Source organism: Labrus mixtus, chromosome 2 (genome assembly GCF_963584025.1).
Source record: "Labrus mixtus chromosome 2, fLabMix1.1, whole genome shotgun sequence".
Lineage (NCBI taxonomy): Eukaryota > Metazoa > Chordata > Actinopteri > Labriformes > Labridae > Labrus > Labrus mixtus.
The window spans coordinates 12,975,162-13,080,212 of NC_083613.1; the positions used below are offsets into that span (position 1 = coordinate 12,975,162).

A 105,051-nucleotide genomic window follows, 5' to 3' on the forward strand; every position below is an offset into this window, starting at 1 on the left:
AATCAATTAAAGTGATACTTCACCTATTAGCATTAATCTTTGTATCTTTAGAAACCTGGGAGTATTTTTGAATGGTCGTGCATCCTGCCCTCATTTTCCCCTGAGATGGGAAATCTTTGTATTTCTAAGTCTGAAAAGGAGCTTCCAGTGATGCAAAATGAGGATTTTTGCGTCACTGGAAGCTGTTGCGGTTAGCGGGGTGAAACTACAACGCTAGTTCCTCATATTTTCGACCACTGAAGCTACAGACCAATCACAGATCAGTGGGTGGGAACTCACTCCCAGAATCGCCACAGCTCATGTGGCTGAAAGACAACAACTCCCAGAATGCACAGCACCGCCCCAGCTCCTCGTCCTCACCGCCACAGACAGGCAGGTCTTGTACCTCAATTGCTCGTCTCTAGTCTCAGGTGTAAAATGAGGGTGGGATGCACGACCATTCAAAAATAATGATACAAAGCTTACTGCAAATAGATGAAGTATCCCTTTAATTCTTCTGGTTTGTAGGCAAATTAGCATATCTACCTGTTCAGGAATGAGTTGTGAGCCCATAAAATACTCTACTCATCATAATATATGTACAACCTAGTGTTCTTTTTAGAAAGATGAGCACATCTACGTGCACTTAACGGTGATAAAAGATTAATCATTAACATCCCTAGTTTAAAAGCATTGTATCGGCTAAAATTACTTTAAGTTACATACTGAATGCAAATAATAATGTCTTCATTTATATTCTCTAGTTTTTTGAAGAGGTTGACCGAATCCATCCCTCAGCAAGCAGCTTCTGTCAACGCTTCAGGGAGCGCTTTATCAGTGTGTTGCCGAATTTGCTGAAACTTGCGGAGGGAAAATCAGAAAAAGAAAAAGATTGCTTGCATTTAGGAATTAACTGTCTGCTATACTTCAGCTTGATTCAACCTGAACATCTTTTAGACATCTTTGGATGTATGGTATTACTATTTTGTTAGCTTGTATGAAAAATATAGGGTAAATGTACCTCTTATGCACCAACTGTTTTTGGTTTACAGGGAACCAAAAAATAAACTAAAATTAATTTTTCATTTCAAATTTAGTTTTATTTATAGCCTTTTAATATGTAAATTAAATTAGAATAAAACAGTTGATACAATGATCCACAAGTTTACTAAATCCACAAGTTTACTAAAAGTAACAGCCAGCCTGAGGGCAACCAGGATCCCCGAAGAGATGAATACTTTCGTCGCCAAGACAGTTTCCACCTTTGTGACAACAGATATCATCCCCAGTATGGACCTTTCTACAGTCAACGATGGCTGACGATGGCTACTAAGCTCCATATGTTGCTTCCTATCAGAGACACGATAACAGGGAGTACCCTCTTAATCGCAGCTATGGTGAAAGTTACTGTCAGTCCTCTGCTTGTCATCGACAGCCTTCTGTGAGAGCGGATAATGACGATTTCTTCTATTTGCAAGATAGCAGACAGTATCCTCTTGATCGCAGAAGCTTTGCTGAAGAACGCTATCTTCCTTATGTTGATCGGAACCAACGTAATGATGGACGTTATCCAGATGATCTTCGCTACAATGCCTTCAATCAACTGCCCCCTGCAGAACGTCTTCCTGCTCTAGCCCATTTTGGTAGACACCCTCAGGTAGACATCTACAGCGGTCCTAAGCCAACCATTCCTGACTTTGTGCATGATGACCCAAGAGAGTTTGCAAGGTTGAAACTTGCGTTGGACAACATCCTTCCACCAGGTGCTTCGGAGCATTTTAAGTTCCAGATATTGACAGATCACTTGAAGCTGGAAGATGCAGTGCTCATCGCTGATTCGTACAGCAACGGTTGCTACCTGTTCAGTGATACAATGAGGGCACTGACAGAGATGTATGGTCAACCTCAACAACTTGCATTAAAGCGGATCTCCAATTTGATGGATGGACCCAACATCAAGAGTGGTGCTATCCGATCCTTCAAGTCATTCGCACTCCAAGTCCGTGCTCTAGTTGGTATGTTACATCAGTTGGGAGGACAGGGACGGACAGAGTTACAGTGCGGCTCGCACGTGTCCCGTCTCTTGTCTAAGTTGCCACATGACCTTAGAGCTAACTTCCAGAGGTTTGTGAACCCCATTCGCACTCCTATTCCAACACTGCTTGACCTAGATGAGTGGCTTGACTATGAGGTTCGTGTACAGGTGGATGGAAGCCAATATTGCAGCAACAAGAGAAACAAGCTCCACGCAAAGATCGTCGTGCTGAGTTCCAGAAGTCCCAGAAACCCACTACTATTCTTCATGGTAGTGAGCAGAAGGAGAAATCGGAGAAAGCTACCACTCCATCAGGTGGTGAGTTTAAACAGGAAAAACCAAAGAAGTACTGTCCTTTCTGCGATTCTGTGCAGCACTATCTGAACCAGTGCAGAAACTTTAAACTAATGTCAAAGGAACAGAAGACAGAGTGGATTGAGACAAACAAGAGGTGCTGGAGATGTGGTCGTGAACATCTAGCCTCAAAGTGTACCCTGAAGGCCAAGTGCAAACAGTGTGACAGGAAGCACCTTGAGGTTGTCCATGACGTCAATACCAGCCAAACCCCTGCAGCAACAGATAGGTCTAAACCGACTACAGAAAGCTCCTGCCTGGTGAGTTCCACCTCAGAGACACTGTACCTACATCGTCCAACAAACAGTAGCCAGGTGTTACTCAAGTTGAGTCGTGTCATCTTGCAGAGCGGCAACAAGGTCCTTGAGACCTACGCTATATTGGACGATGGTTCGGAGCACACCATACTTCTACAGGAAGCTGCTGATCGCTTAGGTCTTCAAGGAGAAACTGAAGACTTAGCTCTCCGCACTGTTCGTCAAGAAGTTTGCACTATTCATGGAGCCACAGTATCCTTCTCTGTAGCCTCTGCATCACAGCCTGGTCGCACATTCCAAATCTACAGAGCTTTCACTGCTAAGGAACTCTAGCCAGCCATTCATACCCAGTTAAAGCCCTGCAGAAAAGGTACCGTCACCTCAAAGATCTACCGCTTCCAACCATCAAGGATGCAAAGCCATTGTTGCTCATTGGGTCTGACTATCCCCATCTTATAACTCCAGTGGAACCAGTTAGGCTAGGCCCTCCTGATGGACCGGCAGCAGTACATACAAGACTCGGATGGACTCTTCAAGGTCCATCAAGATTCCTTCGCCATCGTCTAACTCCACAACAGTGCTTGTTTACCTCCTATACCCCTCCAGAAACTGAGCTTATGTTGAGAAACTCTGGCAACTAGATACGCTGCCTTATCGGAGTGAGCGGCTCATCACCAGGTCAAAACAGGACGCGGGGGCAGTCCGACAGCTTGAGGAGAAGACAACTAGAGTAGAAGTGGATGGGGTTAGACGCTATGCTACTCCACTTCTGTGGAAAGAAAATCTTCCTCCACTCCATGCTACAAATGAGGCTGTGTTGAATCTGCTACGTGGAACGGAAAGAAGGCTAGCAAGAGCACCTGATAAAGCAGCAATCTACTCAAAGGAGGTTCACAAACTGCTTGATGCTGGCTATATTACACCCATTTCTCCAGGAGAGGCTAAAGAGAGCAGCAATTCGTGGTTCATACCCCACTACAGGGCCAGTATTTGAATGACCACCTCCTTCCTGGTCCCACACTGGGATCAAGCCTGTTTCCTGGTTCTCCTACGGTTCAGGGAGCATCCAGTCGCCATCAGCAGTGATATTAAAGGCATGTTCCACCAGGTCCGCCTGCTGGAAGAAGACAAACCATTCCTCCGTTTCTTATGGCGTGACATGCAGTTAGACAAAGAACCAACTGTCTACGAGTGGCAGGTGCTCCCCTTTGGGACAACATGCAGTCCGTGTTGTGCCACCTTTGCGCTACAAACTCATGTCCAGCACCACACAGAGCCAGGGGAAGAGGCTCGCCTGTCTATAGATCGCTGTTTCTATGTTGACAACTGTTTACAGAGCCTGCCCTCTGCAAAGCAAGCTAAGGAACTGGTGGACAAGGTGGATTCGAACTACGACAATGGGCTAGCAACATTCCGTCTGTCATAAGTCACCTAACCAAAGAGCTGCGATCTGAGAGCAGTGAACTATGGTTCATGCAGGAGAAGGTAGATCCCCAAGAGCACACTCTCGGACTAGTGTGGCAGTGCAAGTCTGATACTCTGCGATACAAGCACCAACAGAGTGAAAGTTCGGAACCTACCATGCGTAACATCTATCGGCTGCTTGCTCAACAGTATGACCCTCTTGGATTCATTGTTCCATACACCACAAGAGCCAAGATCATTGTGCAACGGCTCTGGGACAAGAAAAGGGGCTGGGATGATCCCCATCTCCCAGAAGACTTGCTCCAGGCCTGGCAAGCGTGGGTATCAGAGCTTCCTCAACTGTCGCTAATAACATTGCCAAGATGCTACACAGACCCGTACCAGGACTGTAGCGACAGCCGTCGCAGCATTCATGTTTTCTGCGACTCCTCTGAACGTGCGTATGGATCTGTGGCCTACCTGCGCACTGAAGAGAATGGAAATGTCCAGGTAGCCTTCATTGCAGCAAGATCAAGAGTTGCACCCAAGAAACAACACTCTATCCCAAGGCTTGAACTGTGTGGTGCACTAACAGGAGCTCAGTTAGCTTCAGTCCTGAAGAAGGAGCTGACGATTGATGTCCTTGAGATAGTGTACTGGACAGACTCAACCACGGTACTTAACTGGCTTCAGTCAGACTCCTGCCGATATAAAGTGTTTGTTGGAACCAGAGTGGCAGAAATACAGGAGCTCTCCGACCCAGCTGTCTGGCGTTATGTCGACACAGTGACCAATCCTGCTGATGATATAACAAGAGGGAAACAACTGTCTCAGCTGGTTGGAGAGAATCGCTGGAGCAAGGGTCCACCCTTTCTACTACTCCCTCCCAACCACTGGCCACAGGCACCTGTTGGAGAATCTACTGAAGAGGCTGAGGAGCTGAGAAAGACAGCATTCTGCGGTCTGCTGACAGGAACTGCCAGTCCCACCTTACCTGATATCTAGCAATTCAGCACATATCAGGAACTCCTGGAAGCCACAACGAGTTCACTACACGGGGTGGCTGACAGCAGTTTTCACCCTACATCTGATGACTTCCGCGAAGCAGAGGTTGTCCTCTTGAGACATGCTCAGATGGAGAGCTTTCCCGATGAATTTGGATTAATCAGATCAGGGAAAGCCATCACAACAAGCAGCAAACTGCTTACTCTTTCTCCTGAGTATGACAAGTCCGCTGACCTGATCCGCGTAGGTGGCAGACTCCGCAGATGTGAAAGCCTGAGCCCGGAGTTTCTGCACCCAGTACTTCTAGCTCCCTCTCACCCTGTCACAAAGCTGCTAATTCAGCACTTTGACAATCAGTTGAAGCACCCTGGAGCTGAACGAGTCCTCGCTGAGCTCCGCAGAAAATATTGGATATTAAGAGGAAGAGAGACCATACGAAGACACCAACACAACTGTCCTGAATGCAGGAAATGGAGAGGCCAACCAGAGGTCCCGAAAATGGCTGATTTGCCTCCCTCAAGTTTGAGACTCTTCAAACCTGCCCTTTACTCCACCGGAATGGACTGTTTTGGACCAATGCTCGTCAAAGTAGGAAGGCGCACGAGAAGAGGTGGGGCATCCTGTACAAGTGTCTTACTACTCGGGCAGTGCACCTCGATCTTTTGGTTAATATGGATGCAGATTCTTTCCTGATGTCGCTCCGATGCTTCATTGGTTGCAGAGGAAGACCCTTTGAGCTTCTGTCAGATCAAGGCACTAACTTTAAAGGAGGCAGTACGGAACTGCATGAAGCATTTAAGGCCATGGAACCTGCACTTCGAGACCAGCTGGCAGCTGAACAAATCCGGTTCCGTTTCAATCCCCCAAATGCTCCACACTTTGGCGGGTCTTGGGAACGCGAAGTGCGATCAGTGAAGACTGCTCTCCGCACCACCTTAGGAGCACAGCATGTCTCAGAGGAGGTGTTAAGGACTGTTCTTATTGAGGTAGAGAGCATCCTTAACTCCAGACCGTTGGGTTATGTTTCAACAGACATAGCCGACCCAGATCCTGTCACACCAAACTCCTTGTTGATGGGGCGGCCAGACTCCTCCCTCCCACAAGTCGTCTATCCAGAAACCGAATTGCTCAGTCGCAAAAGGTGGAGGCACACTCAAGTCCTTGCTGATAATTTCTGGAGACACTACATACAGCACTTCCTACCCACCTTACAGACAAGACAGAAGTGGAACACAGAGAAAGATGACATCACTGTTGGAACTATCGTCCTTGTCATTGATCAGCAGTTTCCAAGAGCTCAATGGCAAGTTGGAACTGTAAAGGCTGTTATTCCTGGAGCAGATGGCAAAGTAAGAACAGCAGTTGTCCAAGTGAAGGACCAAACCTACACCCGCCCTGTGGTACGCCTCATCCGATTACCTGCACTACCCCAATAAGGGACGGATACATGACAGAAACCTCACTGATGGCAAATTTAATTAACAAATTTGGGGGCGGCTGTAAAAAAGGCCTGTTCAGGTTAGTATTTTGTTCTGTATCTCCCGTTTCTGAGTGCACCTGAATGTGTTGCTCTTTGTCTGAGCGCCCCTGAACGCAGCATGCACAGCGCATCTCCTAAGTAACGGCAGTGAGGGAGACATGCCCAGATAAGTTTTGGATTCAACTAAAAGGACTCGTGTATTTTCTGACGGACTTTTATTATTACTGTGTGCGTCCGTGAGACAAGTGAGTTGAGTGTTGCTGGAAATGAATGTCTTTGTATTGTTCATAGCAACTTTGCCTGTTCAATTTCTAAGTGCTGATGTTATTTTTTCACTTTAAATACATGCTAATTGCTTGCTAATTGATAACAGTAGCATAGCTTGTTACTTTGCAAAAGTGCATTGATTGCTAAGTGCTAAGTGTTTTCAGCAGTCTGTATTCTGGAATGTTCTATGTAAGTCACATTCCTAATTGTCTTTCTTTTATTTCTTTCATTATAGAACCACACACAAATACACACATTGGTTCAATTATTTCAAGGAAAGGAAAGGCCTCAAACTCATGCCTTGTACTGTTCACCGGAAATGTATATAAATGGCTTGAACTGGAACTGGATTCTCCATCTTTCTTCCTCACTCACACCTTGCATCAAAAATAGTGTCCTGACCCGACACCCTGAGGTGATTGCTGCCACCCTTTATTGGATCCTTAATACCTCTCATATAGTAATGAAGCAATTCATTAGATCACCGTCGCTACTTTTCAGTTAGGGGAGTAGGCGAACAAGAATAATAATAATAATGAATAAAGCATAAAAACTGCCTTGTGTGTGAACATGTGTGCCATAGCCATGTCAGATATATTTCCATCACCATAGCTGGTCGTGTGATGGTGTATTAACCACCAGCAAAGCAAGTTTGACTGCAGGATTATTTTTGTGTATATCAATGCAAACAGCCAGATTACTTACGGTAACTACATTAGCTGGGACATTACATTGGCCAACAATTGCACACAAGAAGAGAGTGTTTGTCTCTGTGTTTATATTCAGGTAAACTCTCACTGTTTGGCACTTGTCAGAAGCTTCAAAAAAACGTTGTAAATGCCTTATCTTTTGTTTTAATAGGGAGCCTCCTAGCGGTGGAAACTAGTATTGCATACTTAATACCCACCTTTTAAAGTCCAAAGTAAGACACAAAAATATATTTTAGAAAGCAATGTAATATGTATCAGTGGTAGGAACATAGAATGCATGACATAGTTTGCATTGCATTCCTAACATACTGCTTTTTCAGGATGCCACAGTATGCTGCTTTTCTGGACATTAACTTAAAATATAGATATTTTTCTTTTACGCAAAAATCTAAACAATCTCTTAATTTTACATAGTAGATGTAATCAATAAATAAATTAGACAATACAAAAAACATTTTTCATCTTGGGTGCTGCAAATTAAAAAAATCCAAATTGAGGACATGTCACTAACATGTGCTTACATAAACAGCATTAAGGTAACATTGACATTTTTAGGGCAAGCAATTTAGATTTGTCAAAGTATCTTATTGATTGTTATAAGTTGTGTTTTTTCTTTGCATGTTTTTCTCATGAAGAGCGAACCTGCTACACCTTATCCAACCATACAGCTGATGGACAATGACTGGAAAATGGCAATCACTGGAAGAGGGATCAGTGTGGTGAAAGTAGACGGAGTAAGTGTTTGTCAGTGCACATGCCTTGATGAAGCCTTCATAACAGCCTTCAGCATGTATTTTGCTTTCAACATTGCATACCCACTGCACCTGAAAAATACACTGACATTCCTTCAGAGGCGCATTGTCAGTATTGTGGAAGAGGGAGACAAGCCCCTGCCAGTAACTTTACTCCGAGTAATAAACGTTCTCTGCTAGGTCATCATGCCTCACCTGTACCAGTGCCCAAAGTGCACTCGACGGACATTTACTCTGGTGAAGTTAATTCAACATGTTGGACTTGTTCATGCACAGGAACCACATTTTAGCATCACCTAGGGAGTAGGTGGTTGTCAGTCAACTTTTTCCCGATTCCATTCTTTTCGAAAACATGTCTACAGGAAACACAGAAGCTTTGTATTTAGGTCCTCTGATAATACAAATGACTGTCCAATTGAAGACTCCACAGTAGAGCACCACAGCTTGTCCCTGGTTCAGCAAGATTCTGAGACTGGTCCAAGTGCTTCAGCTCCTCAAAGCTCCTCAAGTTTTACATTCATCTGATTTCTTTGATAAAGCTTGTGAGGTGGTTCGTTCCCCACACATGATTAAAGAACACTGTAAGGCTAAGATGGACTACATAGAACCTGTACACTACACACTGCGAGGCTCCCCAGGGCAGAAAACAGGAACCTATTTGTATGTTCCCATCTCTTAAGTTTTAAAGAAATACTGTTCTCATGAAGATGTCTGGGATCAAATACAGTCTCAAAAGTATGAGGTCAAAGATGATGAGCTTCTGACGGACTATAGAGATGCTCTTTATTTTAAGGAACATTTATTTTTCAGAGAGCATCCAGATGCTTTGAGACTTCATTTATGTGAGGATGAGTTTGAGGTAGTCAACCCTTTAGGCTCAAAGAGAACTAAGTACAAGTTGTGTGCATTTTACTACACTATTGGAAATTTGAGTGGAAAGTATCGATCACAACTCAAGCACATTCATTTAGCTCTGCTGGTTCGTTATGCACATGTGAAACAATTTGGTATGGATGCCATTTTAAAACCAATGATAGATGATCTAAAACATCTTTCGACTGAAGACTTTACTGTAAGTGTTGGTGGAAAGGAGCACAACGTTTATGCTGCCGTAGCAACATTTTCAACCGACAATCTTTCAGCACATATGTTTGGAGGCTTCCGCATGTGTTTTCATTCTGGCCGAATTTGTCGCTACTGTATGGCAACTCATTCAGAAATTAATTCCAAATTTCAAGAAGATTGCTTTGTTGTGAGAACAACAGAAGTCCACAAATATCACCTCCAGTGTGTCCAGCATACAAACGAAAATGCTGCGGTGTATGGTGTACGTGGTCCTAGTTCATTTGCTGCACTAGATTATTTTGATGTGACAAAGTCTATGCCCCCAGACATCATGCACGATTTGTTAGAAGGGGTTCTGCCACTGACAATGAAGCATGTTATTTGTGCAGCACATACTCAAAAGCACATAACTATAACAGAGCTAAATGAAGAGCTTCAGAAATTCTGTATTGGTCAGAATGACAAGGCCAATAAACCTGTGCTCTTATCCGAACGACTTCTGAAAACTTCAGGGATCGTAGGATCAGCTACTCAAAAATGGTGCCTTTTCAGATTGTTGCCATTTATTATGGGACACCGTATTCCTCCTGGAAGCAGTTACTGGCACGTGTTCTTGTTATGTAGAGATATTGCAGATATTGTGATGGCAGCTAAGGTGAAGAAAGATGAGCTTGCATATCTAGAAGTAGTTGTACACGCATTCCTTTCAGAGATGACTGAGGTATTTGGGACTGTTTTAACACCAAAGTGTCATTATCTTACACACTATCCACGACTCATGTTGATGTATGGTCCTCTTCGTTCCCTTTGGTGTATGAGATTCGAAGGAAAACATCAATATTTTAAGAATTTGACCAATAACTGTAGAAATTTTAGAAACATTACAAGGACACTGAGCAATCGTCACCAGCTCAAACAATGTTGGGAGTTTTCATCTATCAATATCTTGGGTGAAGGAGCCTGGTAGAAGTGTCAGTACACCATTATTGTCTCTACCAGTTGATCTTCAGACTGCTTTAAAAGTAAATGGGAACTTCAGAGATTTAGAATTAGACGGTAAAATAATTCAACGTGTATCTGAAGTGACAGCAGACAACATCAAGTATGCTGTTAGAGATGTGTTGACATTAGACCTCTTGCATGTTGAAAAAGTTCCTGTGTTTGGGCAGATCAAATACATTCTGAACATTGATACCATGTGGGTGCTCTGCAGTAAAATGTTGCTTCCATTGTCCTTTGACTCACATTTTCATGCGTATTGTGTAAAGGTAGACAGTGACTGGATTCTGTTCAAACCTGGAGAGGAGATGGACCACACATCACTTGACACATATACTGTTGATGATAAATTGTATGTTGGATTGAAACATTTGAAATGTTGCGAGGTGTTTTAATGGAATGCAAAGACTTGTGCAAGTATTACTAGAGATACATTTTGCACCTTTTACACCTGCCATTAAAAAGTTTCCTGTCCAGATTGTTGCCAGATATTGGTTTAAATTTCAAGTGCAAAATATAGCTATTACGTTGATCAAAAGGTGTAACTGTTAATGGTAGGTGTAAAGAGGGACAAAAGTGAACAGAAGTCTGCAAAAAGTGTCAGGTTCACTGGATGTGTTTTATTGCTTGAGTGTTTTGCATTTATAACTGATTAATGAACGGCTCATTGAGCTTGATGCTTTCAGTTTTGTGTTGAAGCTCTGAATGAATGAAACGCATTCCACTTGTTGATTTAAATTGTTTATTTTAAACAGTATTAATATCTGGCATAGAAGTTACAAAGTGGAAATTTGTTAATGTTCTGTTAAGTCTATACCACAGATCTTGTCATGTTTAATGTTCACATTTGTGAAGCTTACACTGGTTTTGTGTTATGAATTTAAAACTTTAATGAACGGCCTAAAGCCTGTTAACTGAAATTACATGATATGTATCTTACCTTTTGTGAATTATGAATTTGCATTTTATTGGTTGGATTGTTTAATGTAAAAATTGATTTTTTTAAAGATGACTAATTGCTTTAATACATTTTTCTAACATTGCAAATTTTTGGTCTTAATTTAAGGGTACGTTTTTGCCTCATAAAGGTACAAAATAGCCTGTCGCTCCAGCTGTACCTCAGTAGGTACCAATTATGTACCTTTTCAAATGGTACATTTTTGTACAATTTAAAAAGGTACATTTTAGTCACTAGGGGTCCAGAAATGTTCTTTTAGAGGTACAGATAGGAAGGTACAAAAATGTACCATGTTAAGAGGTACAGTGTTGTACCCTACAATGGTACTGCTGGAGCAACAAAGCATTTGTACCTTTTTAGGACCATTCCTGTACATTGATTTCTTAGTGTGTCTGTCATGGCTTGTCCCTAGCTCCCATGCTCTTTTGCTAATTTTGTAAAGCTCCTGCATATCTCTTAAAGGAACCGTGAGTTCATGAAGACTGTTCGTTTTCATATTTTGTACTTGTATTCATGTAAAAAGTGTAGCGCTAACTCCGCTATCTTCGCCATTTCTCTATGGGATTTCCCATATTATTTGTTAGCATAATGCTAAGCGAGGATTGATCTCCTTTTATTCAGTCAAACTGGAAACCTATTTGCAACTGTATTGCATTGATAAGAAGCTCTTAAGTAGCAGAACCGAATTATTTTATATTTGTGAAAAGAATAACACACAGAAATGTTTATTTTGTAGTTTTGAGAATTTTTGCATGTAATTAATAACAAGTATAAGTTAATGTATTTTTCTGTGCATATTGTGTTGAAATATGGATGAAATCTTGTTTTTGAAGAAAGAAAAGAAAATGGATATACAGTTTAAAGAGCCCATATTATGCCCTTTTTGGGGTTCGTATATTTAATCTATGTTCCTACTTTTGTACGTTCACAATAGCTTAAGTCCGAAAAAAGTGTCTGTTTTCATGTACTGCTCCTCCTTGCTCCCTCTCCGCTCTGAGTCCGTCAGCTACGTTCTGCTGAGCCCACACTGCAGAGCCCCACGTGGGCCAAGTCTGCTCTGATTGGTCTGCCGATCCGCTCTGTCGTTATTGGTCAGTAGCTCAGCACGCGTCTCGGAAATGTCCCGCCTCTTTTACCATATTGGGAATGCAGCCACTGGCTCCGTCCGAGGGGACCATAAACATTGGCACCTTAGCACTACTGTGCTACCGCAGGCCACGGCATATCGTGGGCGTGCTACAGAAGTTAACGGGCGTGCAACATGAGCTGCAGGGCTTGCCACAACGAGCCAATGGGCTTAGATCAGTGATCTCACACTGACAATGACGTCGGACTGACAAATTTTTATCAAGGGGGGCTAGAACCGAGCGTTACATGCGGCTAATGCTACAGCTAACAGGAGGACGTAGGAGAAGCCGAGTTTCCGCGGACTTTGAATTTTTGCACATAGATGTGCCTAAACATGCACAGGACACTTGGAAAACACACTAAAGAGCATATAAAACCAGAAAAAGCATAATATGGGACCTTTAAGTAAAACTGAAATACATAATACTGCTCTGCATGTTATTTTGTCAAAGGGCGTGGCCAGGGGTGCCGCCAGGAATTTCGGGCCCCATGAAAAGATATCACATTGGGCCCCTACCACGGCCCAAACTAACCCAGAAAATTTCTATAACCGCACCTCCATCACACAAATGACCCATAAAAACTTTGAACAACTATGCTTTGTTTTACACCCTGAAAATGGAAGATAAATAACCACTGTAATATCAGTTTAAAAATAATTTTAACTGTGTAATATTTGCACCTTCAGACATTTGAAGCATTTCCAGCAGCATTATTTTACTTATTAACTTGCTGTAGTTAATGTTCTAAAGGCTTTTATTGTCTTAAGTGATCTTATTGAATTAAAAATTCTACTGGCATTAATGAACTGTAAACATACAATAAATCTGAATTAGATTCTACCACACTTGTCAGCATGACTTTAAAATGAGACTGTAATAGTTCTTCTCAGTTCTGACTTCTTCTTACACTGCGTTATCATTTGTCTCACCTGACATTCAAAATATTGTTTTTTGGGCAAAAGTAGCGGACTCAGTTTTGCTGCTAGCGCGACAACATTGGTATCATATGAATTGACAGTTAAATATCGCTCCAAAGTGGACTCTTTTTTACTGCGATGTAATATTTTTACAAAATAGGGTCATATGAAATCGTATCTATGAAGGGGATTCATATGATGAATTTATGCATAAAACACAAATATGATCCAAACGATATTCTTGGCTGAATTCCTCTAACTGGTTTAATCTGCAGCCTGCCACATCTCTCACTCTTGACTCGACTGACCGCCGACAGTTCAATCCAGGGGAGAGGTGCGGGGCGGACTAAACCATTCTGTGCATTCAGAAGGGGGGAGAGGGGCCTTTGAGACAGACTCCACATTTTTTCCAGAAAGCAATTCTGAATGTTTGTTTATTTATTCAGACAATTTTAGATCTTATTGCAGTTATAACTTAGAGAAAAAAGCGAAATAAGAAATACCCCTCCCCACTGGGCCCTGGGTAGTCAGTCCCACTTTTCCCCCCACTACGACGACCCTGGGCGTGGCTGTGGTGTGTTCAAATTTTGATGTGCATTTTGGCAACTTGCCAAAAAAGTAAATGGTTATATCTCTGCCATGCAGTGTTCAATCATATTAAAATTTCTCGCATGATACAGGGCCCGCCCTGAACACATCCATGATTGACATTTTTTGCTTAGTCACAGCGCCACCTATTGACAACAGGAAGTTACTGCTTCTCAATTAGCAACAGCCATTGCTACAAGGTTGCTCATTTCCCGCTCAAAATTGGTGTGGACCATGCAAACAACCTGGCCATACAACACTTTAAAGCTCAAACACCTGTGCATGTCTAATGCTCTCGCCATACGGCTGCATCATTCGCCATCTACTTCAAATTACAAATGTATGATCAGGATTGGCCTCTGAACACATAGACATAACAATAGTCAACTTTAACCATAGCGCCTCCTACTGCAAAGACTAAGTACTACACAATGCTCAATTTGCTCCAAATTTGGCTGCCAGTGCCAGCCTGAACTGCTCTATGTAAACATTTTCTGTGATCTTCATTGCGTTGCCTATTTCAACATGCCAGTGTTATCATTTTTTCACAAATCGAACTGCACAGCCTGCTGCTTAGCCACGTTCCACCGCTGCTGCACTCCCGCGGTCACGACACACCCCGACATGCACCGGGGTGCGAGGGCCCTTCATCACCGCTTGTGGTTTTAATTATTAATAATATTAGTAATTAAGTACCTAATTTGAGAATGATTTTAGTAATATTTTGGTTATATTTCCCTGACTTCAGGGTGGTGCCCCGAGTTGATTAAACACAGTTTAATGATATTGTTATTTATATTAATAATTATTAAATATAATTATTAAAGAATATAACCAAAGTTGACGAGATAAAACCCCAACAAATGCTAACCACACCACCCAGCTGATGGAGTTCACTCTGGACCAGTTACATCAGCACTGACATAATTTTGTAACGTGGTACAGGTGGAGAAGCTAGCAGCAGGTAGCTATTAGTAGAAGACCCGGGATAGCTGGTTAGCATCAGATAGCTGACAGACAACAGAGTGGGGATTTCCACACGGCACTTTAATTCTCCAATACTTCATATGGAGCACACAAAGCAAGGTCTCTACGGCGCTATATTAACTCATCAAACATGAGCAGTAATATAAAGACGTGACGTGCACCAACTCATCACTGAGGTTCAGATTCTCAGGTTCAGGTTCTCACCGTCTTACACAGAAGGATGTCAGAGATCAACAACTCTTTCTATCACACACTCAGAACAGAACAGAGGCACCACCTGGTGGAGCTATTTGGTACTACAACAATATTCAGATTTACTATCTCTGACTGATGGAGCACAATGTTGAGTCTGTGAACACAGAAAACGATCCAATAACATATTTAATTTCTCTCCTTTGAGTCACTCTAAATACTGTTCAGACATTTGGAAGGATCAACATGAACTAAATATATTTCCTCAGATTTTAATACAGGATAAGACTAAAAATGTAACTACCAATACTGAGCGCCATCAATCAAAGGATGTGTGTTGGATTTAAAATGAATAAATGTTAATGATAGAATACAAACTAAAACAACCTGTTTTTGTGTGTCTATCACTTTCATTTTAAATAACTCAAAGGGGGGGGGGGGGGGGGTTAGAGCTGTATGTGTTTGTGTGATTGTAAGCTGCATATAATGTAGTATAATATAATATAGTACAATATAATACAATATAGTGTGATATAATGAAATGTAATATCATATATAATAAAGACTAATATAATAGTATAAGAATAAACAGTATTGATGCTAAATATTAATAATACAGTATATTATAATAATACAATGTAAATAATGAGCCTGCCATGGGGGTAGTGTTTATGGGGGTGAAGCTTGTGTCAGGAAGGACTATTATTGTTGTCCTAAGCCGTTTTCTGCACTCCGGATAATATCTAGATATTTACAGGAGGACTTCTCCGGAGATTCTCCCGAACTAGCCGTTCACATATGCTCCCCACAGCGGGGGACTTTCCCTGTCAGAGGGGAGGGGTCGCAGGGGGATTTCCCGACGTAAGACGTGACGTAAATAAACAACGCGGAAGTAGCGGCCGTAGCAACAGAGTCCGCTACACGACGTTATAATGAGAATATTTGCCTTTATATCAATGCTATGTGTAATCCAATGGAATGACAACATTCACAAAAGAGAGGAGAACAACATACTGACGAACAGAAAACATAATGCAGACGTTTAATTATGTGCACGGAGATTGTAGTGGTCTAACCCTAACCCTAACCCTATATAAATGTCATTCTCTTCCTATTGGCTCAAATTGAAAATCTCCGGAGTATATTCGGCCGCGTTCAGACATCAGCTCCTCCGGATTATCTGGGGAAAAAATACTAGGGGTCTGGAAGGATAAACTCCGGGTAATATCGGAGTAAAACATTTGGCTGTTGCGTTCACACATACAGCTCCTCCTAGAAATCTCCGGAGTTTTTCAGGAGATTTCCGTATGTGTGAAAAGGGTTATAGACTGCTGTTGTACAGTCTTATGGCAGTGGGCACAAAGGAGCGCCTGTAGATCTGTTTTGCACCTGGGGGAAGAGGCGTTGGCTGAAGTAGCTGCCCATCTGCTACAGCTTGTCATGGAGAGGGTGAGAGGAGTTATCCAGGATGGATATGATTTTGTCCTTTATCCTCCTCTCAGCCACTGTCTCCAAAGTGTCCAGATCAAGACCAACTATAGAGCGGGCCTTCCTCATCAGCTTGTTCAGCCTGTTTGCCTCACCAGTTTTAATGCCACCCCACCAGCACACTACAGTAAATAAGAGTACGCTGGCCACCACAGACTGGTAGAAGGTCTTCAGGAGTGTGTTGCAGACACTGAACGTTCTGAGTCTCCTCACCCTGCCCTGTCCTTTCCTGAAAATGGCGTCAGAGTTATGAGACCAGTTCAGTTTATTGTTGATGTGGACCCCAAGGTACTTGTATGAGTCCGCCCTCTCCACTTCCTCCCCCTGTCATCATCCAGGGGCCCCCGTCTTCCTCTGGTAGTCTACTACCATCTCCTTTGTTTTGCTGATGTTGAGCTTCAGGGGGTTGCTTTCGCACCATGTGACGAAGCTCTCTAACAGCCCTCTGTACTCCTTCTCGTCGTCATCAGTGATGCACCCAACAATCGAGGAGTCGTCTGAAAACTTTTGGAGGTGGCAGGAACCAGATTTAAACTGAGGTGTAGAGGGTGAAGAGGAATGGCGCCAGGACTGTTCCTTGGGGTACACCAGAGTTGCCTGTCACCACATCAGAGACACAGACGTCCACTGTGACGTACTGTGGCTGGCCAGAGAGGTAGTTAAAGATCCAGGCTGTGGTGTCAGGGTGCAGCTGCATATCCAGAATCTTGTCCCTCAGGAGGCAGGGCTGGATGGTATTGAAAGCACAAAAGAAATCAAAGAACATGACTCTCACAGTGCTTCCCTGCTTATCCAGGGCTTTGTGTGTGAGGAAGATGACTGCATCCTCCACACCAATGTGCTTCTGATATGCAAACTGCAGTGGGTCCTGGAAAGCAGTGAGCAGGGTCCTCAGGTGCTGGAGAACCAGCCTCTCAAGTCATTGAGAGCGCTGGGACGACCTTTCTTTGGAACTGGGACGATGCAGGATATCTTCCACAGGTCAGGCCCCTTCACCAGCCTTAGCGAGAGGTTGAATAGGTGCTGAAAGACTCCAGCAAGCTGCCCAGCACACACCTTGAGGATCCTGGGACTGATGTGGTCTGGTCCATTGGCTTTTCTGATGTGGAATCTGGAGAGTTCTCTTTGTACCTGGCTGGTAGTAAGAGTGAGAGTGGGAAATTGAACGGGGGAGGAATGTGGGGAACTGTCTATTGCAGGGGTGGGCAAACTTTTTGACTAGCGGGCCACAATGGGTTCTAAAATTTGACAGAGGGGCCGGGTCAGGAACAGATGGATGGAGTGTTTGTGTGAACTAATATAAATGACATGTAAAAGCCATTACATGAAAGGATTTGGCCTTTAACAGCTAGCAAAGCATGAATATGCAAGGCTCATTGTACAAATTGATTTCCAAATGCATTCATTTAATTAAATTAAATTTTAATAAACACAGTAGAAAAACTCACGTTCAGTTTCAGTGGGAACAGTGTTGTTGATCTCCCTTTTTTGCCAGTGCATTAAAGTCTGGAGTTAGTTTTGTAGTGGCAATTCTCAGGATAGATCCGAGGTGTTGGTCAGTTAACTTGGATCTGTGAGGGGCTTTGTTGATGTTCATGATGCTGAATGTCTGCTCACATACGTAGGTCGAGCCAAACAAAGTCAACATCTTCTGTGCCGTCCTCCGGAGGTTTGGAAACGTGTCTTCGTTAAGTGAAGCATAAAAGTCATTCAGTTTAAGAGAGTTGAACTTCTCCTTTAAGACGGAGTCAGACTGAAGATCGATCAGTTCCAATTGCAGCTCCTGTGGTGCTGTTTCAGGGTCTTTTTGAAAAGTGACTTTTCAATGTTTTCAAAATCAGAAAACCGACTGCAGAATTCTCTGTGCAGGTCATCAAGGGATTTGCTGTATTTCTTTGCGTTTCGTGTCGCCTCTTTCTGCATGGCAAGTGTGGGGAAATGAGCGAAAGATTTGTTTGCAATTTGTCTGGAGAATAAAGTTAGCTTGGATTTGAAGGCTCTAACATTTTTTGTACATGTCGTGCACAAACTGATCTTTCCCCTGTAGTTTCACATTCAGCTCATTCATGTGTGAAAATATGTCCACAGCAAATGCAAAGTCACAAAGCCAGTTCTTGTCGCTTAGCTCAGGAAATTCGTCGGATTTCCCCATTAACTCCAAAAATGCGCTGATCTCCTCTTTCAGCTCCCACACTCGTTGAAACACTTTGCCCAAACTTAACCAGCGGACACAAGAGTGGTACAGTAAGTCCTGATGATCCGCATCAGTTTCCTCCAGGAACGTAATAAACTGACGATGCTGAAGTCCCCTTGCTCGTATAAAGTTAACAAGTTTTACAACTGGATTCACGACATGATTAAGCTGCAATACAGACTTACACAGAGATTCCTGATGGATGATGCAGTGAAGGAAAATAACATCCTGGTCAGGGTTTTCCTCTTTCACTTTATCCTGGATTCTTTTCAGCAGCCCAACATGTTTTCCAGTTAAATTTGGCGATCCATCCGTTGTGCCATTGGCAAGTTTACTCCAAGGTAGCTTCATTCTCTCGATGACAGCAGACACCTGGTTATATAAGTCCTCTCCTCGCGTTTTTCCTTTCAGGGACTCCATGGTCAAAAACTCCTCCGTTATCTCAAAACTGTCATTAATCCCTCGGATAAAAATTAGGAGCTGAGCAGTGTCTTTTACGTCATTACTTTCATCCAGCGCTAGTGAATATAACTTTTTGTTTAATTTGCGGGCTATATCTTCGTCAATCAGTTCCACACGGCGAGTCACAGTCCTGCGTGATAAACTGATTTTTTCAGCATTCACTGTCCACATGTTGGCTGGTGATGAAAAAAGTCAATTTAAAGCCCTGCGCACATTACTGAAAACTCAGTTGAAGACAGATGATAAATAAAGCTGAAGCTTTTCTTACCTGAAACTTCATGGTCAATGTGGTAAAGTGTATTTTGTATGTGAACTATTAATGACCAAACAATTTCTACTTGATAGGAAACACTTTCAACAGCAGACTTTATCAGAGCTCTCCTGTGGTCGGGTAAATATACGTCTGAACAAACAGACTAGAAATGTAAAATGATTGAACGTGGATAAAACAAGCGGTGATGTGCAGACATGAGACAGAAAACTGTCATTGAACTTTTCCTTTAATTTGCACTTTGAAAATCTTTGTTTAGGTTTGATAAAGTGAGATCTGGGAGATAAAGGGGACGATGGAGGGAGAGAGAGAAAGATTTATATTCAGATAAAATGTGAACAACATCAGCACTACTTCTCAGTGGCTCGTTTTATTTAAAAAAAAAAAACATTATATTTACAGTTTGGTTGAAAATAAAGTTGTTAAAACAGAAATCAACAGAAACAACTTTCTCTGCAGACGTGTTCATCTTCTGGACTGAGACAGTGGCCGCCGGACTTCTGAAACAAACAGAAAAGAAGACGTTGAAACGTACAAACACAGTTTCCCTTTCCTCGTCTCTCTCTCCTCGTGCAGCAGTTTGTCATCTTCATACCCATCGATGCAAATGAAGAAAGTCTAATACAGCGAGCGGTTTAAGGCTCCTGTGAGGAGTTCTCATCGGGTTGTGAAATGGACTGTAGTTTAAAATCAATGTTTCTTTAATCAGCTACAAAATCAAAGATTCATTATTAGTTATTTTATACGCCTGTCACCTCTGCGGGGGGGAAGGTGTCATACGAGGCCCAAACCAAACAACGCCACGCCCGCCTCTTTCTGTCTGAAAACATTCCATCTAAACAAATGGCTGTAAATGGAAAAGACGGATCTTTGAGTCCATGGCGAGACTTGGTGAGGACCTGACGTCAGGTTCTGGCGACGTATCAGAGCAAAGCATGGAGCAAAGTTGTAGGACACGTCCACCAAGAAGCTCACTCATATTTCCCTGAGACTGCAAACAGAGCTGGCCAATCAGAGGAGAGTTGGCACGTGAGGAGGCGGGCCTTAAAGAGACAGTAGCTGAAATTAAGTGTTTCAGGCAGAGGCTGAGGGACTTTACAGGCACCAGTTTCAGATCAATAAGGACGTTTTTGAGCGCAACAACATCTCACAACGCTACTCAACAGGCGTCCCAGACTGACGTCATTAATGGTGAAAGTAGAAAAAAATATCAATATGTTCTATTTTCATAGCAGTTTTTTGGAAGTGGATTTTTGTCCTTTATGACTTAAGAGGGTAATAAAAATGTTTCCCAGTGTTCTATTGATCTATTAAAAATAAAATGTGCATTCCAAAATGTGTCGAGAGAGACTTGACACAAGAATGTGTACCATATGCACTAACACAGACAAAATGATGGCCAGATAAAGAGGAAACATTTGCCCAAATGAACAAAAATGTCCATAATGATGCATGAGGGTAAAAAAAAGTCCCAGACGTCAGATACCTGGGATCTCATGAGGCCAGAAGTCCTCACACGCCGGACAGCGCGGCTCAGGTCGGCCTTTGAAGTATCTCGCCACACACGGGTTGTGTATTTTGATTCCACATGTAGGATTCTCACAGATTTGGCACTGGAACAAAATATGAATAAGGTGACTTTAACACAGAGTCCACTCTTCTTTAGAATAGACATTGAATGCGTTTACATGGACTTGAGTATCTCGTTTTTGATCGGGATCCTGTCTTTGTGCTCGTTCACGTACACATCATATCCTGACTCTAGAAACAAAGATGAGCCCTAATCCTGGTTTTGAGAAACCTGATCTTGCTACCTGGAGAACTCAGAGAGAAAGGGACACAGCTGCATTTTTTTTCGCCTTACCTCAGTTTCTGACAGCTTACGACTACCTGCACAGCCAAGTAACGTTTCTGCAAAACAAACATGGTGGCAGCGATGATGGCGTCTTACTTCTAGAGCGATGAAGAAACTGAGTTTTGGGTCGTATTTGCTGTCCCTCTTGTCTCCTGCCAGAAAAGAGGTGGATACGGCATATCTGCAACGCCATGTTTGTATTTAATAGTGCTAAGCCAACAATAAGTCATATACCCTTTTCCACACTAACAAGTTCCAGGGCTGGTTTGGAGCCAGTGCCTAGTCTAGCACCAGCTGGTTTTGGGCCACAAAAAAACGGTTCTAGGGTAGCACCAACTCTTTGCTCATCTACAAGAAAGAACCACTTACGTCAGGAGCTTGGGGGCGGGACGTTTATTAACTTCAAAAACTTTGTCATCACACATCTGCTTCCGGAGTTACACCGTTTTGCCGTCCACAGTGATACTGATGAGCAGAACAAATCCTTTGAACCCATCGGGTTTGAACGCTGATGTAGGTTTGCAAAGCCAGGAGCGATACTTGAAACGAGACGCTGTAGTCCTTCATTGATGATGTTGTGCTTGAAGACGTATCCAGTGACGTAATGATGTGGCTCTTTTGCGGCCCTTAAACACGGATAAGCAAACCGGTTCTTAGAAGGTTCTCAAGTAAAACCAGCTCTGAACCAGCACTAGCACCAAGGTGGTGGAAAAGAGGTAACAGTGGTGTCATTTTTCTCAGATGTCTAAATTGTCGCAGTAATCATAAAGCACGATACGAGTATTTATCATGTCTACAGGGATACAAAGAACCAGGTTTCTCTCCATGTCCTGAATATGATCAGAACCAGGATGAGACTCAGAACCAGGATACTCAAGTCCACATGAACACGGTCAGTATGTCATATTTAAGCTGGATGTTGTTTAAAGTAACCAGCAGAGAAAAAACAGCTTGAACAACCAAACAGAGAGAAAAAGTTCAAGAACTTGGTCGGCAACTCGGAATGTCAAAAAGAAAGTTATGAAAATTAAAATGTTTCAACCTGTAAGTAAAAAAAAATGGTTATGACAGGTTTTATTCCCCCCTCTTAGAGAAGTGATTCTAGCAGGTTTCATTCATGTGTTCATCACAGGTTGTAGAACAACGACAGGAAATATTTACCTGGATGGCGATGTTGTGACAGATGTGGCACACCTTGACCTGGTCCTGATACATCGTGCGGATGTACGGCTCCATCTCAATAATACATCTGGTGGATAAAGTGTACTCCCCCCTTTTCTAAACCAATGAACAGAAACAAATTACACAACAAAACTGCAGCCAGAGGTCTAACTACACACCACGGGGACTTTTTTCTGTCTGCATTTGCATCGCCATGGTGATCCAAAAAACAGTAAAAGTGATTTTAAATCCTGATTGAGATCCTGTGTTTGTTTTTGTTTTTTACCTCATTCAGCCATTTGTCGTGCACAAGTCGGTTCAGGAGGTGCTCCGTCTCGCTCTTCTTCAGCTTTTTACTGGTCAGGGTGTCGGCGCTGTTTAAAATGTCTGTGGAGGACGCGCTGCCGTTATCAGAGCCCACGATCAGGTCCATCTGAAACAGAACGAGTAGTCAGTCAGGACAAAAACTTCTGATGGGGGGAATAATACAGCTGAACACTCTGCTGATGAATGTCTGTTTGACATCAGTTCTTCTTGTTATTTACTAATAACGGCAGAGAAGTGAAACATGTGATCTCCATCTGAAGCTAACCCAAAGATGATAGAAGATATTTATTATCTAACAGTTTAAAGAGCATTAGTACAGAGCAGACTCAGACCATGACAGTTTATGTTTCTATTAAAGCTCGGCCTTTAAAAGTCAGACTTCATCAGAGTTATAGAAACGTGTGCTTTAAATGGCTTTGACTGAAAAGGTTCTACAAACTGGAAATATTCAGGGTGTCCTCGCGTGACATTAGCTCACCGTTTTTACAAACAGCTCCAGTTCATTGTCGGCGTAATCTGAAGACATCCTGGTGACATCAGTCACTGCCATGTTTACCTGAAAAGGTTCAAGTGAATCTGTTACAAACAACCTGATGATTATATCCTGCTGTGGTCCCACCTTACATCAGGAGAATTCACCTGGAGCAAGTGGGAGGGGGTGGTGACGTTTATTCCCTGTGATCGCTGCACGACCATAGACTGTCTGCACGCCACCTCTACCATCTCCGTGCTCTAATGAACCTGCTGCATTATGTTTCCTGTTCTCCAGTATGTTCTTCTCCACTCTTTAGTTCACATTGAGATTCTGTTCAACTACACGTCTTACCTCAGGAGACCACCCCCTCCCCCCCTCCTGTCTGACAGGGATAGTTTCCCGCTGTGAGGTGCATGTGTGAACAACCAGATCAGGAGGATATGAGGAGCAGTCCTCCTGAAATTATCTGGATATTTTCAGGAGTGCAGATGTGACGATGCAGGCTGAGAGCAGACTTTACACAGACTCACCAAGGCGTAGTACTGGTGACCGCTGTCTTCAGAAATCCCTTTCCTAATCTGCATGAACAAGGGCTGCAGCTTTGAGTTGATGGTGTCGATGAAATCATCCAACTGGTCGGGGGCTTGCTGTGCTGCCAAAAAAGAAAAGACACGGTGCATATTTTATCTAGGCAGGAAAAGTTAATTAACTTTACATCGTCTTTCATTTTAGAAAAGTGACGATTAAGTACCGGTAGGTCGTGCAGTTTGATGAAATGAAGAGAATCCACTTCCTGTTATTTGTCCCGCCCCCCCTCTGACCCCTGTATGAACCGCCCTTTCTTTGGGTAATTGCAACTATTTATACAATTAACAAAACTGTTTTAAAACTTATGAATCTCCCTAAAACTGTGCAGCTTGTTCTTCTACCTGCTGCTAAAGCTCCCTCTGCTTTGTTCACGTCTCTGCAGCGCTGTTGGCACCAACATCGACTAAAACATAGAAAAAGAAAACTCCTCTCTACTCCACTGAATGAGCTGTCTGATCTGAGTGACGTTTGCTACTTGAACACAGTTTGTTGTCTTTGGGATCAGATTTTAGGAAAGTAAATCAAATTAATCAGCGAGTAACGAGAACATTCACAGAAATGTAGATGAGTCAGAAGTACGATATTTGTCTTTCAAATGTAGTCGAGTAAGAGTTAAAAGTTTCCCCCTAAAAATAAAACTGAACTAAATGTGCTTTGTCGCTGTCCATCGCTGCCTGTATGGTTACTGTACTCACTGTTGTGGGTCTCACAACAATACTGATAGAGCCTCCGTGCCCCGGGCTCATCAACGATGCCACACGCCATCATGGTCTGTAGAAAGCGGCGCTGGCTGTCTCCCATCTGTCGTGACATGACTCTGGACTGACCTAGAGACACAGAACACAGATGCTCATTGTATATATAGTATATGTTGTTTTTATTGACTGTGTTGCTTGCATCTGTTGTTTTCCTTATTGTAAAAAGGTCTGCCAGTCCTCACGCTGCGGAGAGGTCTTCCCCACAGTAAGAGCAGGAAGAGGACGTCGTTGTGGCGCAGGAGGAACCCGATCCTCCTCACCTTCCAACCGACCACGTTAATCTGTTCTCCGTTTGTTTTATGTTAGAAGGGGGTGAATCGTTAATTTAACTTGTTTTCTCATGTTTTTGGTTAGATAGGGAGGTAAGTTGGTTGTCTTTTGTTGTCCTTGATTCATCAGGTTAGTTAGCTTCACCAGTTAGCCTCTGTTGTGTTTATTATGTTTGGACACCAATTAACTCTTAACTAAATCCTTAGTTATAATATTCATATGGGCACTATTATATCCCTGAATATTATTTATGTATCCAAATAAAAAACTTTCTGGTTGATTGCGTTAAACTGTTCTCAGTAGCTGCTTGGGAATTGAGGGATTTGGACCTTTGTTCATGTTGTGTCTTGGCTTCCCCCTAGACGGGGCATAATAACATATAACATATATAATATCTACGATCCACAGATGATAGCCATCGGGTTTCAGGAGTCATGTGTTGTAAAGCTTTAAGTTGGCTGGTTTCGTATCACAATATATCATGAAGGACACACGTGGCATTCTATTTACCGTATTTATTTTAATTATGACCGTTATTGATTATCATTCACGTACCTCTTTGTTTGTACATGACATTGCATTAACGCTGTATTTGTCTATGTGTTAATGTCTAGTCTGAAATAAAGTTTATTAAACAACAACAACCAACACTGTTTTAAAAAACTAATTTTAAATATTTTAAACCAACAAAACATAATAAAACTGACGGAAACTTTCCTTCTGTGTCACCTAGCAACCAAACAGAAGTGTCCCTAGCAACCAAACAGATGTGTCACCTCGCAACCGAACAGATGTATTTCCGTGGACAAGACTTTCACAATAAAACAACGTGAGCGGGTAAACTTCGGTTTGAGGTGACGTCATTACCGTTTCAAACGTGAGCTTTCTTGTTCCTTCGTTTCGACTTAAATCAACTAAAATGTAAGTTTTAATAAAGTTGACCGTGATAACGAACATTTTATCTTCGCGACGTTACATCTCTACCGTCCGTTAACCGCTGACGTGAACATACACGGAGGTTTTTCCCGGTTCAGGCGTTACTCTGAGTAATAGTCGGTTCAGTTTAACGACAAATCATGAATAAAATCAAAGAATAAACGACTTTCTTACGTAAAATTGGTTGTGTTCCAAGTTTTCCAGTTCCCTTCTTGCACAGCGCGCCTCCTTCGCAGTTCCGTGTTTCTTCTTCTTCTTCTTCGTTTTACAATGGACTTCCGGAAGTTGGCGTGTGGAGTGAAATAAATACCGCCACCTGCTGCTTCAGAGGGGAATATACTTTACATAACTACATAAAAAACATCAAGGCATTTATAAAGAAATACACGAACAAATACGGATTAAAAAATAAATGTCACATTGTTCAAACTGAAGAAAAAAATATATAAATAAAACTAAGACAGAGCATCTTTCCATGTTTACCCCTTTATTAGACTCCAAGACGTCAGTCAGGCAGAGAGCTCACAGGACTCATATTACAATCAATCACGTGAACGCCTCAGCCATACATTCATAAACATATTAGGGCTGTCAAAGGATCAAAATGTTTAATCAGGACTGATCTCTATACATCAATAGTTAATCGTGATTAATCACCTTTTTAATAGCATGTGTCAAATTCCAGGATTTTGCATTTAAAAATACAAATTTGTTAGGCCTTTATTTTGAAAGTATTGTTGTTTTAAACTGAGAGTATTTTTTTTTTTTTTTTTTTAATTCAGCCCTGCTTTTATTTTGTAATAAGGCCCTTCTGGTAGATGGGAAGTTAGGGCATGAAGTTAAGCACAGAAACAGGAAGTGGTTAGGGATCAAAACTGACGTCAAACAGCTCAAAGGTCAATGTGTGATGTCATAGTTTGTTAAAGTGAAATGAGACATTCAAAGATGCAGCAGTGTCCTTCTTTTACATCACTGAGACTACAGGGAGACACTGAGGACGACTACCTAAAAGGGGGATAATATGTGACCTTTAAGGGAATACCTGGAATATGACATGATAGCAGGGGCTGCATGGTGGTGCAGTGGTCAGTGTAGTTGCGCTTTCAGCGAGGAGGTTCCTGGTTTGAATCCCCATCTGACAGGAGCCTCTCTGTGTGGAGTTTGCATGTTCTCACCGTGCATGTGTCAGTTCTCTCCTGGTACTCCAGCATCCTCTCACAGTCCAAAGACATGCTCGTTAGGTTAACTGCTGACTAAATTGCCTGTAGTTGTGAATGTGAGTATTGCTGTTTGTCTGTCTCTATATGCCAGCCCTGTGATTGGCTGGCGACGTGTCCAGGGTGTAACCCTGCCTCTCGTCCAATGACAGGCTGGGATCGGCTCCAGCCTCCCACGACTCTGAACGGGAAAAGTGGCATTGATAATGGATGATATGACAGTAACTCACAGTTACAAAGATTTTGTAAGAAAACGTCCTCCTGGGGTCATTTTAGACCAACTTATACATCTCAAGGGTTAAGGTGAACTTTGCACATTCACAGCTGATTAATAATCACGTTGTTTGTTTCCCTCATCGGCATGCACAGTGAGCAGTTAAATTAAGCCCCTTATTGTGTGTTTGGTTTCTGCTTCTTTTGTGCTAGTTTCACACCTGCAGCGTTCGGAGTATTCACCCATGAACCCTGTTGTGCTCCGGCTCATTATGAGATTAACAAGGTTGTGGTAGAACTGGGAAAGCTCTCCAAGAGTCTTAATCCTGAATATAATCACTTCTATAATAATGAAGACATTACATTCAGTATTTCAGTGTTTGTTTTATGATCTGAACCAAAGCTGAGGAGATCAGAGTGAAAGAAACGGAAAACAAAAGCCAACCAGAGTTCTTCTAAATGCTTTTTTATTCTAACAAATTAAATAATAACATATAATACAAGGTGGCCGAGTCTTTGATTACAATACAGCCTGTTATTATTAACATTATTTAAATACAGTATCCAATGTCCTCCACTTTTACTGCAGCATTCAGCCAAATCTCCCTTCGACAAAATCTTGTGACGCTCTTCATAATCAAGAACTCAGAGTTCAGACGGCTCCGGGTAAAGAGTCCCGACGACGGCGCTCGACATCCTCAGAATGTTTACATGTGAGAAAACATATCACTTGATTCACGTAAAGAGTGCCGAATGAAATCGTGATCAAACCGTTAAAAGTCGCTCTGCGGAACTCTGGATTCGATCTAATCCGACCGGTCTGCTCGTCGAACGGGTCGATGTCTGGGATCGCCGTCGTTTGTGAAAAAGATCACTCACAAACCTTTCACAGCAAATCAGGAACACAACAATCAACCACGTTTGTTAATTGGATTATGTTGATTGCTATTCTGACGTACAGCTGATACCGAGGCAGCGTTCCAGACATCACTGAAGAGATCATTTTCAAAATAATCATTAATCAAAATAAACCACGGTCCAATAGAGAGAGAGAGAGAGAGAGTTGGACTTTGCCCAAGCTAAATGTCTCCCGTCCTCTTTTGTGAGGGAGAGAATCTCGACTGGTTGAAGTGTCACTGATGGATTTCATGTTCATATCTAGAACCAGTCCTTCATTGTAAACATACAAGTTGTTCTAATTTCTGTCCAGGGGGTTCAAATCTTTCTCGGAGAGTTTAGCATGATGTGACAACGATCTCAGAGATGAAAGTAAAGACACCAAACTTAAGAACGTCAAACATTAAGTCAGAAACGTCGACTATCTCACATGTCTCCAAAAGTGTTCACATCAACAACGGTTCTGATTCTGAACTGGTGCAGGTGTTGCTCTTAATCCAGGGCGTACATCGTTTCATTTCATTTTTAAGACGGGGCCAATTTAAGTGAGATTAGCTGCTCCCGACTGCACGCTCTCGCAGTGAGAGCAGAGCCACGAGCTGATTTCTCGACTGCAGGGCTTAGTGTGTCTTCTTCACACACTGACAGACAGCGTCCTAAATCACCATGGCAACAGCCGGCATGACTGTTTGTAATCCATCTTCCCCCTCAATTCATTGAAGAAACGTTGGCTGGAAATATCTGCAGACCTTCAGCTGATGGGGAATATCAATATTTGTTATGAATAAGCTGCTAGTTAGCTTGTGTTTGTTGGTGATGCCGAGTGTGTGTGTGAGAGAGAGCGAGAGACAGAAAGAAAGAGAGAGAGCGAGAGGGGGAGAGAGAGAGAGAGAGAGAGAGCGTTTTTGCAGCAGTGTGTATTTGAGCTGTGCATATGAGACAACAGAAATACACAGATCTGACTTCAACCTCCATCTGTGGGAGTTTTCTACGATTGTGAACTAATGTCCTGATTTCACTCGTACAGTGTGAGCTCTCAGGTCATGGCCAACAGTCAGGTCTTAAAGTGTGAGCTCATAAATCGTGAGCTTCAGCCGAGCGTCGTAAACGATTCAGTCGTACAGTGTGAGCCGACATTCCACATCGACTTTTATGAAACCTTACAGTGTACACCCGCGGCAACATGAAACGTTTTTCACACATGCACAAAACTCCTGCAAGTTTCCCAACACTTTCAGAACCAGCCTCTGCCGGCCCCTCCTTATATTTCTAGGTGATGACGGAATGAGCTGACGTGTGAACGCAGCGGGTTAAAGGATGAAATCTCCCTGTGGGCGAGGACGAGGCGGTGATGACGTTTATATCATGCTGCGATTGTCCTGCACGATAAGAAGCCGCCTCCAACTCGTCCTGCTGAATGTTCCTCACGTTTTAGTTGATGCTACAAATCAATCGATTACACGTAGCATCGATATAAAGTCAAATAAACTGTCATAAGAGCTCCGGACTTTCTTTGATTGCTATCTTGGATATCTTGTATCCATTATTACATCTGCAGCGTTCTTTTTACATCGTGTCCTGCCTCGTGAGACTGCGCCCTCCAGTCATACAGGAAGTATTTCAAGCTGCGAGGGGAATGCTGAATAACAACTTTGGGATATTTTCAGGGGGGGGAGGTTGTGCATGTGTGAAAACAGCTTTAAATTCTTCAAAGAAACATTTTTGTTTGTCCCCGTGAAGTGAAGCGTGGACGAACAGCATGTGCAAAAAAATCTCCAAAATGTGAAGGCTCCACAGTAACGGCGTTTAGAAAAGCTGGACGAGTGTCCCACCTTCGCCCGGTACGAGCCTCCCGCTGTGTTTCTATAACTTATCAATCTCGCTCTCACACACTCCAAATTCAAAAGTCCGGGTGCAGATCTCCATCATCACAGTCACAGTCTTCCTTTTATCTCCACAGTGCCCGTTGTTGACTCAGTGTGCTTTCGTTTATCCTTTCAGTTGGCAGCAGTCGGCTGAGAGAAAAAAAACAAACCTGTGGACCAAATATAAGACGAGAGAAGAAGAGTGAACAGAGGCGGCAAACAAACAAAGCAGCTGTCCCTGATGATGAAGGAAAGCTTGGCACCGTCTGGGTGTACAGTCCAGGGGTGTGTGTGTGTGTGTGTGTGTGTGTGTGTGTGTGTGTGTGTGTGTGTGTGTGTGTGTGTGTATTGTACCTTGTGTTCTAGTGGCTGGTAGGAAACGGTCCATGTGTGTTGATGGACTGTTGTAACTTTTCCTCTTTGGCCCTTCTGCTGTGGCAAAGCTGTGAGGGAACACAAACCAAACACATTTATTCCTTCTTTGTGACATATTCTACATTTGTCTGTTTTTTTTTTTTGTCTCAGACTCTGAGGGACACTTTATCTCTCACCGTTCTCTTCTCCATGAAGCTGGCCAGAAATTCGTCGATATCTGTGCGTCCCTCCAGGAAGTTTTCAGCCGTCACCTCCGACTCCTCCTCAGCCTGGTGGGCCGCAACTTTTAGCCGAGCCTGCAGGGTGCTAAGGCTGCAGCTCTGGTCGTGGCAAAAGACACAGAAAAGGATTATTAGTAGAGCTTTAAAGTGAGTAATGAACGAGCATGTTGTGAGAGCTGGTTTCTCCTTTCTGAATTGTACCCAATGAGGGGAGAGCGTTTGCAGAAAAAGGCGCCTTTTTCTGTGTGGCCGGTCCGATTGCTTCTATTTAAAAAATCTCTCAACTTTTCAGAAGGGCGCTGTTGACGCCAGTTGCTCTCTTTTCAAAGTAAACAACATTCCCCATACTTTTAGTCTCCGATGGATCGTGTCGTGTACCCACAGTGGGCGACCCTATCAGCTGGGCCCCTCCGCAGGGTCTGGGGGCAGCTGAGGCAGGGGCACCCCTGCATCACACAATGATAATGACGGCAAGAATAAAAATGATAATGAATATGTGGAGGGAAAGGGAAAAGAGGGGGGGGGGGAGAAAGAATTCCAGGGCCTCGCAGAGACGGGTGGAGCCTGGAGGGAGGGGGTGGAAAGAGGACTCTATTTATTCATCTATTTCTATTTATTTATTTTATATCTATCAAGCTCAGTCTCCTGTTGAATTATACTTCTTCCACTTTCTCCTCCTAGCTATCTTCAAAGCTTTCCTCCTTTTTGCTGCCCCAACAATTAAAGATACAAGCACACAATTGACAACGCACGCACGCACGCACGCACGCAAAAATATATTATTGAGCTCGTCACCCAGACAAAGTAGGCGGGAAAACATCCTCCGTCTGATGCTCATTGTGAAGATCTCAAATATCAAACATACAGTAAAAACATCAACGGAGCAGTGTCGGTCATACAGCTGCTGTTGTCAAGAGATTGTTGTCATAGAGACAATACACGGGTGCATTCTCGAGCGCACAGCTGTCCTATATAAACACCAGGTGGATTCAGGCCCTCATGAGTGTAGCCTCTTACCTCACTGAGCTCATGCTGTCTCTGCATTCTGGTCTCAAAGGCAGACTTCATCTGAGTCAGCTGTTCGTACTGTCAACAAACAAAAACACACATCATGATCGGCGACACATGAAGAATGTGAAGATGAATGTGACCGTTGTGTCTGTGGAGGAAGAGGGACGGGACGTAGTAACACACCTTGTAGAGCATTTCTTGTCTTTTTCCTTCGAGCTGTGGCTCCATCTGAAGGTTTTTCTCTGAGTGACACAAAAAGAAACATGCTCAAATCCTTTGTAAAGCTCAATCTATGTTAGGATTGTGTCTTTCCTTTACACCCAGCAGGATCCTCAGCACAGGAACTTACTAGCCATGTCCACTATGCTGTTGACCAGCTCTTCTTTATCACTGGCAACCTGTTTGAGCTGAGGCAAACTCACAAAGAATTCCAGTAACAGATCCTCGTTTTCAGACATGCTCGACAGCTGGGTCAGACTGGGACAGAGAACAGAAAAGGACGGAGGGAATGAGAAGATGAGAAGCATTAGGATAAGATAAGAGGAACAAGGATTTGATTAGCAGAGATTTAAGGCCGGAGATATTCTTGCGTTTTAACACATGCACTCCTGAACATTTCTAGAGAATTCCAGGAAATCCTCCTGTTCTGGTTGTTCACACATGCACCTCACAGCGGGAGACTAATTCCTGTCAGACAGGAGGGAGGGGGGGGGGGGGGGGGGGGGTCTCCTGAGGTAAGACCTGACGTAAAAGAATGACGTAGGTCGTGCAGCGATCACAGGGAATAAAGGTCACCACCCCCTCCCACTCGCTCCAGGTGAATTCTCCTGATTATATCCTGCTGCGTTCTCACATCAGCTCACTCTGACTTTCTGCAGAATAAATACGAGGAGGCTGGAGGAGAAACTCCCGGGTGAAAAATGTGTCTGTTTGTGTTCACACATGCAGCTCAAACCGGGAAACTTCAGGAGTTTTGTGCAGGTGTGAAAGAACTAGTGGTCGACCAGATTGTTATAAAACTTTCTGCCATTGTTGTCCCTGCAAGTTCAAGTTCATTCTGCATCTCATCCACAGGGTTCATTTTTGAGGATGTGCACAGCCAACGCTCCACAAACAGCACATGGCGCAGCAATCATGCACAGCTCAAGTGTAATTAAAAACAAGAATATCTCCGTCCTTAAAGTAACTTTCCGTCTACAATACTTAAGAATGATTTACTTTAAGTCACTGAGTTCAGGGAAAGATTCGGGGATCTCAGGCATCTTGTACATGTGTCCATTCAGTCCAGCCTGAAACAGAAGACAGCACATTCATCACTGGATATATTTATGTCATCATTAGTTTTATCTGGAGCTGACCAGAGCTTCACAGTGTTTGTCCAAGAAAAGACGTTTGCAGCGTCGTGTTTACGATGTATGAATGAGTGGGGCCGACCCGACATGACCAATGACATGAGCACCTGTGAGTCTCCAGTAGGGACAGGCAGAGGCAGATCAGAAATCAGGCCGTAAGGTGCTGGAGCTCGAGGGTGGCCGTGGGCGCCATCGTGCCCTGAGTGAGGCATGGCAGCTGGAGACAGAGCTGGACCAGCAGGCGGCGTGTGAGTGGGGCCCACGTGGCGAGGATAGTGGTAAGCCTGAGTGGGGTAAGGAGCCATGCCTGATGGCTTGTACATACTGCTGTGAGAAAACATGAGGGGAGGGAAGATTATTTCACTACAAGGAAAACAAATACCTTGTGTGTTTTAGGAGAGAAAATCTCAGCTATGTTGAAGCTATTTACTTATAGATTCCACCAACAGATGCATCATTTTAAGCAATAATTTAAGACATTTAAAGACAGGTGTCCATGTTTGTAACCTGGGACTCACTATGGAAAGCCAGCAGAACCAGACGACATCAAGGCAGGAGGACTCTTCCAGAACTCGTCCAGCAAACTCTGAATAACTTTACCGAGATCCGAGTGCATCCCAAACTGAAACATACACAACAAGAAAAAATGAATACGTGTAGGAAAGTAAGAATTACCTCACTGCACCACACAAGATCATTTTAAGTAAGGAGGCAAAGAAAGAAATGTAGTTTTTTCTAGAGTTACTGACATAACTTCATCATATGCACAAAAGTAAAAGGCTTATTGGGAGAAATATGAATCTAAGTGTATCCTAAAATCTGGTGATGCTCATGTAGGTTGCCACGTGATGGACACTGAAGAGTCAGTGTTTATCCAGCTCTGCATCGGTCTGTAAACCTTTCTGTGTTCTAACCTCTCTCCATTTTTCAAAAGCATCTCCAATATTGATCCTAGTTTGAACACGTTTCTGCTCGTGGAGCTTATTAGAAACATGCAGAGGCTTTTTAGGTCGAGTACAATCACTTCTATCTGAACCAGTTCTCTTGCCCGCTTCCATCGCTGCAACACCTGTTGGTTTGACCTGATAACTGCTCTCATATCTGGCAAACCAAGGGGCGTCCAAAACGGCAGTGTGGGGGTGTCTTAAAACCGCCTACCTTCTCTGGTCCAAACAAATCCAGAGCATTCAGGACCAGAATCTAAAGTTAGAAGGAGGACATACTGGCTGCTGCATTGTTGTCAGAGAAGCCAGCACTTCAACATAGCATGTTTCCTTAATGTCTGATCATATAGTAAGCTCACTTTATCATTTCACTCACTACACATCTCACTGATTGCTCCTTTAGGTTCCACAAAGTTTAATTTGGAAAAACACTAAGTCGATATTTCTCAACAGCCTGGAGAGCTACTTACATTAGCAATGAGGGGGCTGGTGATTATGGTGCCATTATTGCTATCGACTAGATGATGACCAACAGGGGGGTAGACACTGACCACCGGCTTCTCCTGAGGGAACTGAGGAGGTAGTAGACTGCAGGAGAGAGGAGATGACAGGTTTGGTGTTCAGAAATCAAAGTATCAGAATGGATAGAAAGGTATGTAATATATGGAACATTGGTGCCGAGTGCTAAGCTGCTGGGATGAGGGTCAGCAACTCCAAGTCGAGGCCATGTTTCTCTGATTGCTCCCTCCCGGTGGGGAGTGAGTCCCTGAATCAAGAGGAGGAGTTCAAGTATCTCAGGGTTTTGTTCACGGGTTAGGGTAAAATGGACTGCGAGATTGACGGATTGGTGCAGCGTCGGTAGTTTTGCAGGTTTTTGTGCCAGACTGTCGTGGTGAAAAGGGAACTGAGCCTGAGCCACCCTCATCTGTGGTCATGAGCTTTTGGTAGTGTCCGAAAGAATGAGATTGCGTATATAAGTGTCTGAAATGAGTTTCCTCCGGAGGGTGTCTGGGCTCAGCCTTAGAGATATAATGAGGAGCTCGGAGTAGAGCCGCTACTCCTTCACATCAAAAGGGATCCAGCTCAGGTGGTTCAGGCATCTGATCAGGATTTCTCCTGGTCGCCGCCCTTTGGAGGTTTTCCGAGCAGGCCCAACTGGGAGTAGACCCCTTGGTAGACCCAGAACACGTGGTACAGATTACATACCCCTTCTGGCCTGTGAACACCTCAGGATCCCCCATAAGGAGCTAGAAAACATCGCTGGGGAGAGGGGACGTCTGAGGAAACTTTCTTACCCCATTGCCACTGTGACCTGGCCTGGATATGCGGAAGATAACGGACTGACTGTTGGTTGTTTTCTGCTCGCCTGTACTCTATGTACTCAACACTTGTTTGTTTCCACTACTTTAAGAGAGTTTGTAAATCTAGTTTCTGGTGTCACGCTTTAATTCTTTTGGGTGTAGAGGGTCTGAGGTGCAGAGCTGCCGAGAAGCCAGCGTACTCACATGTTAACACTGATGGTGGAATTGTTGACTGTGAATGGTATCCTGTACTCCACATCCTTCTGGATCTCTGCGAGGCTGTAGGACAAGAGAAACACTGAAATGTCAAGATAATATGTCAGGTTTTATCTGATGTCACAATCAGGACATTTAGGAGGGAGTATTCCTCTTCACCCTCTGTTTGTAAAGCTTCTGTCAGTTTGAAGAGAGAGGTCGATTCATTAAGTCACGCCAACAAATTCCTTTTTTTTTTTTAAAAGAATTTATGTCACTCATTGGCTGTGAGAAGTACCAAATAGCAACTTCAGCACATGTTAGCCAACTGAAATAACCAAAGATTTGTGGCGTCTGGTTTAGATTAGTCCTCTAACAAGAATTGCAATGCTTCGGAAGCGGAGAAAAACAGTGTGAATTGTTTTGGTTAAGCCTTGCTGACCACCCCGTCATATCTTACATCTTCATCTCTTGTATCTATACTCAACTGTATCTTGTTTGTTGTTGTTGTCGGAACAACACAAAGAACATGACAGCTACTTTACTGACTTTGTGGCTTATTTTGAGTCGTTTTAGTCAGATGCAGCCAGAACACTCTGGGATGTCTCGATAATGGAGGCTGTCCATGTTGTGTACCCGTGCTTGTGCATGAGCAAATGTGCCGGAGCTAACCTCTTCCATCTGTGCCAGAGACGAGGAGCTGTATCATGCTTGAGCAGGGAAAAGAGCAGCAGTCAAACTTTAACGATTTCCTTGGATGAGTGCACCCTTAAAGGAACTATTCCCTCTCGACCACTCACCGTCGGTCCTAGGTGGACCGTCGGTGAGTGGTCGTCACCCTAATTTTTGTGGTGTGTCCGGCTCTGTCGCCACCTGTCAGCCACCGTCTGCTTTTTTTTTCAGCCGATTAGACATGTTGAATCAGCGTTGGTCGGTAAGAGGAATCTCTCTGATTGGCTGTTTGGAGGTTTCATTTCTCTCCAGCTCTCGTCACAGGTTCAGGAAAGCCCCTTGAGCATGCCGCTGTAGTATCCATGCTTTTACCCATTAGTGTGGTTTCTCCTTATTTGACGCCTTCGCCTCTTCTTTTCTTTTTACACTAAAAGACCAAGAGCTGACAACGCCAGCTTCAACTTTTTATCAGACATTATTCTCCATTAGAAGTCTACCTATAATACGAGTGGTGACCGACAGCGGTGTGAAAATGGTCTTCTCGTATCATAACAATGTACTACCGCCGCCTGCTGGCATGGAGAGTTATTTCCTCTCCACATGCGCAGAACGTACGTAGTGGTTGGCCGTCGGCTGTAGTCTTTGAGGTGTGTTCAAGTGCAACTTTTTGGCCAAGACGTGAGGCGACGCCACAGGCGGCCTTCGCTGCCACCAGTTCTTGCCGTCTGCTTGGTGTGTCAGGGCCTTTGAGGTAACATTTGTTATGAATTGGAGCTATACAAATAAAGATTGACGGATATCTCCAGCGCCCCCCTCTTTTGGGAATCACTGCTGTAAAGCATTACTGTAGTTTTGGTTGTAATGATATTTTAAGAAAAATGCTGCCTCCTTTTTACACTTAACCAGGCCAAACGATTGGGTTCAGGACAGGTTACTTTATTTGAACCTGCAGGTAGATTTGTTTGCAGCCACTGAGACTGACATCCATCATGACACACAGATTACAGAACAGGTGTAAAAAACTAATTAGAGAGAAGGAAAACTATTTAAAATGATTAAAGGATCCACCAATCAGGGCATATATGAGATATCATTTCTGAATCAATAGGACAATATGCATTACTCCTGTTCTACCTGTGCAGTGAAGAACAATATGAGCTGCTTAGACTTTCATGTCTTACTCAGCAGAAAGACAAAACAAAAACAGTGTGGGAGATAGTCAAGCTCCTTAGTAAACAAAGGCTAATGCTTTAATCTCCACGCCATCAGGCTCCTCCTTCAAACAAATGCGTGACAAGGTGGCTTGGCAAACCCTTTAAACGATCACAGGGCGAGGCGGGCCGGCTACAACTCGAGTCGTCAAGCCTAAAAATAGACGCTGAAACTGTCACTTGATTAGCCGGTTGGCTAACGAAGCTAACACAGCCACAGAGTAAACATGAGCTGTTTGTTGAGCTAAAGTCAACATGGTCCAATAACTGACATAAATAAAGTGGTCATGAAACATTCACGATGAAATAATGTCGAATTTAATGAGCTAACCGGGTCTTGTTTTGCCCCCTCTTGCCGCTGCGCTGTGGTAGCATTGTTTCGACAGGGTAGCACATCTCGACATAACACCGGTGAGCGTTACCTGGGGTGAGCGGCTTTGAGGGACTCGATCTGCCGCTGTCTTTGTTGCTGGAGGCTGTTCAAAGGTGGGAGCGGTCCGGAGCCTTTGGACAGGGGGAAAAGCCAGTTCATCCTCTCCTGGCGAAACCACCGACTGAACTTGATCCGAGTCCTAAAACCCGACTTGAGACGAAATGGCAGAGAAAGTGAGACTAAACGGTGTGACGGAGGATCGTGTTAGCTAACTCCTGTTAGCGCTTTGGTATGTTGTTCGCACGAGGCTTAATTTCAGATTCGTTTCAAAGTCAGGCCTTCGTGAATTTCCGTGTCAGATAATCTGAGTTTATCTCCGGTAGTTTCTACAAAATGTCAGTGTTTCCATTAATGTCTTAACCGAGCTCTAAATCATTCTGTGTACATGAAAACAACAACCCCTTTCAGAGAGCAGCAGAAGCTTGATCAACTTATTTACGTATGACGTCACGCCGTAGGTATAAGCAACGCGTAACTTCCGAGTCATGCTGCCTTCAAGTGCTCCTCGAAAAGGTCGTACTTACCAGTTCTTCAGTCGTAACGACGACACGCACGTATTAAAGTTCTCTCACAGAATGAAGAACATAAAAAGAGCTTCAGGTAAACGTTGTTATCAATGTCAATAAACTCACCTGGCATGATTTAGAGTTAAACAATTGCCTGCTTGCTGCAACTAGTAGGCTGGATGCAAATACAAAAATGTGCAACTTCTAGAAATACATGCTACTATTAACAATATATGTTTTTATCGTCTCGATAAACGTCACAACTCGGGTATCCTCGAAACTTCCCAATTCCCCAGTTGTATCTCAGGACGACTTTGGAGGGTCGTTCATGAACTAATAACTCGTGAATACGGTAAATACAATATCCCCGAGGTGCACACGAAGGCAGCATTTGGAAAAGAAAACGAGTACTACTATAAAAGCTATTAAAACGACGAATGTGTTTTCCAATTAAAGGTTTTTGTTTAAACTATGCCCTATATGTTGTTGTCATGTTGTCCGCTGGCTTTTTACATTTTTCTTTTGTTGTATATTTGTTTTGGGGTTTTTTGTATGTCTGTTTGTTAAGCACAGGGTTCTATTTTTGTTTTTACTTTTTAGGACTTCATGTACTACGTAGTTTTTTTATTTACGCATTCAACTGTATTTGTTTACCATGTATACATTTCTACTCTGAAATGAAATGTATTGGAAATGTAAAACAACTTCCATCCTCTTATTATTCTCAATAAACAAGTACTTCATTATCAACACATTTTGAACACTCTGGTTATTTGCCCTTCCTCCAATGCTCACCCAGAAGAAGCCACGAACGAGTAAATCATTTTAATCATAACATGACTCAAATACGGTAAACTACATTCAGACTACAGATCTCTACTCCTGGTTAAAATCATACTCCTGATTAGACAGAAAACCATGAGTGTCATTATAGCTGACTACTTTTATCGTAGTTCCCCGCGTGAGTGTAGAGCACGAGACTTCGACTTTGTGTTGGTAGGTTTATTTTAACATACATGGTAACCACTCTGATCATATTCTTTTCCTCAAAACTCCACTAAGGAAGCTATGAACGATCATCAATGACAGAGAACATATGAAGTGAATCATTTTTCTGTGTCCGCTTCACGCTCAGAAGAGAATATCACGACTCATCATCGTGGTTAGCGAGACCAAACACTTTAGAAACACATTTCTCAAGTCAGAAACTATAGAAATGATCCCTGAAAGTATAGTCTTAATTTGTAAACGATAAGAGAGCAGCAGGTGATGTGCGGAGAGATCACTCTCACTCACGGTTCATCGTTACTGTCGCAAATAAGTGACTGACTGGTGAGTTTTAACAAAGCTTAACCGGAACTAAACAGAGATATCACCATGTTTTATTTTTTTATATAACATGTCGTAATGTCGAGAAATAATATCCACTTAACCTTTTATCATGAATATTTCAAATTGCAGAAAACAGCGTGGTTCTATCCGTTATTTCAGAGAAGGACCCCTTGACCCCCCCCCCCACACACACACACACACACACACACACACACACACATTATTTGAGCTTGCATGACACCCCTGGGTGTCTATGTGACTGCTGCTGCCGTCAAGCTTACTTTTGGGATCATGCTTTGGGGCGGCAGTAGCTCAGCAGGGACTTGGGTTGGAAACCGGAGGATAGCCGGTTCAAGTCCTTGTTAGTGATGTGTCGGCCATGAACGATTCATTCAAAACGAACAAATCATCTGGGTGAACGAACTGAACTGAATCACTTACTGAAACGAGTCGTTTATTTCTCAACTTCAGTTGCGCTCTCCTCTCTCCCGTCTCGTGTCTCTCTCTCTAGACCGTAAGAGTCGCTCAAAGCCCGCCCTCCCTCTCCCTTTCATGTCAGTGATACGTACTGACTGAACCAACAGGACGGAGTCGGTCGGGAGCTCTGTGTCACTAAAGCCCGTCCCTACTTCTCCCTCTCATGTCTCCAAAATTGAGGAGTAGCAAATATATTATTTAACATTTAGGTGTCGCGAAAATGTATGTGCTTTTTATAGCTGCTGTCAGTTTGCAAACGGCTTTTATATCCAACTTAATTTCACTCAGCTGACTGTTTTAACATCCAGCTGATTTAACAATCGTGTTTCAGTCAGTACAGTGTGTGTGACTGAGGCTGGTGACTCGCAGTCTCGCTCGTTCACGTTCAGTCAGTGTTTCGTTCACTTCGTTCACGAGAGCTCCGCCTCCGAGTCTCTCTCTCTCCCTCTCAGTCAGTCAGTCAGTGAGTGAGTGATTCGTGTACTGAATGTACTGAACAGAACGGTCGGGGGAAATAAATGTGATTGTTTTAGCAGCTTTCAGTTTTCAAACTGTAACTTTATCCAACTAAATTCTCAGCTCATTGGTTTATTATTCACCACCGGCTGTTCTCAGTACGATCGCGAGCAGAACTAAACGTCCGGCCGTGTTTCAGTTTATTAAATTCTGATTCACAGACAGAGCTGCGGAGAAGTACTGAACGATTCGGTGAACGAATCACTTTACTGAACCGATTCAGTACACTGAAAAGAACTGCTTTTCCCATCACTAAATAACACAGTGTAAACCAGAATTATCCTCAGGGATTAAATTAAAAATGTTGTTGCTGCTGAGGGTTTTGAGGAGACATTGCCCACTGAATTGCAACACAATAATGAGGAAAGAAATTATCAAAACAATCTCATCCACTCTGACAACCGTGTCTTATTGCTGTTCTCAGATCAAGTAAAAAGCTCATCAGAGAGACGTAATTCTATAGCACAAATCAGCTTGTTGTCCGAAATTCTATAAATGCTCGATCCACTTATTACTAGTGATGTTACGTTTGACACCGAGGCTTTGAAGCGTGTGTCGAGTAGGAGGGGCTTTTCTAGCCGAGGCCCCATATCGAGGCTCGTGTCATTTTCAGAGAAGCGTGTCATCGATGACAAACGAGGCCTCACTTTGAGTAGAACTACGTCATTGATTTGTTTGTGTTTCGGATAAAAGGAAGCGAAACCCACTTGTCATGTCTCCTTGTGAGTTTGAGTTAGTTGGTTGGTTGTTTAGTGAGAGTTCGTGGTTGAGAGTTGGAGTTGGAGTTTTGCTGAATCGCTTGAATTAGTTGTTATTATTTCTGTCACTGTCATCATTTTCTGTATTTATTATCAATGGCTTATTATTTTGATTTGAAGGTGAAGTGCTTGGTGTGCTTTAAGGAGCTTGCCTATAGCAACAACACCTCATCAATGCTAAGGCATTATCGAGCTGTCCATGAGAATGTACAGCCTGATAATAGGCCAGGAACCAGGCAAGGTTTGTATTTTTTCCCCTGTAATTTGCTTTGCTTTGCTTCATCACAATCATACCGAAATACATGTTGACTAAAATACATTAACATTTTCGTTTTGTCCTAGGTTCCAGAAAGCAGGTGTTGGATGATGCTTTGGTCAACATGGTCATTAAGGACACTCAGCCTTTCACGGTGGTGGAGGATGAGGGGTTTAGGGAGCTGGTCCAAAAGCTCGACCCTACCTACATTCTCCCTACAAGGCAGGTGTGTATATATATATATATATATATATATATATGTGTGTGTGTGTGGGGGGGGCAGATGACAACATAACTATTTAAATTGGACAATTATACACTTCTTCTCTTCCTCAGGCTTTAAAGGCCATGGTGGCTGCTAAGTACGAGGAGACCAAGGAGAAGGCCAAGGCCCAGGTGCAGAAGGTGGTGGCTGTCAGTCTCACGTCTGACATGTGGACTTCCATCAATATGGACGCCTACCTTGCCGTGACGTGTCATTTCATCGATGAGAATGACAAGCTTGCCACTGTGCTGTTGGGAGTGGAGAAATTTCCCAATAGCCACACTGCAGAGAACATAGCTCAGGTGAAAACCAACCTCATGGAGGAGTGGGGCATTAAGCATAAAGTAAGATGCCTTGTAACTGATGCTGCAGCAAACATGATTGCTACAGGCAAAATCCTACAAGTGAGGCATGCTATATGTATTGCGCACTCCCTAAATTTGATTGTAAGAAAGGCTTTTGATCAGACCCCTGGCCTTAATGAATTGCGCACCAAATCCAGGAAGATGGTGACATACTTCAGGACAAGCACCACTGCAAAAGAGAGGCTGACCCAGGTGCAGGAGCTGAAGCTGAAACATGCTGAAGCAGGAGCTTCAGCATGTTTGAGCGTCTGTATGGTCAGAGAGAGCCAGTGGGGGCAGCTTTGGCCTCTCTAAATACAGACCTCACCCCGCCTCATGCACAGGAATATGAGGCCATTAGAGAGTGCCTGCTTGTGCTGTCCCCATTTCAACAGGCCACAGTGGAACTCTCTGAGGAGAAAAGAGTGTCTGCCTCTAAGGTTATACCAATTCTGAAAATGCTGCAACATGCTGTAAACTGTGAAGCACTGAACATGAAAAATGACATGGCTGTCCGACTGGCTGAAAACCTGGTCAGACGTGTTAGGGAAATCTTGGTTAATGTGGAGTCCATGAGCATAATGACAATGGCAACCATGCTGGACCCAAGGTTCAAAAGTCTTGGGTTCCTCAGCCAGTCAAAGGCCAGTGAGGCAGTTAGGCGACTGAAAGCAGAGTGTGCCAGCATTATTAAAACCCCAGATGTTCCTCTATTGCCATCAGACACACCAGCACAACCGTCAACCTCAACCCAGGCTGCTGGGTCTGCAACAACCTCTGGTCATATCTTGATAAGAAATCATAAAAAAATAAGATCACCGAATGACAATATTAACTAAGGTATGTTATAAAGTAATATCACGTGAATCCTTATTGGTTGCCGCAGTAGAACAATTTGCTATAACATGTCAGTAATGCAATGGCATGTGATGTGATCAGTAATCATTTGGCTGCTCTATATTGTTTTGACCAGTAGGTGTCACTAGTGTACACTGTCTTAAATAAGCCTCGAGTAATGAATCTATTTGAGACACAATTGGCTGGAAAGCCTCATCTTGCCATCGCTACTTAATACTTTAACATACATGGTAACCACTCTGATCATATTCTTTTCCTCAAAGCTCCACAAAGGAAGCTATGAACGATCATCAATGACAGAGAACATATGAAGTGAATCATTATTCTGTGTCCGCTTCACGCTCAGAAGAGAATATCACGACTCATCATCGTGGTTAGCGAGACCAAACACTTTAGAAACACATTTCTCAAGTCAGAAACTATAGAAATGATCCCTGAAAGTATAGTCTTAATTTGAAAACGGGAAGAGAGCAGCAGGTGATGTGCGGAGAGATCACTCTCACTCACGGTTCATCGTTACTGTTCATCGTTACATCGTTACCGCAAATAAGTGAAAGACCGATGACCGATGAAGACGTTTAATCGTAACTAACCGGAGAGATCACCATATTTACCTTTTTGTGTTCTTACAGCTGATGGTGGTGATTTGGATTGTGAACAACCCACAATGCTTTGCGAACCGAGTAACGGACGGTAGATGTTTTCGCCATGAAATGTTACGATATTTGTCTGTTCTAACTTGTCATAACTTTGTAAATTGACCAGCTTGTTTGTTTATTTCGTAACGACCAGACAGTGACAACGTTTAATGTACGAAAATGAATAACGTTGTACTTTACGTGAGATTCAGGCGGCAGATGGTGCGTTGTTTGTAATGCTCCTGACAGAAACTTGTGCAGAGATAGAGGTATAGTTCCGCATACACTTTCAATGCCAGATCAGCATGTGTAATAAGAGCATTAACCATCGTTTGTATAGATGAATTTAACAGGTTAATGGGTGGTCGAAGCTGACTTCCGATACTCTGTGTACATTATTTTAATTGACTTAATTTACGCAAACATTAGCCTTTAGGTTACTGTAGACTTGACTGCATGGTCGTTGGTTTTCAGTTTCATGTTTGGTCACAGAAAGAGGGCAACATTTAATTATCGACGAGGTCAAATTATGTAACTATTTAAAAAAAATAAAGTTCAACAGTGCGGTTCCGAAAGTTAAAATCCCATTAACATTATTATTAATTTAATCACTTTAAGAAAAAAATGTAGATACAAGGTCCGTGTTCGTTATTTTTACAGTCTATGGTTCGTTCAGAAAGAAACGCTAAACTATCGTTTGTTTGGGTCTCGTTGGAATCGCCATGGATTGTGGGATGCGTAGTTCCTTAACTCCTTGAAAATAATATTACGTCTTCAGTTTTTGCCATTTTCTTCGTTTTCGATAGCGTTTTTCGCACCGAATCAATTTATAAATATTTTCTGAAATGTCACTGAAACCCACGCTCAAGCGTTGAACTCAAATTACTTAACTTTCCAGAAAAGTATGATCACATTTCAACAGGATGTCATGATAGCCTATTCACTATTTTTGTAGTATTCCTTTTAAATTTTGCATCTAGTAATACCATTTGAGGAGTATTTAGGGCCCGTATATGGGAGAGATTTCAGACAGATGTGAGACCAAATTTATTTTGCACTACTCAGACTGCTGTTTCCAAACGCAGTATCTTGCTCCTTAACGATGGCTTCTCCTTCTTTAACCTGAGTTCAGTCCAATCAAAAACAAGTAGTAAAGTCTGACCCTTTCTGGTTTCTCAAATATTTTTTCGCAGAAGGTTAATTATTTTTCTTTAAAATAAGTGAAATGTTTGCTGTCCTTGAAATATTTTTGCATTTCGTGAAATGTTTTAGGTGTCGGATGAAATGTTTGTTGCAGTCATGAAATATTTGTGCAGTTGACCTTCAGGGCCACCGTGTAAAAAGTAACATGGGGAGGGATGAAATATTTGCAACAAGTCTGGTTTTATGTCAGTTTTTCAGATAACGTAGATAATGAATACAAGGCACCTCTGTAGATTTCCATCACATATACTGCATAAAGTATTCAAACCTAAAACAGGCCAACATATTCAGAAAGTCGTGATAAATATTGAATATAGAATATCTTATGGGCTGCACAGTGGTTAGCTCTGTCACCTCCCAGCGAGGAGGTTCCTGGTTTGAATCCCCGTCTGACAGGAGCCTCTCTGTGTGGAGTCTGCATGTTCTCCCCGTGCATGTGTGGGTTCTCTCCTGGTACTCCGGCTTCCTCCCACAGTCCAAAGACATGCTCGTTAGGGTCATTGCTGACTCTAAATTGCCAGTAGGTGTGAATGTGAGTGTGGTTGTCTCTTATGCTGCATTCAGGTGCTCCTCGGATGGTCCCAGTTTGGGAAGTCGCTCTGCTGACTTCGGAAAGTTGGAATGTTGTAACAGCAACAAACAGCGTTGATGCTATGAAGAATAGTGTGAATGTCTGTGTTATGAGTTATATTTGAGCAAAAAGTTGATGTGCAATATGTAAATTAATCAAAAGTATCTCGACATTAATTAAACATATTTTTCCCTCGATGTGATGACGAATATGATGTCAAGTCGGCAGGTCGGGCACCTAATTTTTTCCGGAGTTTCCGGAAACTCCTTTTCGTGATATCACTTGAATGCACCATATATGTCAGCCCTGTGATTGACCAGTCCAGGGTGCAACCCGGCCTCTCGCCCAATGACAGCTGGGATCGGCTCCAGCCCCCCTGGGGCCCCCGAACAGGAAAAGGGGTCTAGATAATGGATGGATGTCTTTCATGCTGATACATCCAGGTCAAACATGTCCAAAGGTGCAGATTACATATTAGATAAAGATCAGTGATTAGGTTAAAGACTAAACAATTAATAGCATTTCTAGTCTACCTTTTAGTGTTTCTTCTTTGCTAATGTATTCCTTTAAACCACTGTAGTTAATCCTGCATGTTTAATTGTATCATCACATGGGGTTGTGATTGTTATATCATTATATTTGTGCTCCTTCAGTTTGTAGTGCAGCCGTTCAAACAATAACTTTGCTTTTGTACACTGGTCGGAATAAATTACATTTCATAACATCACGTTTACAGCTCCATTTAAAAAACAAGTCGCAGTCTCACTGACTGTTAAGGAGGCACCATGCATCGAGGATAAAGTTATATTATATAATAATAACTGGAATCAGATCTATGTCATAAACAGGAGGAGAGGAGTCATGTTGCTAATAAACAGGAAGTCAGTCAGCTGCTGTGTGCGGTCATGCTTGTAGTTATCATCTGCGTTGGACGTCTGCTCTTGAAGACACAGAGTTGTTTTCTCACTTTCATTTAACCCGTACTTCAAATTGCTTCCTTCATTTTTTGTGTTTTTATTGCCTGCCGTCAGACTCTCTCCTCTTCTACGGCTTCTCCTGGAACCTCCTCCAGAGCTGGTGAACTTGTTTCCCGGCCTCAGAGCGGACGCAGTCGGAGAAGGAGGCATGGCGTCGTCCCTTCACCTGGTACACATGGACAGAAACAGAGGCAACGTGTTATGGAATAGTGGGGTGAAGTACGTCAAGAGAGATTAAAAAAAGTATTCCTGTAATAACAAAACGATGTTCCAGGTTGTTTTAGGGTAAAAACAAAGTTGAGAAATGGGGTAGATTATGAGAGACACTTGACTAATGAAGTGGAAGAATAATACATCTGGTAAAAGTCACTTTAAAGACAGGGTTGGAAATTTTCAAAAACTAGCATGATTTTGAAAGTAGCATTCCCTCAGTGCACCGTCTGCACCCACCACCTCCCCTCTGTGCTCCCTCTAAAGCCACGCCCCCTCACTTACATGCATGAGCGCCGTTGCTCCAGAAGTGGACCTCAGCTCATCTCTTACATTGTGTAGAAACTACGTCCTCTCGTGTCTCATTCAGCGGTAAGTAAACTCTCAGTATAAACTCCTAAAGTCATCGGTGACGCTCTTTGAGTGTGAGCTAGAGCACGCAAGAGGTAGAGAGCGAGCAGGGAGGCTTCTGATTGGTACCTCCTGGCAGACATTGGTTGAAGTTTTTACAGACTTACAACTGATACAGATGACAGATTTTTTTTGTTCCTTTTTCAGAGAACATGAGTTATTAATTTCTGTCAGGACATAAAGACAATTTCAACCAGAATCTTAAAAAGTGGATCTGGAGGAAATGACCAACCCTGCCTTTAAACTCAAATTTCCCATTGCTGTTTGTGCACCACAGAAGGACCAAGTACTGAGTCAGGATCTGAGACTGTATAAAGAACGGACATTAAGTACCTCATATGAAGCCAAAAGATTTAGAGCGCCCTCTACTGAGGGGCTGCAGTAAATATTATAAACCATAAAAGTGCCTTCTCCATGTTAACAATTAGGACATGGATTAGAGGTTAGATTCTTTGCCTGATGCCGAGACCGTACCAACCTGGCCTGTGTTCCTATTTTGGAGGTCAGATAAAGGTCTATCTTTTTCTCTCTTGGTAATAATCCGGGGTCTCGAGCTGAGCCAACCGAACCGACAGAAACAGAAGAGAGTAGAGTGGGAGTAACACACAAACGCTCACAGGAGCAGCTGATAGGGGATGTGGTCTGTGACATGGTCTGGCTTGCTGATGCTGTCTCACTCCTCTGAAGAGGGGACAGAGTGTGGATCACTTCATCCCCCCATAGTGACTGACTCAGATTGAAGGCAAAACATCATAGGGGCGTAAATATCACGGCTTGAGACGTGTGGTCTCACATGGTACGGGCTCTAAATACTCCTCAAACTCTCCTCATCACTCACTCTGGATACAAAACTTAAAACAACAAACAGTGAACATTATGAGTGCAAGCAAGCATTTGAATTGTGAGTGGTACTTATCTGCTCGCCAGCTCCTTCTTCAGACAGGACTTAAAAGAGGTGGCACGCTCCACAGATTTATAACCCTGAGAGGAGGTCGAGGAAACGTCATGGCAGGAAGAAAGGGAGGAAGGAGGAGAGGTAGGAAGCAGCAAAGATGTAGAAAGGACGCAGGAGAAGTCAGAATAACGGCAGCACAGGTGAGTGTGGGAGCAAACGAGGTGAGGAGAGAGGGAGACAAAGAGAGAGGTGTGTTAATAAGCCAAGACTGCGAGGCCAAAGAGCATCAAAGAACTAAAAGAGTCATGAAACGAACACAATTAAGGTTCACTTTTTAGTGAAATGTTCCAGTTTGTGACAACTTTTTCACTTTTCATGTGCAGGGGTTTACTTCTGTTGTATCAGAATTCACCACCAGAGGGCAGTGTTCCTTCTTGCTGAGATTACTCAGAGGTTGTAGAAGGTGGTTTCCAGTTCATGTCGTCACAGCAACATTAAAGCTGTTGAACCTTCATGACCAAGATTTGACCTCCTGAAGAAAAGCACAACCTTCTCTATCTTGCTCTGTGTAGATTCTCAAACAGCTATTTCATGTCCATCCTTATAAAATTAACGATTTTATTCAAGGTATACTTTAAGTGGTTCCCAACCTTCTTCCCCCCCCCCCCCAACAAAAAAACAACAACCTTGAAACAAAGGACCGACATGAACAAGAATTAACTTAAAAAATGTGCTATCTTGACGACCCTTATTCGACCTCTTCTTGCACTGATCTGTGTGTTTCTCACCCTGGCTCCTCTGTGCAGCCGGTCCTTCATTATCCCGATGAACTCCTTGTAGGAGAGCTGGTCGTCGTGGTCGACATCAAAGATCTTGAAGATGGTGTTTACAAGGTGACGTGTCAGCTTCAGCCCCGTGGCCACATAAACCGCTCGGGCAAACTCATCTGGTAGGAGAGTAAATGTACTTAAATGATTATAGATTATACTGAGATACTCTTTTTTTTTTCCTGCAGAGGATGCTTTCTGCTATTGGCTGTCTTTGTTTGATGTCAGTAGCTGATGAAGAGAGGCGTACAGACGTGGTGGAAGCAAGGGGGGATTTTAAAGTCGAGGAAGTGCCTGAGGTTTGTAGACGCCAGGCGGGCAGACAACACAAAACAGTGTATTGCAAGAGACAGAAGAATGACACATGAAGCACAACACACACAGGGAAGCTGATTTTAACCCCCTAGCTGCCCAAACGAGAGAAAGAGGGCTAATGCGTTTTGAGGGTGACATCCAACATACCTTGTCCGATGGAGCGAGAGGCGAAATTGTACATCTGCATGGCGATGGCGAAGTCCTCCAGGTTGTTGAGAAACTGGAAGAAGGATCTGAACTCATCGAAGGTGATTCCCTGAAACACCAGAGACGGCACATGTGACGTCGACCACCGCAGCAGCGTGAAAGTGAAGAGTACTACAGTGTTTCAGTGCGGACTGGCATCCAAAGGGACCTCGACAGGCGTGCATTCAGCATTCCAGGAGGCCCATCCACTCTGCTGTCTGAAGTATCAACCCCGCCAAAATAAAAGCATCTGACTGCAATGCATTCTGTTTAACAATTACTGCAAAGGCCCATTAATGGCGTTCAAAGTCATTAATGGCGGGATCAGAACCCTGATGTGTCTGCAAACAGGCTTAATGCTGAAGCCATTCAACAAGTCGCTGTGACTGCCACATGCTCTCTGCTGTGAATCAACAAAAACCTTAAAGGGGACATATTATGAAAAATCCACTTCTACAGTGTTCTTGAACATATATTTGGGTAACCTGAGTGTCTACAGACCCACAAAATGTGAAATAAACCCATCCAGTCCTTTGTTTGTGGTCTGCATAAGTCTTACAACACAGAGAAAAATGCTCTGTTTCAAGTGTGCTCAGCTTGTGATGTCACAGTCTCAAGTAAAAAAAAAAGAATCCCCTCCCCTCCCCTGATATCTCCACCCATGGACTCCTCCCCCAGCCTAGAACAAAACTTTTGAGCAGATCCTCCATTTCTATTATCGCTACAGAGGAGTGATGTCTACCAGGAAAACTCAGGGGGGGCTCATTGCATTTAAAGAGACACACACACCAAAACGGAGCGTTCTGAGAGAGCTGGTTTATACAGGGTCACAAACCTCCTCTGGTGCTTGATTCATGTTATATTTTGACCAAAGCACAGCACAGATGTTTCATTTAGACCACAGGGGGACTGTTTGAAAAGGTGGAAAAGGGGGATAATATGTCCTCTTTAAACTAGATTAATATCATCATAGAAGTGAGGGAAGCACTCTTTTTACATTCACAAGAGTAGATGCAGATCAATACAAAAATAAACAACCTGGTAGCAGTGTCTTTAGTTAGCTAAACAAAGGTGGCGAGGTAACTGAAGAGCAGGAAACACTGACAGGTTGTGACTGCAGGTTAGTGTGTTGTACGAGGCAGAAAACCAACCTGCTTCTTCAACAGCATGAAAAGGAAAGAAGGGAGGGACAGAGAAAGTGTTGGGCTGCACAGAAACGACACATCAATGTGTAGATTTTTATTTATCTGATTTGTATAGATTGATTGTATAGATTGAGAAACCCTGTTCAGACTGCCGTTTCAAGCCGCGACATTCACGCCCCTTTGACGATTTGTCTTCCCTAACCCTAACCCTCCCTTGCCGAGGTGTAACCCCCAATTTCCACATACTGCGTGCTCCGTCGCCCCACTAGGTTACTTTCTGGAGCATGAGCTGCAACTACAAGATCACACAGGAATAAAGAGAAGAACCTGCAAACAACATGTTGCTTTGTCTTTCTGAGGATGATTTGTAGTTCGTACGGCGCCTGTTTTGACGTCATGTTGGATATATACGATAAGGGGTCTGTATGTTGTGTTTTATTTTGAAATTGACCGGACGCTCTGTGTGTTTCCCTATCTGACTTCCTGCTCGGGTCGTTCTATTCTGTCCAGCTCGACGCGTGCATGCAGCGTACTGCGAAAATAGACTCACAGCGTATTTAAAAGGGAGCAGAGTGTAGTGGCACCGCTGGCACGCTCCGGAGACAGACCACGGCGCACGCTGTGGAAACTCAATCATTGACTAGAGTGGAGGAGAAATTGGGCGTAATGGGGGGGACTAAGTGACCCCCCGTCCCGTCCTCAGAGGTAGTAACAGGGCGTTACAGAGGAGAGACGGGATCAGCTGAGCCAGCGAGGGAGCGCAGCGCTGTGTGTGTGTGTGTGCATGTCTGACTGTGAGTGAATGTGGAGCTCCTGCTGCGCCGTGCTTCCACAAAGCCGAAATGTAATGTGAATCCACAGACTGGAACGCCAATATGACGCTGTCGCGGAATAAATATGAACGTGCGAGGATGTGATGACGGCTGAGCTTAGTTACGGCACTTTTGCATAAAAAAAAAGGCAGTCTGAAAAGGGCGATAGACAGATAGACCACTTTCATTCACATAGAGCTGGAGGTGTGGTCAAGTGGTAGTGTGTGTGTGTTTGTGTGTGTGTGTTTGTGTGTGTGTGTGTGTGTGTGTGTGTGTGTGTGTGTGTGTTTGTGTAGGTGTGTGGTCAAGTGAGGCAGTGAAGCGCTGAAGCGTGGAGAGCCACAACAGCCTCAGGCAGAGACGAGTGTTGGGAAATTGCGGCTGCTCTACGTAGATGGCTGGAAGGAGAGAAGGACCATAAAAACAGGAGGAAGGAATCAAACAGAAACACAAAGGATCGAGGAAGCTCGATAACAATCCAACACCGGCTTTGTAATGTACTGATATAGACTATAGAAATTTAAAAAACAGCATGCCACAATTTAAACTAAGTGTGGGCTGAACAAGCGGTAACCTCTGGTGTTGACGATTAAAACTGCAGTTCCCAGAGACCCCTTGTGACTGTCTCTAAATGCCAAAGATTCCCAAAGATTAATGCATGTTACCATGACAACCTGCTACCCCAATACTCATGACTATGAAACATTTGATTTGGCACAAAAAACAGCGTCTTTTTAAATGTGACTTAAGTTCTTGTTATCGTGTTTATGCTGTTTATACAAGTGTTGATCTATCTTGTAGTTTGTGTTGTTGAATATATGAATTACATTCACTGCGGTATGACAAGGTTATTAGTACGTTTCCTTTTACCTAACTAACTAGCTAACCTGCTAACAAAAACTATCCATTCGCATACGCCACCGAGGGGTGGGAAACATGGACAAAGTAACAGCGAGCTCCACCAATCAGAGACGTCTCTGTGGCACTCTATGATTGTGGGTATCAATCAATCAATCAATCAATTTTTATTTGTATACCGTCAACTCATAACAAGTGTTATCTCGATACACTTTACAAAAAGCAGGTAAAATACCTTACTCTTTGTCTTTTAGTAGGGTAGTGTAGTTCTTTGCCCCGATATCGTGAATAAACTGTGTAGTTCTTAAACAAGGTTGATTTCAGACAACCTTGTGTCTCCTACAGGAGCATAAATCATCGCTTCACTCTCAGGTAGCTCGTGGTCAGTCTACCTATGATGGTTATGACATTATGGCTAATAATCAAATCCGCTATTGGGAAAACTAACGAGATCTTACTTCCTGAACCACAATGTTATTAAGGGTGTGGCTCATTTGACTGACAGGTGGGTGTGTTCTCGCTATTTGCCACCTGCCTCATCATCACCTCTCTTTTTTTTCTGTTTCTTGATGGAATAAAAGTTTGCATTTCAATATGGCTAACGCAATAGTCAGGCTTCATAATGGCTTTTCAGAAACCAATCAATGACATCACTGAGGCAACGTCCATGTTTTATACAGACAACTAAGGATGTCAAAATTTCCAGTACTTAAGAACCATTCGATACCAAGAGTGTTAAAATTCCATTATTTTGCAATTTTGAAACAGTATTTTTTTTATGCTTTTATTTTGTACTTTTGGAAGTGGCTTAAGCTAAGAGTACTTTCTATGGTGTTTTGTTGTTTTGATGCCTTACTTTCTCGTCAGGTATACAATGGCGAACGTTCTCCAGGTAGGCGCTGATGTTCTCCACGTTGGTGAAGCGCAGCAGGATTTTGGCAAAGTCTTCTTCACTGATGGTGGTCATCCCTTTAGAGTAGGTCAGAAACTCTATCTCCAGCACCTCTGTCTGAAGGTTATCCATAAACCTGAAACACAAAAAGTGATAGAAACAGGAAGAGGGGGGGTTTAAGGGAATATAACCCGGTTATTTGGTTAATGTTTAAAACAGAAGCCCAATATTTTAAGATGTCAACTGCACATTTTCTTACCTGTAGAAGTCATCAAACGTAAGCTCCGCCTTCCCTTTCTTCCCAAAGAAATGCACCAACAGGGTGGTGTCAATGGTGATGCTCTCGTCTGCTCGCTGTTAACCATCAGAGAGGGAGGAATAAGCACCTGTTAGTTACTGATCAATACAAATCAAGCACTATGGCTGCAGAAGAAGCAGTGGGCGGGACAAGTCCATCATCAATCCAACATGGCGACCGTGGTGCCAGGCTTAGCAGGAAGCATCGAAACACCGCCAATCAAACGAAAGAGCTCAGACAACAGTCAGCGGCCATCATGACATCAACAAACCAGTCTAGGCAGCTAATAAAAAAACCTCTCAGGATTAGTACATTAACACTACGATAAAAGAATTGGTGGAACCAGGGGTGAAAGTAGTCCAGTACGGTCCGGTTTGGTCCGGTTTGGTCCAGTCCTGCGTTCCATTTAAAGACGCGGTGGCTGAACGCAGTACTGGAAAGAGGCGGGAGCAGCTGCCTGTCAAAACCCACATTCAAAACCAGACGCTTTTTCTCTTTAATAATTACTTCTAAGTCGTTCCGATATTCCTTCTGAACTGTCATGTGCTTTGTTTTGATCCGTGCTGGACGGAGCCATCTTCATGACTGCTAGTTAACGTGAGCTCGAGCTTCCTCCAGCGCGCTACAGCTGACGGATATCGAGGGCTGTGGAGTTCTGGCAGGTTTACGTTGTTTGCAAAATCTCCCAAGTAAAAATGTGTAGCAGAATACGTTTTGATGTTTCACGATATTCTGTTTTATTCCAACAGCACTGACAGAAGCTTAGACAAGCTGTGTGTGAGGTGACGATCAGGGATCGCTCTGTCACTCATTTCAACGCCATGCGACTTCACACAGCGCCTCTGAAAGCATTTCACTTATTGTCCCGGGACATCAATTTCAAGCGTTTTATTCCTTTCAACTCCATATAGGTTTTAAATATTGAAACATTTATTTTAAGGATGCATGAAGCCGAGGAGAGTTGAACAATAAGAAGCGATGAAGGTCGTGGTCGTCGTACCGGCGTGAGTTTGAAACTACTTTCACCCCTGGGTGGAGCTATTTAACTTCAGGAGGATTAAAATGTAGAGTACAAAGTTAAAATGGGGTGATGAGGTCAAATGGACAGACAGGTTTTTGTTCATTTGGATTCAAACAGTCGACATCCTTATTGTTTTTGAAAAGAAAATAAGGATAGCAAATACGAGTTATGGAGACATTTATATCTATGCTGCCTGGACTGGCAAGAAGTGTTGCTGCAGCAGCATGAAACAGACCGATACCGCTGAAGACACAAGGAGCGCTCAGGTAGCAAAGACAAATTAAATTACAAAGAGGAGTGGGGGTAAGCAAAACATAGAGGAGGACAGTTTGTCAGACAGCAGAGAAGAAAGAGACGACCACAGAGAGAGAGAGAGAGCAGGGAAAGATAACATGAATAACTATAACTATAAGACTGAGACAGAGAGTACACAACACTTAGCTGTTGAAAACACAAGGACACACACACACACACACACACACATGCGCTTTTCTGCCAATGCCACATCAACACACATCAACCGAACCTCAAATCACAAACAGCAGAGCGAGACAACACAACCACAGAAGCACAAATGCAGCGGCTGTGGGCCGATTCCACCTTTTTCCGTCCACAGAGGAGAATTGTAGTTTAATTTATTTGAAAGTTGTTCTGTTTATTTCTTTGTTCCTTTCATATACTTACTCCATGTGAATATATACATGTGTGTTTACTGTCTGACCTTCGTCATTTAAAACAGATTAAACATGCTTAGGGAGGTTCGTAATGTTTGCTCACACTATCATCTGTTGTTTACATTTCTTAAACCGCTTACAACAGAACAAGGTGACAGTGGGAAGATTCATCAGCCCTTAAGCAAACTGTTTTTAAGTTCGTACTTCACTGCTTGTATGTGTTGAAGGGATAGTGACGCAGGGTTGAAGCAGGTTGTCTGAGGCACTTGTCCAAAGTAAGTATTACTCAGGAGATCCAGCTCAGCACTGACGCTTGATGGAGAAACCAGTCGAAGGTTCTGGTGATGGATATTTGTAAACTGTGAGCCCAGGGTTATGAACCTTGAATAAAAATGTGACTACAATGTAAGTTTGTCAGCCTTGTGACTGCCTGGCCAACAGTCCAGGGTGTGACCGCACCTTTCGCCCAATGACAGCTGGGATCGCTCCAGCACCCCCGCGACCCCAAATGGGAAAAGCGGTTAATATATGGGATGGATTGATGTAAGTTTTGCAGTCCTGCAGTAATGCAGGTGTTGTACCATATCGCCATGGTGAAGAGGGAGTTGAGCCGGAAAGCAAATCTTTTGATTTATCAATCTACATTCAAACCCTCGCCTGTGGTCATGAGCTTCAGTCAGTGACCAATAGAATGACATCGTGGATACAAGCGACTGAATTGAGTTAGCCTGCTGCCACGACGACCCAGCCTCATAAGCGGAAGAAAATGCATATTTGGATGGATGTAAGTTTTCAGTTTGCACTGTTTTGTAATGTAAAATAACACAACACATGGTCCACATGTTATGCTAACCTTATCAAAGCCGTGTATAGCCTAGCTTCTATGGTGGCCGGTTTCTCAATAAAGGGGTCAAGCTGACGGCTTCTCCTGTGGCTACTATAGACAAGTACCTCAAACAACTCTGCTTGAACGAATCCAAACTATTTATTTAATGCAACATCAGAAAAAGGTGACAGTGCTGTTTCTGCAGTGTCATCACAAAGGGGTCTTAAAACGCCCATCTTTTCCCCGTCTTCCTGCCATGCCCCCCTCAGCCATCTCCCTGTCCAATCCAAGGCCATGCTGAGGTCATTGCAGACATCAGATTGTCTGGAATCTAATGTCGTATGAAGGGGGAAGAGCATGAAGCCATTTCCATTTCTAACATCATCATCATCATCATCATCATAACCACGATGCAATTCGTGGTTCTACCTCAAGAGTAAAATCCTAAAATCCAAAGTGGGATGATAAAACGTCAGACAAGATGACACAGGTTTTACAGAAGTTAAATAAAACAAAGTTCTTCAAGTGTGAAAACTGTACTTTCACACATTTGACAGAAGCTGCAGTAAGGGCCTGTGTCCAACTGGTGTTTTCTTCTGGGCAGAAAAGCGCTGACTGTGCACACGAGAGCGCTTGAATGTAGAGCAGTCTCTTGAAAACGGCCGCTGTATGACCGAAACTGCTCCGTTAAACGAAGGCCCCGCTATCACGGCTCTGATCAGACGGGGAGTAAGGACCTGACAGATCTTTTCATATGGTTGGCTGGTTGAAAAGAGTCCTGATGAAGTCAACAGTGCCCTTCTGAGAAATTTAAAGTTTTTAAACTCGGTGCGACCACACAAAAAAGGCTGACTCGCAAGAAAGACGCTGGGCACTGCGTCTTTTCTCTGGGCGGCAGTATGTTGCAGAAAACACTGTCCTCATTGGGAACAATTGAAAAAAGAAGCTAAAACGCTAGCTGGACACAGGCCTTTACTCGGATGCTTTGTGTGACATAAAATGTGTACATTCATTTCCTCAAGAACGAGCAAATGACTCGACGAGCGGGGATGATGTGATTAAGATGCCAAAACAACCACAGGTGATTGAAATGTAACATATATATCACACGACAGCGGCATCAACTTTCTTTGAGTCTTGTACACCCTTAAGGATTCAATTTATGACCCCTCAAGAGAGGCTAGGCCAAAAAATGTCATAAGCACTTCATGCTAGCAGCAATAATTATCTTCAGATTGTCTCAGGTGAATACGTCGTACAGGCCTTGAGGAGTAAAAGCGTCCCGTTCATCGAATGTAATAATGGGCAAAGCAGAAAAACAATCAGATAATTAATTATTAAATTAAAGATAATAAAAAAATCTCACAAATAAAATAACCCTGTAGATGTTCCAGCTGTCATCTATCAGATAGTTTTTGGACCGCCATAATTCCGGACGGTTTCTGGTTCACTTTGCGGTCCTCTCTTTGATCTGGGACTTATCATACATCTAAACCCAGACACACTGAAACCATTACAGACGTGTCATGTCAGCGTCTTATTTTCTGTCTCACTTAAGGTCTCTTCATTAAGCCTTTGATTTCTGACAAACAGGAAAAAAAGACTTTCTTCCTTTTATCTTTAAAGTGACGCAGCACTGACGTCTTTATGACACACGATCTGTTCATACATCTAGACAGCATCCAGGTGTGTTGGGTCTCTGCCTCTCGTCCCTCAAAAAAAAAAAAAAAAGCAGAGACGCCTAAAATCAATCTTTGTTCTCCTTCTGTAAATGGATATGTGATTAGAGATTTAGTTTTAGAAAAAAGGAGGAACTTTAGTAGTTCTGTTTGCATGTTTGTGTTAGCTTGTTTAGCTGGTTTGCCAGTTGTTTTGTTTGATTGGTTTAGTTGGTTTGGTTGACTGCTTGGTTTGGTTTAGTTGGTCTGGATTAGATGGTTTGGTTGGTTTAGTTGGTCTAGTTTGATAGGTTGGTCTGGTTTGGCTGGTTGGTCTGGTTTGGTTGGTTTAGTTGGTCTGGTTTGATAGGTTGGTCTGATTTGACTGGTTTAGTTGGTCTGATTTGACTGGTTTGGTAGGTTTGGTTGGTTTAGTTGGTCTGATTTGATTGGTTTGGTTGGTTTGGTTGGTGAAGTTGATCTGGTTTGATAGGTTGGTCTGATTTGACTGGTTTAGTTGGTCTGATTTGACTGGTTTAGTTGGTCTGATTTGACTGGTTTGGTAGGTTTGGTTGGTGAAGTTGGTCTGGTTTGATAGGTTGGTCTGATTTGACTGGTTTAGTTGGTCTGATTTGACTGGTTTAGTTGGTCTGATTTGACTGGTTTGGTAGGTTTGGTTGGTGAAGTTGATCTGGTTTGATAGGTTGGTCTGATTTGACTGGTTTAGTTGGTCTGATTTGACTGGTTTGGTAGGTTTGGTTGGTGAAGTTGATCTGGTTTGATAGGTTGGTCTGATTTGACTGGTTTAGTTGGTCTGATTTGACTGGTTTAGTTGGTCTGATTTGACTGGTTTGGTAGGTTTGGTTGGTGAAGTTGGTCTGGTTTGATAGGTTGGTCTGATTTGACTGGTTTGGTTGGTTTGGTTGGTGAAGTTGGTCTGGTTTGATAGGTTGGTCTGATTTGACTGGTTTGGTTGGTTTGGTTGGTGAAGTTGGTCTGGTTTGATAGGTTGGTCTGATTTGATTGGTTTGGTTGGTTTGGTTGGTGAAGTTGGTCTGGTTTGATAGGTTGGTCTGATTTGACTGGTTTGGTTAGTTTGGTTGGTTTAGTTGGTTGGTCTGATTTGACTGGTTTAGTTTGCTTGCTGTGGTTTGGTTGATTCAGATTCAGATTTTCTCCTGTTTCTATTTTTTGTGATGAAAGGAGGTTAGATGTAAATTATTTATTTTTATTAATATATTAGAGGTGCGATAGTTTGGTTAGAGGAAAATAAGTTTTGTTTATTAAATTGGCATTCGCCCTCCCTGGAGTTTGTTCAGTAGTTTGTGTTTTCTAGAATAAATCTGCATATTTGTCTGGTCATCAGTTTTTATGCAGCACTTAGGCCGGCCGTAAAGCTGTCTGATATTAAGTAAATAAATAAATAACAACCCTTGTAAGAGCCCGTCGGTGTAACATCAGGTAAACATAATGCCAACCTGATCATAACAAGCTCATCATTCCTGGAAGTGTGGCAGCAGCGTGAGCTCATCATCCCCACAAAGACGTAATGTTAACCACGCCCACCAGGCACGAGCCAACACCTGGTGTAAACATCTGTCTATTTGTCCATCTGTGTGTGTGTGTGTGTGAGAGAGCTTTAACAGACTTTGATCACAAAGCTGAAGGTAAAAACAGTAATTACTGATGTAAACACTAAACGGTCTTCCTCTCACCCTCCCTCTCTGTGAGTAATACGTCGGAGGAAGAGCTCGTCGTCGCACTGTAGACTGTCGGTCACTCACACCTCTCAGGGTAAAAACAGATAACCCCCTTTCTTCTTCCTACCTATCCCCTTCTCTCTGGGTGTTTTTCCTTCTTTCTGCCCCTGCTCTGGTTTCTCTGATTTCCTTTCTCCTCACTCAACCCGTCATTACCTCCTTCACCTGACAAACATAAAGGTGATGTGCTCTTTGCTTCCCTGCCTCCTCCTCCTCAGCCTTTCAGTCAGTCCCTCCTTCTCCAGACAAAAGCAAAGAGGTATAATGGTGACTAATCTGTTGAGTAAACACATCCCTCTCTAAATACAACCTGCTTCTCTCTTTTCCACTAAATGCATTTCCCGAACTGCTTCTCTCCCCGCCCACTTTGTCCCTCGACTTTTGTTCTCTGTGCTGACCTGTGTCGTCTTCTTTGGGCCTCTCTCACCTGTTTGTTGTCCCTTTGATTTTATCTCCTCCTCACGTTTACAGCTTATCTGATCAGGTTTCTGCTGGCTTGTTACAATACCAACATTTGGGTTCTCTTCAATTATCTGCTTTTTTTGATCTCCCATGTTTTTGTTTTAAGACGATTAATTCAATTTTTAACGTCCTTGTTTTTTCTCCTTTTTGTCTACACTGTCCCCCTTCGATCGTGTGATTCGTCTGTCCTGTCTGTCTGACAACGAGGCTGATGAAAGACTGCTCTGTGTAAATACAAGGTCAGCCACATTACGCTCCACTGTCATTACCTCCACCTCAGCTTCCGCTGCCACCACAGCTCACAGCCTCTCATTAGTCAGCTAGCCTGTTAGCTCTGTTAGCTCGTATTGTTAATCATTGAACTATTTAAGACGTATTAGAAAAACAACTACAACCCCATTCCCTAAAAAGTCCGGACTTTGTGTGAAATGTCAATAAAAACAGAATGTGATGATTTGCAGAATGTTTTAACCCGTTATTCGTTTGAAAACAACACAAAGACGACAAATCAAATGTTGAAACTAAGACATTTGATGCATGTTCCAAAAAAAGTCGGGACAGGTTGTTTACCACAATGTTGCATCACTTTGTACTTTCAACTAAACTAAGCGAAAGCGTTTTAGGAACTGAGAAGACACATTTCTTTGATTTTGAAAGTGGATTGTTTTACCACCATATTGTTAAATGTAGGATTTCAGTTGTTCAACACTTGAGTGTCTCCTTTGTCTTATTTTACGCTGTGGGCGTTGTCTTTCAGAAATAAGCAAGACATTCCCTGGAAAATAAGTTGTCTAGTTCCATTGTTGTCAGCATTTCCACCAAGTCAATATATCGTCAATCGACAGCATCGACAGCTGTTCCTGAGAGCGCTAATTAGAATCAAAATCATCCTAAATATCATCATTATCAGTATCAGTAAGGTCATAGGTGTTCATAAAGAGCTGGGTCTTTAGCTTTTTCTTAAAGATGCAAAGGGACTCTGCAGATCGAGTTTGTAAGTTTGTTTTATAAGCGTTTCACACATTTTCTTTTGTTGACACTGTCCCAACATGTTGCTGCCATCATCGATCTTTCCAAAGACAAGCAGATATCTCTCAATTTTTATTTAGATATTACACAGTGGTCCAGCTTTTATTTTGAAATGAGAATGTGTTTTTCTATTAATTTGTGCAACTTTGTTTTGAATCTATGACAAATCCCAGTGATGTTGATGTAGAACCTTTGAGGACCATCCACCCACAAGCGACCAGTATTTGAAATTCTGAAGTCAGGAATACTTTTGACTTATTTCCTCTAGATCTATACACGTTGGTAAGTATTCTGTAGATGTAACGGACTATTCTTTTCAAATTAAAACATACGCTGTACGTGTTTGTATGTGCTCTGCAGGCAGCCTTGTTATCATTACACAAGAGTCATTAAACATGTTGTGGTGTAAAGGAACAATTGGACAGCAAAGCTACAACACTGACCACAACACAGCACAGATAACGAGGCACAGATTCACATACAAAAGCACGATGAAGAGACCAAAAAAGGAGAGCAGGTGAGACACAGAACAGGTCATTAAACATTACAATACCTATCATCCAACCAGCATTACGGAACCAATACTGTGACACCGGTACAACAGATACAAATCTGCACAAACAGTTATCAGCAAGAACAAATAAGAGCTCATCCAAACAGAAAAGATGGTCGGGATGGAATAATGGATTGATGGTAGTTTACTTTCATATAACATGAGGTTAAAGTGTGACAACTAACTATGGGAAGCGGAAAGGCTCAAAACCTCTATTGGTGTTAAAACGTAAAATATGTTCATCTTAAAGGAGCAGTATGTAACTCTGTCACCTAGTGTTTAAAATGGGAACTGCAGTCCAAATTCAAACATGAGAGAGAACTGTCTCCCCCCACTCCTCTCTAGAGTCGATGCTCACGCAGGTTGTCATGTGGTGGACACTGAAGCTTCAGTGTTTATCCAGCTCTGCATCGCTCTGTAAACCTTTCTGCGTTCTAACCTCTCTCCATTTTTCAAAAGCATCTCCAATATTGATCCTAGTTTGAGCACGTTTCTGCTCGTGGAGCTTATTAGAAACATGCAGAGGCTTTTTAGGTCTGGTACAATCACTTCTATCTGAACCAGTTCTCTTGCCTGCTTCCATCGCTGCAACACCTGTTGGTTTGACCTGATAACTGCTCTCATATACGACAAACCGAGGGGCGTCCAAAACGGCCGTGTGGGGGTGTCTTAAAACCGTCTCCCTTCTCTGGTCCAAACAAATCCAGAGCATTCAGGACCAGAATCTAAAGTTAGAAGGAGGACATACTGGCTGCTGCATTGTTGTCAGAGAAGCCAGCACTTCAACATGTTTCCTTAATGTCTGATCATATAGTAAGCTCACTTTATCATTTATCAGATCTTAATGATTGGACCTTTGAGATGTAAAAAAATTACTTGTTAAGGGGTTATTTTTTGACGTCTAGACGTTATATTTTGAAATGTATTTTGAAAACAAATTTGACGTTTTAACACCAACGTCGCTCCAGAGGTTTTGAGCCTTTCCAGTTTCCACAACTAACCTACATTTTATACAAGGCAAAGGTCTGGAAAGGTACCAGATAGACGAATCTACGACAAGTTAATCTGTGAGCGTTAACAGCATCAAGCCCAACCAGAATGAAAATACTTACATGTGTTGGATTTAAAGTTCATAAAACTTTAAGCCCTGAAGCCGTGTTGCTCCAGAAGATATAGATTTTTGCCCTTACGCTCACTTGAAGGTAAATATTTCTGGTTTTATTCTGGCCAAGTTTGATGCTGTAACATAACGCTGAATCTATGGGGCGGGTCTGATTCTAACCATACAGGGAACTGAAGAGTAGAAGTGATGGATGACATATGGAAGGATGTAGAAACAGAGGACAGTTGGGTCTATGTACCTCCGCCAGGTCCGAAAAGAGGACTTGACTGGCGCCTCGCCTCAGAACGTCCCAGTAACTCCGCACCACAAACTCCTGACTGTCTTTTTTTAGCACCTGTGGGAGCGAGGTCAAGCAGGGCCAGGGTCAGTTCACCTCCGACTCGACCACTTCAGGAAGTAAACGTCATTGATCACTCTTTAATTTTTACAAACAGAATCAAAAAGTTATTTCCAGAAGACTTAAATCCTTGTGTTAGAGTACACATGATTTATATTTACAACAGGGTCCCACACAGTATTCATAGATAATAGATTTATCAAGATAATTCTGATTAAGCATCTTGCACTTATCGAGCTGCCTAATAAAACAGCAGCCATGTTTTTTTTATTTTTATGAGCGAACTATAGACCAAGCGTCTCCGACATGTCGACCACATCTCCTGGGTATTAAGTAGCTTGCCAAGAGGTTCAGAGGTTTTAAAAATGGATGCATCCTCAAAGCCTCTTTCCACCTCGATTCAATCAAATACCCAAACTTCCCGACCCCGCCAGTACAAAATAATAAGACAGAACCTAACCAATCACTGCAATGCAGCAGGAACCTTTTATCTAAAGGTCGGCTCAGTTACGCTGTGCGCTCACTGTGTTAAAGCGAGGACTTCTGTGCTGTTAGCATTTAGAGTTAGAATTAAAGTTATTAGTTCTTTTAGAAAGAGACGTCTTCTAATCATAGAAATGTTGTGGAAAAATAGTTGATCAGTGGTGGTCTTGACCGGTTTTGATTTAAAATCCACCCAGAGTCCACCAACTCTGACAAGACGGGTAAAAATGCTTTTTATTCCGAGACGAGACTGAGACCAGTGGTCTCGAGACCCAGACCGCTTTTAAGTACTACAGCACTAGAGGTCAGTAATGACATTTTAGAGAAGTTGTTCTCATGTGTATTGAGAAGAAGTGAAATATCTATTGTTTTTCAGTTGTTCTGTTTCATTCTGCGACTTCAAAAGCTAACACTTGTTTCTCTGCCTTTCTGTAGAATCAACAACAAACAAAACCTGAATAAACACTAACATCTCTGAAGGATCTCTGAAGCAGATAAACTATTATCCGTATCCTTCCTCAGTTAGAGTGTATTCTGTCTTTATGAAAGACGAGCCCGGTGTTGTCAAGCTGTTGACCACCCACCTAGCTCTGCTCTCCAGGGAGAACGCAGCGGCAGCCATTTTAACGTGACCCCGCACCGCTCTTAACTTCACAGTGACAATGCAGCTATCCATCACAGAGCTGACAGGACAAGGGCCGTGTGTGTGTGTGTGTGTGTGTGTGTGTGTGTGTGTGTGTGTGTGTGTGTTGAACAGAGAGAGAGCGAGAGAGAGAGACAGGAGGGAAGGAAGGGAAAAAAAATGCAAAAAATGTGTCTGCCAGCCTACATTAAATGTGTCTGACATTTTTACTACATTGTCCTCCATCTTCTCTAAATCTATAACAACACAACATCTCCACTGTTTACTGTTTAGTAGGAATGTCAAGATACTCTTAACTCTCGATACGATACTCATCAAAATACAAATTTGCCATGATGTACTACCAAAGTTTGGTCCTTACAGCTGACTCTAATGTGTTCCTCATCTGCCCGAACTCCTAAAAACATCGCTGCATGTAGTCATCTCTGTGGATCTTGCAATTATTTGGGCGATTATAAGGGTTAGGGCTTCAAATCCACCTCCCTCATGATCAGGGTTTCTTAAAGTCAAATTAGCTGAAAATGGAACCATTTGTCTTTTTTAAAGATTTATCCGAGGGCTTATCATGCCTTTATTGGAGAGACAGGACAGTGGACAGAGCCGGAAAGTGGGGGGAATTAATCGGAAATACGCTGCTCCTCTAAAAATGGAGACTGTGGAGGAGTAGGTGGACTACAACAACAATGGCGGACTCTCAAGTTCTGTTCCTGCTGATGACTCCCAGTCAACATTTTCCTGAAATGTCAACTCTTTCTACCTCAGCGCTCTGTGGAAGGACAGAGTGTGTGAGCATGCACGTATTGTTTCATTAGAAAGTCACACTGCCATCTACTGGCCTGCAGCGTTTTCAGTTGTTTTTGTAGCCACACAACAGCTGCGACTTCCTGTGCATATTCAGGCGTCTTAAAATCTCCTGCTCTCTATTTGCCTTAAAAGGAACACACGCGCTGCCAAACAGACAACACAGGGCCTAGACCGGTCTGAAACGGTCTCTGTCTGATTGCTTCAGAGAGCCCCGAGTCTTTCTAAATCACATCACTCTCTTTTTGTAGGAGTTCATCTCTCCTGACCTCTTAAATCTATTACTCCTCTTCTGGCTTCTATCTCTCCATTCATCCCTCACTGTGTAATCATCCCTTGATCAATCACCCAGCCGAGCTGACAGATGGACACTGTCTTGTAGGAAGTCATTCTCTTTATCCGTCCGTCCTTTCAGGGAGTCTACTGTGTACATTGTAATGACTACAGAGGATCAGGTGGACTGTGTCGGGGTTAAGGCTCTCTGAAAGGCCAGGTCAGGGAACAAAAGTGGGTGACAGGCACATTAAAGAGTCGCCTGAGTATCACAGGATTCATGAAAAATCACACAAAACAAGTTTAATAGAATCGCCAGACTTAAAAGGAAAACCAGTGCTGCATGTCAGACTCCCATAATTCACATCTTATGCTACGTGCCAAAGTCATAAAACAATCAATATGATCCTCATTCTCTTATTTGCTTTATTACAGAGAGAGTAAGTCTTTAACAACGACACTGTCTTCACATCATAATGAAGTAAGATTGAGTAACGGCTAGCTTGGTATTCAGCCTATTCACCCTATGAGGTTTGAGAGGCTTGAAGCAGTCTTGTAAATTATCGGGAACTGTCTGTGTGGGTTCTCAGTGATCCGGTTCATGGTAAATTCAAAGCTCGATCCAAAGGCAAGTGGACTGGTGGAGGATCTTGAAGACGTTTCACCTCTCCTCCAAAAGGCTTCTTCCGTTTTAAACTATCTGGTTTTCTAGCTCCATCCACCACATAGTTTAGAACGGAAGAAGCCTTTCAGGAGGAGAGGTGGAACGTCTTCAAGATCCTCCAACACTCCAGTTCCCTTTGGATCAAGCTTACAAATTATCGGGGAACTATCGCATGATTTGCAGAGCGAGCCGTTTAGCGCCCTCTGCAGACTTATCCTGGGATTACTCCAACATATGTTTACCTCATTTATAACACTGTATGTGAGTTTTAAAAGGGGGATCAGCATTATGGGTCACCTTTAAAAAAAAAAGAGACTGGGGGAGGGGGGTTATGGCTTTGGATACATACGCTGTTCATGGGGGCAACCTGATATCCATAGAGCTGCATACTCTAACACACAGAGAGAGAGAGAGATAGAGAGAGAGAGAGAGAGAGCAGCACAGAGCATGCATTTAAAGAGAAAAAGGAGAGAAGGTAAAAGACATGTTAGTACATGCAAGGAAAGAGGCTGTGGATACACTATGCAGAGGGATGTGTCATTTTCAACACAGCTATGATTACTTTTTACAACGACACACACTTTGCACTACAACTCTGCTCTTCCCACTGATGATTCGTGCAACTCTGTGCAAGAAAGTGACAAATCTGTCTCTATCTGAAGGACGGACGTGAGCCGGCCCACCCAGGTATGGCCTATGTGATGGAAACATGGAAACACTGCCTTATATTAGCCCAGCCTGACTGATTCCACATGTGGCTCTTGGAAATAAAAGGTGTAATGTGTTGCTGTAATCATAGAAGAGTTGAAAATGACGACTTATTCTTAGAGTGTATCCAATCCAACAAGTAAACAGTATGGTTAACTTTCACAGTAAAGAGAGATCACCTTGTATAAGCAGTATTTCTATTAGGCTGCATGCACTCACAAATGGTTACATGAAGGGTTAACCAACTTTACGACCTGTTTATGTACAAATGATGATTAGCTCGGATGATGATGTGTCATTTTAAATACATCCACATGTACAATTTGACACAGCACTCTCTCTCTCTGCACGTTAAAGGAGCAACATGTAAGATGTGTAGAGACTGAAAAAATGTAGGTTAGTTGTGGAAACTGGAAATGCTCAAAACCTCTGGAGCGACGTCCGTGTTAAGACGTCAAATTTGTTCTTCTTAACATTTCAAAATATAACGTCTAGACGTCAGAAAATAACCCCTTAACAAGTACATTTTTTACATCTCAAAGGTCCAATCATTAAGATCTGATAAATGATAAAGTGAGCTTACTATATGATCAGACATTAAGGAAACATGCTATGTTGAAGTGCTGGCTTCTCTGACAACAATGCAGCAGCCAGTATGTCCTCCTTCTAACTTTAGATTCTGGTCCTGAATGATCTGGATTAGTTTGGACCAGAGAAGGTAGGCGGTTTTAAGACACCTCCACACACGGCCGTTTTGGACGCCCCTTCGGTTTGCCAGATATGAGAGCAGTTATCAGGTCAAACCAACAGGTGTTGCAGTGATGGAAGCGGGCAAGAGAACTGGTTCAGATAGAAGTGATTGTACCCGACCTAAAAAGCCTCTGCATGTTTCTCATAAGCTCCACGAGCAGAAACGTGCTCAAACTAGGATCAATATTGGAGATGCTTTTGAAAAATGGAGAGAGGTTAGAACGCAGAAAGGTTTACAGACCGATGCAGAGCTGGCTAAACACTGAAGCTTCAGTGACCACCACATGACATCCTGCGTGAGCATCGACTCTAGAGAGGAGGGGGGGGAGACAGCTCTCTACAATGTTTTGAATTTGGACTGCAGTACCCATTTTAAACACTAGCGGTCAGAGTTACATATTGCTCCTTTAAGTAACAACAAAAGAGATGCTGTGCCACATTACACTCATGGATGTTTAAAAATGACTCCAGAGTAACGTTTCCTCTTTATTGTTGACATTCAGAATATTCTTTGTATTTTAACTTCTCCACTCAGATGAAAGCAGCACAACTGACGTCCATGTACATACAGACATTAAATCCATGTTTTTACTTTTAGCTGTAACGGTGGTTATTAGCAGTGTAATTACATTCTCCATCCATTAACACACACACGTCTCTCCTCACACATAAAAAACCCCCTCCGCCTCAGTTACCAGTTTTCTTACCAACTGTGCCGACTTCTCGGCATCTCCTCTCCGCCCTTTCTTCTCATTTTTCTTGCGGAAGATCTCCTGAAGCTGAAACAAGAGATCAAACCTTAAACTCAAAGTTCAGCGTGAAGTTTAAAAGTTTAAACTCACACAACCATTCGCTCATCGGGGCAACATGGTCTTTGATGACTTTGTCAAAGTCATGAAGAGAGTGTCGGTTTGCCAGTTTGACATTTGAAGGGACCTATCGTTTTAGGGCAGCACCATTTTTTTAAATAACATAATAATTTGAATAAATGACATTTGTCGTTTTCACATCTGCACTCCTGAAAATATCTATATAATGTCAGGGAATAAACTTTTTCATAATTTTTTTCACAGGGAATAAATGTCAACACCCCCTCCAACTCACTCCAGGTGAATTCTCCTGATTATATCCTGCTGCGTTCTCACATCAGCTCACTCTGACTTTCTGCAGAATAAATACGAGGAGGCTGGAGGAGAAACTCAGAAAAAAAGTCAGAGAGAAACATTCAGCTGTTTGTGTTCACACATGACGCTGAGCCTGGAAATATCAGGAGTTTTTTGCAGGTGTGAAAGCCTTACTTGTAGTCTCTTTCTGCTACAAGCAAAGTCATGAAAACAAGATAATCAAGATGAAATGATTACTGTTATTTTCATTCATTGCATGTTTAAGTGTTCAGAGATAATCAAGCAGCCTTTTTTAAATACAGCACGATAGTAAACACTTCATTATAGGAGTTTATATCCTGGAACAGTACAAGAGTTTTAATGAGCAGCAGTCAACGTGCGGGTTTATCTAAACTAAGAAATTCACTGAAAAATAAAATGATGGGATAGATTTTCTCCCAGGATCAGAGACTCACCACCATGAACTCCCTCTTGTCCACCATCTGGTTGCCGTCCGCATCAAACATATTGAAGGCAATCTTAAAGCCAGCGTGGGGTTCTGGAGAACAGAGAGGAGAGCACATAGGGTGAGAGTGTGTGTGTGTGTGTGTGTGTGTGTGTGTGTGTGTGTGTGTGTGTGTGTGTGTGTGTGTGTGTGTGTGTGTGTGTGTGTGTGTGTGTGTGTGTGTTGAGCGATTTCTAAATCCAGAAATAGCATGGTGAAAAAGTGGCATAGGCGAAACATGCGGGAGACGAGGCAGATGAATCCATATGGAATACGAGCTACAGCTGATATTGGATTTTTCTGCACCATTCAACCTGATTCTTATCGATCGTGTGAAGCTGGTGATCCTTCAAAATGAGTTTCAGCTTGGTCAAATTTATATGAAAATACCAGAACAGAGACGTTTGCTGCAGAGAGCTACAAAACTAAAACTGTCCACATCAGCGCATGTGAATGGGGCGGCTGTGGTTCAGTGGTAGAGTCGGTCGTCTCTCAGACGGAAGGTTGGGGGTCGATCCCCAGCTCCTGCAGCCACATGAGTGATGGCTCTTAACCCAAAGTTGCTCTACACCTGGAAATTGTACCCTCAAGTAGACGAGTCAGATTAGCTCCTCATCTGACATTGTTGTTGACAAAACTAGTATCAGAAGCCACGCCCCTTCTTGATTTTGATTAGTCAGTGAGGAGGAAGTAACATCAACCAGCTCAGCTGACGCTGAGGGCGATTTTTCACTCTGGACATTGAACCTGAAAACGCTCAACCACATTTGTTTTGAAAACGGGCCCTACCAGTGTACAAAACGCCGTCTGTGGACACAGGCACTTAAAGGTCACATGTGTCCCTAGTCCGTCTACAAACCCCCCAACTGTCCATCCTCTCCATCTTTTCCCTGCTCCACTTTTCAGAAATGTGTGCTCAAACAGGCAGTTTGGAGATTTTCCCTTCATGACATCACAAAGGGCAGTAACCCCTCCCCCAGGTGGGTGACACTCCCACAGCTAGGTGTTTGTTCTGCCCTCTGAGTCTGTCTTCTCACTGTAAACAATAGGACATGGAGCGAGAAAGACCGAGACACTTAAGCCCTTCCAGAGAGGGGGCGTGGTCAGCCACACCTCATTTACATATTTAAAGGTACAGACACAGAAACAGCCTGTTCTGAGCAGGGCTGAAATAGAGGGGTTTAAATTAGAGACTTATTTACACTGGTTGAAGAGGAGGAGAATGTGAGACCTTTAAATGCACAGTATGTAGATTTCACCACCAGGGGGCTCTCAATCAAAACAATAACAAAAGATGACGTCGAGTCGACCGTAGTCATGACGACAGGGTGAAACCGACCTGAGGAAGAGAATATGTTTACAGACGAGCTAATGTATCCGAGTATAATCTACATGACGTTTTTATCACAGCAGCACATACAGCAACAGTACGCCAGCTTTCAGCAGCAGCTCACGCCTTCTCAAACGTAAAATCTGGTGTTTCCACGGCAACGATTAACATGCGGTGTCTGTCATGGCGAAGGCCAAAACAAGGCAAGTCCAGTTAAAACTCTAAAATGAAGGATTTCTCTGGCTAACTGTTTAGATATTTAAGTGTTTAATTCTAATTTTTCTGTATTTAAAAAAGAGCGCTGAGCAGAAGGGAAACAGTAACTCCAGGGGAAACAGAGGCAGACCTGGTCAACATTTAGGAAACTGTATTCAGTAATAAGAAAATGAATTTGACTTGACTGATACGGCAGTAAGCCTCACATTCCTGTCTCCGTTTAAGTTTTCAGAGTGTAAGTGGAGGTAGTCTTCTCTTTAACGTCTGTGTTACCCCAAGGGGAAGGGGAAACCCAGCAGTCATAATTGCCTCTTGTTAAGTTCTGGGTGGGCCGAAGTTTAGTTTCTATCATGTACCTCAGCTAACCTTGTTCTTCTGAAATACGTGCCGCAAAACTGCTGAAGTGAAACGAGAAATCAAGAAGAAGAAGAAGAGAGTAAAACATGAAGTGAAGGAGGCTGTGAGGAGAGAGACTCACTTGTCAGGATGCAGAGCAGGAACAGGTACTCTGTGTACGAGATGATGCCTGTAATAAAACCAAGACACGGGGAGTTAAAGAAAAGGTCACATTCAACACACACACACACACACACACACACACACAGTGTTTACAGATGTTCAAAGAGCGTGGGCCTCCTGACACACACTCACACACATAATCCTTCCTTTCATGAAGATAGCATCTTAAAATGTGTCTTCTCGAGCCGAGCCGCCAAGAGCCATTTGGCCACACACCGTTTCTTTTTCTACACCCCGAGTGTCCAAAGTAAAGACCCTGGCTGGTGGGACAGTGTGTGTGTGTGTCTCTGTGTTTGGATAAGCAAGTGAAAAATGTTTCAGGAGATGATCCTTTCTTGCCTAAGGCCCATTTAGGAATCTTTGTAGCTCCATCTCATCCCTCTCTCCCTCTGTTTCGCTTTCTGTCTGATCGCTTAGATAGTTCAGGGTGACTCGCTTGAGTGTTACGGGAGACTGCTTTCTCATGCATGTGTGTGTTTGTGTGTGTGTGTGTGTGTGTGTGTGTGTGTGTGTGTGTGTGTGTGTGTGTGTGTGTGTGTGTGTGTGTGTGTGTGTGTGTGTGTGTGTGTGTGTGTGTGAAGGTGAACATGACACCAGTCAAGGCCTGTGTGAGTTTTTGTGTTTTCCCGATGCTCGACTGTTTTGTGTCGAGGAGCTGGTTTGGAACTGAATTCTCTCTTCTGCATGTAGCCCGAGCTGTGCAAACACCAGGAGATACACTCTGACACGTCTCGGGTTTCTCAAATACATTCACCATGTTTACACTCACCAAGTCTCAGTGATCAACGCTTCATAATGAGCTGGATTCACAGATTTCAACACACATGTTAACGTGGGAGAAACTCTGTACGAGACCAGCTGTGGGATATTTCAGTTTGTGTTTCACTCCTTCATGATAAGAACTTTTAAGAAGTAGTGTTGTCACAATAAGAGATTATTAAACGTGTACGATTCTAGTGAATCAAACTATATTGACACCTGTTCTTATATCACCACGGCAACAAAAATACAAGTACTACTGTAGGTCCACCCGATATGAGGTTGAGTCTCATTTACATTGACAAAAAATGCTGGAAGACTCTTGAGTTTGAACCAACGTTTGGTTATAAATACTTTCATGGTGTTTTGTCCCTTCAGGCTCTCCGTAGATAGTCGTCCTCAGTGTCTCCCTGTAGTCTCAGTGATGTAAAAGAAGGACACTGCTGCATCTTTGAATGTCTCATTTCACTTTAACAAACTCTCAGACAGCTCAGCTGACGAGTCCAAAGTAATATCCACCTTATGACATCACACATTGACCTTATGACATCACACAATGACCTTTCTTACCGTTCCTTTGAGCTGTTTGACCTCAGTTTGGGATACCTAACCACTTCCTGTTTCTGTGCTTAACTTCCTGTCCTAACCTTCCATCTACCAGATAGGCCTTACTGTATTTCAAAATAACAGCACGGTTGAATTCAAACAGGAAGGAAAGTAACCACAGTTTAATACCCTAGTAAGATATTAGCTTAATGCATAGCAACATTTTTTATTTGAACATTTATTAACACCTATGTCAAGGCAGCGTAATCATAAAGCAACACAGGCAGCAGCAAGGATCAAGCTACTTAGCCTACAACCCACACACACACACACACACAGCCCCCCCCCCACACACACACACACACACACACACACACACACACACACACACACACACACACACAGAAGCGCACACACACACACACACACACACACACACACACACACACACACACACACACACACACACACAGAAGCACACACACACACACACACACACACACACACACACACAGTCAACATTGTTCTGGCAGCTCCGTGCATTCCTTTGTCATTCTCAGAAATCCTAAGTCATCCCAAGGATTTTAACTGTCCTCACTCATCATGGCATGAAGAGACGAGCATGTACTGACATCAGCAGACACACAAACACACACACACACACGCACACACACACACACACTCACACACACTCACACACACACACACACAGATAACTGTGAATAAACTTGTAAAAGAGGAAATGAGAGGTTTGGAGGAAATATAAACGAAAAGGTATATTAGAGAGGGATTGCTGAATGTGTGTGTGTGTGTGTGTGTGTGTGTGTGTGTGTGTGTGTGGTCTTGGCAATATGCCAACAATACTTTGAACAGACCTGCAGTGTATATAAATACAATGTCTTCTTCGTCTTGAAGACTCAGTAAAGGTTTACAATCGTTCCCTCTTTTGTCTCCTCTTATACAAAGTTATTCCCTTTCACACTTCTTGGGCCGTATTTGTACGATCCAAAGAGCACGGCGTAAAGCCCATGGTGCAACGTGTAGGGCGTGTCTAACGACTTTCTGGTCGAGATAGACTGTTACTCAGTGGTAGAGTTGATCGTCAATTTAGTGCAGATTAAAATGTTCTGATTTAATATGAGGAGAGGAGAGGAAGGAGGAGAGGACAGGACAGGACAGGAAGGAGAGGAAGGAGGAGACGAGAGGAGAGGAGAGGAAAGGAAAGGAGAGGAGAGGAGAGGACAGGAAGGAGAGGAAGGAGAGGAAGGAGGAGACGAGAGGAGAGGAGGAGATTTTTATTTTTAGTTCTTTCAGCAGGTTGTTTGGCTCTAAGGAAGGACAGCATGACTCCAACCCCGGATTAGAGACACCTACAGTGACACACACACACACACACACACACACACACACACACACACACACACACACACACACACACACACACACACACACACACACACACACACACACACACACACACACACACACACACACACACACACGCTCACAAGCACTGTGTAGTCACACATAAGCAGGTACGCTGTGGAGCTGAGAGAGTAACCTAAAGTGTTTGCATTTGTGTTAGTGTTTGCTATTATACCTGCTTTTTTTAGAGTTTGAGAGTGTGTGTGTGTGTGTGTGTGTGTGTGTGTGTGTGTGTGTGTGTGTGTGTGCACTCTCTCACCTCGTTCTCTCAGGTTGCGGAACAGTTTGGAGGATCCTCTCCATACGGGCGGAGTATCTGTCAAAATCTTCTCCAGCTCCTGATGAGCATGCACAAAAACACAACATTTTAAAATGACTCGTCCGACGTGCATCACACAACAACAAACATACGAAGCATGAGAGGGAACGAGAGAGAGAGAGAAAGAGAGAGAGAGAGAGAGAGAAAGAGAGAGAGAGAGAGAGAGATAGATAAATAGAAAGAGAGAGAGGACAACATGCCATGAAGATGCAGGAGGAAAAAATGTTCCTAGAAACTATCGATTGGAGCGGCACAAGTCAGATATTCTGCTGTTAAATGTAATTCTCTTCGAGGTCGATATCAGCAGATAGAGATGATGAACAGATGCATCCCTAGCTTGAAGCAATAGACTTTTTCGGAACGCAGGAACATCCTCATAGTTCTAGGAACGGTTGGAAACTCTCCTCTTTTTTTTTTTATTCATTCCACACCACAGGAACTATGAACTATTTTAGTTTGTTGAACCGGGTTAAGAGGAACCTTTTGAGCTCCTGCTTCAGAGTTAGTACCAAGGCGGTGCAAATGCAGACACAAAATACAGTTCCCATGCTTTGCAGTACTCAGGGAACTCTCTAATGGATAGTTCATCTTCAACAAGGACCCAGAACTGTTTGGTCTGAAAACACTGGATGTTTAATTAGGAGGTTCCCCTTTTGTTTGTATATTGCGCTATAACAGCGTTGATAGCTAACAGATGGGGGACGATTCAAATCAATGGGACAAAATAAATACAGCAGTTCTCAAATGCTTTCACCAGCAGAGGGTGCTATTTACTTTTGGCCTCTGTTGTTTGAAGTCAGGAGCAGAACAGGAAGACAGTACAGTTACGGCAGTATCAAGTGAAGATGTTGAGATGGAGAGTGTAGTGTGTCTTGTTTCAAAGCGAGGATTTAGAAGCAAAGTGAGGACAAAAGCTGTGTGCAAATATTGGAAAAGACAGAGGAACGACACAAACAGCACAACATACGTGATGCATGACACTACGGTAGGAAGATGAAGACACCAAAACATATTAAAAACATAAAGATGAACCCTCTCCCCTCGTAAATCACTACATGCAGCAAGGTTTTAAGGATTGCTCTCACTTCCCTTCTTCACCTACATTACTTCCTTTAGTTCACTTCCTGGTTTCTCCTTTCCTGTCCCTTGATTGGTTGCACTCTGTCACTCGTTGGTTACATTGAATTCACCCAGTCACTCCTTTTTGAAAGTCTGCACTCCCTTGAACTCACTCTATTGACCTTCAGCACTGATGTTTGAAATCTCCCATGTGTGTGTTTTTGTCTCCCCCTTAATTGAACCTTTGTCTTGAATTTGAAAAACTAAACCTTTAAACCACTTGGCTGAGGCCACGCCTGCGGAGGCTCTTTGAAGTGTCACAGTTTCCTGTTTTCTTTCAGAGTTCTCCAGGTAGCAAAATCAGATTCTCACTATCAGGATGAGGCCTTATCTCTGTTTTTAAAATCAGGATATGCGATAATATTCTAACGCTACATGTAAAACTGCTGCTACACACAGAACAGCCTCTGATCATGTGCTGCAAAGTCCAGATTTGACTGTGCAGGGTTTACAAGGACTGCTACAGATGTAACATGCAACAGATGCCAGCCACAGAGGCATTAAGAGTGTGTCTCCCACCTGTTTGGTCAGGGACCTCCAGGGCCTCTTGTCTGCCGGGAACGAGACAAAAGAGGAGAGAAGAAGAAGAAGGAGGAGGGGAAGAGGAGAAGAGAGTTTGGGTGGGCTTGGTCAGATAGCATCTGTATGATCTAGGAACGGGTCTTAATGTGCTTGGTACTGTCACAACAGGCACATACACACACACACATTGTATATACACTGTCATCATCACGGGCCCATTTGTAGCGTCTAAAGTGCCCTGTGCTCGTCTTTGTAGTTTGTGGAATGTCCCCGTAAAAGCAGATACTACTTTTGTTCTGTTTTATACAACAAAGTTCATCTAATTCAACTTCAAAGGAGGCATCAGAGGATGTCGGCCGCTGAGAGGTTATGTGCTGCTGTATCGTGTGTCAGTGAGCCGGGGCAGATGTAAACACACACATACAGGTGCACGGTTTGCACGCACCTATCACCCATTAGCTGCAGGAGAGAACGGTGCGTGCACAGGTGTTTTTGATCATTTTAACCTTTGAGAACAATTCAAACCACTTAAAGGGAATAATTCCTAAAGTGTCGGGTTAGGATGGTTTAATCGTTGAGAGAAAGCATAAATGGACGCTGGACAAGTCAGGAAGTGTATCAGGTGTGTGTCTTTGTGTGTGTGTGTGTGTGTGTGTGTGTGTGTGTGTGTGTGTGTGTGTGTGTGTGAGACTAACATTAACCTCAGACTAAACAATAGTTGAGAGCCATCTGCTATGAGGCCGGCCAGGACTAATCTGTTACTACTGGCAGCAGGCTGACAGAAACAGCAGAGACCTGTTCAGACTCAGGATTTCTAAGTGTTCTAAGACTTTGTTTCAGTGAAAAAAAAAAAGAGAAGATCTATCTCACACCTCAATCTATGTCATTATTGGAATGTCAATTTTAGATCACAGCTTTGCTTCAAAAACTAGAAATACACAATACAGTGAGAGCTCCTTTTTGTGCCTTACTTCTTGGTTCGCTCATGGTGACTGACTCGATGAAGTTCTGCGGGGTCATGTACAGCTGCCCGTCGTACTCCACAGAGCTGAACGTGCGGAAGCGATGCTCGTGGGACGACATGTACACGTCCCCCTCCTCAAAGTCAAAGGGACGAGCCTGCAGACAGAAAAATGCAAAACATAAAAGAAATGTTATTCACTTTGAGGAAATGTAGAATCATGTAAAATATTGTTTAGGTAATATGAGATTTAAGATTAACAAAGGAGCCTTCTGATTACCTCTGCACAGTCAGTAAAAAAAGTCAGTGAGATGTGTAGTGAGTGAAATGATAAAGTGATCTTACTATATGATCAGACATTAAGGAAACATGCTATGTTGAAGTGCTGGCTTCTCTGATAACAATGCAGCAGCCAGTATGTCCTCCTTCTAACTTTAGATTCTGGTCCTGAATGCTCTGGATTTGTTTGGACCAGAGAAGGTAGGCGGTTTTAAGACACTGAGTTTCTAATAAGCTCCACTAGCAGAAACGTGCTCAAACTAGGATCAATATTGGAGATGCTTTTGAAAAATGGAGAGGTTAGAACGTAGAAAGGTTTACAGACCGATGCAGAGCTGGATAAACACTGAAGCTTCAGTGTTCACCACATGGCAACCTGCGTGAGCATCGACTCTAGAGAGGAGGAGGCGGGGGGAGACAGCTCTCTACAATGTTTAGAATTTGGACTGATAAAGATAAAGATAAACTTTATTGATCCCCCATGGGGGAAATTTTTGTATTACAGCAGCTCAAAAAAACAGGAAAAAGGGATAAAATTATTTAAAATAAAAATCAAACATAGGTACATCAGTTAAATAACGGCAGAGAAAAAATACAATAATAGAATAATACCAGGTATGTGCATTTCCACTTGTGGAAAGACTTATAATTAAAAAACACACACAGTGTGTAGCATTATTGATATGAGTGGTGATGCTGTTAAAGAGCCCGATTAAACAGTCTGACGGCAGATGGGATGAAAGACCTGCGGTAGCGCTCTGTCTTACAGGGTGGGTGTCTCAGTCTGCTGCTGAAGGAGCTGCTCAGGGCCCCCACAGTGTCATGCAGGGGGTGAGAGGGGTTGTCCATGATGGATGTCAGCTTCACTAACATCCTCCTCTCACCCACCTCCTCTACAGAGTCCAGTCCAAGACAGAACTGGCCCTCCTGATCAGTCAGTTCAGTCTCTTCCTGTCTCTCTCTGTGCTCCCTCCTCCCCAGCAGACCACTGCATAGAAAAGTGCAGACGCCACCACAGTGTCATAAAAAGTCCGTAGCAGAGTCCTGCACACTCCAAAGGACCTCAGTCACCTCAGCAGTACCCATTTTAAACACTAGGGGTCAGAGTTACATATTGCTCCTTTGGGAAATAGCTACATATTTTAATCACTTTTTAACTTTATAGACTGAGAGACGTATCACAGGAATACTCACTGTGGGGTTCACTTGGATGTTCTTTTGAACGTGACTCTCCCAGCTGTGGCTTTCTGCACAGAGACACTGTCTTGCCTCTCGTACTGAATCTCAACTTGAATTGCCTCTTCACTGCTTTTGAACCTCAGTAATGAGGAAACTCATCTATTCTTGGCTTCAACTCTCTCCATTTAGCTCTCAGAGATTATAAACAGTAAGCACCTCTGGCGCAGGGCTATAACGGGAGAACAGGGGCACACGCGAACACACACACACACACACACAAATACTTTGTCACTACTTTCTACTTAATTAGCATCTCTCCCATCTCTCTCTCCTTTTTCTCTCGCTCTCTCTGTAAGGAGCCAGGGCTTCATCTTGATTAGCTGCAGTGAAGGAAAGCTGCTATGCCAACAGATTGTGCTGCATGGAGCGGCGTAATTAGCAGAGAGGTTTCCAAATTTAAACCTGTTTGGCTGCAGGGCCCAGTGCGCCGAGGCTCCCGTTCAGCTCAGCTAACATGCTAATGAGCGCACAGACTCATTCATAAAGCTTTGATGCTGCCTCCACCGAGGGGGCTTTTGAAGGCATGAATAGGAGATGAGCGCTCGGCTTCATAGGAATGCACTGTAATCAAGTGCACGAGCAAAGACGCCCATGGCTTCGGCTGACGCTAATGAATGAAGTTTATGAAGTTCTGGAAAGGCAGCTCTGCGCACACGCATGCTGTACAACATGATGGAGAAAGGAATGCAACGTCTTGGTATACAAAGTAATGAAAAAGAGAAGATGTAAAATGACCGTGTGGTACACTTGTGTTCTTGGATAGTTGCAATGCCATGTTATCTACCTGCTACGACTGAATTTGTGTTTGATGCCTGCTTATGTTGTCATGACTGCAGAACAGATGTTGTAGTGATCTCCTCTCAGGCAGCCGGGTGTTTGCCAGAGGGGCGACCCAATATGATCGAGTACTCGTCGATTCGTTGGCCAGAGCCTCGGCCGCCTGCCAGAATCACAAGGATCGTTCCATTCCAGATTTATGGGGGATATTTAATGTCTAATTTTACACCGATTTGTCTGTTTTCTCCAAATAATTCATGGCTCAGAGCTTATCTTGGTATAAATATCCCTCAAACCAAATTTACTTTAAATCCCTCTCCTTAGTGTGTGCATGAAGATATCCCCCCCAAGTATTGATAGAAGCAGCAGATCCATGTTTAGAGAATTTTATTGGCTGCAAGAGATGCCAGTCATGGGCACAGTTGCATATAATTGGCCGTCAGAACAGGGGCAGGCAACTCCTTTCAACTCAGGCTCCGATTGGCTGTTATCAAAACGTCAGTGAAACAGCAGAGGTCAATATGAAGCAGTCTGTGGATCTTCATGGATGTCATGTGATCAAAACTTTCACTGGATTTAAATCGTTGCGACTCATGTTTGGTGGATTATTAGGATCAGGAGAGTTCAGTAAATTTTTAAATGGTTAAAATACGTTGTTTGTTTGTCTGCGAAAACATTGTGGTTTTGGTTGAAATATGATTGTAGATTTGAAGGTTTTTATAAATTGGAGATTTAACTTATATATGTTTCCCTGCAGGTGAGTTTTCACAATCTTTAAACCTTATTCTTCAGAATTATTTCAGGATAAATTAACAGAGTAACAGATGGCTGTTTTTCCTTTTCCCACTGGAATAATCCTGTTCCTGAGTTGAGTGGCTATCGCTCTTCCTTTGGGGCTCTTGTGCTTAAAACTGGCAACAAACGCTCCCCTTATCGCAGCGTCCCGACAATCAACTCTTCCATCCAACACTACATTTACGAAGCAACATTATACTTAACACCACTGATAGGATTTCTAACCACGAGTTCTGATTAACCAATGCCATCAGTTCATTTAAATGTTCCTGAAAGAACAGCTGTTATTTCAGTGTCCCAGATACATATTTAAGTAACGTTGCATATCCCTTTAAAGGAAGTTCAGTGTGCTCATATGGACCAGTTTAACACAAGTACACTCAGCAGATATCCAAAGTAAGTCAAGTTTGATTGTGAGCCCAAGAAAAATAACTTAATCAGGACGTTTCTACTGATCATAACAGGCTCATATCTGCTCGCCTTCTCATGGAGGTCAAGTAAATGCAATTCAAAAACAGTGAAATCTGCAGAGCAAGAATCAGGATCAAACAGAGTATGGATCAGTAAAACATTTCAAAGTGACCTACAGGATTTACTTTGTTAAATGGATCCCTGCGTTAGTTCAGGCGGAATATGTTTGTCCTGACCACAAGCGGCCATCAGCTGATCTGAGAACTGCCCCAATTCTAACCAATCATCACCACACTCAACAACAAGGCGGTCTATTTAAACCATTCTGCCTCTCACTCCTCCTGCATCACATCCACTCTGCTGCTAGACTCTGCTGTGCAATTTTCCCTCCACCACCCCGACCTCCAGCAGCTTCAGTCAGCGCATTTTATACTCTAGGATGAATTGCTTGCTTGTTATGTCTGCAAGATGTCGATATCATTTCATGCACATTCAGGTTCTGTTCTGCATGAATTAAAAGGGACATATTATGAAAAATCCACTTGTACAGTGTTTCTAAACATATATTTGGGTAACCTGAGTGTCTACAGACCCATAAAATGTGAAATAAACCCATCCAGTCCTTTGTTTGTGGTCTGCATAAGTCTTACAACACAGAGAAAAATGCTCTGTTTCAAATTTACTTTCCTTGTGATGTCACAGTGGGATTCTGGTAAAAAGAAAAAAATACCCTCCCCTCCCCTGTTATCTCCAACCATGGACTCCACCCCCAGCCTAGAACAAAACTTTTGAGCAGGTCGGCAATTTTTATTCTCTCTACAGAGGAGTGATGTCTACCAGGAAGGGGGGGGGGGCTCATTGCATTTAAAGAGACACACACACCAAAACGGAGCGTTCTGAGAGAGCTGGTTTATACAGGGTCACAAACCTCCTCTGGTGCTTGATTCATGTTATATTTTGACCAAAGCACAGCACAGATGTTTCATTTAGACCACAGGGGACTGTTTGAAAAGCTGGAGAAAGGGGATAATATGTCCTCTTTAAATGCGCTCTCAGCAAGATCTTAGGAATGCTGCACTGACACTGCTGAGAGCTAAGAGCAGAACCAATACCGCCAAATACAACTGTACAAACCACAAGTGCAATAAATTGTTGAATCTATGACCAGAATTCTTGACTGAAATATTGCACACAGACCAACAAAAACTATTAGGAGAGCATTTTAAATGAGGCTAGGCGGGGTGTTTGTCGGGTCCAAAATCATCTGCAGGGGTTGACATTAAGCTACATTTGCCACTGGCCACCCGGCCACTGGTTTTCAAAGATCACTGGCCCGACCATTGTAACCGCTGGCCCAGGGACGTTACTTTTGATTTGAAGAATAACAGTCACCAATTTACTCTTGAACCATTCTGATGCAAAAGTAAATTACAACTTTTATTTAATTAATTGAGAATTAAATGTATTTTTCTTATATTCATGTGCTCATGTTTATTCACCATGCTGGTAACTGTAAGAGTCTACTTAAAGGGATACTTCACCCATTTGCATGAAGCTTTGTATCATTAGAAACCTGGTAGTATTTCTGAATGGTCGTGCATCACGCCCTCATTTTCCCCTGAGATGGGAAATCTTTGTATTTCTAAGTATGAAAAGGAGCTTCCAGTGACGCAAAATGATGAGTTTTGCATCACTGGAAGCTGTTGCTGTTAACGGGGTGAAACTACAACGCTAGTTCCTCATATTTTCGACCACTGAAGCTACAGACCAATCACAGATCAGTGGTTGGGAACTCACTCCCAGAATCGAAACTTAACGTCTGCCATATTGCTTGGAAGCTATGCTAACAAGCTCTATGGAGAAAGCTGATAATGGTGAAAAAATATAAATATAGCGGCGAGACGGCTGCTGCGACAGGCCGGTCTTGTGTTTTGGCTGCTTCGGCCGCTGCCCGCCGGGGCCGCCGCTGACCACTGGCCGCAGCAGCCAAGAAACAAAACCGGTCTGTCGGCAGCAACCGTCTCGGGGCTATATTGCTATATTGCTGGCCGCCTGCCTGTCCGAGGACGAGGAGCCGGGGCGGACTGGTAGTGTCGGTGCTCTCACTGTTTGCCTATGAACACAGACATAGAGTCTGTTTTCTGCCAGGAATTTCCAAAATGCTAATTCCTTCTGGAAGAAATCTCGGAATCAGTTGAGGAAACGGCCTCATGTGTTGAAGTAAGCATGTCTGTAAACCTGACCTTAGTGGGAATGCACTGCGGTGCTGTGCATTCTGGGATTTGGTGTCTCTCATCCACCTGAGCCAAAAAGACACTTTCTGCCTTTTCTCAGCCAAGAAGGCAGCAACTTCAAAATTTATTTCACATTTCTACTACATATATGACCCAATGTCAATACAGATTCATGTTTCAACGGGTGAAGTATCTCTTTAATCTGACTGACATTAATATGAGGCTGTGATAGAGCTGGAATCTCTCCTTCTTTCTTCTCTGTGAGAAACTCTTCATCCTTAGATCTTTACTTTAGGAGCTCTCTTAAGGGCTAAGATCCTTTGTGAATAACTTTTATCTTTACCAGGATCTAGTCTTTAACTTTAAGGGGAAATTTAGCTGCAGTGTGTTCCAGCTCCTCCAGCTGTCTGTCACTGTGGCTGAAACTTTTCTCCCTTCTGTTTTCGTCACACCCTGCTGTCACTCTCGACTTTTCCAGTGATTTGTTTTCTTTGAATGCTGATTTTAGCTCGGCTTCTGTCGGGATCTGATGGTTTTAAAAACCGTTTTACCAAACGTGTTTTTTATCAGATAAAACCTGCGTTAAAATCTGTGTGCAAGTGTACATTTCGAGTGTAGCGAGTGCGCTCGCGGGAGTGACAGCAGTGAAGTCGTCGGCTGCCTTTCAACTGTGACACACACTTATGATACGTTATTAGCGCGACGTTTAAAAAAAATGACTTACAAAACACTGGTATGACAGGAAAGCGCTGTGAAATTGAGAAGGTGTTACTGTCTATTTTTTTTTTCAGGCAGTATTTTAACCCGCCATTTTTTGGCCAGCTGAACGTGCAATCAGCTGGCCCGGACTCTGTCAATCATTCATCTGGGCCAGCGGGCCAGTTATAATGTCGAGCCCTGATCTCTCTCGACAGCTTAAATTGGCAACATATCCTTTGCAAAGTAGTTGGTGACAGCGTTTTTTAATTTCTTGCCATCTGTTGCTCTTCTTGCTGAGTGACTAAAGTTTGCTGAGTGTGTTTTTGTTAAGCTAATGCCTGAGCTACTCAGGCGTGGTCGTCTGCTTGTCCCAAAGCTTTTCATATTCTTAATATTCTGTGCCCTGGTTCATACGTAGATTACGAAACAAGTAATGTCGAGTTGTCTTCAACGACAGCCGCTATGCTAGCTTAGCTGCTTGTGTTTTCAACATGCATGCAAAGAAGTATGTCATACTGGGCTTGATCATATGCAGTGAATGTGTGTTTTGATTGTTTTTAGCAAAGTGATTGACATACTCAATATTGTCATTTCATCCAAATCCCTAAAACATGTCTGTGAAGTTTCTTGTTCTAAATCCACTCTGATCTTGTATTTGATCATGTCTATAAACCCCTCTATTTCAGCCCTGCTCAGAACAGGCTGTTTCTGTGTCTGTACCTTTAAATATGTAAATGAGCTGTGTCTGATCACGCCCACTCTCTGGAAGGGCTTGGGTGTTTCGGGCTTTCTCGCTCCATGTCCTATTGTTTACGGTGAGAAGGCAGACTCAGAGGGCAGAACAAACACCTAGCTGTGGGAGGAGTTACTGCCCTTTGTGACGTCATGAAGGGAAAATCTCCAAACGGCCTGTTTGAGCACACATTTTCTGAAAAGTGGAGCAGGTAAAAGACGGAAAGGATGGACTTTTCTCATCATTAGGGGGTTTGTAGACAGACTAGAGACACATATTATAGTTAGAGAAACATGGAGAAGAGGATTTTGCAGAATATGTGACCTTTAAGGGAGTAGGGATTGTTATGAAATTAACATAGCCAGAGAAAGGAGCAGATTTTAATTGTAACTAGCCAACAGACTAAAGGCTGAGACAACTACATAGTGATGCACTTTGAGCCAACTATTTCTTATTCCTTAGCAGTGTTGGGGTTAGGAAGCAATGTACTAGTGTAGGCCGACTAACTCTGTTGTAACAAGTTGCATAATGCTTTGGTTTTGCAATTCAAATCAGTTGTTTTTCAGAAGTGGTTATACGATACATATACCCTGTGCAGACTCAAAAATTAGTGGGTTTACTCCGTGCACTCCACCACTGAGTGCAGTGAGTAGTGGGCAGATGTGGGCACACAGCTGTTGTCATTTCAGCACCAGCTCGAGCGGAGAGCGCCGTTCCTGCATCTGCGCGCGCACATCGTCCCGCAGTGAAGCCAAACAGTGAGCGAACAGTTTCCACTGAAAGTGCTGGGAATGAATGACACACTTTATCCACCCGACAGGAAAAACATTTTAAACTGAGAGCCCAACCTTGGCTGGGAAACAGAAGCAGGCCTTACGGTGTCATTTCGCTGGTTTAAAGTCGTCTCCTCTCCGCTGTTTTTCACACCGAGGCCAACACTTAAGACCACACTTTTTCCATCTTTGTGTCACTAAATCCTCGTTAATACCGGTAACAACACACAGCCACGGTTTATCTCAGCCTCCTACCTTCTCTTTGGCTTCTACAGTCGGGATGGAGGGCAGCAGCCCGCTGATGCTGGGACTCCTCATCCTCTTCCTGCCTCTGGCGACGGTCGTCAAATCGTTGTAGAAGTAAAGAGCCACCGCGCCTCCCGTTGCGAGACACATACCGACAGCCAGACACTTCCGTGCTCTCCCTCCTGCGGCAGCCTGACCACCGACCAGCTCGGTTCTCGTCGCCGTCAGGAGGTTTATTTTCCCGGCCAGCGCAGCCACCCTGCGGAAAGCGGCCATTGCTGCTGTTTTGGTTGCTGCTGCTGCTGTCGCTGCTGTGCTTGCTGCTATGATTAACTTTGCAGGCAGCACTTAGCTATCGCGGTTCTTGCTGTCATCGCGAGATTTACTTGCAGCGCTGATTCTGACCTGACAGTAGTCCCACACACATTGGCTGTAGCCTACCCTCTAAGAGCTCAGCTATTCTAGGGTCCACATTAAAAAAAAATATATATATATATATCTATATATATATATATATATATCTATATATAAATGTACATTTGAAAACATTATTCTAGTCACTACAGTCCACACAAACCGTCACATTTAGAAGAGGGCATTAAAATATACAAACACAAAACATGCGCTTTTATTTTGAAATAAAGTAAGGCCTATCTGGTAGATGGAAGGTTAGGACATGAAGTTAAGCACAGAAACAGGAAGTGGTTAGGGATCCCAAACTGATGTCAAACAGCTCAAATGAACGGTAACAAAGGTCAATGTGTGATGTCATAAGGTCAGTGTGTGATGTCATAAGGTGGATATTACTTTGGACTCGTCAGCTGAGCTGTCTGAGAGTTTGTTAAAGTGAAATGAGACATTCAAAGATGGAGCAGTGTCCTTCTTTTACATCACTGAGACTACAGGGAGACACTGAGGACGACTATCTACGGAGAGCCTGAAGGGACAAAATACCATGAGATTAATCATTATTAAAAAATTAATGCATCAATTCATATTTCTAATTTTTATGGCTCTTTTTCTGATGAATGAAGGTTGGTTCTGATTTAGTTTTGTATGTGTTCCTCCCAATTCAACACTCAAACTCTAGATCTGACCTATAGGACAAATTACAATAAAGAAATCCAGTTAATAGAATTAAAAAAGTAACAGTAAGGGGGGAATCTGTTTGTTTCCTCAAATATCTTAGAAGAAGCAAACTTCACACTCCGTCCAGGCCAAGCGGCAACAATCATGAAAAAATGAAACCAATGCAGAAGTCATTGTAAAATCCTGCAGTTCCTCGAGTGTCCACTAGAGGCTGGCTGCAGAAGCACAGGAAGTCACATACACACCCATTCTAAAAAGCCTGTTTTTACAGCAGAGATTAACATGTTTACAGCCTGGTTCAAAAAAACAAATAGGTCTGATTAGCTCATGTCTCGATCGACACACACTGTACGGGGGGTGAATGTTTTGATGACTCATCAGTTTTGATTTGATGAAGGATAAGAGTTATTCACAATAAGGCGTGTAGCTGACCTGATTGACAGGTAGGCGCGGTGTAACGGTTTGTCAGCAGGTTTAAAACCCGCCTCAGCTCCAGCTCTCAGCCTGTCGTTAGGTTGACTGAAAGTTAGACTGAGACAGCATTTCCAGCATGGAGACCGCCATCGATGGGACTTCAGCGCCCCCTGCAGGAACAGACGGGCGACGTCACTCAGGCTTCGTCCACTAATATTTACAGTCTATGGTCCAGACGTTACATTACTTTATCTGTTTATTTTTTATTATTATTTTATTGTCTCTTTAGTTCACATGAGATTAGAGCGATGGCCGACTTAACCAGTTGTAACTAGCGCTGGTGCTAACGTTGCTAACTGGACTTTTTACATGCTCACACATACATACACAATTATTCTCCCACTATGTTGATGAGCAGAGACGCCTAATTGGACGACTTTGTAAAATGAAATGGTCATTGCAGAGGGATGCCGAGAACATTTTAGCATGTCAACAACATTGTTCTTGACTCTGCATGCTGACAGAAGGAACCATGCGTTTTCATGTGGACGAAGATGTTCTTGAGAACTGAGCATGTGTGGACGGAATTCTTTTTCAAACAGAAGAGGAAAACCTCAATTTTAAAAAAAATGTCGGCCTAGCTGTGGAAGAGGCCTAAGCCTAACAGTTTTTCCCAGTCAGTGTTTTTTTTCCCGTATTACCTCTGCATGCCCTTTGACCCTCTCCTCTGCTTGATCCTCTGGATTTGTTTGCTCGTGTTTTTGGACTGCCTGCGTATTTAACTCTATGGTGTCTTGCAATTGGATCTTTTTTTTGAGTGTGTAAACTATTAATGAACTTGAAAAATATCTCTGTTCACATGGAGGAAATGAAAAGTGACCCATGATATAAACATCTGTCGATCTTCTTCCTTTCTTTGAGGGTCAGTGTGCTATCACATTTCCAGTGAGAAGGATGCAGGGCGCAGGTTCAAAGCAGCCAAATGGAGAGCAGATATCAAACGAATATCAAAGATGAACTCTTCATTTAAGTCTTTACATGTAGGACTAATGTTAACCTGATGGGGCTTTTCCTCATGACTTTGATGCTGTGAGAATAAAGGAGAGGAGTCTAACACATGAGCCTGTCACCTGTTCACACATGAAGCACGCTGGATCACTGTGACCCGTAAGCTCTGTTTAAACCAGAAAATTGAAAACAGATCAAACACTGAATATCAAAAACCTCCTGGTAGAAATAACCTCTTTAATGGGCTGATTATAACGCCGTGAAGCCTTTAATGTCTCCTTTTGATTTGGATTGTGCTCGTAATCCAAAATAAATTGGACTACTCTGATGATGATTCTCTGATTGTCTCTGAGAATCTCACATCTCATTTAACACCTCGGATGACTCGATAGTGACTGCTCCATTATTCATTTTATCATATTGGCATGTAACAGAGCTCCAAGTAGCCCCGCCTGAGGTTCTGTGGGACTCTCGTGCTGCTGCTTTCTGCCTGTTATTTACGTCCATTTTTTAGCTGCTTTTGTTGTGACTTTGTTGTGTTTTATGCCGATCTTGTGCAATTTGATTAATGTGCAAAATATGTTGTTGTGTTCCTCTGTTTACGTGTGTTTGTTTCTATAGTTTTTTATTGATTGATTCTCGTGGAAGGAGCTGAAAGTGTGCAGCACTTTGAGTCAATGATGGATTTCTCCAAATGTATCGTACATAATATCTTATCACATGGTATCGCATTGTATTGTATAATTTATTGCCCCTGTTTTATGTAACCCAGCCGCGCGTTTACTGCACCAGCACAGACACAAACACACACACACACACACACAGCCGTACACACGCACCCACACACACCTGTGCAAACGACTGTCAATCCCTTCATTATTGTATCGTTTATCGTGTCATAATGGTATCCTATCGTTCCTTACATCGTATCCTATATCGTATCTTATAGTATTGTATATCGCATATCGTAACATATATTGTATCACATCGTACATCATATATCCTAACGTACATAATATCGTACATTGTACCGTACATCATAACGTACATCGTATCGTACATTGTACCGTACATCATAACGTACATCGTATCGTACACCATAATGTACATCGTATCGTACAACGTATCATACATTGTATCGTACATTGTATCGTACATTGTATCGTACAACGTATTGTACATCGTATTGTATATCATAACGTACATCGTATCGTACATTGTATCGTACAACGTATTGTATATCATAATGTACATTGTATTGTACATCGTATGGTACAACGTATCGTACATCGTATCCTACATTGTATCGTACATTCTAACATATGGTTTAGCGTATCATATTGAATCTCTTATTGGATCAACAATAACAACATAACAGCATCAACATCAACATTGATTGATTTGATACGTGGTCTCTCGAGTCCTGCTTTCATGGACCCCTGGAGTTCCCTGGACCTCAGTTTGGAAACCACTTGCATTAATGACCTCCAGGCTACTTATTCAGTTATTCCATTATCCAGGCATTCGATTGGGTTGTAATTTCTTTGTGCGTGTGTGTGTGTGTGTGTGTGTGTGTGTGTGTGTGTGTGTGTGGGTGGGTGGGTTGTTGGGTGAGGGGTGGGGGCTTTAACCCTTGGGGCCTACATGACTCTAATGGGGGCTACATGCTTGGCTTCTCTCAATAACAAACAGAGCTGTAAACCTGGAGGAAATTCACTTTAAAGGAAACCGTGGGACTCTATGGGAACTCCTCACTGCAGCTTGAGCCCACGTTTGTAAATGTGCCATTGTGGTTGACACCTTCATTGTGTGGCGGGTCGATATCCAATATATCAGATCTGATCAGCCTGAAGGCGATTCCGATCGATCGTGTCTCCTATAAGAAAGTTTTTTTTTTTTGTTGGTCATAAATTAATTAATGATGCACAGGGAAGAGGCAGTGGGACGCCACACACACAAAGGTAAAAATAAAATGATATAAACGCAGCTCCTCTATAAGGCCTCTCTTCTCCTCTCCTGTCATGTTGTAGAAACTGATATAAGTCGGTCTAAAAAAATGACCTGCGGTGGAGCGACCACACACGCGCATACACGCGCACAAACACCTCTGCTCCTTCAACTCATTTATCAAGGCAGCTCCCAAGGGAGGGGGCAGCTGTGCACGAGCGCAGGTCTGTATAGATGCCAAAATCAATGCCATATAGGCTGGAACATGGCCTCTCGTGCCACTGTTTGGATCAAACCACATGAATGCGGTTTGACCCTTTAAGTCCTGCAACACAGATAAGAAGAAAATTAAGCTATATGGCGTGATTAAGCCTTCTAAAGCGTTCTGTTTTCATGCACCTAAATTACTGTGGGGCTGGGAAATTAATGGATTTTCAATTTCAATTACAATTTTGTCTTCCCACGATCATGAAAACCAGATCATGGAGATGAATCGATCACTTAGCTGCATGCCGTCTCGAGACCTCTTTTTGAAGGTCTCGTCTCTGAATAGAAAGCATCTTTACTCGGTCTTGTCTCGGTCTCAGACTGGGAGGACTCCGGATTTTTAATCAAGAAGCGGTCAAGACCACCACTGACAGGCTATTTTTCCACATCATTCCTGTGATTAGAAGGAAATCACCTCTTTTTAAAAGAGCAAAACACTTCTATTCATGACCACCACCTTCCCGCTGTTACAGTCTAAGTAAGTGACCCGCTCACTGCATACAAGATGATGATTTTTCAGTGATTTTTATGGTCTTAGTCTTGTCTCTGTCTCGCCCTGCTTTGGTCTTGGTCCTGACTTGGTCTCGATCTCTAAATGTCCCAACTTGTATTTATTTAATGTTTTACTAATTTTATCACCGTCTTTCCTGTTTTACTCTCTGTGGATTTTAACTATTGTTGACAATTTCTGTTTTACTTCCTGTCTGTCATCTTTTGCGAAGCACTTTGAGGTGCATGTTTTTATTTAAAGGAAGAGTGTGCAACATGTTTCACATACAGAAAATGTATCAGAAATTAAGTCTATCCTGTGTAAATGTCTCTCTGAGTCATGACTGTCTACAATGAGTGAGAAGCTCGAGTCCCTCTGGCTGTGTTGTTGTCAGAGCCGTGTTTACATGGACGGGACGGCCGGCTCCTCCCCTTGTGTATAAAAGCTGTTTTAGTCAAGGACTAGAGAGAAGAACATACTCACTGATTATTTGGATGTTAGTAAGAGTTTTTAGGTCACGGTCATTCTGTGTCAATTGTGAAATGAAATGTGAAGCTACGAGCTAACTAAAGAGTGCAAACATTAGCATGCTAACACAACAACGCAGGACACAGGTGATTGCAGCTCGAGCTAAGGACAATTTTGTCCACCACTTGTGTTAAACTCCTTTATGTGAACGCGAGAGGGTTGGAGGTGTGTCTCTCTGGAGGAACGCGGAGGCTTCAGTAAGGAGGAGGTGTGGCCAAACAGCAGTTTGTTTTGGTTTCATGCTGTTGCTCAAGGGCGACATCTACTGGATCAGAGAGTCGCACATTCTTCCTTTAACAAAGGTTTTACATAAAGTTGAGTTCAGAACATTCACATCCCCTGCATGTGTAACCTCACTTTGGTAACCAATTCTGCATAAATTATTGGCAGGCTAAAGTTGAATTAAGCATCAACATGCTCTGCAAAGGTAAATAACAACACAAAGTGTTCACTGTTTCCACCTATCACATGCAAATATGAAAGGTTCATAACATTGGGAATCCCCTCATTTCTTCTTATAAAAGCATAATTAAGCATAAACATTAAGTGACCGATAGCTCACGTGATGGTAACTTATGTTCAAAGTGGTGATCAATAAAAAGCTGTATATGCATAACAAAGTGTGTCTGTTTAAAGAAGAATTAACAGCTACTTGAAGCCCTTTAAGAGTCAAGTGTCGGGTATTATCCCAGCTTGGAGTTCAAACAGGTATATTCCCTTCTTCTGGTTGTTTTTACCTGATCCCCTTACAAGATCCCTCCACTTTGAAGCATCTGTGTCTTTGATTCGTCTTTTTAAGACCACAATTAAGGATATCTAGGGCTGTGGGCTCCCCGAACTGTTCAAAGCATCGCGGGAAGATCAATGAAGGGATTGACAGTCAAGTGATGTCGTTTGCACAGGTGTGTGTGGGTGCGTGTGTGTGTGTGTGTTTGTGTCTGTGCTGGTGCAGTAAACGCGCGGCTGGGTTACATAAAACAGGGGCAATAAATCAACAGCCGAGTGCGAAAATTACGCAAATGGGGGCTTTCCTCTCTCTCTGTCTCTGCAGCCGCACCTGAGTCATTTGGGGATGGGGGCGTTCAGGGAATAACAACACTTTCACGATGTTTGACATGCACACACTCTCACTTTCTTTATGTCCACTGCACACACAAGTTGAGTTACGCACTCCCCCACGACTCACTCTTTCACCTACAGCAACTGGCCACAGCTGAAGTGCCCACGAGCAATTAGCCAATGGCACATCTCATATATGTGAGCTCATAAGCGCAGCGTTTCTGCAGGGAGAGGCAAGGGGAATTCCGCCTCTTGGACTAATTTTTATTAGCAGTTTTTCATCCCTTCCCTAAGTCCCTGCGCTGACACTGAACATCAAAGATGAGGCAGAGCACGACGAGCAGAGGGATGAAGGCGCACGTTCAAACGGGAGCAGAAATGAGCCATAAAGGCGGAAGATCTGCGCGCATTTGCATAAAAAGGCAACTCAGGGTGAATTTCCATATGGGGGGGGGGGGGGGGGGGGGGGGGGGGGGTTGCTTTATATAGATGTGGAGTGCTGTGTAAAACTGGCTTATGTGCTACACACAACTGCTGGAGAAGAAGCAGGCAGAGGAGGGTACCGCAGGAATAAAAAGGCTGAAGTGAACTGTGGAGAGAGAAAGAGAGAGAGATAGATAGAGAGAGAGAGAGAGAGAGAGAGAGGGAGATAAAGAGAGAGGGAGAGGGAGAGGAAAACCCTAAAGTGCTCCGGAGCAAAGGGGAGTATCCCGAGGTGAAGAGGAGAGAGAGGGAGCGCGCAGAGAGAAGGAGAGAGAGAGAGAGAGAGAGAGAGAGAGAGAGAGAGGGGGTTAAATAGCAGTGAGAGAGGAGGAGAAGGGGACACGGGCTGCTGCAACCGGAGGTACCTGCACACATCGAGACATAAGGAGAGTTTGATCTCAATCAGGTGTCGATTTAATTAACGGTGCCGGTGACTGCGCAAAACCGCGCACGAATTGGGCTTTTTCTCCGCCCGCACGTCCAACTTTTCTGTTTCTCCGCTTCACGACTCGCACTGAGACATTCTGTTCATCACTTGGAAACCGATCTGGAGCTGCTGTAAACCGGATCTGTTTTTGATTTTATTTTCTGTGATGGGGGCAGCAGCGGACGTTGGGAGCTTCGTCAACGGATTTCTGGACAGCTTCGGTCCCGCTGGTGCCGCGCCGGCTCCCGTTGGCTCTCATTTCGTGCTCACCCCAGCCGGGGCGGTGGACTACAACTCTGTGGGCGGACTGATGATGGGGGGACAGGGGCAGCAGCAGGAGCACCTGGTGTCCGCGGAGAGGCTGTCCCGGAGCCTGGCGGACCTCAGCCATCTGAAGGGGATCCTGAGGCGGAGGCAGCTCTACTGCAGGACCGGGTTCCACCTGGAGATCCGTCCCGACGGCACCGTGCAGGGCACCAGGAAGGACCACAGCAGATTCGGTACGGACCCTTTCAGGATTAAACTTACAGTAATTATTATTTATCAGACTCCTACCTTGTGTGATGATCTAGTATATCAGCAGCAGGGACATTAATCCTTACAGTGAGAGAACAGACACGTTTGTTTTTAAGTCTCTTTAGTTATTGCTAAATGTGACTTTTAGATGTAAAGACTTAAAAACAGTTTTTTTTGTTTTTAATAGCAAAACTGACAGCAGTGGTCACTGGCGTAGATGTGGGGGGAAGTGGGACAGACGACCCAGGCCCCTGTTGAGTCTGAAATGAACATATAGCCTCTTTTTAATTCCTTTCTCCAAATCATAACTGTCCGAAGAAAGGTTTTAAAAGTGGTTGAATAAATTATTATGATTCTTAAATATTTTCTTTACTCTTAAAATCCTAAAAAAATAAAATAATAAAAAACATTTTAGATGCTTGGAAACGAATCGAAAACCAAAAGGTAACAAAGGTTAATATATATTTTTAAATTAAAACTGCCACTGAGGGCCGGGGCTTTTTATGCCAGGACAGGACAGCGGACAGTCAGTGAGAGAGAGAGAGAGAGAGAGAGAGAGAGAGAGAGAGAGAGAGAGAGAGAGAGAGAGAGCTGGGAATGACATGCAAGAAAGGAGCCATTTGAACCTCAGGTCGACCGCTTGGAGGACTTAATGGGGAGCTTGCACTAATCACTACAGCTTCAGGAACCCCAAATTTGTCGTTTTTTAAAGTAGTCATGATACCAGAATTTTCTACTTCAGTACTAGTCAAATTCAATCGATACCGACACCTGATTCGATACTACAGCAACAAAAGTAGAAGTTTCAGACACCCAATATTGGACATTTTCTTCTCCTCAATGATCAAAAAATGCAAGCACTCTCCTGCACACATGGCTACTTTGCAAATAATTCAGTGACATCCTGTGAAGTAAAATCTTTTTGATTCAATATATCCTCAAAAAACCCCTCTGGTATACATTTTGATCACCTTATTTTGAAGCTTTTCGATTGGTCATTTGTTTAATGGAGGAGGTGTAATAGAAAACTCACAGGGCTGACTGAGGCCGTGGTGGAGAGGCCCGACGTGACATCTTGTCATGGGGCCCAGAAGTCCTGGAGATGCCCTAATGGTTCCTTCATGTGGACATAAAGCTGCATCCTCCTCCTCACAGGGGGCACCCACTTTATATAATCATAGAAACATAAAAATATCATTAGACCCGTGCTGCTCAACAGGAGTTACAGGTTACTATATGACCTCAAGTCCTGTTGATAAAACTCTCCTGCTCCAACTGAACCTGCAGCTTTCATCCTGCAGCCAGATTCACCAAATCTATTTTTGCAGGACTACAGAAGCTCTAAGTGGACATGCATCATTAAATATCATCGCACACATTTCTGTTGCTTTCGTCATGTCAGATGTTTGTCTCTCAAATTGCTTTGATGTGGCTCATATATATGTCCATTTTCCCCTCAAAAAAATGAAGCATACTGTAACAGCACATAGTGGAAAAACCTTAACGCTCATCTTTCTTTCTTTGAGTTATCATACAAGCCTATATGTATTACCAATGTGGTGTAATAACTGAGTGTTAATATGTGTTTTTAGGTATTCTGGAGTTCATCAGTCTGGCTGTAGGACTGGTCAGCATCAGAGGGGTGGACAGTGGCCTCTACCTCGCCATGAACAACAAGGGAGAACTGTACGGATCGGTAAGTACGCCTAAACCCAGTCGGTCTGATCCAGTTTTTAACATATGTGTGTGTAGCACACAGCTTCCAGCAGGCCTGGACTCATTTTCTCTCCTTGTCTTCCCACAGGAAAAGCTGTCTGCAGAATCTGTTTTCAGGGAGCAATTTGAAGAGAACTGGTACAACACCTACTCGTCCAACATCTACCGGCATGGAGAAAAAGGTGCTTTTTACTTCGTTGCTCTGAACAAAGATGGGACATCCCGGGACGGAACAAGGTCGAGGAGACACCAGAGATTCACCCACTTCCTGCCGAGGCCTGTCGACCCTGAGAGGGTACCAGAACTTTATAGAGACATCCTGGGCCAGAGCTGAGACTAAAGGGGAGAAAAACCATGACCCCTGTCAAAGCCAGTATGAGCTGAAAAAGCAACGCAAGTGCACGTTAAACGATCCCTTCTCTGTGAGAGGGGAGATCTTGTTAGTCTAGAGGAAACAAGATCATAAAAAGTGCATCAAATCACTCCCCGACTCTGACATGGAGGAGGGAAAGGGACCCGCTCTGAAGCAGACTAAGCGTGGAGTTTTACTTAACGGCACCAGGGATCATCTGGGGAAGATTTGAAGACCTCATGATGGACGGATGGAGTCGCTACCTTGCCCCTAGTATTGCCCCTCTATTGGCCTATGCAGAGGCCATGGCGGCCAACAGATTATTTACTTATTTTTAAATTGAGTCCAAACACCTGCGAGCCCAAAGTGCATGAAGAGGACAAAAGTGTGGGAACTAATAAGTGAGATTAGAAACAGACTGCTGAGTCATTTCCACTGATTTTGTCTGGGCTTTTAATATTATTAAAAAAAACGCTGCTAAGTAAATGGTTTATTAAAAATGCATTATCATCCATACAGAGTGGCTGGTTTACACAAAAAGGTAGTTTTTATGCACTGGAAGGCGGCCATATCTGTTTGGGGAAAATGGGTGTGAGGGGGGAAATTTGGACCGGCTGACGGATTAAAACTGAAACTGCTCCAAAGACAAAATGTGACTTTTCGAGAAAGTGCATGAGGAACAAGAGAAGAAGTTTTTCTTCTGTGGTGGAATACTGCGCATTCTGTTTGAACTCCAAAGACGCATCCTTAAACCCTGTGAAGGAATTTCCTGTTGACTGCAGTCAGAACGACGAGAGCGACGCCCCGGTCAGAGACGCCTTTACACACCTGTGGACAGATTTTATTCTAATTTATGAGCTTCGGTTTGCAAGGATATATGACTATATTTATTTCATATATTTATTTATTTTTGAGAATATATTTTTACAGGTATGAGATAAAATAAAAAGGATATTCTAAACAGACCAATGACAGATTCGTATCATTTGTTGTGTCGGGATGAAACGTTGTTTTCCATTCTTACTGTCAGAAGAGGTTTATATTCAGACTTTGTATCCTCTGCAATGTGCTTTAAAATCGCGTCATATTTACTACAACCACACGGCTGCCAAGGAATCAGTTAATTAAACTCACTTTCATCATTAGTGATGTCAGTCTGGGACACCTGTTGAGTAGCGTTGAGAGATGTGTAGCTCAAAACGCTCCTTATTTATCTGATACTGGCGCCAATAAACTCCCTAATGTCAGCCTCTGCCAGAAACGTTTAATTTCAACTACTGTCTCTTTAAGGCCCCCCCCCCTCCCCACGTGCCAACTCTGCTCTGATTGGCCAGCTCTGTTAGCAGACCCAGTGGCAACCTCCAGTGATGAAAAATGAAACCCGAGGCTGAAGTGTAAAATCTTGCAGTTCCTTGAGTGTCAAGCAAACTTCACACTCCGTCCAGACCAAGCGGCAACAATCATGAAAAAATGAAACCAATGCAGAAGTCAATGCAAAATCCTGCAGTTCCTCGAGTGTCCACTAGAGGCTGGCTGCAGAAGCACAGGAAGTCACATACACACCCATTCTTAAAAGCCTGTTTTTACAGCAGAGATTAACATGTTTACAGCCTGGTTCAAAAAAACAAATAGGTCTGATTAGCTCATGTCTCGATCGACACACACTGTACAAGGGGTGAATGTTTTGATGACTCATCAGTTTTGATTTGATGAAGGATAAGAGTTATTCACAATAAGGCGTGTAGCTGACCTGATTGACAGGTGGGCGCGGTGTAACAGTTTGTCAGCAGGCTTAAAACCCGCCTCAGCTCCAGCTCTCAGCCTGTCGTTAGGTTGACTGAAAATTAGGTTGAGACAGCATTTCCAGCATGGAGACCGCCATCGATGGGACTCCAGCGCCCCCTGCAGGAACAGACGAGTGACGTCACACAGGCTTCAAACATTCACATTTAGAGTCTGTGGTCAAACTACATGTAGTACTGAGTAAGACAAAATCGACATCTTAGCATCAGTCATGTCTCGCCTCCGGAGACGACCCCCTCATGTCTGTCAGGGAAGGAGGTTATTCCTTCTGTGAGGTGCATGTGTGAACAAGGGGCTCAGGAAGATTTGCAGGTGAATCCTGATGGAAATTATCAGGAGTGCATGTACAGAAACAGTTTTATATCACGACCTCTTGGCACTTTCACTATGACAGAATACGGTATGAAAATGTGCTTACGAATATGTAAAACAAGGGAGAATAGAGAGAGAGGGAAGGAATGGCAAATGGTAAGGAGTATGGCTCAGCTAATAGAGATATGACAGAGAGATGGGAGTAATGGGAAACGAGGAGAAACATAACATGAAGTCATCTGTGTGAAGAGACAGCACACGCTTCCTCTGACAGACACTGCAATTACACAAGTGACTGGCAGGCTGAGTGCACCGCTACACTCTTTCATCCTTTTCTTCATCATCCCTTTATCTCTCTCTTCATCCCGCCTGTCATGGTGAGTCATCTCATGTTCTTACGACACCTGAGACTGATTTGACCAGGTGTCACTCAAGCAAAAGGGAAGAAAACAAACGATTTACCGGGGCAGGGGCTGAAATCCACAAAAGGGCAATTTTTCACAAAAATAATACCTGAAAAATGAGAACTCTTTGGAAAACTGTTAAAGGTCTGATCAGTAAGATATGTAGTGAGTGAAATGATAAAGTGACCTTACTATATGATCAGACATTAAGGAAACATGCTATGTTGAAGTGTTGGCTTCTCTGACAACAATGCAGCATCCAGTATGTCCTCCTTCTAACTTTAGATTCTGGTCCTGAATGCTCTGGATTTGTTTAGACCAGAGAAGGTAGGCAGTTGTAAGACACCTCCCACACGGCCGTTTTGGACGCCCCTCGGTTTGCCAGATATGAGAGCAGTTATCAGGTCAAACCAACAGGTGTTACAGCGATGGAAGCGGGCAAGAGAACTGGTTCAGATAGAAGTGATTGTACCCGACCTAAAAAGCCTCTGCATGTTTCTAATAAGCTCCACGAGCAGAAACGTGCTCAAACTAGGATCAATATTGGAGATGCTTTTGAAAAAGAGGTTTACAGACCGACCCATGTTCACCAATGTGCTCGCAGCTGCAGCAGGAGTGAGCAGAGAGCATCGCGCTGGCCTGACCTGATATTCTTATTTAACCAAAGATATCTGTTCAGAAGGCCAGGCTGTGTGCAAAACAAAAAGGGGACTTTCACAATGGAACAGCAGGTGCTAAAGCCCCTTTATTTTTGCCTATGTGTGCACTTCCTTGACTTTGAGTAATAAAAGAACCGAAAGCTTCACAAGACTGGAAAAAGTTACAAAGGGGGTCGGGGCCTACAATAGTCGATCCCACGATCACTGCACTCACGTCACTTTCCAGGCAGAACCTCAAGTATGAACTAACGCTGCACCTGAGCTAAAAAACGTTTAAGCAGTCACTGTGTGTGTGTTTGTCGTTTTCTCTTAATTCAAACGTTTAAGGCCGCTGTGAAAGTGGAGAGAAACACTAGACAGCATAATTCAGTTACTGGAGCTCAGTAACTTGTCAATCCCGGAAATTACTTGGGCACACCTTAATCCCTCTTTGCAAGGGACTAGAATTACCTGGGGGACCTTGTAGGAATTTAACCTCCAGTAATGTGTCGTAACCTTTGTTCTACTTAGCAAAGGCTAAGTGCCCTCACAGACTCCATATGAGCGAGGTACAAAGCACCACAGGACTCCACAGGACCCGTGTGTACAAGGGATGTCCAAAACCAGACTGACCTTCCATAGGACGCTCCGCCAGCCTCAACATCTGGCCAGTGTTCTAGGGGAAACTCCCCTTCTGTCAGATTTGTCCTGAATTGTTTTATGTCCCCAGCTGCATTTCACATCAAGGGCGATGTTGCCATGTTCAGGTCGCTGCCAGCACGAAGGCTCATCTGCTCGCCAACATGTTTCAGATAAGATTACAGAGCGCTGCGTTTCACATCTGGCCAGTTGTACCTGCAGGAGCACGGTTACATTGTGTCTAGTTGGGACAAGGTTGAGTGTGCGTGTAAGCCAACGATAAGGGTACACAGTGTAGGATGTGGTGGAAAGAACATCAGACGGACATCGCCTGAGTACCAGCATGTGATCGGACTCAAAGTGTGTGTAAGATACAGAGAGAGAGAGAGAGAGAGAGAGAGAGAGAGAGAAAAAGAGAGAGAGAAAGAGAGAGCGAAAGAGAGAGAGAGAGAGAGAGAGGTCTGACTTTAAGGTGTGTAAGAAACAGGTGGGTTTCTGAGAAGAGTATTAAAAAAAATCTGTATGTGGGTTCTGAGTGTTGTCGGCCTGTCAGGTTACAATCTCTCTTTGAAGTGTGTGTGTGTGTGTGTGTGTGTGTGTGTGTGTGTGAGAGAGTTTGCACGGAGGGGGAGGCATGTTTATGTGAGTCAAAGTGACTGCGTAGATTCATGTCAGCACAACTTCTGTATGTGCGCGTGTGTGTGTGCGTCTGTGTGTGTGTGATCTGTGAATCTGTGTGAAGGTGAGCCAGGGGTTCTCCTGACTAGAGGGCTGTCTGACTGATGTGTGAAGACTCATGTGTTGGTCTGTGTGTGTGTGTGTGTGTGTGTGTGTGTGTGTGTGTGTGTGTGTGTGTGTGTGTGTGTGTGTGTGTGTGTGTGTGTGTGTGTGTGTGTGTGTGTGTGTGTGTGTGTGTGTGGTGTCCTGCCTCCACCCCCTCTCTTCCCTCTCTGTCCTCCGTGGGGTTTTCCATCGACTGGTTAGATCTCTGTTAGATCCAGCAGCTAATGGACCATGCAGAAATAACCGGAGCAAAATGTGTAGAAATGAGGATAAAGTACGCGACGATAATCTAAAGACTTTATTGCCTTATGTTTAACATAAATTAATCATGTGGATTTTCAGCTTCTAATTCAAATTTACAAGAAGTATCATTCCCCTGAAATATCCTGAATCAATAATTAAATGATGATGATGATGTCACGCTGTCAAAGACAAAGAGTGGGACCCGAGTGCAGAGAACGACTTATTAACAAAAAGGCAAAAAACTAAATGTTACCTGAGAGAGTTTAAGTTCAAAACAAAGTCCATCAAAGGTCCAAAATCCAAATCAAAAGAGAAATAACAAGGAGCCACATGGAAACTACTGGAATCACTCGGAGATAAGACGTATGAACGGACACAGAAGGGAAGGAACACAGAGACTAAACAGACACAGGTGAAGACAATCAGGGCAATCAAAAATGGAGGGAAACACACAGAGGCAGGAAGAAACACAAGCCATGATACACTACAAAATAAAACAGATAAACTACAAAATGAAACAGGAAACACTGAACTTCAGAGCGTTACAGTTAGAGACACACAAGGGGAACACAAGGAGGTGTGAAATGACAAAATAAAACAGGAAATGAAATCCACAAAAGGGCAATTTTACAAAAAAAGAACACTCAAAAAGAACAATCGTAAATTACAATTGTTTGTAATCCTGTTAAAGGTCCAATCAGTAAGATGTGTAGTGAGTGAAATGATAAAGTGACCTTACTATATGATCAGACATTAAGGAAACATGTTGAAGTGCTGACTTCTCTGACAACAATGCAGCAGCCAGTATGTCCTCCTTCTAACTTTATATTCTGGTCCTGAATGCTCTGGATTTGTTTGGACCAGAGAAGGTAGGCGGTTTTAAGACACCCCCACACGGCCGTTTTGGACGCCCCTCGGTTTGCCAGATATGAGACCAGTTATCAGGTCAAACCAACAAGTGTTGCAGCGATGGAAGCGGGAAAGAGAACTGGTTCAGATAGAAGTGATTGTACCCGACTTAAAAAGCCTCTGCATGTTTCTAATAAGCTCCACGAGCAGAAACGTGCTCAAACTAGGATCTTTTGAAAAAATGGAGAGAAAATGGAGAGAGGTTAGAACACAGAAAGGTTTACAGACCGATGCAGAGCTGGCTAAACACTGAAGCTTCAGTGTCCACCACATGGCAACCTGCGTGAGCATTGACTCTAGAGAGGAGGGGGCGGGGGAAGACAGCTCTCTGTAATTTTGAATTTGGACTGCAGTACTCATTTTAAACACTAGGTGTCAGAGTCACATACTGCTCCTTTAAAAATAAAAATGTTATATTGCTTGATCAACTGTAAGAAAAATTGTTATGTTATTGAATACTCAAATTCAAACACACTAAAAGCACTTTTTACACTGTCTCTTTTATGAGTCATGAAGTGTGTGTGTGTGTGTGTGTGTGTGTGTGTGTGTGTGTGTGCGTTTTGTTTTCCTCATCAGGCAGGTGTAGAAGTCAGTGATCTCTGCTGGTCTCTGTGGAGTCCACACAGGTGTTCCTTCTGCAGTCGTTAACACACACACACACACACACATACACACAAACTCTTCAGAGGCACACATCCGTCATCACCTCTCTCGGTGTGAGATTAATGGTGCTGCAGCCGTGAGTCAGCTGTGGTGAATTCAGACACTAAAAAAAAGATCCTTCCTAAATTCTTAGACGTATGAGACAGCTGTGAACTCATCAGCTTAAGACCAACGAATGACTTCACCTTTTAAACTCTGATGTCATCACAAGCTTCTCCGTCTTCCGTGCATGTCAAAGCGGTATCTATCTTTTATTTTTGCATATTTCTGGTCGATGTCATCCTTGAGCTCTGTCGCTTTGCTTCTCCTTTGGGACGTGATTTTGTCTTTAAAAGTTTTCAGGTCTGTTTTCAGCTTGTTTTGCATGTTTTGGATCTGTTTGCTGACGCAAGCTTCAGCTGCTAGCATGACACTTGTGAGTAGTCGGGCACTTTTTCTCTTTACTTTTAATGTCAGGGTTTCTTTAATTCTTTGTTTTTGTTGGACCTTCACTCATGTTCAAAGGTCTTGTTTGTTTCTCGAGCACTGGTGGAGTTTATCTGTTCCTCTAACTCTAATATGTGTCTCTAGTCTGTCTACAAACATAATGAGAAAAGTACATCCCCTCCGTCTTTTGCCTGCTCCACTTTTCAGAAAATGTATGCTCAAACAGGCCGTTTGGAGATTTTCCCTTCATGACATCACAAAGGGCAGTAGCCCCTCCCCCAGGTGGGTGACACTCCCACAGCTAGGTGTTTGTTCTGCCCTCTGAGTCTGCCTTCTCACCGTAAACAATAGGACATGGAGCGAGAAAGCCAGAGACACCCAAGCCCTTCAAGAGAGGGGGCGTGGTCAGACACAGCTCATTTACATTTAAAGGTACAGACACAGAAACAGCCTGTTCTGAGCAGGGCTGAAATAGAGGGGTTTATAGGCATGATCAAATACAGGATCAGAGTGAATTTAGAACAAGAAACTTCACACACATGTTTTGGGGAGCTCTGAGACTTATTTAAACTGGTTGAAGAGGAGGAGAATATGTCACCTTTAAGCATGTAATAGGAACATAGGAAGTAGAGTCAGAACATCCAATGTAAGAGTTAAATGATCTCAGAGACACAACAATACTCACTGAAACCACATCACAAGCTGAAGTGAACCGAGTGTAACTGATGTTCACCTCCACGCCCATCCTGCTGTTTTCTCCCGCTTTGTTTTTGCTGACATATTGCAGATGAAAGATTCACGCCGACCGGTTGCACATATTTTCAACCCTGTCATCATCGACAGTTCTGAAGCAGACGAAGAACATGTTGTTGAGCAGAAGTCGCCGTGCAGATTCCTTGTCAAACACCCGTCTAACTACTGTCTTCAGCTCATATCCACAAACCACAAATTACACACTACGTGGAATAAAAACGGCCGGGGAATGAAAGTTTTAATCTGTTTTTCTCTTACAGACCTGAACAACACTCCCGATTTCAGCGGAAGCCACCCTGTTTTTAACCCTTTATCCCCTGATTGGTAATTTCTCCTGATTATCTCCCAATTTGAAATGTTGTATTCAGCTTCTAAGGGGATATGATTCACAAGACCTGGCAACCCAACTGGAAGCAGAAGTAAGAATGCACCGACCACCCTACACAGCGTTCTTCACTCCTCACTGTGTCTGCGCAATTGCTCTGCTTGGCTTGCCGCCAACAATGATCTAAAACCACAGATTGTGCATGTGAATGGACGAAGCCTGAGTGAGGTCACCCATCTGTTCCTGCAGGGGGCGCTGGAGTCCCATCGATAGCGGTCTCCATGCTGGAAATGCTGTCTCAGTCTAACTTTCAGTCAACCTAACGACAGGCTGAGAACTGGAGCTGAGGCGGGTTTTAAACCTCCTGACAAACCGTTACACCGCGCCCACCTGTCAATCATGTCAGCTACAAGCCTAACTATGGATAACACGCATCGTTCATAAAATCAAAACGGAGCTGTTTAAAAAAAAATCACAGCCCTTACAAAGACATGGCCCTGTGTCGGAAATCGCACATGACTCACTATGTGCTGCAGGATTAGCCTATAGAATACGCTGTGGTGTCCTCATACTGAGAGAGCATGATCATACCCTACAAAGTGTGCTCACTGTATCCCACAATGCATTGTGAAAAGTAGTGAACCAACCAAGCCATATACCATCATGCATTGGGGTTCAAAGCTTTTTCCGAGTGGCTTTTGGCTGCCCTCAGACGGACAAACAGAGCCTGATTTCTATAAAGGCCGAAGCTGTATTTTTTATTATCAACCTTCAGTCGTAGTAGTCAAACAGCATTCTTAGACTCAGCTTCTGCGGGTGTACACACACAAACACACACACACACACACACACACACACACACAAACAGGGTGGAAGTAATTAAAGCAAGTGGAGCTAAATTGAAGTATATTGAACTCATCTCTCACACGCTCCCGCTCTGTCGATAGATCACTCGCCAAGTGCTATCGACCACTGCAAAGACTTCCCCCTGCAACACACTCCTCTCTGCAGTGTGTATGTTTGTGTATGTGTGTACATGTGTGTGATGTGAGTCAGTGGATGAGAGTATCAGGCGGGCCGAGAGGACGGAGGAATTTAGAGACAGGGGGAAAGGGAAGGTGATGCTTTCTGCAGCATTGTCCTTCATGTTTCTCTCTCTCTCTCTTCACCCCTTATTACCCACCCCCCTCTCTCTCCTTTTCTCTGATTTTACTCTCACCTCTTCTGCTCCCCCCCTCCCCCAACCCCTCTCTCTACCTCCATGTTTTCCCCTTTTCTCTCTAAATCCCTGCATCTCTATCTATCTTGTGGGAGGGGTAATGATTTTAACTAAATGAGAGTCTTGCACTCCCCGCCCCACTAGATTAGCGGATCAATAGAACAGCATTTGTGTTTATCATTGGGGGGAGAAGCCTGTGTGTGTGTGTGTGTGTGTGTGTGTGTGTGTGTGTGTGTGTGTTCAGTCCACACAGGCTGTGCGGTCATCATAAATACATAATACCCTGGTGACTCTGCATTGCAGCCGGGACAAAGCCAAGTCGACGAGGAATGACAGGGGGGAAAAAACGAGCGCAGAGATTTTGCAGAAGTGTCCGGGGAGTAGAGCGGTATAGATTTTTTACTGAATAATCGTTTGGATTTCTCCACAAGGTCCCGACATGACAAATGTGTGTCAAACGCACCATCAATGGCGAAGGAGGAGAACGCCTCCGCTGCCTCTGCTGCTCTGTTGAAGGGCCTCTCCCCTTCGGCTTGATGTGAATTCAATTGGAGTCAAATTGATTATCTCCGATTTGTGATCAATCCTAAGTGGGTTTGGATCGAGGCTCAGTCCCTCCACTCTTTGAATGACCTTCTTTTAGCTGTAATGCAGTTTAGTTTGTTAGATTTGATGCTTCACAACGTGATGAGAGTTATTTTAGGTTTTAATCGGTGTTTGGATCAAATATAAGAAATCGATTTAAAAGGATGGAAGGATTAATAAAACTGCGACGAGGTGACATCTGGAAGGGTGCAGCACTCAGGGCGTGTTTTCTGGACTTCAGGACGTTTGGAGCAAAGCCAAACTTCTGCAGAAGGATTAACAAGATCCTTCTCTGATGAAAAGATAAAAAGAATGGTGGAAAGGAGCGAAACGTCTATGGGAGAACTTTCTAAACGGTGTTAAACACGCAGTATGTAGATTCCACCACCAGGGGCTCTCAGTCAAAACAGTAACAAAAGATGATGTCGAGAAAAAACGCCAGGCGGACACATGGCCT

General features: G+C 43.3%; 4 protein-coding genes, 1 long non-coding RNA gene and 2 other non-coding genes across 16 annotated transcripts; 2 read left to right on the forward strand and 5 right to left on the reverse strand.

Moving 5' to 3' along the window:
* Window positions 1–6,483: 6,483 nt before the first annotated feature.
* LOC132954580 (uncharacterized) lies at window positions 6,484–7,126 on the forward strand. The gene is made up of 2 exons (XR_009665786.1): window positions 6,484–6,759; window positions 7,017–7,126. It is a non-coding gene; the product is annotated as an uncharacterized LOC132954580 (long non-coding RNA).
* Window positions 7,127–19,845: 12,719 nt separating this feature from the next.
* On the reverse strand, window positions 19,846–26,163 carry nsmce1 (NSE1 homolog, SMC5-SMC6 complex component). 2 transcript variants are annotated; one of them, XM_061052699.1, is made up of 8 exons: window positions 26,039–26,163; window positions 24,596–24,727; window positions 23,843–23,964; window positions 23,316–23,393; window positions 22,797–22,943; window positions 22,511–22,627; window positions 20,981–21,107; window positions 19,846–19,994 (listed from the first exon to the last, which is right to left on the reverse strand). In XM_061052699.1, exons 2-8 carry the CDS (start codon window positions 24,711–24,713, stop codon window positions 19,960–19,962), a joined length of 744 nt encoding a protein of 247 aa, XP_060908682.1. In that variant the 5' UTR covers window positions 24,714–24,727; window positions 26,039–26,163; the 3' UTR covers window positions 19,846–19,959. The 2 variants fall into 2 exon arrangements, with proteins under 2 accessions (XP_060908682.1, XP_060908689.1); XM_061052706.1 differs by lacking the exon at window positions 26,039–26,163 and adding an exon at window positions 25,636–25,640.
* Window positions 26,164–27,744: 1,581 nt separating this feature from the next.
* vps37a (VPS37A subunit of ESCRT-I) lies at window positions 27,745–38,240 on the reverse strand. Of its 2 annotated transcripts, none has more exons than XM_061052720.1 (12): window positions 37,761–38,240; window positions 35,465–35,539; window positions 34,430–34,547; window positions 33,534–33,637; window positions 33,123–33,339; window positions 32,882–32,952; window positions 32,013–32,140; window positions 31,847–31,905; window positions 31,670–31,738; window positions 30,608–30,751; window positions 30,411–30,499; window positions 27,745–30,226 (listed from the first exon to the last, which is right to left on the reverse strand). In XM_061052720.1, the coding sequence occupies exons 1-11, from the start codon at window positions 37,868–37,870 to the stop codon at window positions 30,419–30,421; spliced, it is 1,176 nt and encodes a 391-aa protein (XP_060908703.1). In that variant the 5' UTR covers window positions 37,871–38,240; the 3' UTR covers window positions 27,745–30,226; window positions 30,411–30,418. The 2 variants fall into 2 exon arrangements, with proteins under 2 accessions (XP_060908703.1, XP_060908697.1); XM_061052714.1 differs by having other exon boundaries at window positions 33,123–33,342; window positions 37,761–38,238.
* Window positions 38,241–39,299: 1,059 nt separating this feature from the next.
* Window positions 39,300–39,516, reverse strand: LOC132955132 (small nucleolar RNA U3). Its single transcript, XR_009665891.1, has one exon. It is a non-coding gene; the product is annotated as a small nucleolar RNA U3 (small nucleolar RNA).
* Window positions 39,517–43,316: 3,800 nt separating this feature from the next.
* Window positions 43,317–43,533, reverse strand: LOC132955131 (small nucleolar RNA U3). The gene has a single exon (XR_009665890.1). It is a non-coding gene; the product is annotated as a small nucleolar RNA U3 (small nucleolar RNA).
* Window positions 43,534–45,085: 1,552 nt separating this feature from the next.
* micu3a (mitochondrial calcium uptake family, member 3a) lies at window positions 45,086–84,940 on the reverse strand. Of its 8 annotated transcripts, XM_061064689.1 has the most exons (16): window positions 84,606–84,939; window positions 76,421–76,568; window positions 75,447–75,478; window positions 73,749–73,827; window positions 70,719–70,766; window positions 68,666–68,748; window positions 67,794–67,865; window positions 65,978–66,019; window positions 62,666–62,761; window positions 56,272–56,286; window positions 53,283–53,377; window positions 52,988–53,159; window positions 49,278–49,386; window positions 48,777–48,934; window positions 48,010–48,074; window positions 45,086–46,641 (listed from the first exon to the last, which is right to left on the reverse strand). In XM_061064689.1, the coding sequence occupies exons 1-16, from the start codon at window positions 84,870–84,872 to the stop codon at window positions 46,635–46,637; spliced, it is 1,488 nt and encodes a 495-aa protein (XP_060920672.1). In that variant the 5' UTR covers window positions 84,873–84,939; the 3' UTR covers window positions 45,086–46,634. The 8 variants fall into 8 exon arrangements, with proteins under 8 accessions (XP_060920672.1, XP_060920657.1, XP_060920664.1 ...); XM_061064674.1 differs by lacking the exon at window positions 48,010–48,074 and having other exon boundaries at window positions 45,086–46,638; window positions 84,606–84,940; XM_061064681.1 differs by lacking the exons at window positions 48,010–48,074; window positions 56,272–56,286 and having other exon boundaries at window positions 45,086–46,638.
* Window positions 84,941–92,273: 7,333 nt separating this feature from the next.
* Window positions 92,274–95,851, forward strand: LOC132985377 (fibroblast growth factor 20-like). The gene is made up of 3 exons (XM_061052731.1): window positions 92,274–92,808; window positions 94,417–94,520; window positions 94,629–95,851. The coding sequence occupies exons 1-3, from the start codon at window positions 92,475–92,477 to the stop codon at window positions 94,872–94,874; spliced, it is 684 nt and encodes a 227-aa protein (XP_060908714.1). The 5' UTR covers window positions 92,274–92,474; the 3' UTR covers window positions 94,875–95,851.
* Window positions 95,852–105,051: the final 9,200 nt, after the last annotated feature.

What these genes read in the sequence shown, in the direction of transcription:
- nsmce1 (XM_061052699.1), bottom strand. Translation starts at nt 24,713, where the DNA reads ATGTCACGACAGATGGGAGACAGCCAGCGCCGCTTTCTACAGACCATG. An exon ending in TTGTTGTGAGACCCACAACA is followed by an intron (nt 23,965 to 24,595) that starts GTGAGTACAGTA and finishes CTTTTTTGGCAG; the next exon opens with CACAGCAAGCCCCCGACCAG. An exon ending in GTCACAACATCGCCATCCAG is followed by an intron (nt 21,108 to 22,510) that starts GTAAATATTTCC and finishes ATTTTGTTCCAG; the next exon opens with TGCCAAATCTGTGAGAATCC.
- vps37a (XM_061052714.1), bottom strand. Translation starts at nt 37,870, where the DNA reads ATGAACTGGCTTTTCCCCCTGTCCAAAGGCTCCGGACCGCTCCCACCT. An exon ending in TCCACCATCAGTGTTAACAT is followed by an intron (nt 34,548 to 35,464) that starts GTGAGTACGCTG and finishes TCTCTCCTGCAG; the next exon opens with TCTACTACCTCCTCAGTTCC. An exon ending in CCTGAACTCAGTGACTTAAA is followed by an intron (nt 32,141 to 32,881) that starts GTAAATCATTCT and finishes TCTCTGTCCCAG; the next exon opens with TCTGACCCAGCTGTCGAGCA.
- micu3a (XM_061064674.1), bottom strand. Translation starts at nt 84,872, where the DNA reads ATGGCCGCTTTCCGCAGGGTGGCTGCGCTGGCCGGGAAAATAAACCTC. An exon ending in CTGTAGAAGCCAAAGAGAAG is followed by an intron (nt 76,569 to 84,605) that starts GTAGGAGGCTGA and finishes TTCTGTCTGCAG; the next exon opens with GCTCGTCCCTTTGACTTTGA. An exon ending in CCGCAACCTGAGAGAACGAG is followed by an intron (nt 70,767 to 73,748) that starts GTGAGAGAGTGC and finishes GTTTTATTACAG; the next exon opens with GCATCATCTCGTACACAGAG.
- LOC132985377 (XM_061052731.1), top strand. Translation starts at nt 92,475, where the DNA reads ATGGGGGCAGCAGCGGACGTTGGGAGCTTCGTCAACGGATTTCTGGAC. An exon ending in GAAGGACCACAGCAGATTCG is followed by an intron (nt 92,809 to 94,416) that starts GTACGGACCCTT and finishes ATGTGTTTTTAG; the next exon opens with GTATTCTGGAGTTCATCAGT. An exon ending in AGGGAGAACTGTACGGATCG is followed by an intron (nt 94,521 to 94,628) that starts GTAAGTACGCCT and finishes GTCTTCCCACAG; the next exon opens with GAAAAGCTGTCTGCAGAATC.